The sequence below is a fragment of the Caretta caretta genome, chromosome 1 (genome assembly GCF_965140235.1).
Source record: "Caretta caretta isolate rCarCar2 chromosome 1, rCarCar1.hap1, whole genome shotgun sequence".
In the NCBI taxonomy this organism is placed as follows: domain Eukaryota; kingdom Metazoa; phylum Chordata; order Testudines; family Cheloniidae; genus Caretta; species Caretta caretta.
The window spans coordinates 259,103,171-259,215,781 of record NC_134206.1 but is presented as its reverse complement, the minus strand read 5'-3'; the positions used below and the strand labels follow the sequence as shown (position 1 = coordinate 259,215,781).

General features: G+C 53.9%; 5 protein-coding genes across 9 annotated transcripts in view; 4 read left to right on the top strand and 1 right to left on the bottom strand.

The window, feature by feature from the left end:
* Nucleotides 1–14,275, top strand: part of LOC125628254 (uncharacterized) — a 15,680-nt gene extending 1,405 nt beyond the window's left edge. For 2 of the 3 annotated variants that reach the window (XM_048833187.2, XM_048833180.2), the window contains 2 exons: nt 12,644–13,028; nt 13,608–14,275. In XM_048833187.2, the coding sequence (XP_048689144.1) occupies nt 12,647–13,028; nt 13,608–14,143 (918 nt within the window). In that variant the 5' untranslated portion in view covers nt 12,644–12,646 and the 3' untranslated portion in view covers nt 14,144–14,275. Of the gene's footprint in view, nt 1–10,525; nt 13,029–13,607 lie in introns of those variants that run through there. The other variant, XM_048833171.2, reaches the window with a different exon arrangement.
* Nucleotides 14,276–24,556: 10,281 nt separating this feature from the next.
* LGALS2 (galectin 2) lies at nt 24,557–27,191 on the top strand. The gene is made up of 4 exons (XM_048833532.2): nt 24,557–24,634; nt 24,996–25,078; nt 25,610–25,769; nt 26,987–27,191. The coding sequence occupies exons 1-4, from the start codon at nt 24,629–24,631 to the stop codon at nt 27,131–27,133; spliced, it is 396 nt and encodes a 131-aa protein (XP_048689489.1). The 5' UTR covers nt 24,557–24,628; the 3' UTR covers nt 27,134–27,191.
* Nucleotides 27,192–29,111: 1,920 nt separating this feature from the next.
* Nucleotides 29,112–40,724, bottom strand: CDC42EP1 (CDC42 effector protein 1). 2 transcript variants are annotated; one of them, XM_048833199.2, is made up of 3 exons: nt 40,494–40,724; nt 34,033–35,123; nt 29,112–32,252 (listed from the first exon to the last, which is right to left on the bottom strand). In XM_048833199.2, exons 2-3 carry the CDS (start codon nt 34,463–34,465, stop codon nt 31,426–31,428), a joined length of 1,260 nt encoding a protein of 419 aa, XP_048689156.1. In that variant the 5' UTR covers nt 34,466–35,123; nt 40,494–40,724; the 3' UTR covers nt 29,112–31,425. The 2 variants fall into 2 exon arrangements, with proteins under 2 accessions (XP_048689156.1, XP_048689166.1); XM_048833209.2 differs by having other exon boundaries at nt 34,033–34,959.
* A 24,792-nt stretch (nt 40,725–65,516) lies between these two features.
* Nucleotides 65,517–93,203, top strand: CARD10 (caspase recruitment domain family member 10). Its single transcript, XM_048833039.2, has 21 exons — nt 65,517–66,087; nt 67,969–68,187; nt 70,066–70,203; nt 72,444–72,769; nt 75,278–75,460; nt 77,492–77,647; nt 77,744–77,869; nt 78,192–78,389; nt 78,579–78,725; nt 79,645–79,760; nt 81,149–81,189; nt 81,886–82,003; nt 82,265–82,445; nt 83,579–83,702; nt 84,078–84,318; nt 84,630–84,699; nt 85,536–85,626; nt 86,286–86,462; nt 88,796–88,917; nt 89,615–89,730; nt 92,224–93,203. Exons 1-21 carry the CDS (start codon nt 66,081–66,083, stop codon nt 92,429–92,431), a joined length of 3,105 nt encoding a protein of 1,034 aa, XP_048688996.1. The 5' UTR covers nt 65,517–66,080; the 3' UTR covers nt 92,432–93,203.
* Nucleotides 93,204–96,953: 3,750 nt separating this feature from the next.
* On the top strand, nt 96,954–111,891 carry MFNG (MFNG O-fucosylpeptide 3-beta-N-acetylglucosaminyltransferase). Of its 2 annotated transcripts, XM_048833246.2 has the most exons (8): nt 96,957–97,989; nt 105,016–105,064; nt 106,150–106,252; nt 106,559–106,712; nt 108,388–108,473; nt 108,950–109,115; nt 109,728–109,813; nt 110,230–111,891. In XM_048833246.2, exons 1-8 carry the CDS (start codon nt 97,540–97,542, stop codon nt 110,288–110,290), a joined length of 1,155 nt encoding a protein of 384 aa, XP_048689203.1. In that variant the 5' UTR covers nt 96,957–97,539; the 3' UTR covers nt 110,291–111,891. The 2 variants fall into 2 exon arrangements, with proteins under 2 accessions (XP_074979827.1, XP_048689203.1); XM_075123726.1 differs by lacking the exon at nt 105,016–105,064 and having other exon boundaries at nt 96,954–97,989; nt 106,636–106,712.
* Nucleotides 111,892–112,611: the final 720 nt, after the last annotated feature.

Genomic DNA, 112,611 nt, shown 5'->3' with positions numbered 1-112,611 from the left:
TCCACATATCTATTCAGGGGACACCATCATAGGGCCTAATCACATCAGCCACACTATTAGAGGCTCGTTCACCTGCACATCTGCCAATGTGATATATGCCATCATGCGCCAGCAATGCCCCTCTGCCATGTACATTGGCCAAACTGGACAGTCTCTACGTAAAAGAATAAATGGACACAAACTAGACGTCAAGAATTATAACATTCAAAAACCAGTCGGAGAACACTTCAATCTCTTTGGTCACTCAATTACAGACCTAAAAGTTGCAATTCTTCAACAAAAAAACTTCAAAAACAGACTCCAGCGAGAGACTGCTGAATTGGAATTAATTTTCAAATTGGATACAATTAAATTAGGCTTGAATAAAGACTGGGAGTGGATGTGTCTTCACACAGAGTAAAACTATTTCCCCATGTTTATTCCGTTCCCCCCCACCATCCCCGGTTCCTCACACATTCTTGGCAACTGCTGGAAATGGCCCACCTTGATTATCACTACAAAAGGTTCCTTCTTTCCCCCCCACCACCCCGCTCTCCTGCTGGTAATAGCTCACCTTACCTAATCTCTCTTGTTACAGTCTGTATGATAACACCCATTATTTCATGTTATCTGTGTATATAAAATCTCCCCACTGTATTTTCCACTACATGCATCCGATGAAGTGAGCTGTAGCTCACGAAAGCTTATGCTCAAATAAATTTGTTAGTCTCTAAGGTGCCAGAAGTACTCCTTTTTGCAGATACAGACTAACACGGCTGCTACTCTGAAACCTAAATAACTTTGTCATCCGCCAGTGTTGCTACCTCACTTCTCACCCCATTTCTAGACCATCAATAAAAATATTAAACAATAAAGGACCTAGTACAGAATCTTGAGGTGCCCCACTGTTAACCTTCTGCCATGATGAAAATCAATAATTTAATCCTAATCCTTGCTTTCTGGCTCTTAGCCAGGTTTTTAACCAGGACTGTATTTTACCCCTTATCCCATGACTGCTTTGCTTCTTTAATAACCTCGTGCTGAAGTCTAAATAAATCGACAACTGGTTCTTCTTTTTTTCACTGCTTTATTAAGAAGAATTCTGGTAGAAATTTTAGAGGCAAGGTATTGGAGTGGTTTGACATCATGTTTGATCCAAAAGGGCAATTCCACTATTTGTTCTCAATGTCTCTGGTTGCTGGTAGGCCAATCTTTTTAGTGATGTGGGCCGCAGGCATAGCTGTGTGGCACTTCCACAGGCAACATACAAAAGCGAAATGGCATCCTCCATGTGGTTTGACCTCACATTTAATGTGCGAGGTCACACTTTGCAGAGGATGCTATTTTGCTTTACAAAATGGTGACCTCCATACAGCATGATCATGCAGTACAGTGTGTGTGTGTGAGGTCATGCTGCATGGAGGATCCCATCTTGTAGAGCAAAATCATGTGGGGCTGTACAGAATCATCCCATGGGCTGGATTTGGACCACAGGCTGCCAGTTGAACCACTCATAGCTAATGTATCCTCTCCTCTCTCTTGGGCTCAGAAAACATTGTGTGTTACTTATTGCACAGATCTGAAATGATGCAGGTGCAGCTTTAGCATTTCCTTCCTCTGGTTTATTTAAAGTACACACTCCAGGAGCAATGCCAGTTTGGCCACACTGAGCCTGAATATTAAGATATTAGAGTTCACACCATCTGCAGGGCTGTAAAATGACATCTACTGTAATGTATGTGCAAGGGGCTGAGTCACAGATGCTGCTGGAAGCTTAAAGGGATACTGACCTGAAATCTAATCAACTTAAAATGAGTTAGCAGTAATTTCAGCTACTAAACTTGCCTGAGTTCCCCTGGAAACTGGCTTTCTGAGGACATTTTTCTATCTCAGTATTTTCCTTCTGTTTCTGTGGAGACACACAAGGAAGTTAAATCCACAACTGATTGAATATAGAGAGGGAAAACTGAAACTGACTGCCCACAAAATGCTGCAAAATGTGTAAAAGAAGCAGAATGAGGGAGACATTCTTTTCTCCTCCCCTTTCCCCTTAACAAAAATTATTTGTAACCTATTAAGTATAAAATTTTCAAACTGAGTTTTTTAAGTGAATGGTTTCCCTTTCCCTTTGAATTTTTTGAGGTCTTCAGTCTCACTGCAGTTCTCTTACATTTAATTTACTGTAAAGAGTGAGAGCTCATTGTAGGAAATGAAGGTTTAAAAATATAAAAACCAGAATGTGAGCTGCTTCCCGTCCTGGTTTACTTTAAAGTGGCTGGATACATCATTAAACAGCATTCCTTTCTCTTTTAATTTGGAATGTACTTTTTCCTCCTTGTTTGAACAGCTGCTGGGAAAAATCCTGGAAAAAAACCAAATCAAATTCAATGTGTCCTTACTGCTTCAATAATCCAGTATGGCTCTGATTATGACACTTAGTAAGTGCTGGTTGTATTTTCTGGGCTCTTGTGGTCTTGGAGGGAACATTCTCTACACAGTGCCTTTTTAAAAAAATGTCATGCTGGCGAAAGATGCCAACTTGACGACTTTGGAAAGTAAAGACCTCAGCTTAGTTGTAGAACGGATACTGCACAGTATGGGCTGGGGTACTCCGAGCATCATCTCCGCTCACCAGCATGTCGGGACTTGAAGAACCACCTGTAGCACTAAGAAGAATCCAGTAATCCTACCTGGTCCATTCAGTTATAAAAGTCCAATCCCACAGGCTCCCACAGAGCCAATTTACTCGTGTATGGGATTACAGAGGGGTACGGTGATTCCTGTGAAAGTGCCTGCAGAATTGGGCCCACAGGTGCTAGAGAGGGAAATGACCTATTAGGTCACATTTAGTCTGTCTCACCCCACTGTTCTCACATTCTGTCAGGCTGATCTTAAATGCCTCTAGCCACGAAGGAGACTAATCTGCCTTATTGTTAGGAAGTAGTTCCTGGTGTTCAACCTTCATATTTTCTTAATTTTATCACATTACACCATTGCACCATTTCTCCCTTGTTATGCCCTTCACAGATACCTGACAGCTGCCATATCCTCCCCGCAACTGGGTTCCAGTACGTTATACATTAGCTAGTGTAATCTTTCCTTATGAGTCAGTCTTTTGGGCCCCTTATGCCTCTTGTTGCATTTCTGAGGATCCTTTACATCTTTATGGTATCCAGAGTGGAACCTGGTATTCTAGATACAGTTACATCGGAGCTTTATAGAAAGGGTGTATCCTCTCCCTGCTCCATGAGGTGATGCTTCTGTCTATGCAGCTCAAATTTACTGACACTCTTGGTGCAGGGATCACATCGGTTCAAGTCCATATCTGATAGGCTGTTGATCGTCTCTAGCTTTAGCATTTTGGCATTACTGCTTTGCTCAAGTGTGTCCCATTAAATACCAGTTTAGATTGTCTCCCTTCCCCGCACCAGATACTGTCAGTTGCATTGTCATGGTTGGATCACTGAACTTCAGCTCCTATTTCTTGTTGTTCTGAGTCCTGTTGTGTTCTTTTTCTGTCTTCCCTAGGGTTTGCAGCTCCTCCCAATTTAGTAGCATGTGCAATTGAATTAGAACGCTGTCTGGGCCTTCTTCTGGCTCACCAGTGAAGATGCTGGATGAACCCAGACACAGCACCAATATGTATGGCCTCCTACTGAACACCTTCTGTTCCTTCCCGCAAACCTAACACAGGGCCCTTCCTCTGTTTGAAACCATTCCATATCACACTGATGCTATCCCCATCAATATGCTTCTGTAAAATGAAGAGAGCTTTGGTTTGCTGCTGGGAGCTCATTTGTTCTGCGCTTACAGTGGTGGTTTGTGCCATGTGGGACATTGTCCTCTGGGATGAAAACCTGACCACCTCCTGTACCTCACTCTACACAGGTCGTTAGGACAGCCATGCCTCTCAACCAGTGCTCTCCTGGACCAGATTTGAACTGATGATGAGCGGAAAAGCTCCATATTATTACTAATAGCTCAGTGGTTTGAGCATTAGCCTACTAAACCTAGGGTTGTGAGTTCAATCCTCAAGGGGGCCATTTAGGGTTCTGGGGCAAAATTGGGGATTGGTCCTGCTTTGAGTAAGGGGTTGGACTAGATGACCTCCTGAGGTCCCTTCCAACTCTGATATTCTATGAAAAAAACTCCAACCCAGAAAACATTCCCTCTTACAAACTAGTATTATGATGTATAACCATTGGCTTGCGGTTGCTAGCCGGGGATGTCACCACATGCAAACTGGAGCACTTTGTTGTTTGTGCACTAGTAGGAACAGAGAAAATACTTCAGAGTTAGGACTGATAGCGGGAGCAGGGCGCACAGCTTTGAGCAGCTCTGATGCTTTCCATCCAGCAGAGGGCAGTGGTGGGAAGGCAGGAGAAAGGCGATTGAATGTTCGTCAGTTTTGAAAGATCTGTGAAGTTGTGCAGTTGAATCACAGACCCGCAGGATTACATGCACAGCAATCAGAAAGAAAGAGAATGTTTGCATCTGGGATTTCCTCAGCTGACTCCAAAGATCATGTGGAAGAAAGTTCTAGCAGCCAGGGCTCAGCTGTGGTTTATCTGTGCATCTCCCCGGGAACACGTCAGTCCTTCCTCTCCCCCTGCCCCACCCACAGGCTCTTTTGGTTTTGAATAGTTGTCTATGTACAATCCAAGCAGTATTGCTTGTCGCCATCTTCTGACACCTCCTACCAAGCATTTCACCACACTGGGTGCTAGATCTTCAGCTGTAGCCTGTAAGGGTGGATTCTGTTTCACCAGCTAGGTTACTCCTTGATCCGTGATGCGTTATGCTGTACCACTCACTTTTGCAGACGCTGTACTGCTGTGCCTTTGTTCTCTTGCCATTTGCCTCCTTTAGCTGACTGCAGCAGACGGTTCCTGGATTTCTAGCTGAGTTGCTGCTGCCACTTTCCCTTGAAACAGAGCCAGCATCTCCTCTTCTGACATCACCTCTGCCCATGCGTTTTACACAGTCTTCTGGATTTGAAGCCCCACTATTCCCTGACCTCGGCTGTCCCCCACCTCTGGAAGAGTTTTCAATGCTTTTCCCCATGGAGGGTTGCTATTTAAGAGCCAGCGACCGAGTTGAAGGTTTCAGGCTTTTCCCTGTTAGTCTAATAGGAGTTTCTGTCAGCAGCTCCTAGGGGACTGATGTGCAATAAGGAGCATGTTCCCAAGCTGTCCAGTCCCTTTTCTTCCACACTGTAAATTCTTAATGCAGCAGGTTCCTTTTTACTGTAGGATGATGGGTCCCTTGTGATCAGGGAAACCATGCTGCAGTCATGCTAGCATGAGTCTGCTGAGTAGCTAGGGAACTGGCCTGGGAATCAGGAGCTGCTACTGTCCTGCTGGGTGACTTTGGGCAAGCCATTTCCCCTCTCTGTGCCTAGATGAGATAATTACACTTATCGCCTTTCTTAAAGTGCTTTCAGATCTCTGGATTGAAAACCTTTTCAGAGAAGTATCCTAGCAGCAGATGGGCCAGAGAGACAGGGAAGCAGAGGAAATGAATGTTATGGGCCTTTGGAGGTGAACATCAGCATCTGCTCTCCCCCTCTCCTGTGCAAACCCTCCCGCCGAGTCATCCGCCCAATGGGTCCCCTGGTGCCTTTGAAGAATCTCCGTCAGTACCCTTCTTTCTGCCTCTCAGCCGCGTACTCTAGGAGAAGATGGTGCATACAGTGGGAAAGAGGACAATTGAATTTGCTCTTGCAGAGGGGTGAGAGTTAGTGAGCTTTACGAAGGATGGAAGACTTTAACATGGTAACAAAGAGATAGTAACAGGCTGAAGAGTACAGCAAGGAGACTTGTTGAAAGCCCAGATCACAGACTCGGCCTGGAGACAGGAGCAGGGATGGGTTGTGTTCCTCTAAACCAGAAACGAAACGGGGAGGGTGAAACTCTTGTCAGGTTAAGCAGAGAAGCGCAGGTGTTCACGAGGGCTAAGTGAGCCTCTTTTAAGAGCAGAAATCCCGTGTACAAAGCCAGGCCTGGATCCTGCCAGGGGAACCTCATTGAAGTTGCTGAAGCACGGAGCAGCTTGCAGGATTGGAGGCCCCAGTTGGGACAAATGCTCTGCTGGTGAAGTGCCCACGGCAAATGATAAAGGCAGAGGGAGGCTATTGAAAAGGTGAAATGGATTCTCTGTTAGAAACCAGATGGCTTGAGTCATGGCTTTCATCCCTGCCACTGCCAGAGAGGGGAGGGAGGGGTTGGAGGAGCGGGGGAAGTAGAAGAGAGGTTAAATGCATTTCTTTGATTTATTGCTATCCATTTTTGCCATAAAGGATGATGGGGGGAGGGTGTGGGGGGGAATTCCTATTGAAAAAGCATATTCCATGAGCAAAGTCTGGCCCTAGCACAGAGTACAACCTCCAAGGTGGAAGTTACGGAGCAGCATAAGAAAACCAAGTGCAGTGACTCACCGGGGCTTGATGGTAAATACCTCTACAGGTAGCGGTGGCAATCAAGTGTGAAATAGCAGAGCTACTCTTGGGGATGCTTAGTCCCACAGCCGTCTGGGAAGCTTGGAAAGTCAGACCTATGCAGTCTGGCTTTAACATGGAGCTAAGGGAGGTCCTAGGAGTTACCGCCTCTAAATGCCCCATTGCTCGAATACGGTCTCAGCTGTGCATCTGATACAGGGCTAGTTTGAGTTTGACTGGCAGTCCTCGGCCCCAGCTGAAAATCCCATACCTGCTATCCTGCCCGAGGCTTCCTGAGAAACTTCAGGCCTGGCCTAAGTCAGGACTGGGAAGCAGCTGGAGGAGGCTGTTCCGCTGCTGCCGGCACTATCTATCCTGGCTGCACTAGAGCCTCGCCCTTTTCCATTTGCCACATGCTGCCAGCTGCAGCCCCGGCTGCCTGCTGCTAAGGGACAGCGGGGGTGTGGCTGCTGGCTGAAGAGGAAGCAGCCCAGCAGCTGGGGGATGCAAGAGAGCTGGGCGTGGGGCACAAAAAAAAAAAAAAAAAGGCAGAGAAGCCTTAAAGGAGGAGAGACCTGAAATGTACCTGCATAGGTGCACGCTTCTCTCCAGGTGGGGTTCGGTGGCCCCCAGCTTCCTGCCTTTGGAGAACTGTTGTGGACCATATTAATCCTAGACCCCCTCCACCCCCCCAGGCAGGACTTTGAGTGAATCTCCCGCGGAGGCCTTCTGGGGCAGCTGTAGTTTGTGTGTCCATGTGCATGGTGTTTCCTGCGTAGGCTCTCCGGCAGCTGGCCCAATCAGAACTAGAAGCCCTTTGTATTTCCCAGCAAGCAAGCTGCTATTCCTTCAGCTGCTCCCAGGGGAGCTGTGACATGGGGGTGTCTGTTCCTACCTGCCCTAGCAACCCCCAAAAAGGGTCGCTCTGTGTGAGCGGGGGTAGGTGAGTAATTGTTGTGTCTGGTGTGTGGGTGGTGGGTGGTGGTGGTGGTCCATGATTTACAGGAGGTCGCACTAGATGATCTGGTGGTCCCTTCTGGCCTTAAGCCCTATGACGCTGTGAGTAGTGGGGTGCCCCCCCCCCGTGAGTTGGGGGTGGGGGTGAGAGTGATGGAATCTGTTGGTTTATATCTCAGGTGACACCTAAAGCTGGGGGATCCCCAAGAGCATGACAAACTATAAATCCTCCCTAGCCACAAATGTAGGGCCAGATCTGCAGCTGGGGTAAAGCACCATAACTCTGCTGCTGTCAGTGGAGCCACACTGGTTCACAGCCGAGAAGGAGCTGGCCCATGATTAATACGATTATTTATTTGTATTGCCATGGTGCCTAGCAGCCCCACTCCTAGCCTGCACCCCATTGTGCAAGGTGCTGTACGAACACAGTCTCTGTGCCAATTAAACCCTCACGCCACAAAATCTCCATGACACCGTACTGTACTTCGGACGATGCTGGCACAGCCTAGAAATCATTTCAGCCTGTACGCTTCCTGTTCTGATTTCTTATCTGTATCACCTAGGAGCCCCAGCCTTGGCCCAGGACCCCGCTGTGCCAGGCTCTGTGCAAACACAACACAAAGAGATGGTCCCTGCCCCAACGAGCTTACCATCTAAGTAGCCCCGGGGCAGTTTATTCCTTTCCCAACAGCTTGTGCTTTGTTTCTTCCCATTGGGGCCTTTCCTTGGTGGTGCTATGGCAGGGGTTAAAATGAGATGAGTGCCAGTGGAGCAGCACAACCCCCTCCCCTGCTAAAAACAGAGGGCCCGCCCCCTGGCACAGCCCCTCCTTTCCCCCTGCCCTTTGGCTGGTACAGCAAGGTGGGGTTCGGTGGCCCCCAGCTTCCTGCCTTCCCCTCTGCTGTTTCAATCTCCCGTAGCCACTGTGCTCTGTTACTGCAGCGGGGTAATCTGATGTCATTTAGTCTGTGTCCAGATTAGATGGCAGCATGTTTTAGTAATTTCTGGTCCCTGATCCACAGGGAGCTGGTACCATGGAGCTGTTCAGTGACTATTCACTCCCTTGTTTTAACAAGATGCAGTGAGTCATAGAGATGCCCCTGTGCTGTACTAAGGGGCTACATGCAGGCTCAGGAACAGAGAACAGGCCTCCACAGGCCTTGCACTGCTGTTGTGTAGTAGATGGGGATGCGTGTCCCATCTTGGCAGCTGAGGAGATAAGGCTATCTCTGCACTGACGGGTACTGCCTTGCAGTTAGTGTTGCCAGCTGTCCCACTGCTTTTATCAGATCTCCCGGCTGGGTGAGTTTGTTTGTTCCTGGGTGGATGGCAATATGTTTTGGCTTGTTCAGCCTGGTACTTGATAAAACTTGTCTGGCCTGATCTGCATTCAGGCATTTAACTTGTAGTACTCTTTCCCTCTTGTGGGAATGAGTGTTTCCCAGCCAGCAATCTGAAGCCAATAGAAGGAACGGATTGCTTGTGGTGGCTTGTCTCCCAAGAAACCTGGGGGTAGGCGTAGACGTAAGGCCGGATTCAGCCGGGGGTGTAGAGTGGCTCCTGCAGGTATAGCACGTAGGGCAGAAAGTCCACTCAAGGGGGGAATTGTGGCAGGCCAAAGCAGCCCCAATCCCCCTGCTGCAGGGAGGCTGGCACGGGGCAGCTCCGCCGAAAGAGCCAAGGGCTCTTGTCAGGACAGTTAGGCAGTTTCTTGGCACAGCCAACTGCTGGTGGTTTCGAAAGCTGCCCTGCCCTGATGGAAACCCTGGGGGAGCGCACTGGGAGTTGCTGTCACCTGTCCTTCCTTGGGGAACAAGGAGGATGTAATGAATGCAGAGTCTGCCATATGCTCTCAAGATCCCCCTCTGATCTGCAATAACTATGTGGTTGTTGTCTGAGGCCTGGTCTGCGCTAGAAAAGTAGGTCAGGTTAACGACATTGGTCGGGGTGTGAAACCTCTGAGCAGCGTTGTTAAGCCGACCTAAGTCCTGGTGTACGCAGCACTGGGTCAATGCAAGAATTCTTCCGTTGACCTAGGTACTGCCTCTCGGGGAGGTGGATTACCTATGCCAACAGGCCAATCCCTGCTGTCAGCGGAGGTAGTGTCTACACTGAAGTGCTACAGCTGTGCCACTGTAGTGTTTTAAGTGTAGACAAGCCCTTAGTTATCCCTGGGGTTTGCAGCTGAGGTTCAGCTCCATTCCCAGTAGCTTCATTTATCTTTGGTGTTTCTCTTGGCAGCACGCTCATTGCATCGACCTGGGCTTCTCTTAGTTCTCTTTTGGCTATCTGAGGTTCCCTTTTTTAGAGGCCTGTTTCCCAGCGCTGAACTCAGTCATTTGGGGATTTCAGTTCCCTTTTCTAGCAGGCTTTTATTTTCAGTTTTCATCCGGTTCAGTTTTGCCGTTTCATTCCGTAGGCAATCAAAGGGAATTTGTTCTAGTTAATTTCATAGTAACATATGGTTTCAACGTGACATCCTCTCCTGCCGATCTAAGCCGTCATTTAAGCCCGGATCCTGCCAGGCGCTGAGTGCCTTCAGGCCCCGTTGAAGCTGGTGGGAATTGAGGATGCTTGGCATTTTTCTGCATGCTCTCAGCACCTTGCAGGATCTGTCCCCTTGGACTCTGGCGCTTTGATGACCAGGGAACAGACATTGTTTGCTCTCCCTCTTGGTGGCTCATGAGCTACAGAGACTTGTGGCTTTTCTCAACCTGTTATTTGAACTTTAGAACCTTTTCCTTTTTTTTCCAGTTGATGAGTCACCCTTGGCATTTCTGTCACACGTGTGACTCAGACAGACACTTTCTGCCTGGCTTAGGGATTTCTGTGCGTCTTCAGATTTGACTAGGCTGCCTTGGATTATTCGTGCCCCTTTCTGACGAATAGCCCCAGTCACTGATAAATGTGCTATCAGCGTTGGCTGCATCTGGCTGGATGTAATGTGCGTGCCGTGATTTGTCTGTCACCACCATCACGTTTCGGGTGAGTGTTTGTGAAGGATGTGGAAATGGGCGGATGCTGCTCTGGTTACAACGCTAGGGCGGGGCCCAATCCACAGCCTGCTCAGCAATTGCAGATGTGTTTTTACTGCATTGAGCTCAGTCCTGTAGCCTTACGCAGTCCTTTCTACGGGAGAAGCTCCCCTCAAAATCAGTGGGAGTTTGGCCTGTTAGACCCTGGCCTCAATTTTGAAGAGTGGCCACTAACTTTGAATGCCTCTGTTTTTGGAGGCCCATTTAGAGACACCAAGGGACTGATCTTCAGAGGCAGTGAGCATCTCCAATTCCTGTTGGCCTCTACTCTGAACGCCAGGTTGTCTAGGCCAGATTTTCAAAAGAGTTCAGCTCACATTTAGGCTCCTAGGGCAGATTTGCAAAACCAGACCACTCAGCATGTGAGAGATGCTGGGGGCTGAGCTCTTTGGACAGGCTGGCCTGGTGTGTCTCAAGTGGAGCACCCCAAATCCCTGGGCACGTTTCAGACTGTAGGCTTGACGTTGTCATGTGCCTCAGTTTCCCCCATCTGCTAAAGAGGAGACTAATATTTCCCTTCCACCAGGGCTGCGGTGACGGTGCCTTAACCTTTGTACAGAGATCTGATGAAAGGTGCTAGGGAAGTGCAGGGTCTCACAAGGCTTCCCCTCCTCCTGGAGCCCTGTGAATAGGTTTCTTCTCCCCTCCGTTTGCCTGGCAGTGTCGCATCCCGTCTAAGTGGGTGAGGCAGAGCGAGAGAGCCATGGAGCAACCTCTGCATTCTCCCCTTTGCCAGCGGGAAGGCCTGAGGACAAGCATTCCTCTTACCAGGCCCTGGGAGAGGCCTTGTTGAGAACCTACCCGGTGCTAGTGCTGACAAGCACCTGCAGCCATTTCCTCCAAACTTGCAGTGTGTATGCCCCTGCACCCGGTCCCTGGAGAGGCCTTGTACCACCCCAGCAGCAGGGCCGCTGTGAATGAAGGGGATGGGCTGCTGGTTGCACTCCGCTCTCCAGTGTCTTGTCTAGTCCAGTTGGCAATGAGCCAGGTGATGGGACTGGTACCCCTGCCCTGAGGTCCACAGCCTGATGCATCTTCCCTGCAGGAGCTGTTTCCTCGCCAGATTTCTCCTAGTTCTGCCACCCTGCACGATCCCCTTCGGTTGTTGGTGTTCACCCCCCCAAGATGCATGGGCCTGGTTAGCCAACCAAATGTATTTAGATAAGCCAACCCAGCTCCTGCCATCTTTTGGCTTATCTAAATCCGGTTTTTGCTTCTAGTCCTCCCCGTCCATCCCTCCCCCCTTATCAAATTGGCTGATCTGTAGGGTTTAGGGCTGGGCTGGCTGAAGGTAGGAGTCTAATCTGATTGGAATCAAACCCATACCGCTCTGCAAAGGAAAAATTTTTCCCGTCTTACCTGTTCAGGGAAGTTTTGTGAAGGGGGGGAGGAACTTACGACAATCTTAGATGAGGCAGTGAGATAATAGCATTGATTTTAAGCCTTTGCATAGCACCTTTCCTCTTCCCAGCGTTACCCATTCTAATGGGCAGGTGCTCAGATAGTACGCCCAGAAAGGATCTATTCTCAACAGAGTAGTAGGGCCTGAACGAATCTCCCATCAATCTCAGCTGAAGTTGTGCAAGCTTAGCTCTGCTGCAAACCAGGATCCTCTCACTGAAATCCTCACCATGCCCTGGTGAGACAAGAGAGCAATACTGTCCCAGTTTTATACTAGGGGAAACTGAGGCCGCATCTGTACTATGCCCTGGTCTACACTAGGAGTTGAGGTTGAATTTAGCAGCGTTAAAATCGATTTAACCCTGCACCCATCCACACGACGAAGCCCTTTTTTCGACTTAAAGGGCTCTTAAAATCGATTTCCTTACTCCACCCCCGACAAGGAGATTAGTGCTGAAATCGGCCTTGCTGAGTCAAATTTGGGGTACTGTGGATGCAATTAGACGGTACTGGCCTCCGGGAGCTATCCCAGAGTGCTCCATTGGGACCGCTCTGGACAGCACTCTCAACTCAGATGCACTGGCCAGGTAGTCAGGAAAAGGCCTGCGAACTTTTGAATTTCAATTTCCTGTTTGGTCAGCATAGCAAGCTGCAGGTGACCATGCAGAGCTCATCAGCAGAGGTGACCATGATGGAGTCCCAGAATCGCAAAAGAGCTCCAGCATGGACCGAACGGGAGGTATGGGATCTGATCGCTGTATGGGGAGAGGAATCCGTGCTATCAGAACTCCGTTCCAGTTTTCGAAATGCCAAAACATTTGTCAAAATCTCCCAGGGCATGAAGGACAGAGGCCATAACAGGGACCCGAAGCAGTGCCGCTTGAAACTGAAGGAGCGGAGGCAAGCCTACCAGAAAACCAGAGAGGCAAACGGCCGCTCCGGGTCCGAGCCCCAGACATGCCGCTTCTATGATGAGCTGCATGCCATTTTAGGGGGTTCAGCCACCAGTACCCCAGCCGTGTTGTTTGACTCCTTCAATGGAGATGGAGGCAACACGGAAGCAGGTTTTGGGGACGAGGAAGATAGTTCACAGCAAGCAAGCGGAGAAACCAGTTTTCCCGACAGCCAGGAACTGTTTCTCACCCTGGACCTGGAGCCAGTCCCCCCCGAACCCACCCAAGGCTGCCTCCCGGACTCGCCAGGTGGAGAAGGGACCTCTGGTGAGTGTACCTTTTAAAATACCATACATGGTTTAAAAGCAAGCATGTTTAATGATTAATTTGCCCTGGCATTCGTGGCTCTCCTGGATATACTCCCAAAGCCTTTGCAAAAGGTTTCTGGGGAGGGCAGCCTTATTCTGTCCACCATGGTAGGACACGTTACCACTCCAGGCCAGTAGCACATACTCGGGAATCATTGTAGAACAAAGCATTGCAGTGTATGTTTGCTGGCGTTCAAACAACATCCGTTCTTTATCTCTCTGTGTTATCCTCAGGAGAGTGATATCATTCATGGTCACCTGGTTGAAATAGGGTGCTTTTCTTAAGGGGACATTCAGAGGTGCCCGTTCCTGCTGGGCTGTTTGCCTGTGGCTGAACAGAAATGTTCCCCGCTGTTAGCCGCGGGGAGGGGGTAGGGGCTAGCCACACGCTAGGGAGAGGCAAATTGCGACCTTGGAACGAAAGCACATGTGCTATGTATGTAATGTTAACAGCAAGGTTTACTGTGAAAGAGTGTACCCATTGTTCTATAAAATGTGTCTTTTAAAATACCACTGTCCCTTTTTTTTTCTCCACCAGCTGCATGTGTTTCAAGGATCACAGGATCTTCTCCTTCCCAGAGGCTAGCGAAGATTAGAAGGCGAAAAAAACGCACTCACGATGAAATGTTCTCTGAGCTCATGCTGTCCTCCCACACTGACAGAGCACAGACGAATGCGTGGAGGCAGACAACGTCAGAGTGCAGGAAAGCACAAAATGACCGGGAGGAGAGGTGGCGGGCTGAAGAGAGTAAGTGGCGGCCTGAAGAGAGGGCTGAAGCTGAAAGGTGGCGGCAGCATGATGAGAGGAGGCAGGATTCAATGCTGAGGCTGCTGGAGGATCAAACCTACATGCTCCAGCATATGGTTGAGCTGCAGGAAAGGCAGCAGGAGCACAGACCGCTGCTTCAGCCCCTGTGTAACCAACCACCCTCCTCCCCAAATTCCATAGCCTCCTCACCCAGACGCCCAAGAACGCGGTGGGGGGCCTCCGGCCATCCAGCCACTCCACCCCAGAGGATTGCCCAAGCAACAGAAGGCTGGCATTCAATAAGTTTTAAAGTTTTAAACTTTTAAAGTGCTGTGTGGCCTTGTCCTTCCCTCCTCCACCACCCCTCCTGGTGCTTCTCTCCTCCACCACCCCTCCTGGGCTACCTTGGTAGTTATCCCCCTATTTGTGTGATGAATTAAAGAATGCATGAATGTGAAGCAACAATTACTTTATTGCCTCTGCAAGCGGTGATCGAAGGGAGGATGGTTAGCTTACAGGGAAGTAGAGTGGACCAAAAGGCGGGGGGTTTCATCAAGGAGAAACAAACAGAACTTTCACACCGTAGCCTGGCCAGTCATGAAACTGGTTTTCAAAGCTTCTCTGATGCATACCATGCCCTCCTGTGCTCTTCTAACCGCCCTGGTGTCTGGCTGTGCATAACCAGCAGCCAGGCGATTTGTCTTAACCTCCCACCCCACCATAAATGTCTCCCCCTTACTCTCTTAGATATTGTGGAGCGCACAGCAAACAGAAATAACAGTGGGAATATTGATTTCGCCGAGGTCTAACCGAGTCAGTAAACTGCACCAGCGCGTTTTTAAACATCCAAATGCACATTCTACCACCATTCTGCACTTGCTCAGCCTGTCGTTGAACAGCTTCTGACTACTGTCCAGGCTGCCTGTGTATGGCTTCATGAGCCATGTATTAAGGGGTAGGCTGGGTCCCCAAGGATAACTATAGGCATTTCAATATCCCCAACGGTTATTTTCTGGTCTGGGAATAAAGTCCCTTCCTGCAGCTTTTGAAACAGACAAGAGTTCCTGAAGATGCGAGCGTCATGTACCTTTCCCGGCCATCCCATGTTGATGTTGGTGAAACATCCCTTGTGATCCACCAGTGCTTGCAGCACTATTGAAAAGTACCCCTTGCGGTTTATGTACTCACCGGCTTGGTGCTCCAGTGCCAAGATAGGGATATGGGTTCTGTCTATGGCTCCACCACACTTAGGGAATCCCATTGCAGCAAAGGCATCCACTATGACCTGCACATTTCCCAGGGTCACTACCCTTGATATCAGCAGATCTTTGATTGCATTGGCTACTTGCATCACAGCAGCCCCCACAGTAGATTTGCCCACTCCAAATTGATTCCCAACAGACAGGTAGCTGTCTGGCATTGCAAGCTTCCACAGCACTATTGCCACTCGCTTCTCAACTGTGAGGGCTGCTCTCATCTTGGTATTTTTGCGCCTCAAGGCAGGGGAAAGGAAGTCACAAAGTTCCATGAAAGTGCCCTTACGCATGTGTAACCCTTCTGCCTGTCAGAGTTGGCAGCAACAAGGGCCGGGTTCAGTATCTAGAGGTTCCGTTCCAATAACACAATGCAAAACTGGCTTGAGCCCCCACCCAGTGACCTGGGACAAATATATATCACCCCCGCTGGGCGCCTCCAAGAGGCAATACTTCCCCTCTCGCAAGCACATAGTCTGAGTGTAGCAAAAAGCCCTTTAATAACAGAGAGAAACAATGTGGCATTATGTTGGGGAAACACCACCAACAGGATTCATAACACAACCCATGAGCAAAACCCACCCCAAGCAAACTGGGGCATGTCCTTTCCCTTTGGTTCTTGAATCCAGCAACCCAAAATCACCCGAAGTCCCAAAAGTTCAACGACCCAAAAGTCTTTGTCCTTGGTCAGGGCAGCCCCAGAGTTCAAAAGTTTATCTGCAGAGTTTTACCTCCCAACCTGGGTGCAGATGGGGGGGGAAGGGGGTTAAGGGGCACCTTATGTGGTCCAAAGCTGATGGCCCCACCTCTCCATGGGGCTCCGCTCTGCCAGCTACCCCATGAGCTGCTCTAGGCATCCGACAAACTGCTCTGCTAGCCGCTCTGCTTGCCGTCCCACAAACTGCTCTGCTCTGCCAGCCGCTCTGCTCACCGTCCTGCAAACTGCTCCACCATATAGCTTCAGGCTCTCCCACTACTTAATACAACACTCAGTGAATTCAGCTTTTAGTAAGTTTAGCTCTTTTGTGATTTCAGCTTGTAGTAGAGGAGCCTCAGTGCTGGTGCACCATTAGCCCAAAGTGAATTCAGCTCAGCAGCCTGTAACTAGACTCCTAATAGAATCAAAATTAGTTCTGATATTCCACAGTGGAGAGAGGAGGAAGTGCAATTAACGGGGAGGGGCTGCCACCAAGTATCAATACCTGTCCCCAACCTCTCTCAATTCACAGAGTTTTGGAACCCATGTCCCTTGCCTAGCGAGTGCTACTTAGTTGATGGTGACTCCCTCCATCATAACAAAAGGCCAAGTACAGTTCCACTGTCCTTGATTCCCATAATCAGGGTAATAATTTATTCTTCCTGCCCCAATAATAGAGACACTGGGGATCCCACAGCAGCCAAAGTGACCATTTGGGCAGCTATGGCCTCATTCTAGGCGGGGTGGGTGTACCTATGCAAATGAGATCGGCCCCTGAAGTTCTTTTCCACAACTTGCCACACCTCACCACCAGATGTCAGGGTGGAGCTCATCCTGACTCTGCTTACACATGCGAAAGTTTTGCAGCCACTGGGAATCATCCCAGACCTGCAACACTATGCGGTCCCACCAGTCTGTGCTTGTTTCCCGAGCCCAGAATCGGTGTTCCACCGCATGAACCTGCCCCATTAGCACCATGATGCCCACATTGGCAGGGCCCGTGCTTTGAGAGAAGTCTGTGTCCATGTCCTCATCACTGATGTCGCCTACTCGCCCGGTTTCGCTTTGCCACGTTCTGGTGCTGCATATACTGCTGGATAATGCGTGTGGTGTTTAATGTGCTCCTAATTGCCAAAGTGATCTGAGCGGGCTCCATGCTTGCCGTGGTATGGCGTCTGCACAGAAAAAAGGCACGGAACAATTGTCTGCTGTGGCCCTGACGGAGGGAGGGGCTACTGACGACATGGCTTACAGGGTTGGCGTACAGGGAATTAAACTCAACAAAGGGGGTGGCTTTGCGAGAAACTGAATGGCCCCCTCAAGGATAGAACTCAAAACCTCAAGGATAGAACTCAAAACTGGGTTTAGTAGGCCGTTGATTTCACAGAGGGAGGGAGGAGAAAATGAATACAAAACAAATCTGGTCTATTTCTTATTTTGAGCCACTTCATCTATCTTTGTACATCTTGCTGGCAACAGACTGTGCAGTCAGACTGCTAGCCATCGTCATCTGCTGGGTGCTCGGCAGAAAACGGTGCAGTATGATTACTGGCCATCGTCTTCTGCTAGCTGCAGATTAAAAGACAGCGCACTGCAGATAGGATTCAATCGCCACGAGATGAATGGGAAATGACCTGGCTGAGTCACTCCCATGTTTGCCCAGGCGCCCGATTAAAAGAGCACCCAGGACTACGTCGACGACGGCTACCAGTCATGCTGTACTGTCTGCTGCCAAAAGGCAATGGGTTGCTGCTGCTGTGTAGCAATGCAGTACCACGTCTGCCAGCACCCAGGAGACATACGGTGACGGTTAGCTGAGCGGGCTCCATGCTTGCCGTGGTATGGCGTCTGCACAGGTAACTCAAGAAAAAAGGCGCAAAACGATTGTCTGCCCTTGCTTTCACGGAGGGAGGGAGGGAACGGGGGCCTGACGATATGTACCCAGAACCACCCGCGACGATGTTTTAGCCCCATCAGGCGCTGGGATTTCTACCCAGAATTCAAATGGGTGGCAGAGACTGCAGGAACTGTGGGATAGCTACCCACAGTGCAACACTCCGGAAGTCGACGGTTGCCTCGGTACTGTGGACACACTCCGCCGACTACATGCACTTAGAGCATTTGTGTGGGGACACACACAATCGACTGTATAAAACCGCTTTCTACAAAACCGACTTCTATAAATTCGATCTAATTTCATACCGTAGACATACCCTATGGGTGCTATAGCGGCATAGCTACTGCGCTACAATCCCATAGTGTAGACATTGACTCCAGTGACAGAAGGGGTTTTTCTGTTGCTGTAGGAACTTCACCTTCCTGAGTGACGGTAGCTAGGTTAATGGAAGCATTCTTCCACTGCCCTAACAGTGTCTACACCCGGGGTTCGGTCAGCTTAGCTGCAGTGCTCGGGGTGGGCTGGGGGTGGATTTTTCACACCCCTGAACGCCATAGCTATGTTGACCTACATTTTAAGTGGAGATCAGTTCCTGCAGAGAAGAGAAGTGACTTGCCCAAGGCCATCACAGGGAATCACTGTGTGTGCCAGGCTCAGAACTGAGCCTTCTGGCTCCCAGGCCTTGCTTAAATCATGTGGCTTCTTGATTTTTATTTGGGTTTTTAAAAATCGCTTGCTGAAATCCTTCCCAAGAGCCTATTCAGGGAAATAAATAGTTGTTGGGTAAGGGGCAGCATCTTGTCAGGGAGTAAAAATTATTTTAAGCGCTAGAAAATAATGTCATATGAATGCCTGGGACTCCAAGCAAGAGTGTGTCTTCTCTCCAGCTCTTTTAGTATCTTGAACAGGCACTTAGGCCTGGTCCACACACAGCCTGGCACCGCAATAATGAAACCGGGTTTCAGTCACAAGTTTTGTGATTTCAGTGCAAGTTTGTTTGGAGACCAGGCCGTGCAGAGGAAATGGTGCTGGTGATTTACTAGGGGGCGCTGTTCCCCCTGAATCTGCACTGACCCAGTCCCCAGCATAGTGCTAAGAAGATGCTGCAGGTGCTGCCATTTGGATGAGCTGGGAAACTGAGGCCCGGATCACTTGTGATCATTAAAAGCCCCCAGACGCTTTTCACACATGTAGGGATCATACCGGCCTAGAGTGAGAAACTGAAAAGCCTTGGATGTCCCTCTTGGCTCCACACTCACCTGGTCTCTCTCTCCCATTAAGAAACAAATGCACCTAATAATGTCCATCTCTTTGTCTGAAATCCATGTAACAATCTCTCCCCTGTTTTAAATGAGCTCTGACAACAGCGAGGGATCAAGGATTAAAGAGCTGTTGTCTTTGCAGCCCGTCAGGGCAGGACTGAACTCTCTATTCCTTCTCTAAAGCTATTGAATGCCATGTTCAAGGTTGTGGTTGCTACAGCCGGGACATGTATGTGACACTGGCAGCTGTGTCCACCTCAAGAGGTCTGAGATTTTGAAAGCACTCCCAAGGGCCTAAGAGATCTCCTCGAAGCAAGGGGTTAGGTAGCCTTATAGGGATGTTAATCTCAGTGCCCTTGTCAAATTCCAACTTAGTAAATGCATTCTCTGCTTTTCTCTTTAGAAATGGTATTCTCCTCCCCTTCCTGGCCAGAACTGTTGCTGCCATACACTGTTAATCAGCTGCCCTGTTCCATCCCAGAGGTGGCTGCCTTTCAGTGTTGTGATTCCTATGTACAGTTTGTAAAGCCCTTTGGGATGAACAGGACTATAAATGTAAATTGTGGTCATTAGTAAGGTGGTAACTCCCATGCTCTTCTCCATATGACAGTTAGGTCCCCCACCTCTCATCTGATTGTCTCATTTTAGCTGTGCTGAATTGCAGCCTCACATCCTGTTGAAAGCCTGGCTCATCCTCGCGAGGCGTGTATGGCTGCTGGTGACAGTTAGTCATTCTGGGGTGAGGGCTCCGCATGGTGCTGCACAGCGCCCCCTACTGTCCTTGACCATACATGGAGCTGCAAAGCGCACATTTGGTTAGGGTAGAGCGGGGCGGGCATACTGTTTGGTGTGAGGGCCACATCGGGTTTTGGAAATTGTATGGAGGGCCGGTTAGGGGAGGCTGTGCCAGGCTGTGCCCCCACCCCCATCCGCCCCCACTTGCTTCTCGCCCCCGATGGCCCCCCCTGGACTCCTGCCCCATCCAACCGCCCCTGTTCCCTGACGGCCTCCCAAGGACCCCTGCCCCATCCACCCCCCCACACACTCCCTGTCCCCTGACCGCCCCCGGAACCCCTGCCCCTGACTGCCCCCCACCGCCCCATCCAACCCCCCCTCCTTCCTGACTGCCCCCCCGGGACCCCAGCCCCCATTCAACCCCCCCCACCCTCTGACTGCCCCGACCCCATCCACACCCCCGCCCTCCTGACCACCACCCTGAACTCCCCTGCCCTCTATCCAACCCCCCCCGCTCCCTGCCCCCCAGAGCGTTGCGCCGGTGTAGTGCAGTAAATTGCTCCCCGTAACTGCTACCAGCAGCACGTTCCTACGCGGAGCCGTTTAATACACAACACCGGCAGCACGACGCGCTGAGGCTGCGGGGGAGGGGGAACAGCGGGGGAGGGGCCGGGTCTCTTGGGCCAGGAGCTCCGGGGCCAGGCAGGAGGGTCCCACGGGCCGCAGTTTGCCCACCTCTGGGATAGAGACTTCCCATGGCTCAAGTGGGTTAAACGCTTCCTGCCATTTGTGGGGTCTCCCTTCAGGCACGATTCCCACAGGGTGGGGCTGCATTCACCCGCACCTGGGTGCAGTTTGCATGCCCCCTCTGTGTCCAGGGAGGGGGCATCCACCACCACCAGGAGAGGGCAGCCAGTGGTAGGCCCATTGCCCTCCACCAGGCATCCAAGAGGATGTGGCCTGGAGGAGGCTGATCCAGGCACTGGTGGAGCTAGGTGTATGGGCAGCTCGGGTTGCTGGATCCCCACCATTGGGGGCTGCAGCCTGGTTTGTGCTGGCCGACAGAGCTGCTTCCTCCTTTCCCCCACAAGCTCTCCTCCTCCCTTCTCCCCCCCCCCCAGCTCACTGCACAGACCATCTTCCTCCTTTGCAGATGCCCTTCAGCGGCGATTCCTCTGTGACTCACCTTCACAAACCTAGAAAGAACCAGAACAAGATTATCATGTGCTGGGACTTCTTTTGGGGCCTGAGACTTGATTCTTTACCAACCTGATCTCCAGCTAAAGGGGAGACTACACCCTCACCTTCAGATGCAAGTCAGCAGTGTGGAGATGCTATGTTGCAGAGACAAGCCAGAAATCCACCTGTAGTCTCTCCATCAAACACCGTGGAGGCCTCCCTGCAGTTACAAGCTCTGCTGGCACATGGCGGGATTCATTCCGAGCCCGGCGCAGGGACCAAGAGGGCAGGCAATGCACCTCCCCTAACTTGGGGCTGATTTCGCCCTTTACTGTCAGTCAGGGCAGCTATAATTTACACAATGGTTGCAACAATCTCTGTAGACCACTGCACCACTGCCAAATAGCTGGCATTCGGGAGTGCCCTGTCCTCTCCTGCTCCTCCATCAATGGCCCTGCTCCAGGGTTACGGAGCTGGCTACACTGACTGTGTGCCCATTGGAGACGCCTGCTACGCTGCGGGTTTTCCCTGAATCTATATGGCACATGGCAGGGATGAATTCCCCCCTCCCCAATGCACCACGAAAAGGGCTCTCTCTATGTGTATATATATGTTTCAGTTGTGGTGCTGAAAGGCCTCTTGCTCTGGTCCAGGGCCCCACAAAACCTTAATCTGCCTCTGTGTGGAGGGAGCAGAGACTGTCCCTTACCATCTGCTTTGCAAGGACAGTGTGAATTTGCATGCAGCCGCTATCTGAAGTGAGAAGGAAGAGGGGGATTTCTGGAGTAACTTCTGTCTTTCGAGCTCTTGCTCCCTTTTTTGGGGAAACCCCCATCCTCTCCCGTCGACCACATCGGAGCGTCCCCTCTGCGCCTCGACAAGATCATTTCCCTCCATGAAATCTGACAGTCCCAGTTTCCCACTGAATTGTAGCTGTTACTGGGGGAGGGGAGGCTAAAGAGATCAGCCAGGCCAATGCTCCCTCCTGGGAGGAGAGCAGCTAGGACATTACTTTTTTGTGGGGTGGGAGTGGGAAGGAGCAGATGGGGTGATGGTCCTGTGACGTTGACAGACCAGGTGCGAGCTCTTGTCAAGGCCCCTAGGCCTCACTGAACACTGACAAATGCATAGCTGGATTAGTCTAGGTGTTAGTATTGTTAAAATAGGTATTAGATTTATAAAAACGTATTTCGTGTTTAGACATTATGAAATGCTTGTGAGTTGCTGCATGTGTTAATCTCACTTACAGTAGCTGTATCCCGTGTTAGACAATATTAAAGAGTTGGCTCTGAAATTCTAAATCTGGAGAGCAGCATTACCAAGTGTGAAATACTAGTTTGCCACAAGAGGTCTCATCTCCTGTCCAACAAAAGAAGGCCCATAGACACCAGACAAGTCATTGTGGAACATCAGAGGACAAAATACTTTGCTGATTGTTTCCCCCTTCAGCCATGAACCGGGGACATGCATGTGGACTCGTCCCATCAGCTTGAACTCTGAGGGAAGCGAATAAAAATTCCTGACAAGGAGAAACTGTATCTTTATGCTGCTTATGCATCTGATGAAGTGAGCTGTAGCTCACGAAATCTTATGCTCAGATAAATTGGTTTGTCTCTAAGGTGCCACCAGTCCTCCTTTTCTTTTTATGCTGCTCAGATTCTGAGGGGAAAGGATTACTAAGCATAAGCAAAAGATCCCCAGCGCTTGGCCTGGGTTAGCCCTTAAGGACATATAGAGCTTGCTTATTATAGATGCTTCTGCCACCGGTTGGAACCTAAGACTGTAACTCGTGTGTGTGTGTGTTTACCTGCTTTAACCTTGTCAATAACTCCCTTATTTCTTTTTCTTAGTTAATACATTTGTAATTAGTTTATTATAGGCTAGTTTATTCTACAAGTGTCATCTTTGGAGTCAAATCTTAAGTGCAGTTGTCCTGGGGTAAGTGACTGGTCCTTTGAATATTATGATTTTTGGTGTGAGGGACTGGGAGCTCTCTAGGAGTGTGGGGGGCCACCGGCACCTGGACTGTGGCCCTGCCCACAAGGTCCCACCTCTGCTTGGCCTCTCCCTCCCGAAGCTTCATCATCACTCCACCTCTTCCCGCCTCTTCCCCTGAGGGCCCCCCCTGGCACTCGCTCCTCTCCGTTCCCTCCCTTGAGGTCCCCCTGCCCACCACTTGCTCCTCTCTACCCCCTTCCCAGAACAGGGGGCAGGGGGCCACGGCCCCATCACTTTTTCCTGCCCCAGATGAGTGATGGAGGGGAGGGGGCAGAGAGAAGCGAGTGGCGGGTGGGGGGAGCCTCGGGGGAAGAGGTGGCGTGAGGGCGGGGCCTTGGGGGAAGAGGCGGCGTGGGGGCGGGGTGGAGTGCAGGCGGGGTCATGGTTCGGGTGCTGGTGCCTCCTCCCCACTTCTGTGGAGCTTCGCTTCCGGTGCTCCGAAGGCGGTGGCAGGCCAGTGTGCCTTCGGAGGGGTGACCCACGCTGCCGCGGCATTTCCCCCCCACATGGCCAGCTGTTTTGGGGTAGGCTTAACCTCCCCTGGCCTCTTCTACACGCCGCCCATGGGGGTCTCCACCCCCTCACAAGACTTGTATGGCAGTTGGGCCAGTGAACTCCCCAGGCTTCACCTGCAGGAGGTGCCAGGGAGCAGGGATTAATTAGAGGAGACTCAGCTGGGCAGGAACAGGAGGGGCCTGTATAAAGCCCGGGAGTGGGGAGCAGAAAGGGGCTACAGGGAAGTAGGCTGCAGTCACTGCCTGGCAGAAGGGCGGCATGGTTGGGACTATAGAGGCTAGTCCACAGTTACTCCCTGGGAGGTGGGAGTTTGGGCTGGCAAACCCAGGGAGGTGGGGAGAGCCAGCAAGGTAGGAGAGGCTTGGGGGAAAGGCAGCAAAGTCTGGGATAGGTCAGAGGGCCCCTGAGCTGGAGCTGGGAGTAGAGGGAGGCCTGGGTTCCCCTCCCAGCCACTGGGGAAACGGATCTGATGAGGTAGTGCAAAGCAGGCTGCCTGGAACAGTTTGCCCCAAAAGCCTTTGATATCCCAGAAGGGGAGGACCATAGTGGCCTGGCCGCAGGACCAAGTCACAAACAGGAAGCTGCAGCTCCTGGAGCAAGAAGGGCTGCAGGGTGAGAGAATGAGATGAGCTGAAAGACTGCCAGAAGAGGCCACAGCACCTGGGAAGTGCTAATCCCTGGAGTGGCCAGGAGGAGGCTCCTCTAGTGGTGAGTGTAATGTCAATAAGAAAAGGAGTACTTGTGGCACCTTAGAGACTAACCAATTTATTTGAGCATGAGCTTTCATGAGCCACAGCTCACTTCATCAGATGTGATGAAGTGAGCTGTGGCTCACGAAAGCTCATGCTCAAATAAATTGGTTAGTCTCTAAGGTGCCACAAGTACTCCTTTTCTTTTTGCGAATACAGACTAACACGGCTGTTCCTCTGAAACCTGTAATGTCAATGTCCCTTAGTGATTAAACCCCCTTGGGGTCAGGCAACTGGAGTAACTTTCCTGAGTCATCAGAGCACTGATCCCTTATCAGGGAACCGGGCCGGGGCTGGGGCAGGGTATTGATCAAGACCCGTCCATTCTTGGTCAGAGGAAGTTGAGGAGCTGATAATTCTTGGGGTCAAAGTCTCCTGGTTTACAGCCTTCCTCTATGGCTTGGAGGGAGCTGTTAATGTGTAACTCTTGGCGACACTAGGCCTATAAGATCTCCTGTGGGGAGGTGTACCTGAGCCAGATCCTCTGTAGCTCCCAGCCGCGTCTGTCCAGCACCAGCAAGGAGGATGTCTGTAAGGATTGCGGTGTCTCTCCGTCTTTCCTTTTCTTGCTCTCAGCTATTCTCCTGTATCGGTGGGCTCTCACATTCTGCCTTTGTGCTTGCTGTCATCACACCCGCTCAGTCGTTCATTTCCCCTCCCCTTGCCAGTTCTCTGGTTTCCATGCCCAATCCCACCTCTTCCCCTTGCCAAGCAGGCTACCAGGATGGTCCTGGCTCGGGGCCATGAGGTGGCAACTGGAGGGCAGGGGACCTGCTCCTGGCCTTTGTCCCTGCTTAGGTGGAATTGCTGAGCTTCATTCCCTTTCATTTGGGTCAGGGGGCGGGCATGGGTCACCCAGGGAGTCTTATGACGTCAGGTCTCTCTGCTGCAGGAGAAATTTGAAATCTTCAACCTGGACTTGAAAGCAGGGAGCACCCTGAAGATAAAGGGCAAGGTCTCCAGTGATGCTGAGAAGTGAGTGTGAGAGCTGTCTCAGATGAGGGGGGCATGGGCTACAGAGATGGGGGCAGCATGCCAGTTTCCCTGGCTGTACCAGGATTTTGCTGTCTGATGCAGAGATTAGTCCTTCAGTCCGTCTCTCTGTCTTATACAGCCCCCATCACCATAGTAATTGAGTGCTCAACAAATGTCCTGGCCCTGTCTGTGGATGGGGAAACTGAGGCACAGAGGTTAAAGTGACTTGCCTGTGGTCAGCCAAGGTGTCTGCAGCAGAGCTGGGAGCTGAGCCCAGCTCTCCTGAGTCCCAGGCTGGTGTCTGAGCCACAGGCCTGACCTTCCTTCAGGGAAAGTGGCACTTGGGCCAGAAGTCCCAGCTCTCCCTAAAACTGGCAGGGCGGAGCCCTCTGCCTGCCATGAAGTTGGTAAAAGGAGAGGTGGGTGTAACTGATTCAACTGCCCTCCTTCGGGCATGGGTGGGGCTCCTGTAGCAGCAAGTCTGGCTCCGTGGGGGGATTCTCCAATGCCTGCTCTGCTCCCACCCTGCAGCTTTGCGATTAACCTTGGCAAGAGCACTAATGAGCTGGGGCTGCACTTCAACCCTCGCTTCAATGAATCCACCATCGTCTGCAACTCCAAATGTGCCAACTGCTGGCAGTCGGAGTACCGCGACAGCCACCTGCCCTTCTCCAGGGGCTCGGAGGTCAAGGTGAGGGGGCTCCTGGGAAAGCGGGGCGGGGTTGGCGGCTGGATGAGCTGCCAGGTGCTTACTCAGTCTCCCCTTCTTCCCCTCCTGGCTGGCGTCTGCAGGTGTTGTTTCTCCCCACCAGCGTCTCTGGCTCCTCCGACCCTGAACCCTCCTCATCGGGCTGCTCGGAGTCCCAATCCCCACAGACCCTGTTCTCTCGCCATTTAACCCTGCCCTTGCTGGAGGCTTCCTAGAGGCTGCCTGTGACCTGCCTTCAAGACCCCTGTGCCTCTGCCCAGCAGGTGCTCATGCCTTCGCTGGGGGAGGGAGAGGGCTGTGGGGAGCAGATCCCTCTTCCCTCTCAGATTAGTATCAATCATTCTCTCCCTGCTCCCACCCCTTATTTTCTTCCCTCCAGTGCTTTGTGGAATGAGACTCTTGGGCCCCTATTTATAACCTCCCTTTGCCTTGGGCAGCTCTTTGTTTGCCTCTTAGCATTGCACCGTTCGATCACCCTGTTTCTCTGTGGCTTGGAAACGGTTCCTTCTCCTTGCTCAGTGCTCCCTGGGCTGGGCTGGGTGGAGCAGGGGAGTACCTGTGGGAAGGAGATGATTCATTTCCAGTGATCAGTTATTAGTTTTGTTCTTTAAAGAGACCCAGGTCTGTCCTGTCCCCTCACACTGTCTGCTCTGGGGGCTAGAAGTGGCATTTCCCCACTGTTGGTAACCCCAAGTCAGATCCACTGGTGGGGTAACAGTGGGCGAGCCAGTGGGGCAAAGCTCCCGCAGCTGCTGGTATTTCATGTGCTGTCCTGCCCGGTCCAGAGCAGGCCTAAGCAACGCAGTGCTTTAAAACAGTGGTGGGTGCAGGAGCCTTGTCTACACTAGGGCTCCCTGTATTGCCACCACCCATGCAGCTGAACCAGAGTTAGCAGCTGTGGGGGAGACGTTGTCCCCAGTCTCCCGGTGTAGGCAAGAGCTCAACTTCCTGAGAGACAAGCTGGTCGCTCTGATTTCAATGGGAGTTAGGTGCTTAAATACCTCTGAGGGTCTGGGCCTCTGGCACGCAACCCTGCAAGGCATTTACTGAGCTCAGTTGCCAGCACCTTGCCTAAGGCCAGCAGAATCGGGGCCTCTCCACCCAGGCAGTAGGGACAGGTGCTTGCTGTTGCCAGCCAGTTGTTTGCATTTGATGCTAACTCCCCTCCCCATTCCTGTTCTTGCTCCCTGCTCTCACAGTTTATCATCAGCTTCCTGGGAGACAAGTTCAGGGTGAAGCTGCCAGACGGGCACGAGGTGGAGTTCCCTAACAGGCACAACTACGACAAGATCAGCTATCTGGGTGTGAAGGGCGGGTTCAAAGTCATCTCCTTCAAACAAGATTGATGGGACCTGCTTCCCTCCTCTAATAAAAACCCCACAGGAGGGGTCGTTTTGTCCCAACTGTGCTGGCTCCTGTGATGTCCTTGGCCTTGACCTTTCAGCACCCAGTGCAGGAAAGGTTCTCATGGGAACGCCCCAAACCAGGCTCCCCATCTGCTGGGAAGAGGCGGCTGTCCACTATTCTGGTAGGACATCTTCTCTAGGCACCAGTGGGTGTGATTAGTGGAGCGGGAGACGGTGGCTGGGATGAAAATGTCTCCAGGGCACCAGAAGGGGGCGCTGCCCTGGGGTGCACTGAAAGAGTGGAGAGGAGCTCCCAAGCCTGAGTGTGCAAAGGAGGGAAATGATTCTTTGGCAAGGTTAGGGTGCGCTTTCACCAGGCTGGGGTGAAGTGATGGCCCTGTGGGAGACCAAGCCCAAGGCTTAGCTCAGTAGGAGGATGGTAATGTCCTGCACCTGCAGAACGCTCGGTCTCAAGGCTGGGGAACCCTGCCAGTGCAGGGGGAGATTGTCTCTCCTTGGTACTAACAGGGGATGCTGTCCCTAACCATGGAATTTCCCCACCAGCTGGTGTCAGAGGTGGCTTGGCCTTCCCCCTGGTACCAGGCACAGCATCCAGGATGAAACTGCACAGGTGTTAATAAGCCTTGTATCCAGCAAGAGATAAGGAGACTATTCCTCTATCACCTCCCTTCTTATCACTGCAATCTCTTATCTGCTGGAAAATTCCAGCCAAGTTATCCATTGCCCAGCCTTTCCCATGTCTTATCTCAGTGTGGGCAGGAGAGAGGGGAAGGCTTTGGAATTGCCAAGGAATGACACCTGTGTCCACTTGAGTCCTTCACATGGGCTGGCACTACCTAAATGTCTGGTGAAACTGCTCTGGTTAAAATTACAGTGACTCACTCTAGAGGTCCATATGCCACAGGGGGAATGGCTCTGGAGAAAAACTGGCTCGGAGCATTATGGGTAACTTCCTCCTCCCCTCCCCCCGCATACACCTGAAATATAGGAACAGTCTTTGGTACCAGCAGGGGGCAGACTTACCCTCTGACAGTACAGGACAAGGGGTTCCCAGCACAGGGAAAACAAAGACATTAGATGTGACCCCCCAGCCCCACAAAGGGACATGCCTCACCAGGTTTAAAGTGGCTTCAGAGAAGAGCCAACTTCTAACAATGAGGGGTCAGGAAGGGCTCATCCATAGCTGACTAGTGCAGGGTTCTTACCCCTTCCTCTCCAGCATCTGCTGCTGGCCACGGTCAGGGACAGGATACTGGGCTAGATTGCCCTCGGGTCGGATCCAGTCTGGCAATGCATACAGCTAATGCTATGCTCAGGATATACAGATGGCAAATGTTAAGGTTATTTAGTTGGCTAAGGCCAAGCACTGAAGAGACTGATATTTAGAGAGATTCTAATGAAGGAGCATACACTGCTCCTTCCCTTCTACTTCCACCATGCTCCAGTGTCTGAGAGAATCATTCAGCAAAATGCAGAACAAATAACTTTCATAAAATATGTTGTCAGCCTGTGGAACTCACTGCTGTAGGCTCAAGTGCTAGGGCTGATTGATAACATTTGTAGCCAGGCTGGCTATGAGCAGGGTAATCAGGGCTCTAGATGTGAGGTGTAAACTGGTCTCTGCGGGGGTCAAGATGGAACCTCCTCACCCTGGCCAGCGTTACTGGGGTTTTGCTTTCCTCTGATGCAACACATATGGGTGATGGCAGGAGTGTAGGGACCAAAATGGCTGGTCCAGTGATCTGAGATGGGGTAGCAAATCCTATTTTCCCTGGAGTCCCAGAACTAGAAGTGCAGAGCATACCAATGCAGGGAGGGGGTTCAGGCACTTGGTGCTGGGAGTAGATTCCTCCCTGGAGTCTGAAAGTGCAGAGAGAGTAGACCGATGTGCTGCTGTTCTGCAGGCTGAAATCCTGGGGCTGGCTGGGGAACAGGGAAGAACCACCAGAGGAGAGGCTAGTATCAAAAACAGTTTTAATAAGATCAATCATAAGTGCACAGGCTGCAGAGGGAGACAGCTGGGACGTTCCTTGTGGGTGGATCTTTGGTATGAAGCTTCTGTGACAAGCTGGAATGAGCAGGGCAAGGGGCCGAGCCTGAGGAAGACCCTGGGTGGGGGCAGTGAGGGGTAACAATGGTTGCAGGCTCTGGACTCTACACTCAAGAGCCCTGCTGGGCATCTGTAGTTCCCGTTCACTTCAGCTTCAGCCCGCTCCTAGGGGCAGCCTCCCCCCACAGCGGAGCAGCTGCCTGCAATATGGCTGAGGGTGCTGGATGAGATCAGTCAGCTGGCAGCTCCAGGGCCTGTGTGGGAAGCAGCATGGGCTGCTAGGATTCTTTCTCCCCCTCCCCCTGGGGCATCCAAGCCTGGTTGTTATGCTCTCATGTGTTCCCTGACAGATACAGACCCCGGGGCGACTGGGCAGCAGGCATGTGGGCCACAGGCTCGCGGGCCCTGGGTGAACAATGGGCACGCTGTGCGGGCTGGCAGAATGACCTCATCCCCCAGTCATTCCTGCCGTGGCACAAAGACCCCTCTGTGTGAGCGTGGCCACATGCAGGACAGCATGGGGAGTGGCTCCTTCCAAAGAGGCTGCGTTGCCCAGAGACAGAAGGAGCACAGTGAGCAGCCCCCACCCCCCGCCGGCAAAAGGATACCGGAAGAGGGAAGTGTGTTGGAGGGGGGTGAGTTTAGACCCTCTAAATAGTGTCAGCGGGAGCCCATTCCTGGAACAGCTGCCCAGACCAAGGGCAGCCCCTATTTCAGCTCCCTGGGCTGAACGCTATAGCACAGAGAAAATGTTCTTGTTCTACGTGGGGGTGAAAGGGAGTATTGGGAGTGTCCCCTCTGGGGTCTACAGGGGACAAGGGCAGCTGGACCCTGGCATCTCCCTTATTCTGCCTGATTACTGGAGTCACAGCATTGCCAACGCTAACGACTTTGTTGCAACTCTTGCACAATTTGGTGTTTCCCCTGAAGGCCCACTTCCCAAAGCCACTTACTGCCTGAGCCTCCCAGCTCTCATTACACAACAACAGGAAGTGTCTAGCTCTCCCGGTTGTGGGAGAAACCTTGAAAACCGGCCCTCTGCACAGTCCAGCACTGGAGGGCAAATGGAAAGAACCCACCAGTTACATCTTTGAAAAATCACGACTTTTGGCACCTGACTCTGGCAGGGCTCCTTGGTGCCCAGGTTAAGGGTCATGGCATGATTTCCCCGGCTGTGCTGCATTCGGATACCGAGTCATTGCTGGCTGCACCCCCGCCGAGCCACCTGTATTGCTGCTCTGAACACCTCCCTGAGGACAGTGTGGCAGGAACTTGGGGGGTGGGGCAGTGGGCGCTCCTCCCCAAAGCTGTAGAGTGGAGCAGCTGGCTCTCTGGAGCCAGCCTCAGAGCCTCCAGCTCACGGCAGTGCTGGATGATAGGAGCCACACCTGCCATTCTCCTGGAGCACAGCCCTGCATCAGCTCGAGGAAGGAGGGCTCCCCACTCTGCTGTCTGCTCCCTGGGGAGGGGAGGAGAGGGGAGAGGAACCGGATTGCTGTGCCCCTGGAATGGCCTCTGGGGGCAGGGGAGGCCCCTGAACTGGATGGCTAGGGCAGGCCTTGGCAGGAGGGAACAAGGAATTAGCTAGCCCAGCTGGCATGGCAGCTGGCTGAAGGCAACAGAACTGGTGAGGGCTGGTACGAGCTGCGTGAGACTTGCGGACAGTGCTGTGTGGTGCTGCATGGCAGAACCAGGTTCAGTACCCAGGCCCAGCCTTGCGCTGGGAGAACGGCCAAGAGTGCTCAGGCTCCAGGGAGAGGGAGAATGCTGTCTTGCTCCAGCCCGGGGTGGTTGACTTAGAAAGCAAGCCTGCCCCAGGCCTCTAGCTCAGGGGGACGCGGGGGAGCGAGCCGTGCGGCTGGAGTGCTCTCTGATCAGCTCCTCTTCCTTGCTTGCTGGGGGCTCGGTGACCTGACAGGAGCATTCCCTTGCCAGCCCAGCCTCCCAGGGGGACGGGCACCTCATTTCGAATGACAGCAAGCAGTGGGGGGAAGGAACATGTGATCATTGCGATTTCCCCATTAGCACGACCTGCCTTTTTGGGGAAGGCAGGGCCTGCCCAGGGTGCTGGGCGGATCAAAGAGCTGCTTCCCCTGCTTCCATCCCCACCAACCTTCTGCGGCAGGAGGGTTCACAGCTCCCAAGGGGCACTGGCCCCCAGACAACTGACATCTCTTGGGGAGGGCTGGGGAGTCCCAAGGCCACAGGAGACGGTGGCTGTTCAGACCTTCACTTCATCATCCTCTTCCTCCTCGTCGGCATACTCAAAGGAGTCGCTGCGGCCCTCCCTAGCTATGGCCTCCCCTTCCTGCACAGCTGAGAGTGCGGCCTCCTCTTCCTCCTCACTGTGACCCCACCCAGACTCGTCCGCCCGCCACGAGCCGACAACTGGGCTCTCCCGGGGACCCTCCTCCTCCTCCAGGCTGCAATGTGCACCTCTCGCGCTGTAGTGGCGAGCCAGGACCTGGGCAGCCCGGTGAAACTCTCCCGCCTCCATGCTGCAGTCATTCCAGTGCCCCTGCCACAGGCTGTCTTTTGGGAGCGCCCCCGGCTCCTCAGCGGGTGCTGAGCCCCATGCAGGGCTCTGGTGCCCGCTCCCAGCATAGGCAGGCCCCTCCTCGGCATGCTCTAGGGCATAAGCATCTCCATTGGCATGCACCAAGTGTCCTGATGGGGAGCTGGCCCCCTGCCTGGAGCGGCCCCAGAGGCTTTCTGCCATGCTGCCCTCTATACACCTGGCATAGGGTGTCCCTGATCTCCGAGGGACACCGGCCTCAACCCATTCGCCATGCAGGGCAAGGGGCGACGCAGCCTGGCTGCCAGCCACGGCTCTGTCTTCCTCCCTCTCCTCCCACTTGACACTGCTGTCCATGGCTTCTGTGAAGCTGATGACCTGGAGGAGCTCGCTCATCAGGGAGGGCCCAAGGTCCAGGCGAAAGGACAGTAGGGAGTCCGAGCGCTGGAGCTCCGCTTCTGCGGGGAAGGAGCTCTCCCGGGCCTTCTCCGAGCGTGGCACACGTGGGATGGTGCAGAACCCGGACTCCAGCCCTGAAAGGACAAGGAGCCTTTGGTGAGAGGGAAGCCTCTGGCGCCGCGCAAGAGCCAGGGGGAGGCAGCGACTGTCACACGGGGTGGGGACGGACTGGGCTGTACTATGGGAGACTGGGACCGGTGACTGTATGTGAACCGGGATAGACAAGAGCCAGGGGGAGGCAGCGACTGTCACACTGGATGAGGACGGACTGGGCTGTACTATGGGAGACTGGGACCGGTGACTGTATGTGAACGGGGATAGACAGCCTAGAACCAGTTTCACCAGTGAGTGACTGCTCTGTATTGGGAAAGTCTGGCCTGTACTAGTGAAAACTAGCACCAGTTACATTCCATTGTAACGTGACTAGCCTGTACTGGGGAAGATGGGAATCGGTCCCACTGTTAAAGGACTGCTCAGTGCTGGACACCCATGGCCCAGTCAAATCGGAAGATAACAGACAGTGCTAGAACTGGTCTCTGCCAAGAGTTGAGAGGGTGATGGGTGATCAGCTCTATAACCTGTGACCAGCAGGTGGCAGCATTGCACCATGCCACCTTCGCTGCCCCCTCAGCTCAGGCTCTGTTCCTCCCTGGCCCAGGCCCAGCCACGCCCGCACCGGTCACACTGACCTGAGCATTACTGCCCCGGGAAATGCTGAGCTTGGAGAACGTGGCCTTTGTGCTAAAGAACCCAGCCCCCGGCACCCGCCAGAGCCTCCCTCAGACGTAGCCAGGACTGAGGGGCCTGGGCAGGGAGCCAGGGCTGGAACAGGACAACTGGGAGGGGCATCAGCAGAGCCACAGGGGCATGGAGGGGAGGCACTGGATAAGCAGGGGGAGCTGCAGGCCTGGAAATAGTAACAACGCTGAGCTCTTACGCCATGCATTTCCTCAGCAGATGTTAAAGCGTTTTACATCATCCCCATTTTACAGGTGGGGAAACGGAGGCATGGGACAGGGAAGTGACTTGCCCAAGGCCACCCAGCAGGCCAGCGACAGAGTTGGGAAATAGAGCCCAGGTCTCCCGACTCCCAGTCCAGGGCTCTAACCATGAGGCCACTGCCTCCCACCGGGCTGTGTGGGCAGAGCTGGCTGGGGGGGCATCGCCTGCTGCCTACTCTTGGGAGCAGTGAAGTTCACCTAAAGCACCCCCCCCCTTTCTTCGCTGTGCTGCTGGAGACGGCCCTTCTGTGTGAACGCCAGCAGCTCAGCCTCTCCCACGGGGCTTCCCCTCCACACCGGACGGACCAGTCCCAGAGGGGCACGCAGGCTCGGTGACCATTCTCACCCTGAGGCTGCCAGGGGGACAGTGAGTCTCCCTTGCTGTCTGTGAACACGTTTCTCTTATAGGAGGTGGCTCGAGACCTGCCCCCACCCACCGACTCATTTCCCACAGGCCACCAATTGGCCATCGGATGGGAACGATCTTGGTTACTACCATCCCAGCACTGGACTGGAGCTGGTGGATCAGAGGTGAGAAACTATATCCCACCCATAATGGCCTGAGCTCTCCAGGGCCTTTAACAGGTGAAGTCGAAGGGGAAGTGGGTGCGGGGGAGGAACAACTGGGGGGCTAGGGGTGTATCTCAGAAAGCATCATTCTGGGATTCATTGGGACCAGGAACTCCATTGATCATAGCTCTTAAATAGTCCGGTCCATCCAGAGATGGAGATTGTACAGATGGGGAAACTGAGGCACAGGGGGGCAGGGCAGGGACTTGCCCTGGATTCAGCGACACAGCCGGGAATAGCACTGAAGCCTCCGAAGCCCATGCCCCCCCACAGGACCACTCACCGTAAGCATAGCGTGTATCAGACACGTTGTTTGGAGTGCTCTTGAAGGCGAACTTTCCAGCCGGGCTGCTGCCCCCGTAGGTCCCCTCATTGAGCTGCGGCAGCGACACGGCGTTCTTGATGATGGGCGAGATGTCTGGGGGGGCGGGTGAGGCTTCGGCTTTGCCCCCGCTGCCCCGGTTCCTCAGTGGCGTCCTCCGCACGTGCCGCAGGGTCCGGGCGAAGAAGTTGTTGGCTTTGGCCGTCTCGGTGCCGCCATGGTTGCTGAGGAAAGAGGTGTCCCCGAAGACGTCCCCGCCGCGCCCCACGTGCATGGTGTGCCGGAAGTCCCCCAGAGGTGGGCTGATCATGTCCGGTGTCAGCTCCGATTTCAACCGGCGTTTGCCGTGGGAGCCCGATACCCAGCCGAGCACCGGTAGCTTCCCAAGACTCATGTCACACCCCGTTGTTACTCCACACCCTCTCCCCTAAAACACAGGAAACCGACCTTCAGTGGGGAGGGGTGCAAATTCCAGAGGGGTCACAGTGGCTTGTCACGCCCCCGGACTCCCCATCACTCATGCTACCCCCTCCTTTTGGCTGTGTCGTGTCTTGGGCCGGGCAGCTGCTCCCGATCTTTGGAGATGCCTCCGAGCTGCTGAGGGGGAGTGTGGGCCTGTCTTTTCTCTGGTTCAGCGTTCCTTCTGGATAATTGCTCTCCACAGCACTCATTAAACTGCCCAGGGGAGGCTTTTCCGAACTGGCTCACCGCTGGCAGCTTTTGCTATTGTGTGCAGGCCTCTGGATCCTCATATCTCCAGGAAGAGCCCCAGGGTGGGTGCAGGGAGTCCCACTTGGCCCTGGGCAGGTCGGACAGCAGGGCTGGGGCAAAGGTATCTCCAAGGAGTCAGTCGTCACCCTGGCTGCTGCCGTTGGAGCTCTCGTGCGGCTGGAAGTAAGCAAAGCTGGGGATTAATGTTAATCTGCCGTCCTCCGTCTCCCTGCTTCCGCCCCCTCCGCCTGCTCGCGTGGGAGCGGCTCGCAGACAGGACAACAGGTCACAGCCGAAGGGGGGATCTCAGGGCAAACTCCTTGATCCTGATGTAAGATGGCCTAAAAATGACAACAGCAAAGGTGAAGGCTCAGGCTGAGATTTTCTGACTGTTTTGGCTGCAGGAGCGAGTTACCAGGATGCTCCGCAGGGTTCCTGCCCTGAATGGGTAATGCCAACGCCAGGGGAGGGCTGGGCCAGGTGAAATACGAATGGACACTCTGGACTTGTGCCCGACCCCACCACTGTGATTGCACTTCCCTCTGAACCTGTGTTCAACCCCCAACCTGCCCCCGACCCCGCATCTGCCCCCGCCTTCGAACCTGCGCCCAGTCCCACCCCCACCCCGCATCTGCCCCCGCCTTCGAACCTGCGACGGATCCCACCCCTGCCCCCGCATCTGCCCCCGCCTTCGAACCTGCGACGGATCCCACCCCTGCCCCCGCATCTGCCCCCACCTTCGAACCTGCGACCGATCCCACCCCGACCCCGCATCTGCCCCCGCCTTCGAACCTGCGACCGATCCCACCCCGACCCCGCATCTGCCCCCGCCTTCGAACCTGCGACCGATCCCACCCCGACCCCGCATCTGCCCGCGCCTTCGAACCTGCGACCGATCCCACCCCGACCCCGCATCTGCCCCCGCCTTCGAACCTGCGACCGATCCCACCCCGACCCCGCATCTGCCCCCGCCTTCGAACCTGCGACCGACCCCACCCCCGACCCCGCATCTGCACCCACCTTCGAACATGCGACCGATCCTACCCCGACCCCACACCTGCCCCCGCCTTTGAACCTGCGCCTGATCCCACCCCGACCCCGCATCTGCCCCTGCCTCCGAACCTGCGACCGATCCAACTCCGACCCCGCATCTGCCCCTGCCTTCGAACCTGCGACCGATCCAACTCTGACCCTGCATCTGCCCCCGCCTTCGAACCTGCGACCGATCCAACTCCGACCCTGCATCTGCACCCGCCTTTGAACCTGTGACCGATCCAACCCCGACCCCGCACCTGCCCCCGCCTTCGAACCTGCGCCAGGTCCCACCCCTGACCCTGCATCTGCACCCGCCTTTGAACCTGTGACCGATCCAACCCTGACCCCGCACCTGCCCCCGCCTTCGAACCTGCGCCAGGTCCCACCCCCAACCCCGCACCTGCGCCCGGTCCCACCCCTGACCCCAAACCTGCGCCCGGTCCCACCCCCGACCCCACATCTGCACCTGCCTTCGAACCTGTGACCGATCCCACTCCGACCCCGCATCTGCACCTGCCTTCGAACCTGCGCCAGGTCCCACCCCTGACCCTGCATCTACACCCGCCTTTGAACCTGTGACCGATCCAACCCTGACCCCGCACCTGCCCCCGCCTTCGAACCTGCGCCAGGTCCCACCCCCAACCCCGCACCTGCGCCCGGTCCCACCCCTGACCCCAAACCTGCGCCCGGTCCCACCCCCGACCCCACATCTGCACCTGCCTTCGAACCTGTGACCGATCCCACTCCGACCCCGCATCTGCACCTGCCTTCGAACCTGCGCCAGGTCCCACCCCTGACCCTGCATCTACACCCGCCTTTGAACCTGTGACCGATCCAACCCCGACCCCGCATCTGCGCCTGTCTTCGAACTTGTGACCGATCCAATCCCGACCCCACATCTGCCCCCGCCTTCGAACCTGCGACTGATCCAACCCCGACCCCACACCTGCCCCCGACCCCGAACCTGCACCCGGTCCCACCCCCAACCCCGAACCTGCGCCCGAACCTGTGCCCGGTCCCACCCCTGACCCACATCTGCACCCGCCTTCGAACCTGCGCCCGATCCCACCCCGACCCTGCATTTGCCCCTGTAGCCACCCCCGACCCTATGCCTGCCCACCCTCGTACCTGCGCCTGACCTATGTCCAACCCCACTGCTGAACTTCTAACCACCCAGACCTGTGCCTGAGCCCAACCAGGAGGGTAGCTAGCAGGGAAAAGAAATACATTTATTATGATTACTAGGGAATTTGTTTGCATTTCTACAGCAACTTCTCTCCAAGGATCACAAAGCTCTTCACCAATGCTACTGTATTAAACATCAGCTCCTGGGGCCCCCATTCTGGAGGCAGGGAAACTGAGTCACAGAGAGGCAATGTGACTTGTCCAAGGTCAGCAAGCCAGCCAGTGGCCAAGCTGGGATTGGAAGCCAGCTCTCAGTCTGTGCACAGATCTGTCCCTAAATATTACAGCGATAGGCATGCTGGAAATAAGTAGGGAGACTGTGTCAGTAGGTCAGGTTGTCTCTGGGCTCCCGGTCCCAGGTTAAGCCATGTTTCTCTCCTAGCAGACTCCCAGTCTTGCTTTCCAGACCTGAATGAGTCAGGGTAGCTGTTCAGATCCGCTTTGCATTGCGGGGTATTGCCATCTCAGAATCTCCTGGAGGCTGCTCCACTCCTTACGTGGGCAGTGGGCTCCACTCCAGGCCTCCACTGAGCAGTCCTCTGCCAACACAGCAAGCGCATACTCAATGGGTCAAAGGCCACTGGCATTTTGGCATGTTCCCCCTGCCCAGGTAAGCTTAGCCCCGGGGCCAGAGGCTGAAGACACCTTGGTTCCTACACTGAGGGGCAGGGCTGGGTCCTTTCAGCAGGATTAGCGGCAGGGAGATCACGCTGCCTTGAGAGCGAGCCAGACAGGCTGCTGGCTGGGCTGGGGTCTGGAGGACTCTTGGAGGGTTGGGGGTGAGATTACCTACAGCCCAGCCCCTGAGGTTCTGCCTTGCAGCTGGAAAGCACAGATACCCTCTGTGGCTGTGTGTGTATGGGACGGGGGGCGGAGGAAGAAGGGTGGAGGAGGAGGAGGAATGCCAGCCGAGACTCCAGGAGATCAATGATAAACCCAGCTGATACCCCCCACCAGTGGCATTTCCAGTGCTCTTTGGCCCCCGTCCCCAACAGAGCCACCCTTTGTCCTGTCCCCAGCCGCGCTCCCAGCCCATTTCAGCCTCCCGCTTTGTGCTCCCCTCCCCGCCACGTGCCTCTGTGCTGCCACCCGCAAGTCACCTTGACGGGGAGCAGGTGCCAGAGAGGGCCATGCTCCGGGAACACTGGCCATGAGTCTCCGTCAACGCTGGCGCCACGTGTCCTTCCCCACCCCAGACTTGTTTGCTCACCCAGGGCCCCTCTTATCTGCCAGGGGGTAGAGGTAGGCAAATGGAAAACAAAACTCCCCTTGAAATCCACTGCAACCATTGGCTGTTTCCCTGGGGATGGGTGGGGGGGCAGGGAGCCTGTTTCCCAGGGTCTTCTATCCCCATGGCTCCCAGGGCCCTGCCTCCTTGCTAATGGAGAAACTGGGGGAGCTCTCCCTTCTCAGCTGAGACCTGCCAGGCATGTGGTGTGGGTGGGTTTGAGGATCAGCCAGGCCTGGCTACAATGGGGATCCAGGCTTCCCCTCGGGGCTGGGCTCTTACAGGGCTGGGCTGTGTGAATTTCCCACTGCCTCCAGCTGGGGGGGTTGGCTCCGCCCCTCCCCCCATGAAGACCCCCCTCACCCCATCCACAGCTTGCACCTGCTGGGCCAGGCAAAGAAAAGGATGGGGGTGGGGAGAGCAGGGGAATTTGCCGGGGCCCTGCCTGCCCCCTGCAGCCTCGCTGAGCTATCCAGGGCCAGGAAGAGCCGAGTCCCCCGTGCAGAGCAGGCAGTGGGGCAGCTGAGACGGTTCCCAGCACTCCAGCTCCCCTGGCCTTAGGCCAGGCTCAGAGAACAGGGAGAGGGGATGAGCTGTGCCCCTGCATTCCCCACCCAGGAGTCTCCCTCTCCTTGAGGCACACGGTGCCCAGATGCTCAAGGCTACAGCGGGACTCAGATCAGAAAGAAGAGGGAAAGGGGGCAGGAGAGAGGTGGTGTTCAGCAAAAGGCCCATCTGGGCTGGGGGTTGTGGGCCCATTCCCTGCTTGGCGGGATCCTTGGAGGGGGAGGCGGGTCCTTTTCTCCCCTTCGTTCTTTCCCTCACTACCACAAAAATGACTAGCCCACAACCACAGTCTGGATTTCAGCAGCTCCCACTGCCTCTAGCTGGCACTGCCCTCCCCTGCAATGCCAAACCCAGGCTGCAGGGCAGGCCTTCTGTCTCCTGCCTGTCCCCGTCACCTCTTTCCTTCTTGCCTGTCAGCCCCCGCTGGTGTGTGGCCGCCCAAAGTCAACAGAAGCTCTCAGAACCCTGCCCGCCCACCCGGTCTCTCTCGTTTTCAGCTCCACTCCATTTATTCTTTCATCCAAGTGAAACTCGTGATTCTCTGAGCAAAGGGTCAGCCAGGGCATGCGTTCTATTCCTCCTACTGTCTCTGTGTTACAGCCCATATCTGCAACGGCTGGGCCCTTTCCCTCGCCAACAGCCCCGCTTCTCCTTAATCCTCACCCCATCTTCCCTTCCCCCAAGAGGCCCCAAAAGGCAAGCCACCATCAGACTGCCAACATCTTTCCCCCTCTCAAGCCTCCCCACTCCCTAATTTCAGCTGGTTTCCACTGGTTTATCTCCCCAGGAAGGAACTGTTATTCTCGCTGGGATGGGCAGAAAGCAGAGAGGGGAAAAGTGATCCAGATGGGCAGGACTGCCAAACGCAGACTCCCCCACCACATGCCCACCCCAAGGGCGTAAAGGCCCAAGAGGGAGAGAAGATGTCTAGGGTGATCTGAGGAACAATGGGATGGGGAGGAGCGAAGGGAAATTTGGGCTGGAGACTGGGAGAACATTCCTAGCCGTGAGGGTCTACCAAGCTGTGGAAGAGTCTCCCAGAGGAAATGTTAGCAGCCCCATTGCTTGGGTCACGTAGAGCCAGACCGGACCACGCTATAGGGGATGCTATAGGGGACATGCTAGACAGGACCATCTCCATCTCCTCTGAGTGCAGGAGAAATGCAGGCTGCGTGTGCTGGAATAAAGCGACTCAGCTCCCGGGCCGCCTGCTGCTATACATATAGAGCACCTACGGGGTTTTCCGAACAGACCCACTTTGAGGCTGAGGCTGGAATTCCAAACGCAGCACTTTTTGCCCCCCCCCCCCCCCCGCCCCAAAATGCTCCCTTTCCTGTTAGGAGAAAAAAAGTCTCTCTCACACCCTGCAAGAATGGGTGGTCATAGGAAGGCAGAGAGAACCCTACAACCCTCCCAGCTCTCCTGCTGCCTCAGTGCCCCTTCTTCCCCTTCTTCTTCTGCACCCCTCCCTCTACCCCCCCATCCAATCTCTTTTGCCATATCCCCCTGCCTCTCCTCCCGCCTCCTTCCACATTCCCCTCTTCCCTTCTCCTGCCATATTTCCCTTTCCCCCATTCCCTACCCCCTCCTTCAAGCCCCCTGTTCTCCAGCACCCCCAGATGCGCTTTCCTTCACTTGCCCTCTGCTCCACTGAATGTTCCCCCCATGCCCGTCAAGTCTTAACTTTAGCTTTTACCTTTTTGAAAAAAAAAAAAGTTTTTAAAAAAGAAAAAGTTCCCAGAGGTTTCAAATGTTCTCCATGGCTCTCGGTGAAGTGCTGCCCGCGTCGTCGCTCCCAGGGGAGGGGACCCCCTTTTCCCACTACTTGAGGGCTGGCTCCTCAGCAGTCTCCCCCTTCTCTGCGCTGTTCCTTGGCCGCTGTGCAGGAGCCCTGGTGCCAGTGGAGGGAGGGAGAAGGGAATGGGGAGGGGATGTGGGAGCAGTGGGTGGGGTCTCCGCATTTACTGACCAATCCCCAGCTGTCTGGGAAAGGAGGCCAGAGAAAAAGAGGGAGTTAGTCCAATTGTCCAGGAGAAAAGATTGCCGTAGCTCCTGTTCTGCCCTCCCACTACCCCTTCTGCCTGGGTCGGCAGCACCACACCCTCATCAAGAGGGCAGCCTCAGAGAACGCCAGTCTCCAGTTGAGTCTGTCTATCAGGAAGCCATGGTTGGGTGGGAGGTTCCTTGCCCCAGCCTGTATGTGCCGTGGGACAGCACTGCCCACAGGTGACTGGGTGTGGCCAGCAACGCTAAGAATTGCAACAAGATGCACACCTCACTAAGAACATGTCTGAGGGCGTCCCAGTCCTTGAGAACTCTGAGATTCACCTCCCCCACCACTCTTTTACTCCAGGATCGCCCCTGCCACACACATCCCCTTCTTACCAGCAAGGAGTGGGGAGAGCTCTGGCTGGCTTGGAGGGAGGGTCCCATTAGTAGAATTGAGCAGGATCTCTGGGTAGGGTTGGAAGGAAGGTCTTGTTAGGCGCACTGAGCAGGGTGGGGACGGAGGGTTTCACTGGCAGCAGTGTGCAGGGTCAGGAAAGATGGTGTTATGGAGCGGGACATAGGCAATCTTGCCTAGAGGTCAGAGCAGGAGTCCAGGTTGGGGAACAAAGCCAAGAGTCTGCACGAGAGTCAACTGCCAGAGTTGGGGCCAAGTCAGAGTTGGGTCCGAAGTCAGAACTTGGACTGGTCACTGGAGGCGAGGCATAAGGACAGGAACGGGAGGACAGACAAGGATCAGGCACAGAGCAGGAGCACCCCCGTGGGAACGGGAGCCAAACAGGAACCAGGTTGGATGCAGGAGGCAGGCACAAATAGGGACCAACACAGCCACAACAGGAAATCATCTTGTCACTCAGACAAACTTCCTGTGCCTCCTTCTGGCTTAAAAAGTGTGGTTGGACCAATCAGTGGAGCTGGGGGATCCTCCATTCAGGGCTCCTGTGGGTGGTGCCTTGCCCGAGACTATAGTCCTCTAGCTTCTCAGTCCACCAGGTTTTGACAGACCTTGGGAGGCCAGGACGTGGCAGCTGTCTGGGGTGGCCCAGGCCTGAGTTCAAGACCTGGGACATCACCGAGGGTCTCATTAGTGGTCCTGTGCAGGGTAAGGCTGGAGGGTCTCATTGGTGGCACTGTGTAGGGTGGGGATGGAGGGTCTTATTGGGGGTACTGCGTAGGGTTTCTGCACCTGTATGGATCATCTCCATCGCTAGGGGTTTGTCCTTTTACAGGAGTGTGGTGGAAAATCCTGCTGGAGGGAATGTTGCATTAATGTCACCATGAGGGGAGTCTCCTGGGAGAGGTAGGGCGGAATGTCTATAGGAAGTACAAGGTAGAGGTGGGATGAGATACTGTGGCTCTGTGTGGGAGCTCTGGGCCAGAATGGAATGGTGGGTCCCATTGCTGGCACAATATGGGGCCTGTAGTTAGAGGAGGGGAAATGGGGCTCTCTGGCACTGAGTAGGCCAGGCATGAAAAAATCGCTCCACAGCTGCTAGCCAGAGGGAGAAATGGAAGATGGGAATGAAGCTCAGACCCTTGGCATCTCCACCTGGGTGCTGCTGAGATTATGCCAGGGTGCTGACCTTGGACTCTGCTTGGGAAACTCCATCTTTGATATGGGCCTCTGTCTACAAAGTGTCTGATCAGTTTGAAGCTCTACCCTCTTCTAGTTCCTGGTAGGGGAAGATGTCTATCTCTTTTACACTCTCCAGAGCCTCTGCTGCTACCACTTCTTCACCCCTTCCTGGGCCTCTGCTCTTTGGTTCCCCTTTCCACATGACTAGCGCCAATGCATGAGCTGCTTGGGGAAGTTAGGAGCTGTATCACCTTCCAGAGTCTGCAGACTACCCTGAGTGCCTCTATAGCTGCTCTGAATTTTTCCAAGCAGCAGCACAAAATTGATAGGATTCTGGGGAGTTTCACTGTTATGGCTGCTTTCTGCTGAAGTTTGGATAGGCTACTTGTGGCCCCATGTAATATCATGGGCCTGGGATGGGATGGAAAGTCCTACCTATAGCATTGTGTGTGAGTACATTCTCATGGGGCAGTGAGACCTGGGTTAGTGGGGGAGGATAGCCTTGGGGCTAAAACACAGTGTGGAGAGTTAGATTCCATTCCTGGTTCTGCCACAGACCTGGGCAAATCAGCCTCAGTTTCCCCATCTGTAAAACAAGGATATTTTTTTCTGTCTCATGGGGGTGAGGGGAGATCAGATTCATTAGTGCAACATATTATTAACATGCAAAGCCTGCGTTCCTGGAATAGTTATTAGGGGGGCAGCAAACCTGCCAGCCCTATAGATTTGAGGGGTGGGAGGTGATGTCTGAAACACCTCTTTCTCCCTGGCAGAGGAACTGCCCCACTAGAGGAAGCCATCTGAGGTGGGGAGAGGGGCTGGATAGGCCCTCTCATCAGATCTCATTCATCCCCAGAGGGATCTGGGAATCCTATTCCCTGTCATGGTGCATCCCCTTCAGTCTGCATCTCTCCCAAGCTGGAGCCACTCAGCCAAAGTTGGCTTTGGCTGGATGGGTACTTCCACGCCTACATTGTGGTCTCAGGGCCCCCCAACTCACCCCGGTGCTGGCTGTGCTGGGGAGCACTGATTCCAGATGAGTGGCAATCATCTCTGCTTGGGAATGCAGAACAAATCTCTTCCAGATGGGGGTGAGGGCAACACTCCACAGGGAGGGGCTGCAGGGAGTCCACTCTCTCTTCTTCCTGCTCTCCGTCCCCTCCCCCACCACACTCTAAGCATCTCTGAGCTCCAGGGCAGCAGGATCCACTATGTTTCCAGGAAAGTGAGTGGAAATCCAGCTGGTGGTTTTGCAGCCAAACCACCCATCAACTGAGCAGGATTAGGTGGGGTGCAACTGGGCTAGGAGACTTCCAAGGAACATGCAGGCTGCCGCAACCAGAGGCCCTGGCCATTCAGTGGGGTCACTCTGAATCAGAACTGAACCCAGGCCCAGCACAGTGGAAGGGGTGCTGTGCTGTGGAAAGTGCCTTAAAAGGGATCCAGGGCATTTGATCCCTGGCACAAACACAGGGGTGTTAGCCCAGGTAGCCCTATTCCAAAGTGGGTAATTACATTCCACCTCCATACAGTCCTCCCTCCACCTCTAGCCACCTGGAAAATGGGGACACAATCCTTCCTTTCCTGTACCCTTTGTCTGTCTTGCCTATTTAGACTGTAAGCTCTTTGGAGTAGGGACAGTCTCTCACTATGATACGTGCAGCACCTAGCGCAAAGGAGCCCTGATCGCAGCTGGCACCTCCAGGCACTCCTATAATACAAATAAATAATAATATTCATAATAATTAATAATCAATAGGCATTTCTACCCTGCCTTTCAGGTGTCCCCACAGTTTCAGCTGGAGATGTCATTATTAGCTCTGATTTCTGTGGCATCGAAAGCATGGAGAAAATGAGGAGACACGGTCCCTGCCCCAAGGAGTTTACAATCTAATGCACAGGTGAGGGGTGAGGATGCTATGAAAAGCCAAGTGACTGGGCAGCAGAACTCAGAGTGTGTCTTGCTAGATCCCCATCTGGCTTTGAGTTTTCGTTGCCCTATGTCTCTTCCTTCTCCTCGTGTCTGCTGTGGCCGCACGCCTAGGGTTTGGTGGAGGTGCTTGTTGAAAGATGGGATTTGAAGGAGGCTAGGGTGTTGGACCTGATCAGGAAGGAGATTCCAGTTATTCTTCTCTTCCATGTCACAGAGATCTGCTGGGTGCAGGATGGCTGCTGAAGCTATGCTTAAGGGTAATTGCCTTTCAATGGCTGGGTATCCGCCTGCTCTCCATCCACAGTGCAGTCTGTAAAATGCTTTAGGCTCCCGGATGCTGGAAAGTGCTCTCCGATGGTAGAGGAAAAATCATTCATTAGTGGCCTTTGGCCTCTCTGGGATGCCCCTTGTCTCTCCACCTGGCCTCCTTTCCTCCCTCCATGTCTGGCCAGTGGCCCTTCCCTGACCCATGTCTGTGAGCCAAGGAGGGCCGTGGGTGTGTGCCAGGAGCCCACGCGTAGGTGACAGAGCGTGTTGTGATAGAGCTCTCTGCATGGCCAGGGCTGGAGGGGATCTCCCTCTCCTGCGAGCGATGCTTCTTTTTGGGCTTGCTGCTCTCCTTGGCTGCTTTGAGGGTGGGCCGTGCTGGGGGCTCCAGGGCTCCATCCACACATAGGCGGAGTGGGGTCTCTGAGCGCCTGGTCCCTGAACAGTTATTTGGGAGGCCGGAAGAGAGATGGTGGGGGCAGGGGCAGGCGTCTGGTTCGGCACACGAGAAGCAGATATCCTGTTGCTGCCCAGGCTCCTTGGCTCATGTTTCCTCATTAACTGGGAGTGCCGTTCATTTGCGGGCGACTTCCAGATGTTTCCATTCTCCTCGCAGCGGCTGTGAGGTCGCATACCACACGGTCTGGGAATAACTGCAGGCATCTGGGCAGAGACAGCCCCCTGCCACAAGTGGAGGGGAGGGGGCCTTCCTCCCCACACCCTGCCTAGGGTTATCCAGCTTCCTTCTCCCCCCTCCCCGCCAGGGCCAGTCTGTCAGGCCCTCTCCTAAGCCTCTGGCACTGGGAACTTGCCCCCTCTCTGTGTGTCTCACGGAGTGACAGTAGGACTTCTTTTTGGAGGGGGGGAGGTGACTTCTAACCTTTCCTTCACCCCCCCCCCCCAGCTTCTAGATCTTGGGGCCATTGAATAGCAGAAGCTAGAGTAATTCCAGGGCTTTATTCTCCCATCTTCCTCTTCCCAATGATCAGAGTTTTTGGCCACGTTCCTCTTGTGGCCAGGGGGTTAATGGGGGAGGAGGTGCCTTTCCCCTGGGAGTTAGGGAGAGATGTTGAGAACTCAGGCATCACTGTCTGCCAGATGCCAGCGGAGGGCTGAGTTCCCAGGCTCCCTCTCTCACCCCCCCTCCCCCTGCCCAACCTTTATATCTTGGTCTCTTCCTCTCCCACCCATCCTTGCTTCCTACCAGCTCTGGTTGCATGGTGGAGGGGAATGTGCTGCAATACTGGTGTGCCTGCTGTGGGGGCTGGGCATGGGTGTGGTGAGGGCAGAGGTGGGCTCAGAGGGCTGGAGGGAGTGAGGTGCAGAGGAAGGGGCAATGGAAAGCCCTGGGCAGGGGCACTCTCTGCTTGCCCCCTCTAGAGGGGAGGGTGGGGTTGTGTCCATGGGGTGGGGGGCTGTAGTATAAACTAGAGACAGTAAGTGGAGATCAGGAACAGCTGCCGGGGGGCCCGGAAACGCCTCTGGAATTCCAGGCGCCAGGAAAGGATTTTTTTCTTCGTCTTCTTCTCACCCCACCCCCCACCCCCCAAAATCCCTCTTAATTCTCAGGTTCCTGTTCACAGGCCCTTGAGGGGCCAGGAGGGGCAGAGGGGGGGCTCAGATATCAGCTTTCTTTCCTGCAGGAGCCTGTGTAGCAACAGAGTGGGGGGTGGGGGGCATTTCTGGGTCCACTTCCCCGCCCCCGAATGTATTCCCTGAGCAGAAGATGTGGGGGGGTTTGCACATCTGCAGGAGTTTAAAGCCTGTCTGTGCTGGCAGGAGGAAGGGGGTGGGGGACTGCTAGGGGGTGGGCAGGGGGAAACTGCAAGAATAGGAGAGATGGGGGAGAATGAGGGAGACTAGGGGGGCAGGGAGGGGGAGATTAAGGGGCGGATGAGAACAGGGAAGAAGGGACATGGAGACTGCCTGGGCATGGGGAGGAAGGGGGAAAAGGGGAGATCGAGCCGGAAGACTGGAGGAGAGAGATAGTGAGAGGGAGGTAGACTGAGGGGAGGGTGCCTGAAGGGAAGGTTGGGGGTTGGCAGTGGGTGCCTGTAGGTAAGGCAGTGAGACGGAGGTGGAGGGGGGAGATGTGTGTGGGGACAGGGGGACGGGGGTGGAAGTGCAGGAGGCAGGGGAGGCTGGGAGGCAGGCAGCTACGGAGGGGCTGGATGGCTATTTTATCCTAATTGCTCTGCCTGTCCCTCCTGCTTGGGTATTTTTGGCCTGGGGAAGGGGGGAGGCAGCTAAAAATAGGGGTCTCCCCACCCGCCCCCTGAGGCGTCTGCCTGCCTGCAGGGATGCTGCAGGGTCTGGAGGAGGGGAGCAGACCCGGTCTCCTCCCCGAACTGTCTGGCTCTGCCTTTGTTTGTGTCTCAGGCTTATGAGGACAGGAAGAGGCCGTGAGGCTGGGAAACAATGGCTCATTCTCCTGGAGTTGGTGCCTGCGGAGCAGCGATAGGGATGCGGGCGGGCGGCCAGCAGGCGGGCAGAGCCTTTGACCGCCTCTCCGGCGGGTGGACACGGGCTGCGGTCAGGGGAAGGGGGGATGAACAAACAGTTTCCCTGGGGCCTTGTGCAGCGCTGCGCTGGATCCCGCCGCCCCAAAGGGGTGCCCTCAAACCAGACAGTGTTCTGGGTGGGGCAAACAGCTCATTATGAGATACACGGCCAGTCGGTGGTGCTCAAGAAAGCGCCTCAAGTGGGGCTGTGGCACATGGTGTCCCTTTCCCTGTACCTGCAGAAGGTGGGAAATGTAGCCAGAGGTGGGAGAGGGAGCTCTCCTATGGGAATGAACCCAACAGGACTGTCTGTAAGGGGATGATAGAGCCTTTCCCCCAAACTGCGTGCCCCCTAGTGCTACTAAGGAGACCTTTCCAGTTTGTGTAGACTCAGAGCTCACGACTCCACGCCCCTTGAGCTGTCCTGTACTCAGCGTCTATTGAGCATGCCCCTGGTTGGAGTCATAGGCAAGCGTCCATTCTTCTCTTATGCTGAGTCCTGGTTGCTCAGGTTCTTCTCCCTCGGATCCAGCCTGTTCGGACTACCCCCTGGGGAGGGCAGGGGGGTAGGTGGCGCAATAGAGGCTCTTCTAACACCCAGTCCTGGGGACTCCTCTCCCCATGTGCACGCTAACCCCAGCTTGTGGCAGAGTCTCTCCCAGAATCCTGCTCGGCATTTCTTTCTGGGCCTCACTGGGGTCCCCTGAGCTGGGCTGTGCCAGGTCAGATCCCAGAGGCCTTAGCTGGAATGGCCTAAATAGCCCCCAGCCATGGCAAGTGTGTGGATCATATGTCCCTGGCAGCTCCCTTCAGGGCCTGACCTGATGGGGTTAAAAGGGTGCGGGGACTAGTGCTTGAGCCTCGGGAGAGGTTTGTAGACTTTGTGCGGGGGCTCTCCACCCCTCCATGAGGTCTCTGACTGTGGGGCTGAATGCCTGCCAGAGTGCCTCTTGTTTACTTAGCTGGGAACTGACACATCCAAGGTCTCTGCTGATTCCAGTTTCCCATGTGCAGCTTGCTGCTGCATTCCTGGGGAGAGTGGGAAGGGGTGGAGAGAGGAATGCGAGGGGGTTTCGACTGGGGACCCACCCCTTTTCTTCCTACACCAGACAGGCAGGGAAGAGCACCACAGCCAGTGAGCGTCCTGTGGGTGGCATAGAGCACTGTGGGAGAGAGGATGGTACCTGTGGAGTGGTGCCTTGGACCTGCAGAACTGGGGGCTCAACTGAGCCCTGCCTTATGAGCTGAAGTTACTACACAGCAAGGTGGGTTGGGCTGTGCTTGTTCCTTCCTGCTCAGGGTTAGTGCTCTGCACTGCCATGTGAGAGACCCAGATCCCAGTCCCACTCTCGGGGTCCTGGGAGTCCTGTGGCCATTGGGCCTGGTGCCCAAGGAGTTAACACACACATGGGAGACCCAGGTTCCACTCACAGTCTTGTGTCTTGGTCCCCTGAGCTGGATCGTGCTGAGGAGGCCCAGGCTAGTCTCACTCTATAGTGGCTTGGCAGGGGCTGGGACAAGCTGCGCGGGCCAGTGCCTTCGGGATCAGTGCTCCATGCTGCCAGGCAGGAGACCCAGCTTTGGTCTCAGCCCTGAATCCTTTGCCTGCACCACGGTGCAGTGAGCCAAGGGTTAAAAGTTTTGGTCTCCGAGAGCCAAGGACAATCCAGCTCCAGCTTGGCAGCATGAGGAAATGAGCCCCTCCCTTGAGGGCACCCTCTGCAGCTCTCCAGGCCCTGCCGTGCACGCCCTCCTCGGCAGCTGCCAGGCCTGGCACTGGCCCGGACGCCTTTGGTTTTGGGAGGGAACACCACAGAGCTTTTAAAAATAAGCCTGGGAGCAAATGAGGCTCTTTGGAGTCGACTCTGGCCCCGTGGCTGGAGAGGAGCCCTTGCCCTTTTGTGCTCTGTGCTCCCTTTCACTATGACAGGTTTCAGAGTAACAGCCGTGTTAGTCTGTATTCGCAAAAAGAAAAGGAGTACTTGTGGCACCTTAGAGACTAACCAATGCATCTGATGAAGTGAGCTGTAGCTCATGAAAGCTTATGCTCAAATAAATTGGTTAGTCTCTAAGGTGCCACAAGTCCTCCTTTTCCCTTTCACTATGTGCCAGTAACCTCCCTTCCTAAGGTGGAGCACCCAAGTGAGGCTCAGGGCATGCTGCCCTCTGGGCTGGGGACAGCCACGGGCACATGCAGTGTTGTAGGGCCCCCCTTCTCCCCTAGGTGGTCACTAGGGGTGACCGAGAGGGGCTGGGAGAGCCTGGGGTGACCTCCTTTCTCCCTGCATCTGTCTCACGTAGGCCCTTTTACACTGAGACATGCTCTGTGTTGAGAATAAGGGGCTTAGTCTCCCGCTGAAGCGGCCACGGGAAATGCAGAGACTGAGGTCGGGGCAGCCAACAGCCCTCCCCCAGGAGGCCAGGCGCACAGAATACAGGGACTTGTTTAGCTCTGAAGCGGGGGGGAGGGCCAGGCTCTTCCTGTTTATGTGATTAACAGACCCCCCAAAAAGGGAGGGAGCCAGGGAAGGAGCGCTCACAGCTCTTCGTCTGTCGGTATATCTGTGGCTAGAAAGACAGCTGGGGCATGACTCCCTGGGGTAGGGCTGTAGTCCTGCGCTGCTGAGACTGGGCTTTGATTTGTAAGGCCATGAAGCTGACTGTGCCAGGGAGTCTGGGGTTAGATTGCTCAGCCAGGGCTGAGCATAGATCTTATTGGGGCAGGGAAGCTGGGGTTAGTTTCCCAGGGGCTGTGGCATAGATCTGACTGGACCAGAGACTGGGGTTAGATTCCTAGGGGCTGAGCATAAATCCTCCCCATGTGGGGAATTTGGGGTTAGATTCTTGGGACCTGAGGCATAACTCCTGCTGCACCGGGGGCTGGGCCTTTGATGTGTCTTGTTTTGTTTGTCTGTGCTGAATGCGATCTTGTCTGTGTCCTTGGCTGGTGTTGGTCTCTGTGGGATGGCCGCGGGGGGGTGGATAGATTGGCTCAGGACACAGGAATGAGAAGCCTTGGGAATGGTCAGGAATGTGGGAGTCGAATATTTAAAGGAATTGTACAGTGAGTTAGCAATGAGGACGCCAAAGCTGACCCTCTGCAGCCCACAGAAGAGCTTCAAGAACCCCCTCATTATCTAGGGTCACTTCCCAAGGGACAGTTGGGAGGGGGCCTGGGAAGATGGATGTAAGGGATGAAAGCACTGGCTTATCCCTCGAAAGACCTGAGCCCCAATTCTGGCTTATGTCAGCAGTGTAGTGAGTTTGATGGGTCTCAGTCTAGGGCTTTACAAGTTGCCACACGGTCCTCTGGAGAGGCCTAGAGACAGCAAGGTCAGGAGTGGGTGAGTGTGCACATGCAGAGCCCAAGGCTGAAATAACAGGGGGTGTTGCAGGTCAGGAGTGAGAGGCACCGCCAGACGCTTGCACAGCACTTGGCTGCACTTTCCAGCCCTGGCTTTCATGAGCAATCCAAATTCTTCCCTTCCAAGAAGATCAAAAGCTATTGCACCAGCCCTTGCTTGCCACAGGCTTTCCCCTCTTTGCCTACAGCTACATGAACTCCCCATGCCACTTAGCAGCAAGCCAGCCAACATCCTGCGGGACACCCCCTCCTCCCTTCCTGTCCGAGTGCAGGACAGAGAGAGGGTGACACCACCCTGTGGCTCGGTGATGGCAGTGCAGATGTTTATTGTGTTGGCTCCCTTTGATCTCTTCAGAGAAAGCAGATTGGGGTCCGCGCCATGGCTAATTGCAGAGACTGCCTTACATCCTAGGCAGGAGATTTGGCTTTACCCCATCTGTGTCATGGGTAGTTTGAGCTCTGACGCAAAGAGGGCAGGTCACTCTCCCCTTTGTGCCTTTCCGTGTGTGCCATAGCGGAGTCTTGATACTCCTGCCCTCCCCTGAAGCTGCATCTCCCATCTCTCCAGGGTGACCAGATTTTCCAAGTGCAAAAACATAGCCCAGTGCACAGGGAGGTGGGGGACAGGGCGCACATGGGTGAGAGTTCAGGAGGGGAGTCAGCAAGGTACATGAGGGAGGGTTGGGCAGCTTTGGGAGAGTGGACAGGTGCCTCCTTCTTCCTCTTCTCCTGTAGCAGCACAGCAGGGCTAGGCGGGTCTCTGACGTGGGTTTACCAGCCTCACTGCTCAGACCCTGGGCTTACAGCCGTAACCCTTGAGGGAAAAGTGCTATAGGTTGTAATGGGCACGTATACTGTCCTCTTCTGGTTGGGCTGCCTGACCTGCTCAGGTGCTGTGGTCACGTCACCCTCTAGTGGCTGCAACTTTTGGCAGCTATAGCCTCTGCTATGACTACAGTTAAGAGACCCTCCTGCCAGACGCCTGTGTGTTCTGGGAGCAGGACATCAGGAGCAATGTCTCCTCTTATGATCAAGAGACCAGGGGATAACTGTGTATCTTGCTAAATGTATACAGCCCCATTAAAGATGGCCCCCATGTATACATTTAGGAAGAAACATTTCCACAGCCTCAGAACTTATATGAGCAAATTCCTTTTTCAGCGAATTGAAATTTTTTTGTTAACACTGTGACACTCAAGCAAGATTTGGGAGCATTTATACTAGGGCTTTGCGCAACCTGTGTGTCCAGTTTCACCACCAATCTCAAAACGGCACCAGTGGGTCATGAATCTGTCTCGAGTGGCCACGAGCAGGAGTTTGAATTAGAGGGACTGACAAAAACATTGGGAGCCAGACCTCAAAAAGCTGAGAGCTGACACTCCATGTGAGGAGGCTGAGTTACCTCTTATCTTCTGTTTGTACTTGCAACTCCATTGGGGCTCAGCCATTAAGTTAGGCTGAGGCTTGGTCTGTACTCGGATGAAACTCCACCAAATAAAGCCTAGCTATCTTCAGGCGGTGGTGGCATTGGCTCAGTAGGCAGTGCTCTTCCCTCACACTAGGTATTGAGCCCAGTGCCCGAGCAGAGCCTTGAAATGGGGAGATGCTGTTCTGCTGGATGTGCTGCCTTTCAGCCAAAATGGAAAGCTGACACTGACTGCTGGAGTCAAGTGGAAGAAAGAGGTGCTGTACCTTGGGAAAAGTATTTACAGGCCTGAGTGTAAGGCCTATGGATACTAGCATCCTGGAAGGGATGGGAGTAAGTGTGGCTTAGCTGGAGCGGAGGACTGAGTGACCAAAGCAGCTGAAAGGTGCTGGTGGCTGGGTGGAGCTAAGGGAGACCAAGGGGAAATGAAAGCAGAGCTGCTCCGCTGCCCTATTGTGTTGTAAGGAGGTGCTCGAGGCCAGAGAGTTTTGTAACACACACTTATTAATCAAATACATCAGAATATATTCTTTCTTCCACTGCTAGTCTGCTCACCTGTTATGAACTAGGCATGCCAACCTCTTGTACTCTGTCTTACCTTCAATTTTCAGGCTGGAGACCTGACTTGACCTTCCTGCAGTCCCACTCTGCTGCTGCTGCTATGGGCAAGTGGCCATATCCTTCCTAAAAGGTCCAGAGATTACATCCTAGACCACCCTCCATCCAGCAATGAGCTAGAGAGCCAAGGCTGTTTTCTCTGTGTATAGACTAGTAACCACAGTGTAGCCCTCTCATTCACCCTCCCAGTGTGGCTTTGAGACCCCCTCCCTCTGGATATGGGTCAGATATGTGCCTTTATCCCATTCATTCTACATGGATTGGCTGCAGACACGAGAGAAACCTATTCAGAGAGATAGGCCTTTCTTAGTTCTTATGGAGGAGAGATGGGAGGCCGCATCTGTAGAACATCCCTTTTCATCTGTAGCTAATGGGTCAGATCCTCAGCTGGTGTGAATCAGCATAGCTCCATTGAAATCAATGATAGGAAACATATCTAAAGTTGTTGGACTAGCAATGATATTCCTGTATCTATTAGGAGGGTTACGGGCATCAGAGTTTAGGTTGGGGAACCTTAGCTTTGAATGTTCTCACTTTCAAATATTTGTATTTTATAAATACAATGTTCTATGGTGATATTATTTTAATGGCATGAATATTCATTTACCCGCAACCTTAAATCTATCTCAAAGTTGTTTTCTAGGGGGAGAAATTACAAACTACATCTGTATGTCTGTTTTTCCATAATGTTGCATATCGGTGCCTGGAACATCTGGTTTGCACAAGTTGATGTGGCCATGTTACCCTCTAGTGGCTATAGCCTACAACAGAAGAGTACTACTACACAGGCATGAAAGTTTGAGGGGATACTGCTTGTAGTAGGGATTACCAACCCCATACAGACCAGTACCTTTCCTGCTTGTAGGCAACCAGGCTGACCATACCTCAGCACAGCTGCTAGAATCACCATTTACGGAGACAAGTACCCTCAGCTGGGACCAACAAGGAGAACAAGCCCAGCGATAAAAGGAGGAGAACTGAACAAGGAAGGAAGGCAGAAAGAAAGGCCTGGGATGATAATGTGGAAACAGCCCCATGCAAGGCTATCTCCAGGAAACTAATAGGGAGGTGGACTGCAAGCCCTGGAATTTAAGGTTGGATTGATTTGTTTTATCTTAAGTTGATTGACTGGGCTGATTTGACTTTACTAGAGGAAAAGCCAGTCAGGTGAAAGTTGGGCTATAATAAAAGGGACTGTACACATAACAGTTGACAATGCTACTATGTTAATAGTGTGTGGCAATGTCATCTTTGATCTGTTGCAGCCTGCAGTTAGTGTACAAACTGGATTTGCCCTAAATTCTGTGGGTTTGCTTTGCTGTCACCTTGCCCGTTATGCAATGATATATAAATAAATAAAATGAGAGAGATTCTGTAGCACAGTGCTCAGAGCACCCCCATGGGAGACCCGGCATCCAGTCCCCCTACTCCAATCACTTTCATCACTTATCCACAGTGGAACAGCTTCACCAGGGGTGACTGAAGTAACCCCCACATCAGAATATCCCATACCTCTGAGGGCGGAGCCCACACCTGAGAGATGGGAGACCCCTGATCAATCCTTACCCCCTCCCCACAATCGGGCAGAGGGGGAACTTGGGTCTTCCCCGTCCCAGATGAGTGCTCTACCCACTCAGCTAAAAGTTGTAAGGTGGGCACTGGCACCAGCATCACTTCCTTCTCTGGGCCATTTTGTGTAGAGCAAGGCAGGCACCTAAGCGGTTTCTTGAAGGAATGGGTTAGGTACCTACACCACCTGACTCCAGGTGGCAGGTTCCCACTTACGGATCGCTAAGCAGAGCGGGGCATCTCCACACAGCCTGGATTCAGGTGCCTATCTCCAGGAGAGGGGTGGGGGTTAGCACACACCCCTCTCCTTGGCATCTCCTGTTGGCTCGCTTGGGCAGCTCCCCCTCTAACTCACTGACTTTTTTGTGGATCATGTTCTAGGCACCTGGCTCTCCCCATTCATTGCAGAAGAGCCCTGGCGCTTAACTCAGGCTTTGTGGATCACCGTGTTGTTCCTGGGATTTTCTAGGTGCCTAAAAGTTGGGCACCGCCATCCTCGGCACTGCAGCGCCGGTCCATTTGTGGATATGTGCCTTAAGTTCATTCAGGTCTGTAAAGTACTAATTATACAGTACCCCTATGAGGTGGTATTATTAGCCTTGTTTTGCACACGGGGGAACTGAGGCATGGAGGCGGCTTAAGCCAAAATGGTCATGTCAATTCTTTTTGGGTGCCCAATTTGAAATGCCTAGGGCCTGATCATTCAAGGTCAGGCCTGCTGACGGAGGGAGGGGGCAATTGCCCAGGCTGCTGCTGCAGTAGCAGCAGCCGGGAGCCCTGGGCCCTTTTAAATCACCTGGGCAGGCCGCAGGGCTCCTAGGCTTGGGTGACTGGCCCGGGAACTGCACTTTGGGGGGCCCTATGGGCTGGCATGGGGTGGCCTGGAAGTGACTGAGTCATCACTTCCACTCCGGGCCCTGCCCACCCAAGGATAACCCTGGCCCTGGGGCCCAGAATTCCTGTCGGTAGGCCTGTTCAGGGTACTTTGCATGTACAGCACTTTATTCAGAGAGGAACTCCCCTTGACTTCTGTGAGTGCCCAGCACTTCTGCAAATCAGACCCAGGTGTCCCAAGTTGGGTGCCCAGAAAATAAGGAACACACAGCGGCTACCTGGGAAAATGTTAGTTTATGTGACTCACCCCATGTCTCACAGGAACTCAGAGGCAAAAGCAGGGAGATAATCCATCTCCCCAGGATGTCACTCAGCTGCTTTAGCTATGAGACTATCCTGCCTCTTCCTGCAGCCCCTGCCTCTTTCAATACACACCTTCCAACCCACTCAGCAAATGAGGCAGGGCTCCTATAGACAACAGCCTCCTTCACTACACAGCCCTGATTCATCCTTGGAGCACCATCCATCCTGTGCACTGAGTAAGACAGGGCTCTTATGGAGAAAAAACAGTATGTAATCATGTAATTAAAGACTGTTTCATAATGCATAACACAAAGGGGCCAAACGAAGGTTTCATGGGCGCCTTCAATTCTGCTATTTCCTAGTGTTGGAGTGCTTGACTTTGCAACCTTCATGTTTTCTTCCCAGAATTTTTTTAGATATAACTTCCTAATTTTGTAACAAAATCTTACAAAAATTTAAAACCCAAAAATTTCAGCACCTTGAACCATGCTGACGCCACACACTGGTCATCTGCAGGGATGGGATCTTTAGATCCACAGCACAGTCATCTTCCATGTGAGCTAATGGAGTAACCGGTAGCAGTGGACAGCTGTTATCTTCTACATGGACCTACTACTAGAAGAGCATGGACATAGGTGCCAACTCACCACTCACTGGCACGCACTACTGATCAGCTCCTCCCCCTCCCCCAGCACCTCCCACCTCCTGCTGATCTGCTATTCAGCAGAAGGCACTGGCTGGGAAAGGGGAGGAGTGAGGGCAGGAAGAGGTGGAGTGAGGGTGGAGCTTGCTTTGGGGAGGGGGCAGAATGGGGCGGGGAAGAGGTGGGGCTTTGGGGGAAGGAGTAGGGTGCGGGCGGGGCCTGGGGCAGAGGAGGGGGGTTCGAGCACCCCTGAAGAAATGAGAAAGTCCATGCCTCTGAGTGTGGAGACAAACACTCTGCCAGTAGTTTTCACAGCTGTTTGCCGCACACTAGAGAATGCGGAGATTCAGGAATGCTAGGTTCTATTCCAGATTCTGTAGGGAAATTTTCTCTAGTGGTTACAGACCTTCCTCCCCCCCACCTCTTCTTGTCCCTTTCTGCTCCTATCTCCTTCTCCCCAGCTCCTGCCCCCATCTTCCCCTCTTCTGCAACCCCCCTGGTTCGTGCCCCCTGTTCCTTCTCCTCTCTAGGGTCCTGCTTCTTAACCCTTCCCTCCTCCCACCCTGACCACCCCACACTTCTTCCCTTCCATGCTGCCTGGGCAACAGGGGAGCACTGAGTGCATAGGGGAGGTAGGACTGAGAGCAGAGAGAGACTACCACAGCAGTCCCTGGCAGCTAGGAGGAGTTATTTCAAGGAAAGTCCTGCTCAGCCCCAGGATGGATAGAACATTGCTTAGTTGCTCTGTGATGACAGTGCATGTGCAATCCTGTCACAGGTGGGAGATGTGAATGGATGACGCATGCTCCATTGCTCTGTGTGGATGGCACATGGGCAGTCTGCTGGTCATGGGAAAGCTGTGAGGCAATGGAGCGTGCTCTGTGAGGATGGAATCTTCAGAGAACTTAGCTAGTAAAACTGAAGTCTCCACTGAGCATGTGCAAACTGAGATTTTTCCGATGCTGATAAATTGGCCCAGTGTGGCGGAGTTTTCACAGGGACAGCGAAAGGCGCATCTCTCATACCAGAAAAACTCCCCGCTAAATTTCAAGTTTGTGTTCCAAAGCTTGGAGGTGCTAGAGCTTCTCATCTAGATGGTTGTAAGGATTTTTTTTTTTAACATGGCAAAACAATGTATTTTCCCCTGACTTCATTTTTGGAAAGGGCTGAGCTGTTTGAGCTGAAACTTTCCCAGAATATTCAGCCTAATGCATACGCCCCAGTGTGGAAAATTTTCAGCCCAAACGGTTAAAGTTTGGTAAAGTTATGAGTAAGGCTAAGATTTCTGTCATGGATATTTTTAGTAAAAGTCATGGACAGGTCACGGGCAGTAAACAAAAATTCACGGAAACTCGTGGCCTGTCTCTGACTTTTACTAAATATCCCTGACAAAATGGGGAGCCCAGCTGCGGGGTCGCACACTGCCTGCAGAGGTTGGGCAGCTGTGGGGGCTGCTCCAAGCTCTGGGGGCCCCCCACCACGTGTGGTGGCTTGGAGCTCCAGGGTTCACCAGCCTGGAGCTCAGGGTACCCCTGCCATCTGTGTCGGCTGGGAGCTTTGAAGAATCCCAGCCCCTGCGGCAGCTTGGAATTCCAGGGAACCCCTGGCCCCTGCAGCAGCTCAGAACTCTGGGATACCCTCGAGGCAGCTGGGAGCTCTGGGGGGCCCCCGCCGCTCTCATTGACTGGGAGCTGCAGGGGGGCCTTGCTGCGGCCAGGAGCCATGGCCTGTGTCGGCCGAGAGCTGCAGGGGGTGGCAGGGGTGCCACCACGGCAACTCAGCTGCAGGGGGCCGTCGCCCCCTGCTGCAGCCAGGAGCTGCGGCCCTGCTGTCCATGGTGGCTGGGAACTCTGGGGATTCCGTGACTTCCACGACCTCTGTGGAAAAAATCATAGCCTTAGTTATGAGCAATTGAAAACAGGGTCTTATCATGGAAAGTGTTGGGCAGCCTTAACTGTAGGCTTCTCTACCAACTCTGCCTACTTTACTCCACAGTTTTTGTTTCTGAATTGGGACTCAGGAGATCTGGAAAGAGTCTGAATTCAGTGTTAATTTATTCAATCATTTGTTTCTTTTCTCTTTTGAAACTGGGCCAAATTTTGCTCCCACTAAAAATTGGGAGTAACTCCATTGATTCTGGGTTGAATTTGGCTTCAAATTTGTAAAGACTATGGGTCAAATTCAGACCTGGAGTAAGCAGGTGCAACTCTAATGAAGTTGGTGGACTTGCTGTGTGGTCAGTATTTGGCCATATGTGACCCCCCTTTTCTTTTTTTTTGGCAGAGGATGAAGTACTTTTATAGTATCTTTATAAAGCTAGACATAGGCTATGTCTATACTCGAGATCTTAGCGCTGCACAGCTGTATCAATGCAGCGGCACCACTGTAAGATCTCTCGTGTAGCTGCTCTATGCCAACAGGAGAGAGGTCTCCCATCAACATAATTAAACTACCTCCAATGAGCGGTGGTAACTATGGAGGCGGGAGAAGCTCTGGCGCTGACATAACGCGGTCCACACTACCATTTATGCTGGTGAAACTTATGTCGTTCAGGAGGTGTGGGGTTTTTTTTTTCCCCATGTCCCCTGGGTGACAAACTTTGCCGACATAAGTGGCAGTGTAGACATGGCCATAGACTCCAAATATACTCTAAAATGGGTTGAGAGGTAGAGGCCTTAGCTTATGTGTGAGTGAGAGAGAGAGGAAGTTTTACAGTGATAAAAGCATTTGTGTCATTTTTAAAAACTGTTTATTTAGGAAGTTTGAACAAGTTCACAGATCCTTGCCGGGTAAATATCGGAAACACAATTATTACAACCATTAGCTTTTGTTTAAAGAGACATACAGCAATATAGTCATCAGATCTTTCTATTTAATACACTGTTACCATATTACAAAGTGAGCATCATTACAACTCCTATAATATGTCATTTCTAGTGATTTTAAGTTGAGTGAAATCTCACTATACATGTTTAAGAGGCCAAGCATGGCTACTAAATGTTAATAATAAAAAACTGGACAAGTGTGCTGGTTTGTTTTTTGTTTGCAGCGAATGTACTTTGTTTGAGTATTGATTGAAAAGCAACCAAAGGGATAAGAGCATTTTAAAGCATATTAAGACAGTTCAGAAGCAGGGTTGGGTTAGAATATCTATCTGAGGAGATTTATGGTCTAATTCCCATTCTCATGGATTCATCAGTGGGGTGGGAATGGCTTTAGAATGACATAGTATACATTCCAGATCTGATTCCTTCATACATACTCTCTAGTTTGAATGTTATGTGCTCCAGAGTTTATAGATATAGATCAGAAGCTAAGAATTGTAAAAAATTGATAAGGGAAGCAAAGGGCCATAAGGAGAAATCTATGGCTGCAGAGTTAAGAAAAATATGGAGGAGTTTTTAAAGTATATTGGGAACAAAAGGAATCCTAGTAATGGTACTGGTCATTAGATGGAAATGCTAGAATTATCAACGTTAATGCAGAAAAGGCAGACGTGTTCAATAAATATTTCTGTTCCATGTTTGAGAAAAACAGATGATGTAATCATATCATGATGACAACACTCCTTCCATTCTACTGGTAGCTTGGGAGGATATTAAACAGTGGCTACTAAAGTTAGACGTTTTAAAGTCAGCAGGTCCAGATAACTTGTCTCCAGGAGTTTTTAAAGAGTTGGCTGAGGAGCTCACTGGACCATTAATGATGATTTTCAATGAGTGTTGGAACTCTGAGGAAGTTCCAGAAAACTGGAAGAAAGCGAACGTTGTGCCAATATTAAAAAAGAGAAAATGGGATGACCTGGTAATTATAGGGCTGTCAGTCTGACATTGAGCCTGGGCAAGATAATGGAGTGGTTAATACAGGACTCAATAAAGAATTAAAGGAGCGTAATATAATTAATGCCAATCAACATGGTTTGATGGGTTCCCCGGGGTGCAACCTGGAACTGGGGTACTGCTGAGCCCTCTGGCTTACCAAAGTGGACTCCCTCTTACCCTGTAATGTGTGACAAGCTGCAAACCTCTCCCCATACTTCACTTACACAGACATCCACAGGCAGGGATACTCCCAGCTGAATTAAATGAATGCTTGTCATGAACCAACAACAGACCAGCTTCAGCCAATTCCCCACAGCTTCCCAGCCTAGGACCCCAGAGCTCTACCATTTTGCGATGATCAGAAGCCTGACTAATGTAAGTTTATAACCCAGTCTGCCCCTCCCTCGATGTGGAGAAGACATGCAGCAGCTTTTGTTCCTGAGCTGAGGTTTCCCAAGAACTTCAAGCAAAATACACTGTTTTAGGTAGATTTTAAGTGGTTCTAAGTGGTAGGCATAAAAGGACAGAGATGGTCACCAAAGAAAATAAAAATAAGCTTCCAATCTATATTCTATTAACTAAACAGGATTTGAATCAAGCACTATTCTCACCCTACTGTATGCTACAGGCCTTAATGCAGACTTCCTTCCTGAGGTCTGGACTAGTCTCCTCAGATGATCTTTGTCTTCTTGGTGTTCTGGTTGTTTCCAGTGTAGGTGGTAGAGGAAAAAGGCCCTGGCCTGCTGCAGCTGTCCTTTATTTTATACCCTTGGCCCATGTGCCTGGCAGATGCTAGCCCAGGCATGTCCTGGTGGGCTTTGCTGAGTCACAGTGAACAAGCAGTTCCCAGTGTGTGGTGCTTGCCTAATTTTGTCACAAAGTTGATTAATGGGTGGTCAACACCCACCTGGGAAGGGATCCGACACATGCTACAAGCAAATTTACAGCATATTTCAGTAACAACCATACAGCACAATCTCACAACTTTATACACACTAATGATAGACATATTTGGACAGTACAGTGGGTTTCAGATCATGACCTTTCATAGGATGCCTTACATGGCATGCTTTGTATGAAATATCACAGCCATATTTGAATAATGACTATGGGCGTCACAGGGTGTTGTTTAGGCGTACAGAGTACCACACATGGGTTTTTGGAAAATATATCTGGTCAAACTGTCTTGATATATTTTTTTTGATAAGATTTCAAGTTTGGTTGGTAAAAGTAATAGTGTTGACGTAATAGACTTTTGTAAGGCATTTCACTGGGTATCACACAACATTTTGATTAAAAAACTAGAACAATATAAAATTAACATGGCACATATTAAATGGATTAAAAACTGGCTAACTGATAGGTCTCAAAATGTAATTGTAAATGGGGATTCATCATCGAATGGGTATGTTTCTAATGGGGTCCTGCAGGGATTGGTTCTTGGCCCTACGCTATTTACATTTTTATCAATGACCTAGAAGGAAACACAAAATCATCACTGCTCAGATTTGTAGATGGTACAAAAATTGGAAGAGTAGGAAGTAATGAAGAGTACAGGTCACTGATACAGAGTGATCTGAATCACTCAGTAAACTGGGTGCAAGCAAACAATATGCATTTTAATATGGTTAAGTATAAATGTATACATTTAGGAACAAAGAATATAGGCCACTCTTACAGGATGAAGGGACTGTATCCTGGGAAGCAGTGAGTCTGAAAAAGATTTGGGAGTCATGGTGAAGAATCAGCTGCACATGAGCTCCCAGTGTGATGCTGTGGCCAAAAGGGCTAAAGCAATTCTTAGATGCATGAACAAGGGGATCTTGAGAGGGAGTAAAGAGATTATTTTGTATTTAGCACTGGTGCGACAGCTGCTGGAATACTGTATCCTTGAATTATGGGCACCAGAACTGAAGGATGTTGGTAATTGGAGAGGGTTCAGAGAAGAGCCGTGAGAATGATTAAAGACTTAGAAAACATGCCTTGTAGTGATAGATGCAAGGAGCTCAATCTTTTTTCTTAACAAAGAGATAGTTAAGGGGTGACTTGTTTATAGGCTGTACGTATCTACATGGGGAATAAATATTTGATAATGGGCTCTTCAGCCTAGCAGAGAAAGGTATAATATGATCCAATGACTGTAAATTGAATCTAGACAAATTCAGACTGGAAATAAGGTGACAATTTTTAACAGTGAAAATAATTAATCAGTGGGCAAATTTACCAAGGATTATGTGGATTCTCCATCACTGGCAATTTTTAAATCAAGACTGGATTCTTTTCTAAAAGATCTGCTCTAGGAATTATTTTGGGAGAAGTTCTCTGGCCTGTGTTATACAGGAGGTCAGACTAGATGATCACAATGGTCCCTGTTGGCCTTGGAACCTACAAAGCTATGAATCTATTCATTTGTTTTCCCATCTAAACAAAACCAGATCCTCAAATGAGGCAAACATCATGGTAAGAAGAAAAGGAGGACTTGTGGCACCTTAGAGACTAACCAATTTATTTGAGCATAAGCTTTCGTGAGCTACAGCTCACTTCATGGAATGCATCCGATGAAGTGACCTGTAGCTCACGAAAGCTCATGCTCAAATAAATTGGTTAGTCTCTAAGGTGCCACAAGTCCTCCTTTTCTTTTTGCGGATACAGACTAACACGGCTGCTACTCTGAAACCTATCATGGTAAGAGTTCTTCCTGCTGGAAGTGTTTATACTGTCATTTGTTTCTGAAAAATAGACTCGGCTTGATCCTCTGTGCCTTGTGCAGTCACGTCCACCAGCGCGAGTGAGTGGGAAGCAGGTGAGCAGTGCTACCAGTTTGGAATGGTAGTGTCTGACATCCACGTTGTGCCGTGTAAATGGCTGCCTGAGGTCCAGGACATCCCTCTCAGAAAATCTTTTCATTAAACAGAGAGAGAGGCTGACTCTGGCTGGCTCCAGCAGAGTAACTAGCAGCAAGAACTTTCTCTGCATGAGTCAGTCTCAGTTCAGAGCAGCCAGCACTGCAGGTACTTGCTTCTGATCATTCATGTGCAACTGGTGAATTGATTCCTCTGACCGGAGGCAGCGGAGTGATACCGGCATTGAATGCCGACTGGAGACTACGGGTTAAGTTCTCCCACCTCACAGTGCAGTAGCCAGGCGGTGACTGTCTCTGGGAAGACGGGGCGTTTGGCCCCACTGAGTGAGAATGAGTCAGAGACAAGTTAACTCTTCCTGCATTAACCAGAGCGTGGTGGCTGCAGTGCAAATACTGTGTTGCTTGCACAGCATCAGAAATAAATCAGGCCTCTCAGGATTTCCAGCAGCACGGAGGCCAGGCATCGCTGCCAAGTCTGGTTAGCAGAGGAATATTTAAGAACACGGGTGATAAATCAAGTCTTACAAATGAAGCATTTGACTCAATCGTTTTATCTCATCCTCGCGTCTGCGATGCGCTTGACCTTGAAAATAATGCAGCACCAAAGGCAATGGGCCTGTTTGCTAGCGGCTAAGCCTCTCTTCCCAAGACCAGCCTGCATAGCTGAGCTGAGAAGCTGCATGGGGACAAACGGAGGAATGCTACCCTCACCAAGACAGAGAACCAGAGTCAAACCCAACAGCTGCTGCTCCAGCCTAAATGCTGGAGGAGGCGTCACACCCTCTTCCTTGGGAGAGGATCCAGGTAGCTGCAGCTTCTCTGGTCTTGCTCCCACCCACTCCTTGCAGGGCACTGCATAGAGGGTGCACCCCCTCCTTTGCCACTCCATCCATGGGAACGGTCGATGGGGCCATCTGATCTCATGAAAGAGGGGCCAAGGTTCCCTCGCACCGTTTCTCCTATTTTGTGCCTCTGTGGAAAAATAGGGTATTTTCTCCCCATTATGGGAGAGATCACTGGTCCTCAGTCCATTCCTTTGCCCTGCTCCAGCAAAGCAAGGGGGTAGGAAGCTTTGGTAGCAGGGCAGATAGGGATTCCCTTTGCACTGGTTGGGGGACCCCACCCTCTGTGCCACTTGCTTCTGGCTCCTCCTGGCACAGGGGTGTCTTGGTGGTGAGAGGGGGAATGGCAGAATAGGCATAGTTTGACTTCTATATTTGGGGGGGCAGGGCAGGGAGGATTTAATCAGGGCCATGGGGTGGCTAATGCACAGGAGACACCAGCCGGGGGAGGGGCATCTTGGAATCCTCAGCTGGAAACCACCCAGGGGTTTGGGGTGGGGCTGGGGCTGCCCCACTCCTGTGTCTGGGTTTCCTGTTGACTCAGAGCCGGCCCCGCTCGGTCACATGGTGCTGCCAGGCCCCCTCCCTGCATGGCAGCTGGCAGAGCCGAGCCAGTCAAGTGACCACAGCAGCCAGGCGAGCTGCAAGCTGGCTGTGTGAGCTGCGCCCCGCAGAGAGAGGCAGGAGCAACAGCTGGGGGCTGCGGGGAGGGGCTGCTGCTTTCCAGGAGGAGACGGAGAGTCAGGGAGGGGTCTGCCTGAGGCGAGGGGTGGTGATGTGCTGTTTGAGGGGCAGACGAACCTTTAAATTGTGCCCCATCACTATCAATGTATACAGTTGTTTTGGGGGGGAGGGGAGGGGGGCAATGCCTTCCCAATCTCCACCCTTGAATGGCAGGAACACTTTGTGCTCTGCAATCCCCACTTGGCACAACAGCCCCTGGGGCCACTGCAGCTGGAGGGACGTAAAGCAGCCCTGAGGCTGCTCCAAGTTACACAGTTGGCTAAACTGGCCCCTAGCTAGCTCAGGGATCAGGGGAGCATAACGGTGGCTTAAGTCACCTTTGCTATCCCCCTTTGAGTCCTGAACTGCCTGCAGCGTGGCCAGATTCCAGGCTCTGACTCTTGGGTTTGAATGAAAAGAGGAGGAGAGAAAGCAAGGGGGGAGAAACCAATGATCAGTGGGGCTGCTAGACAGATGCAGAAAAGTATCAGTCCTAGAAGGGAGGCACCAGGAGGGATTGAACCCAGCCCTCTCCTACATAGCATCTCTAGGGCAACAAGCCTTCACCCTATTGTCCTCCCCTGCCAGGCTGCGTGGTACCGGAGACCAGGACTAGGAATCACAGGGAGGTCAACCTTCACCTAATTTCAAGGCGGTGACAAGCCCTTATATAGCAGTGCAGGGCATTACCCCACCCATAGCTCTATGGATGCTGCTTGGAAATGTTACAGAGATTCCTCAGGACAAGAAAAAGGCTGCTTTTGTTCAGATATGAGAGCAACATCTTCAGTGACTGGCCCCGGGCACCCTTTGGGCAGCACCTCTTGGAGATGATGTGTGTTTGCCCGGATGTGGTTAATAATTCTGAGAATGCAGTTTGCTCACCACCCACTGAGCGGCCGTAACTCATTGACCTTAGGAAGCATCAGAGAGATGCCTGGACTCAGCCACTCCCTTGGTAGGCCAGGCTTCTGAGGCCCCTTCAGCTCTGGCAGTGGCAGGGGGCTTTCTAGCCACTGCTGAATGGGGTCCGTCTGGCTCCATGGCTTGGATGCGCACCATGCAACATACTGAGTTCTAAAATACAGCCCCTCTCCATCTCCCAGTGACCCCAGGATCTGGTCAGAGCTGATAGCTGCTGCACCCTGACACTGAGCACTGCCTCAATCTCTCTCTGCCAAGGGAATGCTACTGTTTGTGCAAATCAGGTGCAGCCCACAGGCTCCTGGGAAGCTGCCAGCATGGCCTTTGCCACCGTAAAGCGTGAACACCCAGACTCGACAGGAATGTCAAGTGACGTGTGTGCCAGGACAGGAGGTAGAGGCATGCGACCAAGCAATCCACATCCTGCCAGAGAGCCGTTGGGGTGGCTGGCCAGGTGAAGAGCACTGAGAAGCGTTGTGGAGGGAGGGCAGGTCAGCAACCATGCAGCTGCCTGGCTCCAGAGGAAAGGGAGCCCTGAGCTGGAAGTGCTCTCTCTCTCTCCAGCCCAGAGGTCAGACTTACACCCCCATCCCTGCCCACCCGGCTGGATTCTTCTCTCAGAAAGGAATTCACAACTCGCATTCCTGGGCAGGAAGCAGGGGTGTCAGCACTTGTTTTTGCTCAGGCCTTCTTGCATTCCTGAAAAGGAAATCTGCCTCGCCACTGTTGCCTGGTCATGCTAGGTGTGTGTGGGGGGCGGTGAGAGAGAGAGGGAGAAGGAGAGAAAGGCAGGAAGCAGAGAGAGAGGTGAGAAGCAGCTGGCTCCAGTGGTTTGGGACTCTGCTACCTGAGCGATTGCTCTCCTTAGCTGGTACTGTGGCATTGGCCATCTGCTGAGGGACTGGTGCTAAGAGCCCCCCTGGCTCAAACAGGAGGGGGCCAGCAGTTTTCAGTGCTGGGGCTCCCCTCACTTGTACACACACTTGTCGACCTCCAGGGCACGCTGTCTTCCTACCAGGGCTGGGCCCAAGCAGCTGTCTGCTAGGGGGCCGAGGTCCCTTTTACCAGGATGAGGGGTGAGTTTGTCTTATTAACACTGTATCGGTTTGTAAAGTTGGGAGGGGGGATAGGTTGTGACTAGACACTGTTCACATGCTTAGAGTTTGTTGCTCTGCACACTGTAAGATCAGGTGAATAAGAGACTGTGAAAGAGACAGGGCGGGGAAGGGCCTGGGACACGCCTGCTGGGATTCTGATACAATCAGAAACCTGTCGAGGGGGAATACAATCCAGACTAGATTCTTGCTGTGTGACAGAAATTAGGGTCAGCCAACCAGAGCAGGAGTATGGCTGAGTCCCAGATCCCACCCATACTCCATTCCCAGCCCAGATTAGACACTTGGAAAGGAGACTACTGAGACACAGGGACTCTTGCTGCTCAGATTGGGAAGGCAGAGGGGAATTTGCGGGAGCAGAAGTTTGATCCAGCGGTTAGCTCTGGCTGTGTCCTTTTGGCATGACAGGTAAAAGAGCCCTGACAGCCATGGGCAAGTGTCTGGTGAAGGGAGATGTTAGTGTGTGGTGTTCTTATACAAGTACAATTGTGTGCGTGTGTGTACAGGGGGAGGGTGTGTGTGAAATCATCATTTAGGACTTTTAAAGGCAGACTGCACAAACCACTAGCAAATGGACCTGCACCAGGACAAACATGCATTGGCAGGGGTGAGGGGGTGCTGGATGATTTAATGGCTCTGTTGGCTGGCTGTTTTCTGTGATTCATGGAGTTTTCTTAGGGCATCATCACAGCCCTGCCCTGGAGGCACCTTGTCACCGCCTATGGAGCTGCAGTTTGCTATTTGTGCATTGGGGAAGACCCTCCTCCCCCAGGTCTGCTTGTGTACTTGTGAGGGGGGAGGAGATGGACGGGAAAAGGAAATTCAGTCTCCATTGTTCACTCAGACTAGACAACACTTTTATAGACACCAAGCTGCCCGCCACCTGGAGCAGTTCAGCTCAGCCCTGCCTGGAGGGGGCCATGCGGGAGGTGGGGAAAGGGAATTCAGCCTCCAGAACTAGCCTTGGTCTTTCTGCTGAGACTGCCTGTCAGGAAGCTGGTTGTGTATTGAACGGTCACAGGGCCCCTGCTTGGATTTCTTTAATGAGTGGGTAATTCAAACTCTCAAATCAATTTCCAGGAAGCAGAGTTCAAGCTAGCAGCCAAACCAGCAGTGCCAATGCTTGCCCACTGCGGGCCCTAAGCAGGAATATTTTTGAGCCCCCACCCACATAATACAAAAGAAGGCAAATTCTTATAATAAAAAGGGAGTAGGAGGCCCCCTGGAGCTGCTCAGGGCCATAAGCAATTGCTTAGTCTGCTTATGCCCAGTGCCAGCTCCGCAAACCAGTTTAGGAGCCGGCACACCCTTCAGGGGCTGATGTTAAATTCCCCTTCTGCACAATTCTGTCTCCAGACAAATAAATTAATCACAGATTCAGAATAGAATATTAGTTGCAACAATGTTTCCCCCGGGGGACTTCTAGCCGATAGGAAGACTGCAGGTGCTTCGTGTTCTAATTACCCCAAGTGCAACAGGCTCGAGATAATTAGCCTTGTCCTTGCTGGATTAACTCCTACTGAATTCTCAAGTTGACAGCCTTGCTGTGCAGTTTGGTATCGTTTAGACCCCAGTTTAGCAAAGGATGATTCCATTCTCACCCTGGGAGCTGCAGACGGAGGTGGTGAGCTTTGCCTAAAGTGACAGATTGTCTTGAGTGGCCTCTCTTTCACCCTCCATTTCTGATGCCCCAGGTGGGTGGGCACCTATTGGTCCTTCTGGACAGTTCTGGTATTTAAGATGATTGATCTGCCATTTGGGCCTGGAGAGCTGACCCCTAGTGCCGCTCCATGTCTGTGACTCTCCACTGTCACAACACAAGTTCTGCCTCCCACTTCCCAGGCTCTGAGGATGCACCAGGACAGGCTGACAGCCCCACAGAGGAGGAGGAGGAGGAGGAGGTGCTGTGGGAGAAGATTGAGAGTTTGCGGCACCAGCTGACCCGGTCCTTGAACCCAGCAAAGCTGACGCCCTACCTGCGCCAGTGCCGTGTGATAGATGAGCAGGATGAGGAGGAGGTGCTGAACTCATGCAGGTTCCCATACAAGAGCAATCGCACAGGTAGGAGAAAGCAGTCTGTCACAGTGGGTGTGTGGAGTCCTTCTTTCCCCAGGACACCCCTGCCACGCAGTGAAAATACCACCCTCAGTGCTCCCCCATTCTTATTCCCTACAGTGACTATCCCACCCCACAGCCAGCGCTCCTGCCCCGTTCCCTCCAGCGACTTCCCCCTGCACGGCCAGCGCTCCCACCCCATTCCCCACAGCAATTACCCCCACAGCCAGCACTCCCTCCCTGTTCTCTGCAGAGTCCCTTCCACAGCCAGAACTCCCACTTCGTTCCCTACAGTGACCCCTTCAGCCACCGCTCCCACACAGTGGTTTCCCCCCTCCCCACCCCAGCCAGGGCTCCTGCCCTGTTCCCTACAGCGACTCCCCTCCACAGCCAGCGTTCCTGCCCCATTCTCTCCAGCCAGAACTCCTGCCCCTGCCCCATTTCCTCCAGCGACACCCCCCCACATCCAGCGCTCCTGCCCCATTCCCTACAGCGACCCCTGGCCAGCACTCCTGTCCCGTTCCCCACAGTGATTTCCCACCCCCACAGTCAGGATTTCCATCCCGTTCTCCACAGCGACTCCCCCCCCAGCCAGCGCTCCCACCCTGTTCCCTCCAGTAACCCCCACAACCAGTGCTCCCGCCCCGTTCCCTACAGTGACTCCCCACACAGCCACACTTCCCGCCTCATTCCCCACAGTGAACCCCCCCCACAGCCAGCACTCCCGCCTCATTCCCCACAGTGAACCCCCCCCACAGCCAGCACTCCCACCCCATTCCCTACAGCAACCCCCACACAGCCAGCACTCCCACCCTGTTCCCTACAGCAACTCCCTCCCACAGCCAGAACTTCCACCTCATTCCCTACAGTGACTCCCCTCCCCCAGCCAGCGCTCCCGCCCCGTTCCTTACAATGACCCCCCCAACCAGCGCTCCTGCACCGTTCCCCACAGGGATTCCCCGTCACAGCCAGCGCTCCCACCGTGTTCTTGACAGCAACTTCCCCCCCGCCCCCCCAGGCAGTACTCCCGCCCCATTTCCTCCAGAGACCTCCCCCGCCCCCCACAGGCAGTACTCCCATCCCATTTCCTCCAGAGACCTCCCCCGCCCCCCACAGGCAGTACTCCCACCCCATTTCCTCCAGCGACCCCCACACAGCTAGTGCTCCCGCTCCATACTCTACAGTGGCTCCCCCCCCACAGCCAGCACTCCCGCCCCGTTCCCCACAGTGATTCCCCCCCACACACAGCCAGAGCTCCTGCCTTGTTCTCCACAGCGACTCCCTCCCCACAGCCAGCACCCCTGCCCCTTTCCCTCCAGTGACCCACCCACAGCCAGCGCTCCCATCCTGTTCCCTACAGCAACTCCCCCCCACAGCCAGCGCTCCCGCCCCGTTCCCTCCAGTGACCCCCCACAGCCAGCGCTCCCGCCACTTTCCCTCCAGTAACCCCCCCCCACAGCCAGCACTCCTGTCCCATTACTCACAGTGATTCACCCCCCACAGCCAGAGCTCCTGCCCCATTTCCTCCAGTGAACCCCCAACAGCCAGTGCTCCCGCTCCGTTCCCCACAGTGATTCCCCCAAACACACAGCCAGAGCTCCTGCCTTGTTCTCCACAGCGACTCCCTCCCACAGCCAACACCCCTGCCCCTTTCCCTCCAGTGACACCAAACACGGCCAACGCTCCCGCCCTCTTCCCTCCAGTGACTGCTCCCACCCTGGTTCCTCCAACAACTGCCCCCACAGCCAGCGCTTCCACCTTCTTCCCTACTGCCTTGATCTTAAACACGGTGGAAACTGGTGAATTTGCTCCTTGGTACAGTGATGTCATTACACCCAGTTGCTCATGGGTTTAGCAGTGCCTGTGTTGCTCTGTCTCTTTTAGGACACCTGATGGACATCCTTCGATGTCGAGGAAAGCGAGGCTACGAAGCCTTCCTAGAATCTCTGGAGTTTTATTACCCAGAGCACTTTACCCGGCTGACAGGGAGGGAGCCAGTGCAGCGCTGCTCTATGATCCTGGGTAGGGACGCAGCCCCCTTCTCCCTCCCCAGCTGTGCAGTGGCTTTGAGAAACCTGTGTGTGAGGAACCCATACCCCCTGAACCCTGGCCTGGGGAGAGCCCTGCGTGTGTGAGGAACCCGGGCACCCTGAGCCCCAGGTTGGGGAGAGCCCTGCGTGTGTGAGAGATGATGGGTTCCCCATGGGGTGCCACCTGGAACTGGGGTACCACTGAGCCCCCCTGACCCACCAGCCTGGGCTCCCTTTTACATTGTACTGCTGTGAAAAGCTGCAAAGCTCTCTGTGTAGCCTGCACTTTCACCAGCATACATACAGGTAGGGACACTACCAGCTGCAGTTACAAGCAGGTTCACTGTCCAGGCCCTGCAGGGGAAAGCTATTCCCAGCAACTCAGGCACACACCCCTTTTGGAGTATAAACCCCAAATTATTCCGTCTTGCGCTGCACAGGGAACTGTACAGCGTAAGCTCATAAAATTCATCCCCTCCCTCACTGTGGAGAGGAATATGCCATATCCTTTTACCACTGAGTAGTGATTCCTACACTCTGGTTTAGATAGAGCAAAAACAAGTTTATTAACTACAAAAGATAGATTTTAAGTAATTATAAGTGATAGCAAACAGATCAAAGCAGATTACCTAGCAAATAAACAAAAGACGCAAACTAAACTTAATATACAAAATAGATTGGATATGAATAGCAGATTCTCACCCTAAGAGATGATATAATCAGCTTGCAGATTCTTAAGGGGCAAGCTGCACTTGCTTACAGCTTGGAATCCCCAGGTATTCCATTTACAGGCTAAAAATCCCTTTAGCCTGGGTCCAGCACTTCCCCCAGTTCAGTCTTTGTTCCCCAGGTGTTACCAGAAGACTAAGGGGAGATATGATAGAGGTATATAAAATCATGAGTGGTGTGGAGAAAGTGAATAAGGAAAAGTTATTTACTTGTTCCCATAATATAAGAACTAGGGGCCACCAAATGAAATTAATGGGCTGCAGGTTTAAAACAAATAAAGAAGTTCTTCACACAGTGCACAGTCAACCTGTGGAACTCCTTGCCTGAGGAAGCTGTGAAGGCTAGGACTATAACAGGGTTTAAAAGAGAACTAGATAAATTCATGGAGGTTAAGTCCATTCATGGCTATTAGCCAGGATGGGTAAAGAATGGTGTCCCTAGCCTCTGTTTGTCAGAGGGTGGAGATGGATGGCAGGAGAGAGATCACCTGATCATTGCCTGTTAGGTTTTCTCCCTCTGGGGCACCTGGCATTGGCCGCTGTTGGCAGACAGGATATTGCGCTGGATGGACCTTTGGTCTGACCCGGTATGGCCGTTCTTATGTTCTTGGATGGGGAGTGAAGAACCCCAGGTGGTGATGTCAGTGTTTTTCCACTGACCAGTCTGGGAACTAAGCTTTGAAACAAAGGGTTCCCGCCATATGCAAAAGCTATATAAGGCGGGGAGTGACACCACCTGGGGTTCTTCACTCCCCGCCTTATATAGCTTTTGCATATGGCGGGAACCCTTTGTTTCAAAGCTTAGTTCCCAGACTGGTCAGTGGAAAAACACTGACATCCCAAGATGTAGTCTAGAGACATGTGGTCGTTGGAGGCTCTCTGTAGAGTCCTCAGGAAGGCTTCCCAGGTGGGAGATAAGCTTCTCCTAAGGCCTATTGTTTTCCTAATGACCCATTCCCCACCCATGTCTAGAATGAAAACCTCTTGTCTAGTGGGCATTCCCCAGGTGTAACTATATTGGAAATGCAGAGACAGAGACAATATTCATAACTACAGATACAAAAGAGATACATGCATACAAACAGGATAATAATATTCAGCAACTCCTAACCTTTCCAATGACATCTCACAAGACTTATCTTGCATAAAACACATCATAATTATGTCATAATCATATCATAATAATATCACTGCAAAGAATGTGGGCTGCAGGGTCACAAGAGGAACCCCCGGGCACCCTGAGCACCAGGTTGGGGAGAGCCCTGCATGTGTGAAGAACCTGGGTACCCTGAATCCCGGGTCGGTGAGAGCCCTGTGTGTGTGAGGAACCCAGGCACCCTGAATCTCAGCCTGTGGAGAGCCCTGTGTGTACCAGGTTCCCCGGCACCCTGAACCCTGGTTTGGGGGTACAGAGTGACTGACAAGTCTGTGCCCCAGATCTAAGACAGGGTGGTAGCTGTCCCTGTCTCAGCACCCAGGAACTGATTGTTTTTCTCTCTTCCAGATGAGGAGGGCCCCGAAGGTCTGACCCAGTTCCTTATGTTGGAGGTGAAGAAGGTGAGGGCACAAAGGAAAGAGCTCTTGGTGAGAGAGCACCAGTTAAAGGTGAAGAACCAGGCCCTGGAGGAGGAGCAGACCCGGCTGGGGCAGCGGCTGCAGGAGCTGCTGAAGGTGCAGGAGCGATCCCAGAGGCTGCGGGAGGAGTGGGACTCCAACAGCATGGAGCTGCTGCGGCTGAAGGATGAGAACTACATGCTGGCCATGCGCTATGCACAGCTGTGTGAGGAGAAGAACCTGGCCGTGCTGCGGAGCCGGGACCTGCAGCTGGTGGTATGGCAGGGTGGGAGAGTGGGCGCCTGGCAGTTAGTGGGTGAGAGGAGTGCTTGTTACTGAGCATGGGTTAGGCTGCCGATTAGGGACTGGGGTGTGATGGGAGTTCCCCTTGAGGGGGTGTGGAAGGGAGAGTGTGTACGTTCTGTCTTGGTACTGCAGGCAGGATGAGTGTTGGGGGGAGGGGAGGAATAAATGAGTGTATGTATGCTAGCGGTGGTATTTTTAATGTCTCTTTGTGAGCATTAGTGTTTCATTGAAAATGGGTGTGTTCCGTTACCTACTGGTACGTGATGGTGTGTTTTAGTGTGCATGTGTATCGTACCTTGCTCTGTCGTACCTTGCTAGTGTCAGTGTGCACTAGGCTCTGTGTGCGAGGTGCTCTGGACTGCCTGGCATTGGGTGTGTTACTGAGGTGCGGGGCAGAGAGCCCACCCCACACCTCCTCTCCCCTCAGATGACGCCAGGGAGAAGGAATTCATGACACATGCCCTGGATACCATCCTTTCACCTCCAGCAATTACACACCCACTTCTGCTGGCTGAGATAGGACGGCTGCACCTTGAGTTCACTTATTTACAAGCCTGTCCTTGCTAACACCTGTTCCTTGGGTCGTTCCAGTGCCAGGCTCCCACGCAGCCCTGCCGATGCCCCTCCCTGCAGTGCTGCCTGCCTCCCTGCTGTTCTAGGGCTGGGCCCTCATACGCAGCCCTGCCCATGGCCCTCAAGTCCCTGCTCACACTCTGCTCTTTCGGCCCTGGGATCCCCACACAGCTCTTGCCCATGTCCCTCACTCTTGACCAGCATCCCTCCGCTATAGCAATCCTAGGCCTCTTCTGAGCACAGGCAGCTGGATTGTTTATGGGTCTGGTAATATGGACAAATACCCATCAGAGAGTAGGGTGAGACCCATGGTCACAGTCTAGCCCAGTCCCCCTCTCTGGATGGACACCAGGATGTGATGAGTGGACCCAGCCACTGGATTCCATGTGCTGCTAACCTCCCTGGGTCTGGGTAGTGACTGGTCACAGTTCCTAGCTCTGGGTCTCTCAGGGTATGTCTACACTGCAATAAAACAACCATGGCTGACTGGGCTGCAAAGCTATAAAATTGCAGTAGATATTCAGGCTTAGGCTGAAGCCTGGGCTCTGAGATCCTCCTCACCTTGTGGGCTCTCGGAGCCCAGGTTCCAGCTCGAGCCCAAATGCGAACACTGCAATTTTATAGCTCCACAGCCCCACCCCAGCAAGCCTGAGTCAGCTGACTTGGGCCAGGCAGGGGTCTTCTACTGTAGTGTAGACGTACCCTCTGGCATGCTTCTAGGTGCAGACCCCATGTCTGGCAGCTTTCCTGGGCAGTAGGATCCTGCAGGTCAGCTGTCTAGCCATCGGAACCAGTGCTCCATCCTCCAAACTCCCCCCTCCCCCCTTGCTTAGATACATTCACCCAGAGCCCACCTGACTGTGAAAACTCTGGTTTCTTGATTAACCCCTTCAGAGACGACAAAAGAAAGGCAGGAAAACAAGGAACACAGGCTTAGCATGGGAATTTCTTAGCCACAGAGACTTCACTCTTAACAAAGCATGCTCAAGAGTCACAGATTTTTGGAAAATAACAATTCGGAACACAGACCTGCAACTGTGATCTCACCCTGTCTGTGAGTCTTGGGTTTGGTCAGCATGGTCAGCGGCGGGAGGGATAGCTCAGTGGTTTGAGCATTGGCCTGCTTAAATCCAGGGTTGTGAGTTCAATCCTTGACGGGGCCATTTAGGGATCAGGGAAAAAATTGGGGCTTGGTCCTGCTTTGAGCAGGGGGTTGGACTAGATGACCTCCTGAGGTCCCTTCCAACCCTGATATTCTATGATCCTTCAACTAGTCAGCCCTTCCTGCCTCCTTAACCTGGTCTTCTGATGATGGATGGGGCCTTGCTCAGAGAACCCCCTTTCTGAAATATAGCCTCTATTCTCTTTGGTCATGTGGCCAGCAGAACAAACTGCAGCTCTCCCAGCCAAGTCCTCTAGCTGGGAAATTCCAGCTCCTCCTCACCACTCACACTGCTGTGCAGAGAGGTCATTGCTCCAGGGGCTGGCCAGTCACTGAGAAACAATGAAAGCTGATAGGGCTAGATTGCTCTGTTTTAGCTTCACAGAGTCATTCCACTAGGTGCCAAGCCCCTACTACCAAATGGATGCTCTAATGAACACTGGAGGTTGCAATATAACATGAGGGTTACAGTATAAAATGGCAGTCACTTAAAATGGGGCTCACAGTTTGGTACAGACCTAGCCTACTCTGTCTCGCCAACCAAACCCCTTTCACTTGAGAGCTAAGCTGGAAGAGACCTCCTCCTCATCCCGTAGCTGTACAAGGCTTTCCCCATCGTGTTGTCTCAGTCCTTGCTCTCATTACTCCCAAGCCCTCCCTGTGTGCCAGCCTCCCCGCTTTGCTCCATGGCACCTAAGGCAGAGGCGGTGGGCGTGAGGCTGTCTGTGTTCTTCCTGCCCCAGGTGGACCAGCTGAAATGTAAAGTTAGCAGCCTGGAGGAGGAGTGCAGGCTGCTGAAGAAACACAAGTCCACTGGGCCCCAGCGAGAGGCAGAGGAACGGGGTCAGCCTGACACGGTGTTTGAGCTGCAGGCCGAGAACCAGAGGCTGACGGCATCACTTCAGGAACTGCAGAGCATGCTGCAGGTACAAGCCTGAGCAAAGGGAGAGAAGCAGTGGCAGATTAGCCACTGGGCCAATGGGGCCCCTGGAAAAATGGATGCCCACAAACCCCACCACACACTACCTTGCTCCCCCGCACCCTGACCCCAGTTCTCGGCAGGAGAGCCAGGGGAGGGGAAATGGACCAGGATTTGGGGGGACTGCAGGCAGAAGGGGTGGGGAGGGGCCCCCACTTGCACTGGCCCAGGGCCCCACAACCCCCCTAATCCACCACTGAGAGAAGGCTGGGTGACCCTGACTCCTCCATGGCTGGACTGTCAGTGGGACTGAGAGCTCTGTCCTTCATGATTACAGTCCTGTGGGGAGGGGGCTGAGAGCCCTGTCCCACATGGACACGGTCTCACCCTAACAGGGAAGGGCTCTGGAGTGAGAGAGGGGCTGAGGCCCACCCCCTATGTTGTAGGCAGGGATGGAAGAAACTGGAGGTGGTGCTGAGCCTCTGGCGGGTCATGTTGCTAAGGAGGAGCTGATGGGTGTTGCATGTGGAGAGGGGCTGAGGGAGTGGCGTGGAAGTGGAAGAAGATGGTGAGGGATGAATAGGGTTACTGGGTAGACACTGCATGGAAAGCGTTTGGAGTGAGTTGCAGCTTGATCCCCCTTGCAACCTACACTCTGCCAGCTCTGATCCGTGTCTCCACATCTCCTTTCCCTCCTCTGCTGCTTCACCATCACCACCCCGTATGCCTGGAGCAGCCTCTCTCCTCTGAGGTACAATACAGCTCCCCTCCCCTCCTTCAAATTCTTCCTCAGAGTCACTCAGCTCCCTTACCAAGGCTGATCTAGTGGGCGTGGATGCTCCCTGTGGCGTCCTCTGACCAGCTGGCCCCACCATGCAGCAGTATGGAGGTGGGCATTAGGTTCTGCCCGTCACCAGCTTTGTCGTTCGTTCTGATGTTCAGCCCATTGAAGTTGCCTCCCTGCGTCCCGCTCGGGGACTGAGCAGTGCTGAAGGCAGTCAGCCTCGATTCTGCTCTTCTCCACTTGGGAGTGTTTTCAATACAGCTGTTTCTATGGTGGGGAAAACAGATACAAAGCTCAGATTTCTTTAGAGTCTAACAATAAGCCGGGGCTATAGCCAGAGATGCCAGACTAGAAAGGGGACCTGGCACCAAGCATGACAGAATAACAGCCCCCAGGACAATGGGATAGAAGGACCAACACCCAAGGGCATACTGAAATAGCAAACTAAACCTGTGCTGAATTCTGAACAGCAACAAGGTCCCTGTCTAAAATCGAACCCTCAGATTCTCTCGGGTCCTGTCTCTGGTTTGGTACTTGGAGGATCCTTAGCAGTCCAGGTTTGCAGATTCACACCTAAGATGGGGTAACAGGACCTTTATGCTCAGTCAGGGGAACCTGAACAGGGAGGGCCAGGGGGCCATGGCCCCCCATTTTTTACCAGCTGTAAGGGAGAGCGATGGTGGGGGAGGGGAGGGGAGGAGAGGAGCGAGTGGTGGGCGGGATGGTTGAGGGAAGAGGCAGTGTGGGACCAGGGCCTTGGGGGAATGGGCAGTGTGAAGGCAGGGCCTCAGGGAAGGGACAGTGTGGGGGTGGGGCCTCAGGGGGAAGGGGAAAGGCCAGGGCCACAGTTCAGGTGCCGGTGGGGGCCCCCACACTTTTAGGGACCTTCTGCTGCTCGTGCACTAAGTACTCAGGGGTCAGGCTTGTTGTTAAGGCACTGGACTGGGACTCAGGAGATCTGGGTTCATTTCCTGGCTTTGCCACAGATTTTGTGTGTGACTGTGGGCAAGTCACCTGATCGCTCCGTGCCTCAGTTTCCTGCAATAATCCTTCCCTGGTCTGTTTGGGGCGCGAAGTCTTCAGGGTGGTGCTTAGCACAAGCGGGCCCTGATCTCAGCTGGGTGCTGCCGTAATAAAGGTGACCATAACAACATGCAATTTTCAGTCCCCTTAGCAGATGAGCCTGAGGCTGCCCCTAGCTAGAAGCATCCCTTGGTGCCTGTGGTTAGGCTACTCAACTATTTTGTCTCCTAGGCAGCGAGCGAGGCCCAGGCGCCAGGCTCCCAGCGGATCCTCCTGGACATTTTGGAGCACGACTGGAAGGAAGCTCAGGATGAACGGCAAGAGCTGTGCCAGAAGCTCCACTCCCTGCAGAGCGAGCTGCAGTGGGCTGAGGAACTAAGGGATAAGGTATTTCCCCCTCCCTCAGTACAGCTGAAGAGCGGGGCCCTCTGGAGCGGGGATGTTTGCCCCTGGTAGGCGTGACGCTCTGATTCCTGTCCCCAGTACCTGCAAGAAGTGGAGGACCTGCAGCTGAAGCACCGGACTCTGCAGAAAGATTGTGATCTGTACAAACACCGGATGAACACGGTGCTATCTCAGCTGGAGGAGATCGAGAAGGAGAGGGATCAGGTGAATTGTCCTCCCATTCAGAGTCCCCTTCCCCAGTAGGAGAGGAGCCGAATCTCCACTCCTGATCCCCCAGAGTCCTCTCCAGCCTCTACCGGGAGGGGGCTAACTCTGCGTGCCTGAGGCCTATAGTCACCTCTTCCCCTCTCACCCTTAGTGTTCTCCCCATTGCTGGCAATTTTTCAATCAGGATTGGCTGCTTTTCTAAAAGATCTGCTCCGGGAATTATTCCAGGGAAGGTTCTGTGACCTGTGTTATGAAGGAGGGCAGACTAGAGCATCACAATGATCCTTTCTGGCCTTGGGATCTGACTCTCTCCCTGCAGGCTATCCAGAGCCGAGATAGGGTGCAGCTGCAGTACTCCCAGAGCCTGGTCGAGAAGGACCAGTACCGCAAACGGGTTCGGGCCCTGGAGGAGGAGAGAGATGAGCTTCGGAGCAAATTGAGCCAGGTGGAGGGTGTGGAGAGCACTCTGGAGGCACAGCTGCAGCAATGCCAAGGCAACCGGGATGTGGGCATCAAGGTGAGTGACAAGGAGCGGGTGGGGATGTAGAAGGAAAGGACTCTGAGGGAGGGGTGGCTGGGGAGGAGACCCTGAGTGGAAAGGGAATGGAATGGGAAGAGAAGAAGGGAGGAGTTGAGGGGTCTCCAAAGGGCCTGGGCATAGAGGGGACCAATGACCTTCTCATTGGGTCCCTTCCTTCTCTCTCAGGTGTGCACCTCCTCCTACTCTCTCTGCTCCAACTTAAGCAGCACCTGGAGCCTGAGTGATAACCCCTCCCCCCTGGGGAATGGTGTCATGGACACGCTGGGTGTCCCCGCCATCACCTTTCCAGGGGACCTCACATACCACAGCATGGTAAGAGCAAGGGGCCTTAGCCCTAAACCCTGCAGCCCGTCTGCAGAGTGGGTCCATATCAGCATGACCCTGTTTCACAAGGCACAGAGGGGCACGGGCTTGCCTGAGGTCACCCAGGGGGTCAGTATCAAAGCTTGGAGCAGAGCCCAGGAGCTCCCAGTGTAGTGTCCAGAGGGTGCTCGTTCCTGGGGAGCAGACTAGCTCCTCGCACCCACCAGTGCCCCTAAGTGCTCACTACTCTCTTCCTCACTCTGAGGCACAGCGATCAGTAGCCCTTGAACCTGGTTCCCTAGTTAGTATCAGTGTGGATGTGATTTTCAGTCACACACAAAAAGCTATGCGGGCAATCCAGGCTCCATTGAACTCAGTGGTAAAACTCCCATTGACTTTAATGGGGCCAGGATTTCACCCCAATCCTTAGAAACTCCCAATCCTTGGCAATGTCCTGCAGTGGCAAGTTCCATAGTTAATTACACAGAGTCCTTGCTCTGCTTGTGCCCGTTGCCTTTACAGCTCACCCCTTCTGTGTTACAGAGGAGGATGAATATGAGGACCTGACGGGTATTTCTTGCGCATTCCCCCTCCATCAGACCTACCCATGGCCTCGGCTGGTATCACGCCACTTGTCAGGCAGATTGCAAAGGGATGGGGACTCAGTGAGGTGCAGCATCTTGTCTCATGTCTGCTGAGACCCTTCCCCCATCTCCTGGGGTGGCAAGGCCTGGCAGAGCCCCCAGGAACAGGGCAGGGGCGGAGAACAAATGGGCACTGAACAGGAATGTGGCGCCAGCAGCTCTGGCTGGGAACCGAAGGTGATTCACGCAAAGAGGAGCAGGATGGGGGTGCCGCTGGAACTGGGCTGAGGGCGGCTCTGGATGGTGGGTGCGGTGCAAGATGGTGTCTCCCTTGCTCTGTTCAGGAGGTGGCTCCAGAGAGCGAGAAGGACATTAACCGCCTTTCCACCGTCCCCTTCCCGCCCTGTGCCGGCTCCATCCTCCGACGGCAACGGGAAGATAGATCCATGCCCTTCAAAAGGTAACACATGGAGTCCTGGTCCTTCCGTACCTCACTGAAATCCCTTACAGGTCGCTTCGGTTCCAGCCTCCCCAGCAGGTGCTGCCACAGGCAGGGGCCCCGGTTGAGGGAACAGAGCAGCTACTTCAGTCCCAGCTTCTGGCAGCCAGGGATGCTGTACAGCCAGGCGCAGAAGTGATGGCTGAGGGGAGCGCCGAGGGGCTGCAGTCCTGGGGACTCCAGCACATTCTTCACAGACTGGGAAAACATGCCCTTGGCTGCCGAAAATTTGAGAATCATTGCAGGGTGCAGGAGTGCTGGCTGTGAGGGAGGGAAGGATGCAGGAGCGCAGCTGCTGGGGAGAGGAGCACCAACATTCAAGGGTGCAAGAGCACTGTCGGCTCATGGAGAGGGTGTCTCTGAGAGGAAGGTGTTGGCAGCGCTGGCTGCACGTGGGGGGAGTGGAGGGGCTGGCCGCACATGGGGGGTGGGGGTGGGGAAGAGCGGAGGGTCGTGCAGCACTGGCTGTGTGGGGCGGGGGGAGAGCTGAGGGGTGCACCATGCTGGCCGCATGGGGAGAGGGGGGAGGGGCGAGCCATGCTGGCTATTTGGGGCTGGGGGAGAGCGGAGGGGCAGGCCATGCTGGCTGTGTGGGGTGGGGGTAGGGGGTGGAGGGGTGGGCCATGCTGGCTGCGCGGGGGTAGGGGGCGGAGGGGCGAGCCATGCTGGCTATTTGGGGCTGGGGGAGAGCGGAGGGGCAGGCCGTGCTGGCTGTGTGGGGTGGGGGTAGGGGGTGGAGGGGTGGGCCATGCTGGCTGCGCGGGGGTAGTGGGCGGAGGGGCGAGCCATGCTGGCTATTTGGGGTGGGGGGAGAGCGGAGGGGCGGGCCGTGCTGACTGTGTGGGGTGGGTAGGGCTGAGGGGTGGGCTCTGCTGGCTGTGTGGGGCGGAGGGTCCTGCAGCACTGGCTGTGTGGGGCGGGAGGAGAGCGGAGGGGTGCGCCGCACTGGCTGTATGGGGCGGGGGGAGAGCGGAGGGGCGCGGCGCGCTGACTGTGTGGGTGGGGGGAGAGCAGAGGGGTGGGCCATGCTGGCTGCGCGGTGGTTGGGGGCAGAGGGGCGAGCCATGCTGGTTACAGGGAGAGGGGGCTGTGCTGGCTGTAGGGTGGGAAGGTACCACTAAGGAAGCCCAAGCTGCTGGGAGAAATGGGACTGGAGCCCTGACCGCAGTGTGGGAAGGGTGAGGGAGTGCTGGCAGTGGGCAGGAGCTGCTGGGGAAAAGGTGCAGAGCGCAGGCTGCAGGGGAGCTGCTGTGGGGAGCCATGCAGGCACAGCAGGTCTATATCATGACACTGGTATTAGAAACACTGTTGCCTGGTGATTCCCCTTTGTGTTTCTCTGTCCCTTCCAGCCTGTCCTGTGGGTCTTTTGGCAGCATGGAGGACATCACAGGTATCTGCAGTCATGACTTTTCCAGAAGGACTTTCCTGGGAACTAGGTGAGGGGAGAGACAAGGGAGAGAGGGGACAGGGAGCCGGCTCCAGTGCCTTCCACCAATGAAGCGAGCCGCAAGGCTGTGCGCCCACTGGGGGGCACCATTGCCCCACGCTTCCGCCATCAGCCACAGTAGCAGTTTCTGGAGGGCCCGCCTGTCTCCTGCGGAGCTTTTAGGATATTCTGGTCTAGTATATGTAATTTATAGAGGGTTTTATTGACGGAGAATTCGATTCAGAGTCAGAGGGGTAGGAATGGGAAGAGATAAATGCTTCAGCTTCGGGTTGTAATCGGTCCTTGGTGACGGGCTGTAACTCTCAAGAGCATGTCCCACTGTATATCTCGGGGCTGGCTGGATTTGTGGCACGGCCTAGTGTTGCAGCTCCGCAGCTGGGTGGTTACAGGCTACCTGGGTTCTGCTGTCAACCCCTGGCCTGTTGCTGGAAGCGGGTCGGGGAGGGGAGGAGTTGCTTGTTCTCAGAGTCCTGGCCTAGGAGCCCAGTACAGGTTCTAGCCCTCCTTCCTTCCACAATTTACCTGTCTCACTCCAAACACCCTGCAGGTAGGACAGACCCTGAGCTGGGCCCCTGCAGGATTCTGTGTCTATGCAGTCATCAGTGGTGACTTGCTCTCTACTCTCTCTCTCTTTTCTAGGGAGTGTCACCACTCCTGTTTCATCGGCCGGTCTCTCCTCCTTTTCCAGCAGTGCATGCACCAGGGTGAAGTCGGAGATCTGCTTGTCCACCATCTCTGACCAGAAGGAGCTCATCAGGTGGTGTTTTCCTTTCATTGACTCATCCTGGGATTAGGCTTGGTGCTGGGGAAGGTGAAGGATTTCATCTCCTGAACACTGAGGCAATGGGGGATCCCACTCCCTGTCTTGGGGTGGTCTCCCTGTTCTGTCATTTATGGGCTTTCCCAGGTGGGACCATGACCCTATCTGGAAGGCCGCTTTCTGATAGGATGAGAGGAGGGACACAGTTCCTTGCAAAGACAACAGGCTTGAATTTCCCATTGTTTTCTCCCTCACCAGATCCCTGGTGGTGCAGCTGTCTAGCATGGATCACCTGAGCAACCCAGTGCCCCAGCACAGGGGGCTTGGAGGGGACATCTCCATCCTGGGGGGGAACAGAACAGGGATTTATGTCCAGTGGGTGAAGCCAGGTTCAGAGGCTGAGAGTATGGGACTGCGCGAGGGCTGCCGGCTCCTAGAGGTGAGTCTGGAGATTGTCATGCTCTATGGAACCACAGTCCATCTTAGACAGGAGACATTTATTAAACAAGTCAGCTACAATTACAACACAAACAACTGGGTCTCTGCACTGCTTGAGTCCCCGCTTTGTCTTCCTTGTTCACCAGGAGCCACTCCTTTCCTATGTGGCACACAGAAATGAATGGTTGAATAATATAATGGTGGTGAGCGTATCGATACAGGTCTGTTTAGATTGGGGTGGGCAAACTTTTTGGCCCAAGGGCCACATTGCAGTTGCAGAACTGTATGGAGGGCCAGGTAGGGAAGGCTGTGCCTCCCCAAACTGCCTGGCCCCTGCCCCCTATCTGCCCCCTCACACTTCCCGCTCCCCTCAACCCATGTGGAGAAGAACTGCTCCGGTGGAAGTGCCTTGGGGTATTTATGTTGGCAAAATATAATTACCTGACTTGCAGTTTGGCCAGGCCACTTGAATGAACAGCCCTGCTCTTGGAAAAACCACTTTTTACAAGCTTTGACCTGCATCTCCAGCAACATGGCTCCATGCTGGGATACTGACTAGGAGGGAAGAACATCTCCTCTTGAGTGTTCAGTACCTGAGTGGTCTCCCATCTGGGTATTAACCGCACCTGATGCTGCTTAGTTGGAGAACAGGCTGGATGGTGCTGGTGGCCTGTGATACACAGGAGGTCAGAAAGGATGCTCTGGTGGTCCCTTCTGGCCTTAAACTCTATGGATGTATGAACATCAGAGACCAAAGTGCCATGGGCTGCATGGGGTTATAAGGTTTGACGGTCAGAGGGGAGCCACAGTATGAAGAGCATTGGGGAATGGTGTGAGCCATCTAGGCCAGCAGCAGAGGCTTCAGAGGAAGGTGCAAGAAATTCTGTGGTAGGCAGCTGTAGGGTAGCCTGCTGTCACAGATGGTTTCCCCCCTGGCTAGAGGCTGGGCTAAGCCCTGCATTATGAGGAATTCAGTCCCTTCCAAAGCTCTCATTTGTCCTTTAACTGTATTGGGGCGCTGGGTGGAGGGAGCTGGGAAGTGGAGAAGGAAGGCCTATCATCTAATGGCACAAGCTGGTCTGTGTGTCCTGTTGTAGTCACCACCTCTCCCTCCTATCCTTCTTTCTTTGGCAGCTGAGGGGGACTTTACCAAATGGGCAGGTGCTGTCCCTGGAGAACTGTACACGGGAAGTAGCTTACCTAAGCCTGCTGCACTGGGATGACCCAGCTGGTCTCATCTTCTTGCCCGACATGCAAGGTAAGTTCTGGTGGCTGCTTCTTGTCTTGGGAGTAATGATGGTTGTCACTGGGGTAAAAGCTCCCTTCCCTTCCAGGGTGAGATGGGGAATTCAACCTCCTTGTCCATTCAGCCCAGAGCAACCCGAGTCCTTGGCTCTGTCCCTCCCTACCATAAGACCCCCACACCCTGCCTGAGAGGAGACTCGCCATGTTCGTTCAGTTCCAGGCTTTGTCTTCACACCAAGGCCCATGTGGCTGTGAATACCAGATCATGTAGCACAGCTGTATGTGAGACCCAGAAGTTCCAGCGATGACTGCCCACCTTGCTCCTACCTGTGTCCCTTGGAGAAGGGCACTGGCTGTGGTGAATCTCATTCTGTCTCTCTTGTGCCAGGGTACCAGCCTCTCAAGGAGGCCTTAGAAGAAGGGAAGAAAGTGACTGGAGACTCCTTTTATGTGCGCACCAATCTGATCCTCCTGGAGCAGTCAGACCGCTATGCCCTGTGCGTCAAGTGTCGGGAGATCCTGCACGTCACTGACACCATGCACAAGGGGCGGCTGGAGTGGTACTGTGCTCGTGTCGACCCCCTGACGCTGCAGGACCTGGACAAGGGAACAGTGCCTAATTACAGCAGGTAATGCGGGCATAGGGGGCTGTAGTCCTTGTTGGGGAAAGCCCTCTCATTGGGATCTTGACAGTGGGGAAGGAGAGTTTATCTTCCCCCTTTTTGCCTTTGGGTTCCCAGCAGCTCTGTAGGAGTACAGGCTGTCTAGCTTCTCAAGATCATATGACAGGGCCCCTCACCATGGCATCTAGGCACACCCAAGAGAAGGGGTGATAGAGTATATCCCTTCCCATTGATGTTCTAACACAGCTCTGTGGGCTCAGTGGGGTACGCCCCCTTCAGATTCTGTAGCTACCTGATGGTAATCTCTCTCCTCCCAGAGCTCACCAGCTTTTGAAGGTACAGGAGAAAGGCCAAGTCTCAGGCCGGCAGAGGGGCTGCAGGAGAAATGTAAGCTGGAGGAGAAAACGGTGGAAAGTGTGTGTGTATTGCAGTGCCTGTGATCTGCGATCACTCAGTGTGGCGCTCTGTGTCCTGTCCACCGCTAGATGGAGACATATGGGGTGGCTGAGCCTGCTGTAGGCTTGGCTGTTGGCTCTAGCAGTAGTGGCTGATGCTTTGAGCTCCAGAGGGGCTAGGGTCAATCTCAGCATGGCGTTACATGCTCATTTGACCAAGCGTGCCCTGTGCTGGGATTCTTGCCTCCACCGAAACATGCTGTGGGGTAAATGAAGGGGAGAGGAGAACACCTTGCTGGAGATTGTCCGACCTCACTACGTGCTGTGGGAAAGGGAGGAGCAGTCAGGGCCATGCCGTCTACTCTCCCATGGCCGGAGCATGGAAGTACCAGTGTTAACTCCCTGGGCTGGGCGTGAAGAGCAGGTCTGCCGTGCTGGGTCTGGAAGAACTGGAGTCTCAGACTCTCACTTTCCTGGGGTCTGGGTCTGCTGCAGGGGCCAGACCTGGGTGCTCTGTACGGCTGCGTGTGCCAGGCTGGGGCTCGGCCAGCCTGGGGGAACGCTCAGCAGGCAGCACTCTGCTGTGGGGGGCTGAAGGGGTGCCTCATGTCAGGGAGCGGGCATGGAAAGGTGGCTGGGAGGGGGACGCCTGAAATGCTGCTCTGAGCTTTTGCATACTCCTCTAAACGGAGCCCCTGATCCTTCTGCGGTCTGGGCCTCCCTGCCTTCCCCTGCTCGTCTGCCTTCCAATGCGAGCCCTTTCTGTGTCAGTGGAGAGCAGCGGAGCGAGGGGTTCTGTGTCCCTGGTCTCTCCCCCATTCTCCTTAGCTGAAGAAACGGACCCTGGGCCAGCTGCGGCTGGTGAAATCCAAACCGCACGGGGAGCCTCCTCAGCAGCTGCTGCTGGACCGCTGCCCAGGTAAGCTGCTGCTCTGTCTGTGCCCTCCTCTGGTACAGCTCCCCAGGGGAAGGGGCTCCCTTGGGGACAAAGTCAATCCCTGTGAGCCCTGAATAGTACCTGGGGGGTCCCTGATGTGACCCCTCTGTGGCTGTTTGCCTGGCAGAGCCGGGAAGCCCCTCCCCCCGTGGCTCCATCTTCCCTATCATAGGTCGAGGGCAGACAGCCAGGCCAGCAGGTTCCTTGTGGGACTCGGAGGGCTTCAGGGGGCAGTGGGTTTGTGCAGGTAGGTGAGGGAGAGGAGTGCCCTGTGTGTGCCACTGCCCTGACCCTGCACAGTGATCAGGAAGTGGGTCTGGGCAGCTTCGTGGCCTACCAGGCTGAGATTGGGAGGGGTGTGGGGGAAGCAATGGGGTTACTGGTGGGCGGGTCTGGCAGTGGGCGCAGTGGGGTGGGGGTGATAGGTGGGTGTGCTGGGTCAGGGACAGTGGCAGGGTGGGGGTGATGGGTTTGGGGTGACAAGTAGGTCTGGCAGTGGGTGCAGTAGGGGGTTGGGTGGCTGTATGTACTAGTAGGGTGGGGTGCAGGTGGCAGGAGTGGGCATGACGTGGGGAGAAAGGAATGATCTCTGTGCTGCTGACAGCTCTTAGCTCTTGTTCACTCACCTACCTGTCTTCCAGACCCAGACAGGAGCCCAAAACCCTACAGCCTTGTGCGCCCCCTGGTTGTGCAGGCCCCTCGTCCGGTGGTACTCTCCCCTGACTGCATAGCACCCAGGCTCATCAGGAACCTGCTGGACCTGCCTACCTCGCGCCTGGACTTTCACGTGTGCCCAGCCAGTAAGCAGGAGCAATCAGGTGACTTACCCAGAATCCCACAGGCAGTGTGGTGGAGTCACGCCTCCCCCTGGAACAGACCCCAGCTCTACTGAGTCCCGGTCCCTGCGCTAATCACATAGCCTTTCTTTGGGGAGGATTGCCTTTTTCCTCCCGCTAATCTGCAGCCACTTACCAGGGAGAGGGCTTTGATGATAAAAAGAAAAGGAGTACTTGTGGCACCTTAGAGACTAACCAATTTATTTGATGTTGAAGATAGGTCATAGGGGTGCTGGAACAATTTGTATAGTGGGGGGGTGCTGAGAGCTATTGAGCCAAACTGTAAACCCTGGATATGATGGAAACCACTTTAAGCCTGGAGGTGTGGCCGCACCCCAGCACCCCTAGTTCCAGCACCTATGATAGGTTGTTCCTATCTCTAGAGTTGGTGATATCCATGCCCGTGGGAGGCCCTCTCCAGTCAGGTGTGGGAGCTAAGAACCCTGGAGCTCTGAGGAGTGCACTTACAGGTCATTCAGGGATGGGGAAAGATGCCTCGATATCCTCCTCAGCAGCCAATGCAATGCTTTCTGGCTCTTCCCACCCGGCAGCTGCTGCCGGGTCATCTTTCAGCCTTTCTAACCAGCTAGTGTCCCATTTTGCTTGGGCCTCTCCGAAACACCTGATGCCTCCCGTCGTAATCTGGTCTGCAATTGTCTTCGGCCTTCTGGCGGGCCAGCTTCCCACCGAGCTTTTCCGTGCCACCAGGGACCCAGCCAGTCTCTTGGTCTGGCTGGAGCATCTTCCTTTGGTTGCATGGTGGTCGCTCTAGTAGGTTCCTCCAGACTGTCCGTAGCCCTCTTCCCAGGGAGCCCCCTGCCTTTGGCCTGAAGGTGTGTAGCTTGTGAGCGTCGCTAGCTCGCTCTTCCTAGCTTCCCTCCAGGTGACCATTGTAACCAGCTGCAGCACCGCGCACTTGCTCTTGTTCCCCTAAGGACGTCTCTCCCTCTAGTTTTTGTTGTTTTACAATTAGCATGGCTGGTTGGGAAGCGATTTCTTTTTCTGCAAGAAATTTCTATGGGAAAAGAGCCACCACCGCCACCCCTTTTCATTGGCGTTTCCCTTCAGAAATGTCCAAACTGGAAAATTTTAAAACAAAATGGGAGGGGGGGTGTTAAAATCTCCATTTTCCATTGCAAAGGAACCTTTTGAAAGTAAACGTTCTGCCTAGCTCCACTCACGAGCCGTGTGACTTGTGCAGCTGGGGTGCTGTCCTGCGAGTGCCCTGTCCTGCACCCCTTGGATCCCACTCTTACATCACACTGTGGCGTTGGGGGACCCTATGAAAGCCACTTACAAGGGCTGTGGACATCAACCATGGTGAGGATACAAGCTCCCTGTCTGGCTAGCCTGCTCCCCACCCATGGACTGCCCTTGCCCAGGGTGAAGGCGGGTCTAACGGACATCTTCCCGCCACATAGCCAATGCCACAATTCAGGCAACTGCACCTGTATTCCCCCTCGTGGTCCACCCACTCACAGGCTCCTGGCTCCTCTGCTGTCACCTCTCTTGGACAGAGACCCGCAGTGCTCTCCCTTCTGATCAGGGTTTTTCCAGGCTGCACAGCTCCCTGCTTACACTGTGATATCTCCAGCAAGGCAGAGTGCCTCAGCAAGCCAGCTTTGCCTTCCTTCCTCGGAGGCTATACACAGTGTGATTACCCACAGTTAAGTTACCACACAGCTCTTTCTAAGCAAGCACACTTAAAAGTAAGAGCATTACAGAGAAAACATTAAAAACAAGAAAAGAACCTACATGCATGCTAATAAACTTACAAGGGCTCTGGCTGGTGACACCCTTTCAGATCCCCACCAAGGGTTTTTCCCCTGTGTTTACAAGTTCATTACAGCGGTTAGTTCAGAACAAGCCCTCCCCCCCACCCCCCCAAATGGATCTGTAGGTCACTCTCAGATCCAGTTTGGGCCTCTGATCTTGTCCTCACGTAACAGGTGATGAGCCCACAGTGGCTTTCTTCTCAGAGCGCAGCTTTAAAAGGCTGGGTCCAGAGGTGAGAAGTTGTCCTCCCCTCCTCCCAAGTATCTTCCAGGGATCCCACTTAGTTTGTCTGGCACATTGTTTCAAGGAGTCTTGTGATACTCATAACACTTCCCAGGGTTTACAGGAGTCATGTGTCCTAGCGGCATTATATACAACCCCACAATAACTGGTAAACAGCTGCATTTTTAACACAATGAACTCCTAGGATACTGAAACCTAATTCAATGAGGTTTAACGTAATTCAGTAAGGCTTGTCTAGGATACTGCACAAAATTGCCATATCTGTCATGGACAACCCACTCTGCCTCCCTCTGCAGAGACCCTGGCTAATGACGAGCCAGCTGCTACCTCTTCCCAGGAGAACTGCATGGCTCCAGGTTCCCTCCAGGACCAGAGGGAGAGCAGGAGGATCCGCACCATCCGGGAGTGCATCAGCAAGGTGCTGAGTGGAGAGCAGCAGCTTCTGGACGCTGCCTGCTGGGTGGTAGTGGGCCTGGGGCAGGGATGGGAGGTCCTACCAGACACTAGGAAGAGGATGGGATTATTGAATGGGGGAGAGAGAGGAAGGAAAGAGACCACTGAATGGGGAGGAGAGTCGGGGGAAGGAAAGGAGTCAATGACTTGGATGCTGGGAACCTTCAAAGGAGTTCTCCAGCCACTAGCTTCCTGCATCAGACTCTGGGGCCCTATCAAGCGTCAGATCTGGTCCCTTTATGAAGTCCACATCAAAGGGGGAGCAACAGGTGTTAATGCTAATGATGCTAACCACTAATTAATCAGTGGAGCTTGCTCCATCCCAGCACCTTCCTCACCTTCTCCAAGAGGGGGTGGAATGAGGAGGATGTGGGCTCTGTGGAGGAAGCCCTGGAGATGCACACTGCACATATGTGAGGGGAGGGAAGGGTTACGAGGGCCCCCTGGCCAGGCTGGACACACAGTCCCTTATGTATCAGATGACCCTGCTCTTTAATTCTCTGATATCGTCTTGGGTCTAGCTGTAAATCCACATGTAATGGAATTACTACTGGAAAAGCAATGATATCTCACAGTATGGGGCTTGATTTAATGTAACTGTCAGGGACTTTGGGTTATTTCTTTTCCATTTAAATCAGTAAATCTATGCAATTTCCTTGCAGAATAAACACTGCCTGCTGGAGCTGGGCCTCCAGAGGGTGAGGGATCTAATTAAAAGTGAAATATACCCCATCATTATCCACGTGGAGGTCACCGAGAAGAACGTCAGGGGACTCAGGTACGGAAAGCCCTTCAGAGGACTAGCAGAGGTCATACCATGGAAAAAGAGTGACTCTGGCCCATGTTCAAAGAGAGACAAAGGGAAGGGGGTGGGCATGCTGCTGGGGGGGGGGGAGGGGGGAGGGGTGTCTCTGGAGGGGAGGGGGCAGGAGCCAGAGGCAGATTAAGATTTATTGGGGCCCTGGGCACAAAGAACCTTTTGGCCCCTCCTCCCGCCTTGGGGCCCTGTCCCCTGCTCCTCCCCTTCCTCCAAGTCCCACCCCCTTGCCTGGCCAGAAGCTGAGCCATTGTGGGGAGTCTTGGATCTTCCACCTGCCCTGGACAGCATGCCCAGGAGGGCAGGAACATGTGCCGGGGGCTGCTCTCGGGCATCCCACCCAGGGCAGGTGGGGGGGTCTGGGGCTCCGGGGCTCCCCACAGCTGCCTGGCTCCCTGGGTGGCTCTTACTACGGGCTAGGGTGACCATACATCCCGTTTTGGTCAGGACACTCCTCTTTTTAAGCCCTGCCCCAAACACCCTGACCTTTTTGGCAAAACTGGGCATTTGTCACGTTTGCTCTTGCCAACTGCAAATGGGACAAATGCCCAGTTTTGCCAAAAAGGGGCTTAGCGGGAGGGTGAGCGGCAGGGCTCAGCCCAGCTCTCCGGGTGGGGAGGGGAGGAGAGGGGCTCGGGCCAGTGACTCAGCCAGCGGGGGGTGGGGGCAATATGCTCACTGGGCTTTGGCTTCTGGCCAGGGGGCGGAGCCTCAGGGGGAAGAGGAGGAGCAGGGGGCAGGGCCATGGGTGGTGTGTGGCTCCTGCATTTGAGGAGGCTGGGCAAGAGCACCAGAAGCTCCCTAGAAGTGTGTGTGTGGGGCCAACTGTCTAATCACACAGACCCAAACACCTTTGCTCTGCTCTGCCCTGCCCTTTCCCCAAGGCCCTGCCCCTGCACCGCCCATTCTCTGAGGCCACGCCTCGCTCACCCCTTCCCCCCTTCCTCCATCACTCACTCTCCCACACCCTCACTCACTTTCACCAGGCTGGGGCAGGTGGTTGGGGTGCAGGAGGAGGTGCGGGCTCTAGGCTGGGGCCAACGGGTTCGGAGTGTGGGAGGGGGCTCCAAGTTGAGCCTGGGGTAGGGGTTGGGTGTGGGAGGGGGTGCAGGGTGTAGGCTCTGGGAGGGGGCTCAGGGCTGGGGCAGAGGTAGGGTGACCAGATGTCCCGATTTTATAGGGACAGTCCTGATTTTTGGGTGTTTTTCTTATATAGGTGCCTATTACCCCCCACCTCCGTCCCGATTTTTCACACTTGCACGTCCCTGCAGCCTGGTGCTGCTGGGCTGCAGCACCCACAGGGAAAAAATAGCAGGTGCACCACATCCACTGGCAGCCAAGCTCCCCTTGCCCCCACCCCATCCTCGCCACCTCCTCCCCCAAGCGCGCCACATCCCCGCTGCTCCCCGTCCCAGCGCTTCCTGCCCTAACAGCTGTTAGGCGGCACTTAGGACTTTCCGGGAAGGCGGGGAAGGCGTGGGGACACAGTGTGTTGGGGGGAGGAGGTGGTAAAGAGGTGGGGCGGGGACTTGGGGGAAGGGGGTGGAATTGGGGCAGGGGGGCTCGAGCACCCACAGGGCAGAGGTTAAGTCGGTGCCTATGGGGGGCTCCATGCACTGCCCCTGCCTGCAGTTCCCAGCCAAAGCGTTGGGGGTGGGGGCAGCGCACAGAAACCCCCTGCTCCACTGCCCAGGAGCTGCAGGGACATGCCGGCCATTTCTGGGAGCGGAGTGGGGTCAGGTCAGGCAGGGAGCCTGCCTTAGCCCTGCTGCACCACCGGACTTTTAGCAGCCTAAAATCTCCCGGATTGGCTCCAGTAGGCTCTGGGAGATAGAGACCGATTCTGGGAGACTCCCGGCGAAACCAGGAGAATTGGCAACCTTAGGCCACCAACGCCCAAACCGTGGCTCTGCCCTGAGGCCCTCCCAACTGGACCTCCTCCCCGTGAGGCCCTGCCCATGCTCCACTCCCACTCCCGCTCAGGCCCCACTCCCATTTGGCCAGTCAGCCCCCTCCCCTGACACCCCTCTGTCCGCCACTCGTGCCTCTCTGTCCCCTCCCTCGAGGCCTCCCCTGCCCGCTGTTTGCTCCTGGAATGGTGGGCGGGGGTGCCTCAGATGCGGGGGTGTAGAGAGGTAAGTAGCGGGTGGTTGGGAACATTGTGGGAAGATGTGGAGTGGGCAGAGGAGGAGCAGGTGGCGGGGCCCCAAGGGGCGAGGAAGGGTGGGGAGAGGAGGAGCAGAGGGCGGGGCCAGAGTTCCGACACTCCTGTGGGGGGCCCCCAAATTGGCCGAGGCCCCCTGGGGGGTAGTCTGACCCTGGTGAGAGTGCTGCCTGGGTGGGGGCAGGGGGAGTCACTGGAGGGAAGGGGGCAGGAGTGCTGGCTGGGGTACACTGGGGTACCATAGCTCTCTGGGTGGATGATGTTTATGGCTGTTTCCCTTTCGCTGTCAGGAGCTTACTGCGGAAGCCAGGCCAGCGTGACTCTGATGTGATGAAGCTTTGCCGGAGCGCCGAGCAGGCTCTCCACGCCCTGCCCTGCTCGTGGGCCTGTGTGGATGCCCAGTCCTGGTGCCAAGCTGAGGAGCTAGTGAAAGTGGTGCGGCGCTGCGTCTTCCAGGAGCAGAACAGGGTCGTGTGGGTTGAGGATGGCGAGCTGTGATCTCACACCCGGCAGAGCTGGGGCCGTGTCTTCATGGTGGGAGGCTCCATATGGGGGAGTGGGGCGCTAGTTTCCTTTCCCAAGGGCGGTGCCTGGAGCACACTTGGCTTCTCTCCTTCATCCCCAAACTATTTCCGAAACAGCATGCCACTTCTCCCTGATCGGCTGCAGTGGGATGTTTTTGCCATCAGCGGAGGTCTGGAGGAACAAGGAGGCCCCTCATGTGTCAGGGAGTTGGGCCCACTTCAGGCTGCTTGGAGACTGGCCAGGGTGGGGGTAACATGCGGACTCGGACTCCTTTTCCTTTATGTCCAGGTTTAGTGGAGGGATTTCCTTCCCCTTCCCACCAAGAATCCCCTCACAGCTTACAGCCGCCGCTCCTCCAAGAGTGCTCTTGGCACCCAGACCCTCTGTATGTCCCAGTCATTTGGGGAATCAGATGTGAGGGGAACAGAGGGTAGTCTGCGAAAGTGTGTGCGTGTGTGTGAGTGAGAGACTCTCTGCCTTCCTATTGCTCCATTCCCCTGCCACCCCATCTCCTCCCCTTCCCCATCATGGCTCTCTCTGGCACCCTGTCTACCTCAGCTGATGTCCGGATGGAAGCGGAGGTGGTACACATTCCCTGCCGCAGGCAGAGCGACACTACGCGGGGTTTGTCAGGCCTCCTCAATGGGTGGTAATTGTAATCTTTACAGTGTATAAATTATTAATGGACCCTTTTTAATTGGAAACCTGTATATAAAAGAGAATTAAATACCATTTATAATGGGAACGGAGGAGGGGCTGCTGCTTGCATTAACAGCAGGACTGGGGTGCTGGGGGATTTCTCTCCTATCCCTACCTCATGCCTCTCCTAACCTGCTCTCTCCCCTGCTCGGACTCAGACAGCTGGTCCCTCTCTGGGAAAGTCAGGGGAACATTGAGGTTGCCCGGGTCTCTCAGAACCTTTGTTCCTGTAGCTCTTGTTACCTCCGGGAGTCTGGGGCTTCTGCCATCTGGGTCCTTCTCCAGGGGAATAATAGGAGAGGGGCGAGCCAGCGGGGCTGCTGGAAGGTTGGGGATTGCCTCACCCTTCGAACAGAGGCTGTCCTCAACCCACCACTCTGACTCTGGAGCTGGCACCAGCTGTGCCTGAAATCCAGCCCCCCTCCCCCTTCCTGCCCCCTCCTCTCACATGCTGAGGGAAAAGGAGGAAGAGAGAAGCAGAGTGATGAAGAAACTGACATGAAGGGAAGGAAGGAGAGGAGTGGAGGGGGTCAGGAGGCAGTGTGTGTGCAGCACACTCCTGGGAGGGTGGCTGGTGTTAGAAGCACCCCTCGGGGAGTGATAGCTCTCTCAGGCATGTGGTTAGCTTGGAGAACCCTCCCTCCATCGGTGCCAGGGCTGCTTTGCAGAGCAATTGCTGACCGAGCTGCGGAGTCCTTTAGCACTTGGGAGCGGCTGGATGCTTGGGGAGCGCTGGGGGACCTGCAGAGGATGGGGGAAGGTAGACAGCGCTGGAACTGGTATGAGCAGGCAGACACAGGGCTGGAAAAAAGCGTGGGCCAGGTAGTGCTGGAGCCCCCCAGCACAGCCCCATGCTAGGGGTGATGGGGAGCAGCATGAAGGGAGGAGAGCCCTGGATGCAGGTCTGCATGAGACCAGGACTGGGCCAACAAGGGCTGGGAGGGGCAGAGATCAGCAGAGGCTGAATGCTTGTTGCTTTCGCAGGAGGTGGGTATTTGGCATTGTCTAGCCCAGCCTCTGCCTGGGCCCAAGTCCCCTTTGTGTCCCCATAACGATGCTTAGCCCTGAGCTAGTGCTTTGTGGTTTTCCAGCTCTGGGCAAAGATGAACTCACTGATCCTCACAGCTCCCCTGGGATGAGGTAATTTGTTCTTACATCAGTGCCTGCGTCTTTACCTACAGCCACGAAAACCCAGAGCAACCTCCTGGAGCAGCCCTACAGCAGTACAGAACGTAGCCCAGGCATTAGCCAGAGACTTCACCCTTGTCCAGACGTGTGCCCCCTCCACCCCCCTCAGAACCCTCACCCCACCCATCCCAGGGATGCCACTTCTGCCACCAGGGTGCCTCTTGCAAAGTGACCTCTGTTGGACAGTGTGGAAGCAAGGCCCAAGGGTGACCCATCCTGGAGACTGCCCTGCTAGCAACCCCCTCCCATTGAAACAAGGGAGACTGTTGCTCAAGTGCCGCCATTGAGTGCAATTGTGACAGAACCCAGACCGCTGAGGGCTTTAGAGGTCAAAAACGACACCTTCCACTGCACCCAGGTCCTAACAGGCAGCCAGTGCAGCTCCTGGAGCATTGGTGCCATGGGGCTGTCTGTGAACCACACAGTGTTTTCCCCCAGGAATTGAAATTAGAGGGGGTGTTCAAATTTACGGGGGGGTGGGGTGAAAAATGACTAAATTGGCAACACTGCCTATAACTAGTTGACCGCTGGGGGGCAGATGGGGGAATTTGGGGGGTACGAGATGTAGGGAAATCCCTGACAGTGATTCAGGATCAGGCAGCTGCCTTCTGCCCCTGCTGCGGCTCCTGAACAGTCTCCAGGCAAGCCACCATGGAGCGTGCATGGCAGTAATCCCCAGGCTGGCTAACTAGAATGGTGCACCTCTGAATGCCGTGGCTGTGCCCCCACCAATCCGTCAAAGAGTGTGCTGCTGTTCAAAGGGTTCTACAAATACAGCCATCGGGGAGCCTCCTGCGAGAGCTGGGGAGACACTAGATCTTTGGAGATGTTCTTGTTTGGTGCAGAACATAAACGGTCATTGGGTCCACTGCTGTCACCTGAACATATGGCAGCAGATGTGGATGAGAGAGGACCCCATAGATGCAGGCGTTATCCCCATTTTAAAGATAGGGAAACGGAGGCAAGGATGACTTCTATAAGGTCACAAAGCAAGTCTGGCAGAGCTTGGAATAGCACACTGGAGATCCTGACCCCCACACCACACTGCTCTAACCACTAGACAGCACTGCCCCTCCCAGGCTCCTTCCAGGAGTCATTCCATTCCCTCCTGGTTTGTTTCAGGGGTCACATTGGCCTACGCTGATCCATTCCACAAGCCCAGCTCCAGCTGGTTCCAGATGTGATGGAGGGGAAGAGAGGAATCCAAGGTAAACATTAACCCAGTAATGTTCCCTGGCTTCGGTTCCACCCTGGACTGTATCACTGCTCCCTGGGGGGTGCCCGAATTCCCTGCCCCGGGGAGGTAACGCTGCCTGCTGTAGAGGAATGAGTCACGGGTTAAGGAACAGGTGGAATGCCATTAGCCGCCGTGGGCACCAATTACCAGCTGTAAAAGCCTTGTACAATCCCAATGTAAAGACTCCTTTAGAAAAACTCTTCTGCCTGTCCTCAGGGGAGGGGATCTGCTGGAGTGTGTGTCTGCGTGCACGTGCAGTCAGGGGCTGGGGGTGGACTTCAAGTCCTTCACTAGCTATAGCCTTCCCTAGGAGTAGTTTGCAAAACTTCCCTGCCATTGCTCAAGCTGGCTCAGTGCCACAGGGGTTAACAGCAGCAGCTGCAGTGTACATGGCCGACCACTGGCCTAAGCACTGTGTGGAGGCGATCTGCTCTGAGCAGGGTTAGATGGCATGGTGAGCAACATATCTAAGCTAAGGGCTAGATCCCCAGCTGCTGCTGAGATATGTGAAACAGGGGAGAGCGCAAATGGCTGTAAACCTTGGGGCTGCTCTAAGTTATGCCCAACTGCTTCATGGGCCCAAGGGGCAGTTCCAACAGCTGGGGATCGCTGGATGTAGGGATGTCTTATCCTTCCCCCTTGAAACAGGGCAAGGAGTGGCAGTGAGCCAGTTAAGCTGGCTTTCTAGCTACTTTGTGTCACTTTGCATAGGACCCTATAGAACCTGAGACTGGACCTGGAGCTGCCCTGGCAGCTGGGAAGAGGGGTTGGGAAAGCCCCTTGGTGGGGAATTCATCTCTGCATTGGTGCTGAGCCTGGCACAGAGACTGACCTGGGAGGCAATGTGCCTCCTGATTCTTCAGTGGCCAGGGGCTGTCCCAGCTCGCATGCTGTCTGCAATGGCTCCTATGGGCCATTCTAAGTTCCAAGGGGCCATTGGAACTGCTGGCCATGCCTCCTCCAGCCCTGCCAGCATATCGCCTTTTGCAGGGGTGTCACGCTGGCTCTGTGCCTGCTGGGGCCCCCAGTGTCACTGCGAAGTGGCTGCAGTGTGGGGTGAATTCCCCCTCAACCTCCGGACAGCCTGGTTCAGTTTTGAGAGGCTCCCCGAGAGTTGGGGGTGGGGGCAGAAGCATGTTCCCCTCAGGCTGATGACATGAGAGTCGGGCCCCTGGAAACTTCCTCCTTCAGGGAGGCTCCCAGTTTAGTCTAACTAAACTCAGGAGCTCTTTCCCCTGGCCTGACACAAGGAGCAGCCCACAGGGCAGCAGCTGTGAGCAGAGGGGACAGCTAGCCAGGATTCCCCACAGGCTGAAGGGCCCCGCCTACCCTCTGCCCAAGGGAGGGGTGGGCGGAGCCTGGTGCTTGTAGCTAGAGGGAGTCAGTGAGAGCTGAACAGACAGAGCCGGTGGAAGGCAGCTCGCTTGCTCGTTCCCCGGACCTGGCTATCCCCAACCTCTTGCCTGCATCAGCCTCTAGCCTGGGACCTGTCCTGATGCATCCTTTGATGCTGGGTCAGCCCCTTTGCCTCCAGCAAACTGGAAACCAGAGTCACTCACCTGGATATTCCCCCATCACGCCTCCTGGAAACCTGGGACCCTCAGCCCCTTGCATGGAATGGACTCTCCTCCTGGACCTTTGACCTTTCACCCTGACCAGGCACCTGCCCAGGACCCTCAGCCTCTCAGCTAAGAGCCTGGGGTCTGGGTTAGTTCAGCTCTGGCTGTGTAATTTGCTGGCCTGCAGGTGTCTGCCTGTCACCTGTCCTGCCAGCTGGAAAATCAGGTCTTCCTGGTCCCTGTGTCTCTTTCCTGGAGGCTTCCCCCATCCCAGGGCCTTTCAGCCTTGGTGTTTGGCTCTCTAAGAATTTCACTGCCACTCTCTGCTCCCCTCCCATTACTTTCCATGGCCATGTCCTAGTTGGGCCTCAGCCTGCCTGTCCTCCCCTTTTGGAGGCATGAGGCCAGCGTGGGGCTCACAGATCCTGGGGTGCAGAGGAAGAAGCTCCCTCGGCCTGCTGGGCTTCTCTCCGTGGCGTTGGAAGTTGGCAGTGATGCGTCGGCATCTCCTCCACTGTCTTTCTGGAGCTGCTCTGCTCCTTGTCACCATGGCTTTCCTCTCCATGAGGCACCATGGCACTCAAGAGGTGGTCCGCTACCAAGGGGTTGGTGATGGGACATCGGATATCCCGGAGCACCAGGCTAAAATATCCCCAGCGGATGTGCTAGGAGACAGTAACAGGAGACAGGAGCTGAAAGAGCCACCGGGCCCTTCCAAGGTGGGCTCTAGTGTGAGGAGAGGCCTGGAGCTTGGAGAGGTTTTCATTGCTGTGAAGACAACCAAGAGGTTCCACCAAACGAGGCTGGAGCTGCTGCTGGACACTTGGATATCCAAGGCAAAAGAGCAGGTGTGTATGGAGGTGGGGACAGAGGCCTCCTTGGTGGGCATGTTGGGGACAGGAGGAATCTAATGCCTGCAGGGAGGAATAAGGACTCATTATACTGAAGAAAGGGTCATGCTGAAGGTGGTTAAGAACAACTGTCCCATTCGGTGCGTCTCTGACATCATGTCTATTCCACTGTGCAGAGAGACAGGGACACCTCACCCTGGTTGGGTGGAGGGCTCTATTAACTGGGTCTGAACCAGCTTTAGGCTCAGGGGAAAGCGCTCTAGAGAAAGAAAGGGGTATATCCTGGTTGTTCGCACAGGGTTGGGCAGAAGAGTGATATTTGACAGGGGCCGTCAGCCTCTCACCTAAGTGTAGCCTCAGTGGGGCAGTTCACCCTCCTTTAAATCTAGCTACACTAGGGGTGCAAACTGTAATGCTGCACATAGGTGACAGCTGTCCTCCCTTCAGTTGCTGGGGTTAAAACATGCGTGGGGCATGGCAGGGTTGAGTGCACTGCTCTTTCACCCTCAGAGGCCTGATTCAAACTGCTGATCTTTGCTCACAAGTGGAATGAGTTTGTGCGGTTTCAGACTAGCTGCTCCCTCCCGTCTCACACCATTTGTACACCTCACAAAACCACATCTGGTTTAGGCAGTGTCTGCTCAGGAAGGACTGCCTGGGCCTGGAGTGGCCACGGGTGCCTGAGAACAAGATGCTGTGCCCTGGCTGAGGGGTGGGGAGAGCCCAGGGTTAGCCCAGCAGAGGGCACAGAGGTGCCATGTAGCTGAGTTTGAGTGAGTGGGGCCCAGGGCTGGAATAGCAGGAGGGGTGCAGTGGAGCTGCATGTGGGTGCAAGCATAGCGTCTGCACGCCCCATGTCTGTCCCAGTGCAGTCAGTCTCTCGCATGCTGGAGCGCCAAATCCATTCACATGCGCTCTGGTGACTATTCCTCGGCCCCGCTCTGTGTGTGTGGCTCTTGTTTCTGTGTTCTGGTACTGGTGCCTGGACGGTTCTTCCCCCTTCACCCAGCGGAGTCTTGAGAGTTTCATATTCTGGTGGGAGAGCTGGTTTGGGGTGCATTAGGTCAGTGCACACTGGTGACCCACAATGGACTTAATAATGGCTGGGGGAAAATACCGTTTGCTACCTGGGATCTCCCTCCGTAATGGGGAAAGCCTGGGGAAAGCCCCCGTGGGGCTCGTTGTAGACTCCAGGCACTTGGGCTATGTTTAAACAGGTCAGTCGGTAGAGGCCATGGCATCACCACATTTTTCCACCGCTAAATCAGTGCCTAGCGGCTGCCCCATTGCTAATCTCATGATAATTGAAGGGGTGCTGGGAGGGTTCTCTGACTGCTGCTTCCCTGCTTTGGGGTCCCCTTTTCCCCTGTGGTGCTGAAAGTGCAGGTGCAGCCTAAGGCCCCTATCCTGCAAGTGGCTTTGCACAGAACCCCACAGAAGTCAGCGGGGGCTCACAGGTCTGCCCATGCACAGCTAGTTGCAGAATCGGGGCCTAAATGAGAAGGCTAGGTTATGGGGGTGCAGCAGAAAAGAGCACCTGAGACAGAACAGGGCATTCTGGGTAAGGGCAGTTTTCCCTTCCACAGGCTGAGCTGTAACTGTCTGGTGCTTTCCGCTACCTAGTCAGTTGCGGTTTGTCAGAGGAAGCCATGTCCTATTTTGAACCCACTTCCTCTATGTGCGTTAGCATCTGAAATATCATACTTCCCCTTCTAGACATGCTTCTCCAAGCCCTGAGTGCTCTACCTCCTACCCTCTAATGACTCTTAGTGGATACCATACTTCTTGGCATATACGTGCTATGAGGTGGGCTGAGCCCTGGCACATGGGCACTATGATTATAGCCAGCCTTGGTGTTTCTGAGTGCGCTTGCAAAACAATTTTCCTTACCCCAAACATAACTGACACCTGTCTATTCTGGCCACGCCAAGAATGAAGGGGAAGTGGGAGTGAGAAGATTCTCTGGAGCACCCCAAATTACCTGAACCTCTCTCTCTCTCTGTGTGAAAGCTATAAAAGTTGCAGATGATACCAAGCTGGGAGGGGTTGCAAGCACTTTGGAGGGCATGATTCAAATTCGACAGGTCCTGGACAAATTGAAGAATTGGTCTGAATTCAACAAGATGAAATTCAGTAATTCACTTAGGAAGGGAAAATCAAATGCACTATTACAAAATGGGTAATAGCTTGCTAGGTGGTAGTACTGCAGAAAAGGATGCGGGGGTTACAGTGGATCACAACTGACTATAAGTTAACAATATGATGCAGTTGCAAAAAAGGCTAATATCATTCTGGGGTGTATTAACAGAGGTGCTGTATGTAAGACTTAGGAGGTAATTGTCCTTCTCTACTTGGCACTGGTGAAGCCTCTGGGTGTCACACTATAGGAAAGATGTGGATGAAGTGGAGAGAGTCCAGAGGAGAGCAGCAAAAAAGTTAAAAGGTTTTGAAAACCTGACCTATGAGGAAAGGTTAAAAAAAACTTTAGAGAAAACTCGGGGGGGACCTGATAGTCTTCAAATATATTAAGGGCTGTTATAAAGCGGATGGTGATCAATTGTTCTCCATGTCCACTGAAGGTAGGACAAGACATAATAGGTTTAATCTGCAGCAAGGGAGATTTAGGTTAGATATTAGGAAAAACTTGCTAACTGTAAGGGTAGTTAGACTCTGGAACAGGCTTCCAAGGGTGATTGTGGAATCCCCATCACTGGAAGTTGTTAAGAACAGGCTGGACAAACACCTGTCAGAGATGCTTTAGGTCTACTTGGTCCTGCCTCCGCGCAAGGGGCTGGACTCGATGACCTCTCGAGGTCCCTTTCAACCCTACATTTCTGTGACTCTGTGATTCTATAAAATATGTGCCTGACCCCCCTGGGTCCTGCTGTAGAAGGGGAGCGCCACTGTTTGTGCTGAGGTCTGGTACAGTTGCCAACACAGAGGAAAGCTCTTCAAGTAGAGTTGGCTGGAAAAAAAGGGGGGCAGGGTGAAGGGGAGGAATTTTCAAAAAATGTTTTCAAAAAGAGCTGTTTGTTGACTTTTTTGTACTGAAAACCTTTAGTTTTTCCTCTTTTTCCCTCCCTTTGTCCCCCTCCCCCCTTTTACCATGCTAGTGAAAAAGGTGACGGTGGAGGGGAGAAGGGAGCGAAAGGAAAAACTGTAACACAAAAGCTTTCAGTTTTCATTAGAAACAAAACAGAAATGTTGCAAAATCAAACATGCTTTGCTTTTGAATTTTTCTACCCCCAGGAAAGTTTTGCACAATAAATACCAGCCTGTCCGATTTGCAAGGGGCAGGTGTCCCACTGCACCAGACCCCATCCTATGAAGGCTTTTGGGTGCACTCTGGGGAATTTGAGCCCCCAGCTAGCACTCCGCAGTATTCATTCATCCCCGTAACACCCACGCCGATGAGGGAGGCAAGTATCGTTAGCCTGATGGGGAAACGAAGGCAGAAAGGGCAGGGACATGGCTATCGGCATAGAGAGGGTTGGTATCAGAACTAGGACTAACCTGCAGGGGTAACTTGCTCTCAGTCTTGCAGTTACTCCACTAAACCAAGCTGCTGTTCATGCTAACTGAGCTTCCCCGTCTTGTGGTCTGGGGACATGCTGGCTGCTAAGCCGCAGAGCCTCCTCCTTACAGCAACTGTCTGTGTTATCAGTGCCACACTGGGTGGTGCTGGCGTTGAGCTGAGAATCTGCTTAGGATCCTCTCAAATGGACCAGCCTGGTTCCATGGGGCCCCAAAGATCAGATCTGGGTGGCTTTGCAGGAGTTGGGATAACCTGTGATCCTTATTATTAGTAACTGCAGAGCCTAGAGACCCCAGCCAAGATCAGGCCTCATTGCCCTAGGTGCTGCACACACACATTTCCTGTCCCAAAGAGCTTATAGCCTAAATAGACAACCCAGACAAAGGATGGGAGGGGAAACTGAGGCACAGAGCAGGGAAGTGATTTGCCCAAACTCATCCAGGAGGTCAGTGGCAGAGTTGGGAATAGAGCCCAGGTATCCTGAGTCCCAGCCCAGTGCCCCTGTTCACTGGACTTTGCTGCCTTTCTTGAGGGCTAATATGTGACAAGCTTTCACCCCTGGTGATGGGTTTGTGTTTTCAGGGCTGGCTCTGCCAGGAGAAGAGCTAAATTTAATCTTGTGAGGGTGGATGCTGATGGTGGCCCTGACATTTCCAGTTCCCCTGGATCCTGGCCTGTTCCCTCACTCCTGCCTGTCAGGTTATTCACCTGCTGCATGGTGTCTAAACTCTGGAGTGTGAGCTCTCTGGGGTGGGACTGTCCTTGTGTCTGTCTGTAAAGTGCCCAGCACGATGGGGCCTGGGTGGGAGTCCTGACGCACTACTGCAATGCTGCTAATGAACACACTGGCAGCATGGGCTGTGCAGGCCCAAAGCCTGGTCCTTATTCTCCAGCCGTGGGCATCTATGCTCCCGGGGGAGCTTGCCAGATGAGGCTGTCTGGCAGCAAGGGCTCCAGACTTTCCTTTGCACTTGGGTTCCAGTTGGAGTTTTCCTTCCCCCCCCTTTGCTGCTCCTCCTCAGAACTGAAGGATAGACTCGCATCCAAGCCCCTCCGCCTTCCCGAGCCCACTCCACTGTAGGAAGAGTGGCAAAGGCCACTGCAAGCTCCACGCGTTAGACAGGGGCTCTGAGAGCGGGGGGCTGGGAATCCCACCCCCAGTCAGCCTCCCCGTTGTAGGCTGCCCTGTGTGGTTGAACTCCAGCTCTGTTGCGCCTGACTGTCTGCCAGACCAAGCCCCTTGGGCAGTCTGTAGGTGCTGGGATACCGTGGCGACCGGCGGGATGTCCGAACCTAGACAGACCCAGCAGTCGGCCAGAGGACCCAAAGGGAACCTTCTCCCTCCCTCGGCTGAGCTGGTAAAAGCGGCACCAAGTTGGCCCTGTCTGGAAGTGGCTGGGTGTCCCCTGCAGGGGCAGGGGTGGAGGGAGATGTGGTTTGAGGCTCCAGCAAACCCCTTCCAGACACCTTCAATGTGGATAACGGAGGCTGGCGTCTCCTGGAGAGACGGACCTTTGGGCTGGAGCAAATGCCCTCTGCCAGGTTTCTAACGGGGGCCCTCCCAGCTCTCTCCTGTCCCAGCCCTCCTGGGCAGCCCCGCTGAGGCAGACAGGGCAGGCCATCTCTCCAGTGACTCCACCAGGCGTGGCGGGGTGGGGAGGGAGCTGTCAGCTGGCACAACACTGGCTCTTCTGCTGCAGTCACCTTTCGGGCACAAGTGGAGGGCAAGGGCTGGGGAGCAGGACAGGGTCCCTGCTATCTAGAGACCTGAATGAATGGGCGTGAGGGGGGTGGGTTGCGTAGTGCGGGAAGAACTCTGACACCACTGGAGTGGCTTCTCCAGGTCCTGCTGGAAAGGCACAGCAGAGTTGGGGTGGGGATGGAGGGTGACCTCCCCACTTACCCTCTCCCCACAGATGTGCGGCCCCCATCTACCACTGCCTCGTCAAACAGTGCACCCTCATCTGTGCTGAACGTGTTCCTGGAGGCAGCTTTCCTAACGCCCTTGGGGGGATCCCCCTCCCCTGCCCCGGATTCTCGCCCCTCCGGCACTCTCGGCACCTGCGCCCTCTTGCTTCAGAGCCTGTCGCTCCGGTGGATCGGCCGGTGCCAGCTGCCCTTCAGCACAACCTCTTCACATCCCTTCCCCCAGGCTTGCCCATTCCAGTGTTCATAACCTGGCTTCCCCCCTTTGGCGTTCTGGCCCCTTCGCCCTCCTGCGCCTTGCCCAATAGCCGGGATGCGGCACCCGGGCTGATAGCTAGGGTATGGGGTGTGGGTTCCCTTGGCCCAGTGCCAGAGCCATTTTCTCAGGTGCCCATCTGAATGCCCTTTTACTCTCCCCCTCCTCCCGCCAGCACCCAGCCCAGGCGCTGTGTTTAACCAGCCTGCGGACAGCTGGTGGGGAGATTGTTTAAGACTTGTGTCTCTTTCTTTCAGCCCCTTTAGTTCCTTGAAAGCACATTTTCCGCATGAGGGGAGCTTTTCTCAGCTTGCCGTGATCCCCCTCTGCCTCTGGGGTGGGGGGATGTGTCATAGAATGGCGGCTGGTGGGGCAGGGAGGTGGATGGACCCGAGGGGGGGGGGGCGGTCTGGGAAGCAGCAAGGGGCTGTAACTGCAATACACACAAACAGATGTTCCCCTCTTAACCCATGTCTCCTTTGACCACAAAGCTGCTGCTTTTGTCTGCTGCTTGACATCGTTCAAATCCCAAAGCTGGGCCCCCCCACCCCCGGCTTGCTGCCCGAGTTCTCCGTTCACCAGGTGGCAGGGCCATGTGGGGTGAGGGGTGGGAGTTTGCTCAAGAACAGGTCCCCAGACTCTACAGGTAACAAGGGTGCATATTGTAATGAAGCCCTCAGAACAGGCTTCTCTGCTGCACTGGCCAGCTACTTGGAGTCTCCCTGAAGAAAACAAGACTCCATGGGCCAGATCTTTGGCTGGTGTCAATCAGCATAGCCCTATTGACTTCACTGGAACTACTGGGAGTCTGACCCCAGGACTCCTGGGTTCCCTGGCTGTCAGGGAACCTTCCCAGTGTGAACACAAGAGGGGGTCTCAGCTCTGTGGGGGAGCTAACCTCCAGGGTTTCCAGCTCCTCTTTCAGAGGACAGCCTGGGATTTGAGCCCCTTTCCTTCACTCCCCTGAACCAAGGGGAAATCTCTCTCTGGCCTGCAGCTAGTGTCGACTGGAGAAGGAGGAGGCTGTAGGATCTGTGCCTGCCTTTTGCGAGCAGGACACAGGGCTCTAAGAGGATTATTTATCCACCCACCACCCCTGCAAGAGAAGCAGGAGAGGTGGGTGAGCAATGAGCTGGGGCAGCGGCTCCCACCTCCCTTGGCCTAGCGAGAGGCAGCTGCAGGATGTCAAAGGCACAGGCCGGAATGGGGAGGCAGGAGGCCTAGTGACAGCTTGGGAGGCCAGAAATCTAGCCAGCGCCGGGCCTTGGAGTAACTTCGCCCTCTCCTCTCTCTCCTGTTTTCTCAGACCTATGTCTTTACTGACGAAGAAGACGAAACCCTGCAGAAGAGAATGGGTAATCCAGTCTTTCCTATCATGCAGCTCCCCAGCTCCAGTGAGCTTTGGATCAGGCCCTGAGTGAGGCTGGTTCTCCTCCTCCTACACACAATAGGGTGCCCTTCTGGATCTGTGTGATAGGATGAACCCCGCAGAGCCCCCAGCAGGAGTGACACTGATTCACTCTGGGGATAAGGCTCAGCTAAGCTTAGTTCTCTTCTGAAAAGTCAGAGGGATGGGCTTGCCTTTTGAAAGGAGGGAGACAGGAGACTGGCACAGCACGTGCCGGGAGAAGCTGCAGAGATTCCAGCTGTCCTGAAGAACAGCTGTGAGGTAACACGGGGGTCGGGCACCCCTGTCTTCTGTCCCAGAGACTGGTGGATAGGAGGATCCTGTTGTTAAAGCCCTTGGTCTGGGACTTGGAAGAGCTCGGTTCAATTCCTGCTTTTGCAACAGGCTTCCTGTGTCAAGCCACTTCCCCTTTGGCTGCTCCAGTTCCCCATCTGCAGGATGGGGAGGATGGTACTTCCTTGCATCACAGTGCTGTTGTCGGAGAGTTTACAGCCAGAAGGGAATGCCACATGTCTAGCCTGACTTCCTGAGAAGGTCATTAATGCTTGTGAGGCGCCCACATGCCACGGTGGTACAAGCTCCGCGACAGATCATTTGCGTGGCGCAGACTAAGTGCCACCATCAGTGAGGAGTGAACTCATTCCTGCCGGTGTCTTGCTTGTGTGGGGAGAAGTCCGGGATTGAAAACCCACAGAGACAAGTTTTCCCCTTTCAGCCCAGCAGAAGGGATGGGGTCTCCTCCAGGGCAAGGCTGGTGTTCCATTAGGTGAGCAGCATGTACGCTGTGAAGCAAAGAGCTGCATGAATAGGAAGAAGTTAGAATCCAGAGAGCAGGGTGAGGTGGGAACAGGCAGGAGAGATGTGGGGACCCCATTGGCGAGCAGGGTGTGAATGTGAGAAGGCCAGGACTGAATTAACACAGTGATTGATTCCTGCTCTCGCTGGCCGGAGGGGTTTCCTGGCCAGGCCAGGCCAGGCGGGTGGAGTGGGGTGAGAATGCAGTGATCAGGAGCTTTGTTCTTTTCCCTGCAGGTGACCATGTGGTATTCACAAACTGCTCCGCAGAGCATAGCCACCCAGCCCTCTCCTGCAAGATGGCAGCCGAGTTTGATGCATTCTTGGCCAGCGGCCTCAGGTGAGCACACAGGGGTGGCCTTCACACCTGCTCACAGGGGCCTGGGAGGGAACTTCCCACTGCAGGCTGGTAGGGATGGGAAGCTGTCACTGCTAACCGATGGCTGCTTGTGTGACTAAGAGGGGGCTGTGAATGGAGTTCCAGTGGGAAAGGATGAAGAAGGGTCTAGTTTGCAGAGGTGCTGATTAAAGGCCATCAGCGTGTAGCTGCACATGACCTTTATCAATAAGGCCCATGACGTGAAGCTGGGTCAGCAGCAGCCTCCTGACCTAACCTCCTCTTGTCTGTCTCACTGTCTGTTGCCAGCTGGTTTTGCCACTTGGATGATGATAACTACCTAAACCCACAGGCCCTCTTGAAGCTCTTGTCTTCCTTCTCTCCAGCCCGGGACATTTATATTGGGAAGCCCAGCTTGAATCGGCCCATCCAAGCCTCCGAAACAATGCCCAACAATCAGACGGTAAATCCTGCCCCGCAGCAACGGGGCCAAGCAGCTGACTGGCTCATTGGGGATTCTGAAGGGAGCTGATGGTTCTTGAACACATGTCTTGTCAAACCCCTAAAAGAGGAGGGCTCCAGGCCTGGCCTCCGCTGGACCCAATCTGGTCCCATGCAACCTGTGACCAAAGTCCCAGGGAGGCTATGTTGAGATTTCTCAATTAGGGCAAACTATAAAGAATAGAGCAGACAATTCCCCAAACTGGTGGTTATTCTAATACTTAGCTCACTACAAAACAGCTTCTATAATACCTTATTGGTTACCCAGAAGCCAAGAACACATTTCCCTTAAAGCAACCCAGCCTTTGGCTCCCACTCAGACAGCTAAGTCAAATATGATGAGGATTATTGAAAATCTTGTTCATCATATGAAAAAGTTCTACCAATCCCAAAGGATCGGACACATTGCCCACCAAGTTAATGAATATTTTAGATTTTACCTAAATACATGCTTTCAGCCAATTCTTATTAACTAAACTAAAATGTATTAAAAAAAGAAAAGAGAGAGTATTGGTTAAAAGATCATTATACATACAGACATGAATAGAGTCCTTAGGTCAGGTTCATAGTAGGGACGGTGAGCTCTAGAATTGCAAAGAGTTCTTTCAGAATTAGTCCATAGGTTCAATCCAATGTTCAGTATCAGGGTGACCCAGAATGGAACTGGAGATCTCAATCTTGTGGCTCAAATTTCCTCTGATGCAGCATAAGCAGATCTGAGATAAAAAGGATCAGATCCCAAGAGCCCTTTATACAGTTTCTGGGCAGCCTTTTGACTGCATGCAGTTCTTGGGTGAACAATAGTGTCTTTGAAGTAACCTCCTATTTCCTAAACATCTCTGGTAATTAGCTATATGGATTAACATAAGGCAATTGCCTATCTCCCACCATTTTCAGGTGATTTGATATATTCCCCAAAGAGAAATCAAGACAGTGATATCACTCCAGTCACAGCTCATTTAACTGTTAATATCTCCTTTTGATCTCTGAGGTGATAGGCAGGAACTGTTTGGTTACATTGTTCACCTCTAGCAATATCTGTGTAAACACACAAAACCAGAAACATTATCTACTAATATGTCTCTACAGGTTAAATCTGGGTCAATTAACTTGCAAGTTGCTTAACCCTTTCTGGTCCTGTGTCACACACAACAGCATGTGCGGGCTCAATCTGAGCAATGCACAGCCCAGAGAGAGGCAGTCACACACATGCTGCTCCTCAATGGGAACCCCATCTACTAAGAGATTCATCCCATACTGCACTACGAATAGGACGCCTTTGCTTCAGAGGGACCACCCCTTCTCTGAGTGAGGGGAGAATTCCACCTCTATGTTCAGCTAATCTGCCCTCATCTCTGGACTCCTTATCTCTCATATGAGGGCCCCCCTTTGCTACTGGGCTGAGGGAAGAATTCTGGTTCTATGGTAGTAGCACAGTTGTCCTGCATTTTCGACCAGCTGATGCCGTGAAGCCAGGCTCTGCTCTGTGCCACCCCATGTTGTGGTGCAGAAGGTGGGCTGTAGCTGGGTCTGTGTGTGTATCTAATGGCCAGCGCTTTGGTGTTGAGACCTGCAGGTACAGGAGCTGTGGTACCCATTGGTCAGCCCCGTGCCTTTCTCTGCTCTTCCCTCCCCAGAGGTCCGTGCGCTTCTGGTTCGCTACTGGAGGGGCGGGATTCTGCATCAGCCACAGGCTGGCCGTCAAGATGGCACCTTGGGCCAGGTGAGCCGTGAAGCCAGTAGATCTGTGAGCATCAGAAACCCAGGAGAATGTCACGGAAGATCATGCACGAGTTGGGGTGTGTGTGTGTGTGGGAATGTATGTGAGCACACAGAGAGTACGTGAGAGAGGGCACAGTGTGGGTGTGCCTACCCAACTGTGAGTGTGCAAGAGCAGGTAGGTAAGGGAATGTATTTGTGTTGTGGTAGCTCCTAGAGGCCTAACCCGTGCTGGGCACTGCATGCACTTCGAGCTGAGTTGGCATGTAAGTGGGTATCTCTTTATAAGTTCTTGCAGTGCAAACAGACAGAATTGGGCAGCGACCTGCCTCTTCATGGCCAGGGCGACGTGAATCTCTGAGGTCAGTGGAGTTACCCCAGCGATGATTCTGGCTCCTGATCTCTCATCCCGCTCCAAGACGGGGATCCCATTCAATGTCTGTATTTCCCCACTGATCAATGCAGCCCATTCTCTTCCAGCGGCAGTAACTTCCTGAGCACCTCGGAGCTCATCCGCCTCCCGGACGACTGCACCGTGGGCTACATTGTTGAGTGCAAACTGGGCGGGCGTCTGCTCCCCAACACGCTCTTCCACTCTCACCTGGAGAACCTGCAGCTGATCCCCAGGCCCCAGCTCCTGCAGCAGGTGAGTGGAGAAGGAGAGGTTGGAGAAGAGATTTGGAGGGGGCGGCGGGAAAGGAGCGGAGCAGGCGGGCGATGACTCACGTCACTCCGGCGGTAATTGTGACCCTGATTGAATCAACCGCACATTATTTCGATGAGGTTTTCCTGACAAATGCATCCCTAGACGCTTCTCTGCAATGATGGGCAAAGGATGAAAAGGCAATTAACTAGCCAGTAAAACTGCTGCCAGTCAAAGAGCAGGGGGAGGGCCCTCCCCTCTGGAGCTGCAGCACTGGCAGAGGAAGTGACTGTTGCCCACGCATGGGGCCCATGTGATATAGCCCTGCATGTCATGGAGGAAGGGGGAGAGGCTTAGGAGAGATGGGGGCTGGAGATGTGTTGGAAATGGAGGTGAGGAGGGGGTGAAAGCCTGCAGCCTGGCCCTGTAAATCAGCCTGGGCAGAGGGGAGAAGCAGTGGGGATCTGGGTGTGGGATGCAAAGCTTGTAGAGTGGTTCCCGGCTGGGGGATGATGGGAACGTCTATATCGCAGACACATAAAAGCTGAGAGCCTCCAAAGCTGCCCTCTTGTTCCCTAACTTCCCCCTTTCCTTTCTCATGGTCTTTCCCTGCAGGTCACCCTCAGCTATGGTGTCTTCGAGAAGAAACTCAACACTGTTGAGCTGGCCGGCCCCTTCTCCCAGCACGATGACCCCTCCAGGTGGGTGCCTGAGTCTCTGGCTCATTTGGCTTGCTCCCAGAGTCTCCTATGAAAATAGGGTTGGAAAAGGGCGGGGGCAGGCTGCTGCTCAGGAGTGAGGTGCGTGCGTTGGCAGAGCTGTGTAGCTGGAGCTGGAATCCTGCCTTCCCTGTTGTTGTTGTTTGTGGCATTCGCTTTGGCCCTGGTGGGAGCTGGGCCCATCTTGCCGCTGGTTGGATCTGGATCCAGGGCTCACCTCTAACCGCCCTCACGTCCTTGTGAAGTTTTGGAGTCTGGAGGCGTACATGTAGATCACTAGCTGCAGTGCAGAGCGAGAGCATCTGGTGTGGGATGGGGCACCAGGGAGACACGCTCCTCCCATGCCTCTTCATTCGGCTGTGACAGCGCACGCCTAACCTTCGTCCTCTCTCCCGCAGGTTCCAATCCCTTCACTGCCTTCTCTACCCGGACACTGCCTGGTGCCCACGGCCCGTCTGAGCTCCCCCACCCAAAGGGTCCCACTCAGGCCAGCGACCCGCAGTTCGTGTTGTGTGTGTGTGTGTGGGGGGGGACACTCAGGGAGCCCTGGGCGCTCCCTCTCCTTTGCAGTGACCGCCCTGCTGCAGCTAGCGATAGCTTTGTGGGTCAGTGCTCACTGCGCACGGCACAGGGTGAGCGGGTAGGATCCACAGCAAGGCGCCCAGGTGAAAATGTGGAAGGACACTTGGTGGAACACTCAAATGCAACCCAGTTTCCCACGGGCTCTGGGACCCTTGTGGGGGGTGAGGATGGGTGGGAGGGGGAAGTCGACGTGCCTCTGGTTATGTAGGCAGTGTAGCTGTACCCTGTCGGTCCCAGGATATTCGAGAGACAAGGTGGGTGAGATAACCTGATGCCTTCATGAACACAGCGAGACTTTGGCCACAGATACTGGCTGTGCAGAAATATAGATGGAGACCTGGTGCCCCCTGCTGCCTGGATGGAGCATATCTCTGTGTGCATCCTGAGCCACACGAACTGCGTGGGGCCGCGTGTGAACGGAGTGTCCAGCCGGCCTTCACTTCAGTCTCTGCTGGGCAGATTCTCTCCTCCCTTTATGCCCCCAAATCCTTTCTCCCTGACAAGTTTTCTACGCTGGACAAGAGCCTTTTCTGTCCTCTCATTTGTTGAGCCTCTGCTGGCCAGGACTCCGCCTCCCCAGCCCCCTTGCTAAGCCTCTGCTTAGATAGTTTGGCTACATTCTCAAGTCAGAAACTCAAGTCTTTGATAATCCGTTTCAATAAAATGACATTGTGGTCATGTCTTCGTGCTAGATCAGCCCATGAGAAGCGCTGTACCGGGACTGCCCTGGGAAGGGGATGGGGGCCAGGAGCCGGAGCACTGGGTCCTTCCAGGAGTCTCCCATGAGATGGGCGGGTAGAGGAGTGTGTGGATTTGTGCATTATTCAAGTGGGGATATCTCTCTGTCTCTCCCTGAGCACTCTCCCTTTTCTCTGCTCCACTGGGGATTGGGATAATCCCTCTTTCTAATGACCAGCCTGTTCTTTGACATTAGACTCCAGCCTCTACCTGGCAGGAGGGGATGTGAGAGGATAGTCTTAAAGAAGGATTTGGAGTGGGAGAAAGGGAGAATGAGGTAGAAGATGGGAGGAGGAGATAGTGAAGGAGTGCACAGGAGCAGATTGGAGATTGTGGATTTAAGAGCCATGCCAAAAAACCCTAATTCACTATGGAGTGAAAATGGAAGGGCAAATAGCTTATTACCCCTGCTCTTCAGTCCCTCAGACACTAGGGGGCACCTTCATCTGCTCCTCATTCCTTGCTCAGTGCAGCAGAGAGGGGAAGAAGGAGTGAGAGGGAGAGGTGGGACATGCAGCGTTGCGGACTGTTCAAAGTGTTTCCAGATCCTGGGGGGAATGTCTCTTGCCCTGGACTGGGCTTGTTGTGTTACCCAAAGGTCCCTCGTAGTTGATGGAAAATGAATAGCAGTTATGTTTTGTCCTTGCTCAGACAGAGAGAGTAGACTGGGGGAAAGCTAAAAAGCAAAGAAACCACTTTCAATGGCAATGGATGCTCTGAATAAAAGAAATGTAAAGTAATTGCCTCTTCAAGGGAAGGTGTTTTTCAAAAGCCAGTGGTGTACAAGGGGGATCTCTGGCGTCCTGTGAGAATGCAGATGAAAATGCGGGTGTGGTCTCTCTACAGAGTCATCCAGATTGGAAGAGAAATCTTTAACACGGGATAATACAACTGCATCTATTGCAGTCAGTGTGGTAGAGGTCTATGGAGAGCACCACTGTGTCTTTACCATTTTGCAAACTGGTCAGCTCAACCCCCTGCAAAGGAACTACAATTGTCCCGGCTTGCACTGCAGACACTTGTGTAGGATATTGAAGGGTTAAAAATCACATGTTTCAAAGGTGTTTCCACCTGGGCAGAGACGGTTCAAGAATTGAAAGCATGCTTTGATTTTTGTAGAAGAACACCGTGGCCTCTTGTCACTTTCCAATACAAACATTTCTTCCAGTCAGTGATCAACTTCTGAAGAAGCAGATGACTCTCAAGTCCTGCTTTCTGTCACAAGAAATGCACCCTTTCATCTGGAAACTCCTCTCTGATGACCAGGAATAAGGACTTGCTGATAACAATTACCTCTCCCTGGGTGTATAATGGTTTCCTCGCACAGTGACGGGGAGCCCAGTAACCATATGAATCGAAGCCAATGAAAGTGAAGTCACCCACACTGCAGGAGTAAGTGTGTGACAATCCAATGAGATTAAGGATGAGTTTGAAGTCCCCGGGGTAAGAGAAGTGATTTG

Excerpts from the sequence above, each read along its gene's own strand:
- CDC42EP1 (XM_048833199.2), bottom strand. The coding sequence starts at position 34,465 with ATGAGTCTTGGGAAGCTACCGGTGCTCGGCTGGGTATCGGGCTCCCAC. Across the intron at positions 32,253-34,032 it reads TGATACACGCTATGCTTACG|GGCTGGAGTCCGGGTTCTGC; the intron begins GTGAGTGGTCCT and ends TTGTCCTTTCAG.
- CARD10 (XM_048833039.2), top strand. Across the intron at positions 85,627-86,285 it reads GCTGCTGGACCGCTGCCCAG|ACCCAGACAGGAGCCCAAAA; the intron begins GTAAGCTGCTGC and ends CCTGTCTTCCAG. Across the intron at positions 89,731-92,223 it reads AAGAACGTCAGGGGACTCAG|GAGCTTACTGCGGAAGCCAG; the intron begins GTACGGAAAGCC and ends TTTCGCTGTCAG.
- LGALS2 (XM_048833532.2), top strand. Across the intron at positions 25,079-25,609 it reads GTCTCCAGTGATGCTGAGAA|CTTTGCGATTAACCTTGGCA; the intron begins GTGAGTGTGAGA and ends CCCACCCTGCAG. Across the intron at positions 25,770-26,986 it reads CCAGGGGCTCGGAGGTCAAG|TTTATCATCAGCTTCCTGGG; the intron begins GTGAGGGGGCTC and ends CTGCTCTCACAG.
- MFNG (XM_048833246.2), top strand. The coding sequence starts at position 97,540 with ATGAGGCCAGCGTGGGGCTCACAGATCCTGGGGTGCAGAGGAAGAAGC. Across the intron at positions 97,990-105,015 it reads TATCCAAGGCAAAAGAGCAG|ACCTATGTCTTTACTGACGA; the intron begins GTGTGTATGGAG and ends CTGTTTTCTCAG. Across the intron at positions 106,253-106,558 it reads TTCTTGGCCAGCGGCCTCAG|CTGGTTTTGCCACTTGGATG; the intron begins GTGAGCACACAG and ends GTCTGTTGCCAG.